This window comes from Beta vulgaris, chromosome 9, assembly GCF_026745355.1.
Source record: "Beta vulgaris subsp. vulgaris cultivar EL10 chromosome 9, EL10.2, whole genome shotgun sequence".
Classification (NCBI taxonomy): Eukaryota; Viridiplantae; Streptophyta; class Magnoliopsida; order Caryophyllales; family Amaranthaceae; genus Beta; species Beta vulgaris.
Window position 1 is genome coordinate 49,220,024 of NC_079210.1, and position 114,933 is coordinate 49,334,956.

The window sequence follows — 114,933 nt, forward strand, 5'->3', positions numbered from 1 at the left end:
ATGAGTCTAACTGAAAACTTAATGAGTCTAACTGAAAACTTAATAAGTCTAACTGAAAAGTAAATAAATCTAACTGACATTTTAAAAAGTCTAACTGAAAACTAAACTTAATGTTTCAGTTTGTCATAATATCTATTTTCTTTTGTTGTAGAACTATATCAATTGGTTGTGTGCTGAGAAGGTAAAAAAGGTTCAGTTTGAGAGTGAGATTGCTGAAAATGAGATTATTTTGAAGAACCTGGAGGGCACTAGGCAGTATGATCAGAAGTTTAAGGAATGGGAAGAAAACAAGAAAAAGCTTATTACAAAAGATGATGATTTATTCTACAAGAAATGTAAGGAAGCTATTTCTTCATGGGTGAAATCATTTCCACGCAATGATATTCGAGAAGCTGAACTGGTTAGTTGTATTATTGTTAACTATTTTTTTATTTGTTCAGTTAGTGTAATTTTCTCTTTCAGTTAGTGTATGTTACTTGTCAGTTAGTCCTAGTTTATGTTTTCAGTTAGTGTATGTTTTTAGTTCAGCTAGTGTTTTTAAGTATTTCATTTCGTTTTTTGTTCTCTGTCAGGTAGACTTATTGCTTTTGCATCTTATGTTTATCTTCCAGTTTTTGTTCCTGTTCACAAGGATGATCATTATACTGTCTTGGTGCTGAACAAGAAAGCAAAAAGGATTGAAAATATTGACAATCGTACAGACATGAAGGACATTGATAGATATAGCATGAGGAATTTAACGGTCTTACATACTTTGTAAGTACCTTTTTATGAGCATTTGTATTTTTTTTTTGTTCCATTTTATTACTTGTTTTTTAATTGTTGTTTTTTTTTTGATCTTCAAATGCAGTGTCGTGCTTTTGATTCTTTTATGCAAGAGACTATGAGTGTCGTGATTTTGATCGTCTCCACCATTGGCAAACATCAACTCTTTACTTCCCTTGGAGAAGCAAGGACAACAATTTTGATTGTGGTGTCTATGCAATCAAAACCATGGAGCTGTATGACGGTATAATACTAACCATGCTGCACTTGTTGACCTGAAAAGGGTATGATTACTTTATTTTGCTTGTTACATTTCTGTTTTTGAAAGTTTTTTAATAGAAAAAGGTATGATAGGCAGTTAGTGAAGGACTTGAAAGACTAGCTGAAAAACAAAGATGTCTAACTGAAGCACTATAAAGACTAGCTGAGAAATAATGAAGTCTAACTGAAGCACTGTAAAGACTAGCTTAGAAATAAACAAGTCTAACTGAAACATAATAAATACTAGCTGAAAAACAATCAAGTCTAACTGAAACACAATCATTACTAGCTGAAAGCATTATAAGGACTACCTGAAAAACAATGAAGCACTATAAAGACTAGTTGATGTTGTTGTTTATTTTCAGTTAGTTTTATTTTGTAATTGTTACATTTTTGAACCTTTTTTAATAGTTTTGATTTTTTTTATTTTTTAGGCAGCCACCAAAAACCTTGAGCGGTGTAGGCTTGCTTCGTCTTGTGGACCATCCTTTAAACAAACTGAGAGAGAAAGTGAAGCATGACTGTTATGTTTGGTCTGCAAAGAAACCTGAACTGATGGCAAGACAGAAGATAAGGAAGGATAAAGAGGCTGTCTAGATAAATTAGCATTTAATCGATCAAAGAAGACGAATAGAAAAGAAGCACACATTTTACGGCGAAGGAGGGATCATGAGGCGAAAGTAGAAGATGTGTTGAATAATAATTTTGGAGACAAAGTGAAAATAGAGCAACTGTTGAAATTTCATTATTGTTAGGTGCCAAACTTTTTTTTATTATTATTATAATGTACAGTAGAAATAGAAACCATTGAATTTTGCAATGTACAGTACAAATAGCACAGAACTCATTTTACATTTTATATTGTGTTCTTTAATGAATTGTACATTTACACTTACTTTGAATGGAATACATTTGTGTAAAAATGAAGTTGTTTGAAAATTAATTGGAAAAATACAAATACCAACTGAAAAATGAAAAATCTAACTCATAATAATAAGTGTATGACTATATTTGTAAATATAAATTTTAAGTCTAATTACACTGTAAATAGTAGCTGAAAAACAAGCAAGTCTAACTGAAGAGTTATTAAGTCTAACTGAAAAAAAACAAGTCTAACTGAAGCTCTATAAAACTAGCTGAAAAATAAAGAAGTCTAGCTGAAGCACAATTAATACTATCTGAAAAATAAATAAGTCTGACTGAAGGAAATTTAATACTAGCTGAAACTACACAAGTCTAACTGAAGCGTAATTAATAGAGGCTGAAAATCAAATAAGTCTAACTGAAGCGAAATATACACAAGTCTAATTGAAGTACAATTAATACAAGCTGAAAAATAAATACGTCTAACTGAAGCATTTTAAGACTAGCTGAAAAAGACACAAGTCTAACTGAAGCAATATAAAGATAAGCTGAGAAATAAATTAGTCTAACTGAAGCAGAATTAACACTGTGAAAATATACAAGTCTAACTGAAACTGAATTAATATAAGCTTAAAAGTAAACAGTCTAATGAAGCACTAGAAAGACTAGTGAAAACGTCTGAAAAAGAAAAAAAAAAAAAAAAAAAAAAAAAGAAAACAAAAAAAAAAGGTCAATAAATACTAATATTAATGAATTTCGAGTAGCTTAGGAATAAACAAGTGTAAATTTCAATACAATTACTGAGTGGAATACAATTGAAAACTAATATTATTTGAACACTATTCAACTTGAGGTACATTTGGGGTTTTGTTCCATATTCGTTCGGATGCCTTGTCTTCATTTTACGCTTCTCAAAATGTCCTTTTACTCTCTTGTTTCCCTTTGGTGGTCTTCCTTTTGTCTTTATCACTCAGGATTTTCAACTGTTTGTCTTCGTAGTTCTTCATCTTCGATTTCTTGTTGTTTTTGTTGATCAGTCTTGAAAACTTCTTTCACTGATTTGTATAATTCCTTCAACGACTTGTCACATAATGTTCTTGCATCCTCATTTGATTGACATATTGACACTAGGTTGTAGAAATTCTTGGTTATTGCATGTCTCCATGGTGTCCACAACTGTGCATTTTGGCTTTGGTCCTTGTCTGCTTTAATAAATGTTTTTAGTCAATTAGTTCATTTGACTAACAAAATTTTCAGATAGCTTATAAATTCTTTCAGGTGGTGTGTTAATTGTTTCAGTTAGTTAAGTGTTAAACCCCACACCCCCCAAAACCCCCCATACTAATATTCCCCCTCCCACCACAAAGAAAACCCCCAATTAATGTTCTGGTAGTAACATTAATTTATCAGTTAGTTATAGTAATGTTTCAGCTGGAGCCTTTTTTTTTTCAGTTCACTAATTAAATCTTTCAGGTGATCAGTTAATTGTTTCAGTTGGAGTCTTCAGTTTTTCAGTTAGTTGCTTTCATTTGTCAGTTAGTCATATTGATTTATTTCACTAACCTTGAACATTCTCCCATACTGCTGACTTTGCAAGTCTTGTCCATCTCTTAAGGATATATTGTTGTGGTATTTGAAATATGCTGAACATGTGCATGACCCTTATTATGTGAAAGCAAAGCATCCCCGTCTCTGTGAAGCATTGACATGAGCACACTAATTCTGTTGTCGCCTCATCGTATGCTACTGTATGTGAATTGCTGAAATCTTCTTCTGGTGAGACTTCAAACAACTTCAGCTGTGAGTTTTCTGTTGCAAATGCTCGTAAAAATGATGCCATTGCCCACTCATACTCTGTTTCAAAGTCATTATATAGTGCTAGTGTGTATACATCAGAGCATGTTTCAGAAGCTTTGATTTGGATTTGACGGCTTTGGGACGTTCAGTTCTGTTCCGGAAGTTGTCACTAGTTTCATTGCTTCTCCATCTTTTCACTGTTTGCTCAAATATATGATAGAATTCAAACAGGTTTGTTGTTGCTTTTGCATTGAATGATATTGCCTTATTTGTGACTTCACTTCTTTGTGATGATAAGATTCCAGCTGAAAACATATCCCTGTTTAATGCGGTGCACCACTTGTGTCTCTGATCATATACTTGCTCGAACCATTCTTTTTTCTCGTGTCCATACAATTCCATCATTTTCGCCCACAATTCTTCAAAGCCTGATTCATTTTGCACCCCATCAAACAGTTCTTGAACATGTTCTTGAAGTCTTCATTGGTCTTGAGGGATCCGAAGTGGCTTACAAAGTTCTTCTCTATATGCCAAAGGCAAAGCCTATGTCTTGTATTTGGGAAAACCTGATTTAAGATAGTACATATTATGCTAGAAATCACTTTCATTTGAATCTTGTGAATCTAATTTAAAAGGTAAAGAAATAATATGAAGACCAACTGAAAATTTAAGAAGTCTAACTGAAAACAGTGTAAATGCTAACTGAAAATTTCATTAGACAAAAAGAAGTAATATGAAGCCCAAATGAAAACTAAATGAGTCTAACTGAAAACTAAATAAGTCTAACTGAAAACTAAATAAGTCTAAGTGAAAAGTAAATTTGTCTAACTGAAAAGTAAATAAGTGTAACTGACAACTAAATAAGTCTAACTGAAAATTAATTAAGTCTACCTGAATAATCAAGACGTCTAACTGAAAAAGAAAGAAGTCTAACTGAAATAGTGGAAATAAATGAGTCTAACTGAAAACTCAATGAGTCTAACTGACAACTAAATGAGTCTAACGAACTAAATGAGTCTAACTGACAACTAAATTAGTCTAACGAAAACTAAATAAGTCTAACTGAAACTCAATGAGTCTAACTAAAACTAAATACGTCTAACTGAAAACTCAATGAGTCTAACTGAGAAGTAAATTAGTGTAACTAAAAAGTAAATAAGGCTATCTGAAAAATTAATGAGTCTAAATGAAAACTAAATAGGTCTAACTGAATTATAAATAATTAACTCAAACTGAAGACTAAATAATTCTAACTGAAAACTAAATAATTCTAACTGAAAAATACCTTTTCAATTGCATTGCCCATTGCCTTATCTTGATCAGTGAAAATTGTCTTTGGCTCTTGTTGGCACATTGCTCTCTTGAATGTTTCTAGTAGCCATTCAAAGCTCTCTTCCTTTTCATTAGTTATGAAAGCACATGCAAACATTGTTGTTTTCCAATGGCAATTTATGCCAACAAATGGTGCACATATCAGTCCATATTTGTTTGTCCTATATGTTGTGTCAAATATCATAACATCTCCATATGCTTTGAAGTCCTCCAACATCATTGAATCTCGCCAAAAGTAGCTGACGATGTTGTTATGTTCCCCAAATTTCAGCCTGTAGAAGAATGCAGGATCATCATCCGCTCTTTGCTGAAGTAAGTCCAACACACTCTGCATATCCTTTCCTTCAACCAATCTTGTTCTGTACTGTGTGATATAGTTTAGATGGTCCCTTTTTGTGTGGCCCACTACTTCTTCTGATCCAGCCTCATGACACAAAAAGTTGTATGCATGCATTGGCTTTATGCCAGATTCAACCATTGTTTGTATTAGTTGTCCTTTTTGTTCAGTTATCTTCCTTTCTTGTTTCAGATGATGTATTTCTTGTTGTATTACCAACTCATGGTTGTGCTGCAACTCATGAGCTACTACAACAAAGTCTTCACCAGGTTTTTCTTGCTTAAATCTGACCATGGCTTTGCATGCTGTTCTTGTTTCATTGACTACTCTTTCCTTTCTTTTGTTGGTTGGCTGCTCAACATCTGGTATCTGAACAGGTTTTTCTTGTTGTGTGTCTTTTTCTTTTGGTTCTGTTATTTTGTTTGTTGATTTTGAGCCTCCTTCCTTTGAGCAAACCAAGTAGAATTCGTATATTGAATTATCAATTCTCCTCCTCCTTAGAGTTTGTTTCCTAATACTAAATCCTAATGCTCTTGAGTGTGCTTGATACAAGTTGTAGCCATTTTGTGATCTGTAACATGTCTCCCTATTAAACTGTACTGATATTTTCGTCATTGATGTACTTGAGATATTCATGTTCAGCTGTTGAGTTCATTGTCAAAAAATTAGGACACTAAATTAAAGAACAAAAGCACTAACTGAAAACTAAACAAGTGTAGCTGAGAATGATTGTAATAGTATCAAATGAAAGAATAATTATACTAAATGAAATAAATTAAGGACCAACTGAAAAGAAAATAAGTCTATCTTAAAACTAAATAAGGCTAACTGAAAACTGAATGAGTCTAACTGAAAACCAAATTAGTCTAACTGAATATGTCTAACTGAAGAGCAAATAAGTCTAACTGAAAACTAAATAAGTCTAACTGAAGAGTTAAAAAGTCTAACTGAAAAATAAATAAGTCTAACTGAAAACTAAATTAGTCTAAATGAATCAGTCTATGAATCAGTCTAACTGAAAGAAAATAAGTGTAACTGAAGAGTTAATAAGTCTAACTGAAAACTAAATAAGTCTAACTGAAAACTAAATTAGTCTAACTGAATATGTCTAACTGAAGAGCAAATAAGTCTAACTGAAAACTAAATAAGTCTAACTGAAGAGTTAAAAAGTCTAACTGAAAACTAAATAAGTCTAACTGAAAACTAAATTAGTCTAAATGAATCAGTCTATGAATCAGTCTAACTGAAAAGAAAATAAGTGTAACTGAAGTGTAAATAAGTCTAACTGAAGAGTTAATAAGTCTAACTGAAAACTAAATTACTCTAACTGAACACTTAATAAGTCTAACTGAATCAGTCTAACTGAAGAGTAAATAAGTCTAACTGAAAACTAAATTACTCTAACTGAACACTTAATAAGTCTATCTGAATCAGTCTAACTGAAGAGTAAATAAGTCTAACAGAAGAGTAAATAAGTCTAACTGAAGCGTAAATAAGTTTAACTGAAGAGGTAATAAGTCCAACTGAAAATTAATTAAGTGTAACTGAAAACTATATTAACTGAAAACTAAAGTACTCTAACTGATCACTTTATAAGTTAATCTAACTAAAACTAATTAAGTCTAACTGAAAAAAAAGTTAATGAGTGAAAAATAGACTTTTGTTGCAATGTAAAAGGTAATTTTATGCATACTAACTGATACAATCAAAATTATAACTGAAAATGAGTAAATGCAATTGAAAATTAAATTTAGACATATACCTGTTACTTTGTCTTGTATTCCAGCTGATTCTTCATGTAATTTCTTTCTTTTTTTTCTGATGTGATATCTGTGTTACGGTTTTCATTGTTTAGTTCGATTTGTAATGTGAGATCTCTGTGAGTATTCTCATTGCTCAGATCAATTTGTAACGAACTTGCGATTTGTGAATTCGAATCTTCGGCTGACATTCTTGTTCAATTTGTAACGAACTAGATTTCAGTAGTGGAACTAGATTTGTAGTGAGAAAGTGGAAGTGTTGGATATGTTTTTGTTCTTGAACAATGGCGGATGAAGCGGATGAAGGGGATGAAATTTTTTTTTGTTTTTTTATTTTTTTTTTATTTTCGGTCTTTAATAAGTCGCGCGCGTTGTTGCGTTGCTCGTCCGATGAGAGTGTTGTGTCGGACGAGTCCGACACAATACGTTCTCTTTTCTTATTTAGAGATTACCTAACTTAACTTATCTCATTTAAAAATTAAAATGGAAAAACTAAAAGAACTTTAGTGAGCAAAATCTAAATTCTCGTTTTGATAAAGAGAAACGAAGTACAATAATGTAAATAAAACAACATTTGAACACAAATGTTAACTATCATCTCCATCGCCTTTCACCAACTAAAATCTTAACTATCATCTCCATCGCCTTTCACCAACTAAAATCTTAACTATCACCTCCATCGGCTTTTACCAACTAAAATTTTAATCATCACGACTTTTACCAACTAAGCTAGTCGACATATCGGCTCTGTTTGGCATTACTAGCTGAAAATAAACTGAAACTGATAAGTTAACTGAAACTGATAAGATAAAGCTGAAACTGATAAGGTGCTGAAACTGATAAGGTAACTGATTAGTTTAACTGTTTGGCAAAATTAATTGATTAAGTTGATAAATTATTTTAGCAAAATTAGTTGTTGTCAAAATTTTGGAAAGATTTTCCAAAATTTCAGTCACCTGATTGTGAAAAGGTAAATTTTTTAACTTATCATTTAAGTCATTTTAGGCACCTGAAATTTTATTTTAGGTGCTTCCCAAACATTATTAATCATTTTAGTACCTAAAATATGTTAGCACCTTATCATTTAAGGTAGCTAAAATGCTTCCCCAAACAGAGCCATCATATGCGTCGCGTCTGGCGTGGCGCAAGCAAGTGAAACCGCCATAACATGAAAGAAGTAGCCTTTGATTAATCGTCCGGAAGACTGGAAATATCACTACAATCGTTTTCTCTCACCTAAGTCTGACTCTGACTCCTATAAGTCTCAAGTCTTTCCTCAATTTCGAAGCACCTTCAAATAACGCGTTGTTGAATCAAAGAAAAACAACATCTTCACATTTCTTTCTTTTTACTAGACTTGTGTGTAGTCAGTCACTCCACTCTTAATCTAACGACCAAATTCTTTTCTTCTCATACTTTTATTTGTTTATTACATATTTACATCCTTTTTCTTCTCTCTAATTTATGTTTCCATACATACTCAGAACTTAATTAAATCAATTTTTTCAATGTTGTTCACTTCCATTTAAAGACTAATTCCACAATTCAATCATCTCTTTCTTTCCTTAAGTCTAATATATTTGAGAAAAGAAACAATTTTTTCTGATTTTTTTTCCAACATTTGTATTATAATCATGTCTACTTTAGTACCATTCTTATACCCAAGGTTTTAGCTTTACAATAAAGATGTTAAGTTGAGGTGAGAGAAAGAGATAGGGAGTAAAAATTGAGGTTTTTGTGTTCTGGGTTTGATTTGAAAATTTGAAAAGTTGCAAAATTTGGTGGGAAAAGTTTAAGTAATGGCGAGGATTATGAAGAAGATCATGCCTGTCTCACAATCAATGTCTGGTACTGAATTTATTGATTATTTTGATGCTGATATTTCAATTGCTATGGAATATACAGGTTCTCCTATTAGTAATAGTATGCTTCTTAAGGTTTTACCTGTTGATGTTGATTGTATTCCAACTGCTAAAATTGCTGCTTCACCTGCTGTTTTGTATAATTTGTCATTGCCTGTTGTTGAACCAATTGTTAGGAGTAAAATTAGGGCAAATAATGAGGTTAGATTAGGTTCAAAGGTCGACGATTCGAAGAATCAGGTGACCCTTGTGAAGAATAGTTTGAGTGATGATGTTTCTTATGGTGGGTTTATTGGAAATGAGGATTTAAAAGATGGGGTGGAGAGTTCAGGTACACTAGGGTTTTCTGATAGTACTAGGGATCATTCACATGAGTTGTCTGAGAGTTCAGATATGTTGGAAATCCCATATGGTTGTAATGAGATTGAGGCTTTTCAGAACTCTATGGACTTGGATAAGTGGAATCCGGATGAATCTGGTTCGAATTCTCAGCGTTTTGGTGGGGGTTTTTGTGAGGAAGAGGAGGATTCTGATGGGGAACATCTTGAGTGTAGGAGGAAGAAGAAGAAGGGTGGTGTTACCTTCCATGATCAGGAGTCTGATTTTTTAGGTGCTCAGGGAGAATCGATATATAGCAATGACTGTTTTGTACGGGAGAGGCCAGTGCCTGAAAGGCCTCCTAAGAAGGGCATGTGCTATCGTTGTCATAAAGGGAACCGTTTTACTGAGAAAGAAGCTTGTATTGTTTGTGATGCCAAGTATTGTAGCCATTGCATTAGAAAAGCAATGGGATCAATGCCAGAAGGAAGAAAATGCCTTGTGTGCATTGGCTGTCGTATTGATGAGTCAAAGCGGAAGATGCTTGGAGAGAGCTCACGGATTCTGAGGAAATGGTTGAAGAAGGAGGAGGTGAGACAAATTATGCAGGCTGAGCTATGCTGTGCTGCCAATCAGTTACCCCCAGAGTGCATTTTGGTGAATGGCCGCAAACTATGCTTGAAGGAACTGATGAGGTTGCGTAGCTGCTCCAATCCTCCAAGGAATCTAGAACCGGGGTCCTATTGGTATGATAGAGTCACTGGTTTATGGGGAAAGGTAAATATAGTTTCTTATTTTTGTTCTTTTGCATACAAGGAATGTTAGTTTGACATTGTACTTGTAGCATAATCTGAAGCAGATTTTGATCTTGGAATCATGCCTTGATGAAACAGGAAGGGCACGGGCCTTGCCAGATTATTACTCCGCAGCTTCAGGTTGGTGAACAAAAGATGAAGCAGGATGCTAGTAATGGAAACAAAAAAGTGACAATTAATGGTCGCGAGATCACTGGAGCAGAAAAATGGATGTTGAGGGTTTGTTCTCTTTTATGCCTAAAATTCTAATGGCCTTTATTGACTTAATGATATATAATATAATAGTGTATGCTAAATTTTGCAGTCAGCTGGTGTTATATGTGAAGGGAGTCCAAATTTCTGGGTGCAGGCAGATGGAAGGTATCTTGAAGAGGGAATGAAGTTGGAAAAGGGCCCTATATGGAGCAAGGTATAGTTTTCCACTTACTTAGTTGCTAAGCCTTTAATTGTCAAAGTATTCTTTCTTTTTGGCTGCTTACCAGATTTGTGCTTTTCTTGCAGAAAAGAACCAAGCTTTTGTGCACCATCTTGTCATTGCCTACCCCTGAATCTCCACATCCTAGAGGGCAACCAAACCCTATGGCTGAAGGAGCGCTCTCTTGTTACCTTGAACAAAGAGCATTATGTAAAGTGCTTCTAGTTGGCAATGATTGTTCCGGGACAAGTACAATTTATAAGCAGGTTAGTTATGTGCATATCAACTCGAAAAAGTTTTGTTTCTCAGAGACCAGAGCCACTTAGTTGTTTAGATTGTATAGTAAAGCATGGGGCATATAAATTTTGAGAGTTACTTATATTCGCTAGTTAGTGATACTTGGTGTCATAATTATGTGGTGAAACTGTGCGTTAATCTTTCAAAAAAACTGATGTCATTCACCTGCTGTTGTGCTTCAACATTGTTTCTTATCAGGCCAGGGTTTTATATAATATTCCTTTCTCACAAGAAGAGCGTCAAAATATTAAGTTCATGATTCAGAGTAATCTATATGGTTATCTTGGTAGACTACTTGAAGGGCGTGAGATTTTTGAAGAACAGAGTCTGTTAGAAATAATGAGGAAGAGGCAGTCAACGGATCCTGGTCCATCAGGTAACATAAAGCTTGCATCTTATTATCTATCAAAACTCTGTGGATTGTTCCTGTTGTAGCCGTCTTTTATATATCTTAAAGCCTCTATGTATTGATAAATATAGAAGTGTTGGTGATTATGAGTGTGATAACAAAGAAGCTTACACTCTGTGATATACTCCATGGTATAAGATAAATTTTGAGATGTACACAAAATCATATAATTATACACAAGATACCAAAGATAATTAAGTTTGATATTTTGCTTAACAATAATATCCTAGATACTAAGGTTTCTGTTTTGGGTGGACAAGAAATATTTTCCACGAAACATGATTTTCCCTGAAAAACATTTTCCAGGGCTACAAAATCAAATATTAGTTTTCCTTTGTTTGGTTATTTGCACGAAAAGTTGGGGAGAAAAGGAAGAATGAATATGGAAGGAAGAGGACAGATGGGAGGAAATAAAGAGAAAGGTAAGGTAGAGAGAGAGGGAAATGCGACATTCCTACCCTTTAAAATAATGATCTTTTCACCCTTGAAAGAAATATTTTTACCATTTGAGAAGAACTTTTTTATTTCATTACAAACCAAACAAAGAAAATACAAAAACCACTTTTCCTGGAAAATGTTTTTAGCTCAGCCAAACACTCTCTAAGATACCAAGAGATATCGATTTCTTTAATATGCTCTTATTAGTGACATCCAAATTTTTTTGATGTATGTGAGACTTCTCAGTTCACCTTTGGTGTTTTGATTCCTGTAGATTCGGGAAGTGAACTACAACTTATGACAGAGTATACCATTGGGAAGAAATTGAAGGTCTTTTCTGACTGGCTCATCAATCTCATGCTGTCAAATAATCTGCACTTGATTTTCTCTGCTGCTCGAGAGTATGCACCATGTGTAGAAGAGTTATGGAACGATGCAGCCATTCAAGCCACTTACAACAGAAGAGATGAACTAGAATTACCCAGGGTTGCCAGTTATTTCTTAGATAGGGTAAGGCACATTCCCTTGCAGTTTCTGCCTCTCTTATTTTTTCTGATATTTATTATGCTATTAGTGTATTTGGTGCATGCAATGGCCTCAATTTATTAAATGAACTAGATTTCCTAAATGATCTTCTACAAGTTGAAACTGAAAAAGTAGTAAACAGCATTATTTGGTGACCGATCTATGCCTGCTAACCATATATCCTTTGCAGGCAATTGATGTTACCAAAGTGGATTATGAACCCTCTGACACCGACATCATGTATGCAGAGGGCATAACTTCATCCAATGGTCTCGCCTCTATGGAATTTTCATTTTCTCAGCCACAAGATGATGTCTGCAGGGACCCTGATGAGCAACCAGATCCTGTTACAAGGTAAATCTTTTATTTTGTGCAAATGTTGAAGAGACCCTGATTGTAGAACAACTACCATCGTCATTTCAGTATCAATTATATCTTAATTACATTTTCCACTCTTGGTTTATTGTACTGAAGATGAATTTCATCACACAATACGCAATCACATTTATGTGCTGCACTTGAACTAGATTGTAGTTGGCAAAAATCGCTTTAGCATTACATGCTGAATCATGATGGTTGAATTGGTTTCAAGAAAGGACATCTGTCCAGCTATTGTTAGAATCAATTGCTATGTGGGTTTTATTTTGTATTTGCCTTAGTAGTCAATAGAGTCAGGCTAATCGCGTAATGGGCTAATGGCTGATCGTTAGTCAATCGGGGGTGAAAAAGTTACATCCTTCCTCTCTCCTTTCCTAAACTCTAGTTTGGTTACAAGGGAATATGGGGGTGATTACTCAAGTTGTTGGTATTTTCTAGTTGATAAGAACCAATTAAAGGCTATAGTTGAGATGACTTATGTGTATGATTTGAAGTATTGGAGACCAGGTAACACCCCAGACAACTGATGGTTTATTCAGGCATAATAGTGTAAGTCACATATTGAATGGCAATTGCTTAGATCCTTAAGATGCTAAACATAGGTTTAGGTCCTTTGCCTGGTTGTGGTTTTACTTTTCTGTCTTTCCTCTGTTGTGTTTGGATCCCATCAAGATGTCGAGGATGGTGAGGGAGGTTGCTCACTTGCTCTTGGCATATAGAGTTGCTTGATGAAGATTGGGTTTGAAGCTGGATGGCAAATTTGTGTCACTTTTTGGCACATATGTGCCGTCTTTGCTCAGCTCTGTTTTGCTTTTAGACATTGTGATCTACTACTTCCGTTGGCTTATTTGTGTGATGTTATATCAGATGTATTCGGAGAATATCTTGAGTGTCTGAATGAAATGCATTTTGACGTATGAACCAAGGTTAAATTCTCTTGAATGATTTGTGAGCCATGTATTCACCATCAAACACCATTTGTAAAGATCTAGTGCATCATTTTTGTGGTCTCTCTCCCAGAGTCCCAGTTCGATTTCTTTATACTTCATAGTATATATGTATTTGTTTTTGTGTTATTTTTATCGTTTGTTGAACAACAAAACAGGTATAGTCCCAGTCTTAATACCTCCTTTATGCAGTAAAATGCAATCTCAAGAATCATGTCTTCTCACTCTTGTTGTCAATGCATTACAGATACCAATTAATTAGAGTGCACGCCAACAGCCTCGGGAGGAACTGCAAGTGGTTGGAGATGTTTGAAGATGCTAGAATCGTCATATTTTGCGTGTCCCTAACAGATTACGATGAATATGAGGTAGATAGTAGTGGAATACTTGCAAACAAGATGTTACAGAGCAAGAAACTGTTTGAGAGCATCATTTCTGACCCAACATATAAAGATAAACATTTTCTTTTGATCCTTAACAAGTTTGATCTCTTAGAGGAAAAGATTGAGCAAGTACCCCTCACACATTGCGAGTGGTTTCAAGACTTCAACCCAGTGTTCAGCCGTCATCAGAGCACTAAGCGCAGCAGTACCACCATAGCGCCTCTGGCTCAACGAGCATTCCACTACATCGCTGTGCAGTTCAAGAGACTATTTACATCATTAACTGGAAGGACGTTGTATGTTTGTCCAGTTACTGCTCTGGAGTCGGATACGGTTGATAATGCTCTGAAATATGCAAGGGAGATTCTTAGATGGGAGGAAGATAAGGCTAACTTCAGCAGCTTAACTGATTTATCTTCTGAGAGTATTGAGAACAGCTCGTACTCATAGTTGTTTGCTGAAGATAGAATAACAAAGTATAATGCCATGTAGTAATATTCTTTTGTGATTTGTCTGTACATATGTATAATGCAAGATTTTTGTACACATTACTTGAGCGGGCAGAACTAGAAATCGAGATAGGTAAAAATAGAATAGAGTTCCAGCTCCATTGGAAAGGGATAAATTCATAAAATGACTTTTGAATACAAAATTGTATAATATCATTTTAATAATATATTTTCTCCGTTTCACATTACTTAGGACACAAAGTAGAAGTTGGATTTTGTCAACAAGAGACTTGAGCATAAAGTGAAAAGAGAGGGTCATTGTTGATTGGAGTGAATCAGTATGAGTGGGGAGGTGAATTTTAGTGAGAATTTTACGGCTGTTTTTATGAAAATAAAAGTACAAATAACAACGTTAAAGAGAGATATTTATAAAGAAAACTTCATAGGCTTGCAATAGAAAGTAAAAATTTCAACCACAAGGGTTCGTTTATTAAAAGACTATAATAAGCCAATAATACTGTTACAACTTATTACTAATCTGATTCACTTTTGATTTCCTCTACAAACTTATTGCCTTCACATCAATTTAGTCAAATTATTGTGGCTTGTTGACCTCTAAAGAGAAAACCTCACTAATACCTCACAGACTGTCACTTGTTGAATAAAAAATCATTTGTTAAGAAAAAAATATGAGTATTTTAAAGGAAAAGGTGGAGAAGCACCAACCTTTTGAGAGCATTTTAGAAAGTTCGGGGGATAAAAGAAGTCCATTTATAGTAGGTATAATATAGTGATCCTTTTTTTATACGGTTGTTTCACTATATATCCCCGACAAATCACAAAATTCACCATATACCCTCAATGTTTCAGATATTCACCATATACCCCTGAGTTTCAAAAAACGTTCACCAAATGCCCTTTTACTAACGGACGTTTATCTACATTTTTGCCATTATAAACCCCCTCACCACAACCCTTTAAACCCCAAACTCTAACCCTAACCCTAACCCACCACCCCGCCCCGTGCTAGGCCCCCGTCCCCAACCCCTTCCTTCCACCCCCACCAACTCCAGCCGAGCCCCCTCCCTCGTAGTCCTCCCTCCCATGGGCTCACAACTTCAAAAATTTCGAAAATCCAGCCAAAAATTGTTGTAAATTCGAAAATATGGGTTCAACTTTAGGTTACCAAAAATTCAAAAACAGAGGAGAATAATAGTGGGGGAGGGCTGCGGGGGAGGGATTGCATGACTGCGGGGGAGGGGGAGAATGCGCGAACAACAGTGGGGGAGGGGGGCTAGTGGTGATATTTGAATTCTTGGGGGATGTGGAGTTGCGAGAGAGAAGGAGGGGGGTTGGGGTGGGGGCTGCAAGAGGGAGGAGGTGGGGGGGGGGATGGGGGGACGGAAGGAAGGAAGGAAGGGTGGTGGCCATGGTGGGTTACGGTTAGGGGTTAGGATTAGAGTTAGGATTAGGGTAGAGTTTTAGGATTTAAGGGTTAAGGTTCAGGGTTAATAATGACATAATTGTAAATAACGCTAATGGCAAGTTAACGCCTGTTAGAAAAAAAGTATTTGTTGAACGTTTTCGGAAACTGCAGGGTGAATATTGAAACATTGAGGGTATATGGTGAATTTTGTGATTTGTCGGGGTATTTGGTGAAAAAACCGTTTTATTTTATTGTGTTATCTGTGTTTTTCGAAGTCTTCCTAAGATTTTTAATATCTTCATTTTATCATCACTTTTTTCGAAGTCTTGATAGTTGATACCATTGCAAATCTAATACCGTCTCAACATAATCCCCACTATTATTTCTCTATAAATAATTTTTTTGATAAAACTTAAATGAATTCAGTATACAGTAACATATTTTTGCATCATGTGTCGTATGATATAGTAAATTCATATTTACTATAATTAGTATGTTAACATATAAGTTCATGCATTTTAATCTCATTTCATTATTTGAAAATCAATTAATGGACTTAGGACAATAGTATAGTACTTCTATTTCCAAGTTGTTTGTACTAATTTTGTCTTAATTTCTTAACTTTTTTTGTTATATCTTCTCAAACTGAAATTAGATGTACAACCTAGGAATGGGTTTCAAACTTTCAAAATTACAACAAACAAAATAACCCATTACTATATTTTGAAGGGTTATATAAATTAAGAATAAAATCCCTTCAAAAAAAAAATTAAGAATAAATTAAAAACCAGAACTTTCAGTTTCAAATCCTACTCTTACATACCATCTTAGTCAGAGCATATGCAAAGCATTCTTATATATGAAAACACCACACTTGCAGCTAGGGATGACAATGGGGCGGGTCTGGGTCGGGTCCAGCTGGACCCAGACCCGTTTATTTTTCACAGACCCAGATCCGTTGGGTCTAGATTTTTCAGACCCAGACCCAGATCCGCTGGGTCTAGCGGGTCCGTGGGTCCTTACCGGGTCCTAAATGGGTCCTTAGTTTTATTTTTTCATCACATTTTTGAATATATGTAATTAAAAATTTTCGCCTAATATATATATGTTTTTGTATTCATAGTTAAAACATTCTCTAAATAAAATTTTAAGAATTAACTTATAAAACATTAAAATGTTACAATTTATAAAGTTACATGTCTTAGTGGAGTTACAACACTAACAAGTTCACAAAATCAAAACTCATAAAATTATAGAGTTTAGGTAAAAAAAAAAAAAAAAATCTAATATGTAAATGGGTCCGTGGGGCGGGTCTGGGTCTAGCATGTGAACCCGAACCCAAACCCGACACATGCTCTTTGGGACCCAGACCCGACCCGGACCCATTGGGTCTAAAATTTCTGGACCCAGACCCTTATAAATGGGTCGGGTCCTAGCGGGTCTGGGTCGGGTCCAGGACCCATTGCCATCCCTACTTGCAGCAAAAGAATTTACTTCCTCCGTTACATATTACTCACTACACTTCTCAATTTACGGATTTTTGGACAATTTTTAGAAAAGAAAGAGGTAAAGAATAAAAAGAAAATAGACTAATGTGAGAGGCGAGAGTTAGAGAGAGTTTATTACCCAAAAAAAAGTATAGCAAGTAACGTGAAACTTCCCGCAATGAAAAATATAGCGAATATTATGAAACAGAAGAAGTATATACTATATACACCAATTTGAAATCTGAAACAATTCTTACACAAATCAACATAAATCCTTTATACAATTCATATACAACAACATTAATGGGAACAAATTCATACTACCTCCAATCTGTCCTAATTAAGCTGTCACATTACTAGTTCAAATTAAGCGTGACTATTAATTCCAAACAGACAGATTATAATTATTAATCTTACTCTATTCTTGATCATTAGCAAGGTACAAAACGATCAAGAAGTAAACACATAGTGGATTCAGAAAGAGTAGATGTCTCCTGAAATGAACAACTTGTTGAAGATTCTTCTGTTTTCTTGCTTAACAATAATTCCTTCTCATCTTTTCTTGTTGATTTTCCAACTAAATGTAATGTTTCTTTCTTTGGGTCATTACTTGCTTTTGCAAAAGCTGCATTTTTAGCTCTTGCCTTTTCCCTCAATTTGTTGAGCTCATCCACCCATGCTCCTAGTATTTCTCCTGCCATTAATCTTGCTTAATAATAATAATATTATCACTCTCAAAATTTTAAGCTTTTTTTCTCTCTTTTCTTTTGTTGTGTGTGTTTTTTTTTTCCTCTTGTTAAGACTAGTTGTGTTTGAGGGTTTGGGAAAGAAAAGAAGGAAATGTAGGGGATTTTTATAGGACAATCAAGGGATAACAAGTGGCTTGAAAGAAAAGGTCTAGAGGAGATTTTTTTTTTTTCGGAAAAAGCTAAATGTTAATTCTAACGGTTGCATATAAGAAGCTAAAAATGAAAAAAAACAAGCATTAACTGGTCATTTATTACATAAATTAATACTCCATTCGTTCCATTATATAATGCTTGTTTTTTTTACACGGTCTCCAAGACGTAACTTTGACCTTTAATACCTTCAATTTCGTATTAATATAAAAAGTTGATATTATAAAACTGCACATTGAGACGAATCTAACAAGATCCCACCTGTATATGTTTTTTTTTTATATATACAAATTAGAATATTCAGTCAAAGATTTTAAAGTTTGATCCGCCAAAAATGAAGTAGGCACTATAGTACAGAACGGAGGGATTACAAACTTTTGTCATAAATTTACAATTAAATTTTATTTTAAACAATGTATTTGTGTACTTATATGCAGCCTTCAGTATAACCTTTCATTTAATTTTTATTAAAAAAATATATTTTGTTTTAAGAAAGGAGAGGAATTAAAAATGAGAAGATTCCTGAAGGGATAAATATTTGGGATATTCCATGGAAAGGAAGGTGTTAGGACAGTATGAATAGGAAAAGTGCCCACAAAATTCAATTGGTTCAGTTTTACAATTTAGTGCCATATGTTAGGTGTTGGAGATCAAAACGTATGACCAGTAGTTTGCTGTTATTATACTAGGATGGTGATGGTTATTGGTCCATTGCAAAATACAATGAAGAAGAAGCAAAAAAACACAAATCAAGAGTTATTTGAAAATTACGCGTTACAACTTACAAGGTTGAGAGTTTATGAAAATTACGCGTTACTACTACTTTTGTTTTTATTTAGTTGCAACATTTTGACTTTCACGCTTGCCAATGTACAATTTCAAATCGTTTTATCTTTAATTGTATGTAAGTAAAAATTATAAAAATTTGATATTATGAAAGCTTACATCGAAACGAATCAAACAGACCCCACATGACTATATTTTGTTTAACATATAAATCAATAAATATGGTCAAATAAGAGAACATGAATAGTGCAATTTGTCAAACGTTGCAACTAAAAAAGAACGGAGGTAGTATAAGATTGATATGAAACCAAAATCTAATAGGATAAATGTAATAAGTGAAATTACTTTATGATTTTTTTACGATAAAATCGGATCGTAAAATCATAGGATCGTAGAATCATATTAGAATCCTACCATGTGATTTTTTGTGGTTCAGTAGGATCGGAATCGTTGAAGTACTTACGGATCGTAGAATCGTAAGATTCGAATCGACATTTTAACAATAATGGTTCAAGTAGCTTTTAAGCAGGCTAGACTCATCATCGAAAAGCATCTAATAATTGAATATGTCAAGGAAATGAATTTGAATGTAATGGGGATGGGGAAAGTACTAGATTCAATCAAATTGGGGGTGTAGACAAAATTGGAGCAATTACATTGCATTATTGAAGGGGTATTCATCTACTTTTCCTTTATTTCAACATCAGCGTAAATAACACGTCATATTAATCATATGATCGATGAGCCCAGCTGGACAGTGGGTGTTGTAGTTCGTTTGTCCGTACTCTGGGGCATTATCAATTTATCATTATTATGTTGAATTATTCGTAAATCTGAAATGATACACCTTTCAATTTCTTTAAAACTTCCCCGTTTATTTTCAGTTCAGTTCGGTTCAGTTCAATTCAGTTCAGCTGTTTTATGTCGAAAAGAACATATCTTTAGTCCCATCAATAATGCTAATTTTGATAAAACTAACATTATTCCCAAAGTTTTAGAATATACAAGTATATGTATGTGTAGAGTGTAGGATGACATATAACATATTGATATATGCAGGCAACTATAAGGATAAGGTTTTTGGTGTATATCCTAAATCTCATGACATGTAAAATAGTCAATAGTCCCCCTTATCTATATACTGTTATTTTTCTGACTTTCTTTTATGATAAAGTATTACTAGCATTATTCATAGAGAAGTGTAACATGGCGAATTTTATATTCTTTTACCATATTTTTCTAATGTAAAGCAAAATATATAATATTGGAGTATGATTATTTTTATATATTTTTTAAATTTTTATGACAACGAAAAAACGTACATTAATTAAAAGAGGAAGAACAACCTAATGCTAATACAAACAAACCTAAACCAAAGAAACAAAATTAAAGGAGCTTTATGAGCTCTTACATTCCATCTAAAACAAAAATAAGCAAAATCGATAAAAAGTCGTTTGTGAAGGAGGGTGTTGTTGGTCTTTGTGATGGTAGAGTCAAATCACTAATGGCTGATGGCTGATGGAAATAGTAGAAGAAGTGAATGTTGTTTACGATCCGGACAACGAATAACCAATGGCGAACTCGCATCTTGCCGCATGAGCAATCCCTACAATCTTCTATCACTTGGGATTCTGAGCTCATGATCGTTTGAAAAGTCACGTTCCTTTGTGATTCATTACTCTCGCTCGAGAGTATTTCAGGTTTCTCTAGGTGAAACGCAATTGAGTGGGTGTGCTGAAAACCACCATGAAATTGAGGTGCCGCCTTCATATTTGAATTTGTCAAGGCAAGGACCATTAAGATCAACGCCAAGCTAGAAATAGACCTAAACAATGCAAATTGAGCTCTCGAAACACCTTCGATTTCCAAAACTGGAAAACACATGTCCTAACCATGAAAAACTTTCATCGCCTCGTTCATGCTCACAACCAACACTTGTCGATGCCCACAACAAACCATGAACCACAACATTAGCAACTCGGAAAACACAACTTACTCCTACTATTTGGAGATTTAACACACATATTAAGTAGAAAACCCAATATACTAACATAACAAAGTAGAAAGGCCCAACAACCAAGAGGGGAGGGGAAGCCCGACGACCAGGGAAAGGGAAACCCGGCACAAATATGGGAGGGGTAGGGGAAAGGGGAGCCCAACATAACCATAGGGGAAGGGAAAGGGGAGCCCGACACAACCAGCAGGGAGAAGGGGGGTGGGGAGAGCGCTACGTGGCACAATTTCTGGTTTTCGCACGTCTTTTAATATATTTGTATAGATTAGTCTAATGGCCATATTAGATACTAATATAATCTCCACTAAATAAATACATATATCAGCTATTTTCGATCCAACATGAGCAAAAGAGATAGAACCCGTGATTAATTGATTATGGTAGCTGTTGCGGCGTCTCTCTCAGTCTCTCTTCTATAAATTCTTTTGGAGTAAAATAATTAATTGTTGAAGGAAATAGACTTGAACATTTTAACGTATTTTGGCAGATTCCCTGTTACAAATATCTACTAAAACCGACACGTTTGACAATGTCGTTGATAATATTACCAAAACAGTGACAACAAAAAGGACACAAAAATATCTATAAGTGTTTTGTTGATAGAAATATCATCCTATTCCTTCTGCCTTTACGTTGCTCGTTTTTTCCTCATCACTCCTTATAATTGAACGTAGATTTTTGTAAAGAGGTGCAAATTGTAGGGAGTGTTGCGTTTAACATTTATGTGTGCTATATATTGATGGAAATGGGCTAGCTGACCAAGACCAATTAACTAAAGGCCTGTCTTTAGTGATATTTGAGAAATCAAGAGGTTGTAACTTGTAATATAAGGAACCTATAGGCTAATCTTATCTCTTCCGATTAAAAAAATGTCGCACCAGCTTCTATTACGTTTATTTTTTAATAAAATTACATTTGAGATTATAACTATTAACTTAATCGTCTATCTGAATAAGGGGGCGTTTGGTTGCTATAGGGTAAACTTACTAATTGCATACTTGTAAGCATAAACAGAACAACTAGCAACTAAAGAGTATTATTACCATCTCCTTCCTATTTTATTAATAAAAATTTCGAATCCCTTTTTAATTTATTCAACCAGTTATTGACTTCGGACTATGTCCTGGGTAAGAAATAATCCTTTTTATTAACACTAAATACAATTTGATCTCTAATAGTTAAAACATTAAATCTTTAATATATGAAATAAAGTAAAACGGCCCTATGAAGAGCGCCACACCGCCACGTGACACTGTTCCTTACTTAGAAACGTCCTTTTAATATATTTATAGAGATGAGAACCAAGTATACATTTATTGTTCTATTTCGTTGACGAATCAAATTTACACATATACTACTGAGTGCATATTTTGATGCCTTGATACTATGCTTTTGTTTTTGTTGTAACATGTAAATAGGTGCCTAGGTGGAGGCAAATTAATCAATGTGTAATAAGAAATAGATTAAAAAAAGGGAGAAAATATGTTCAAAATAAGTAATGTCGTAAAAAAAATTCAGTGTTTCAACATGTTAAATAGGTGGTTAGAAAACTATTCAGGGAATGCAATCGTATTGATCTATAAAGCCAAGAGATGATCACATAATAATATGAATTACATATTATTCCACATGATTTATATGATTACATAAACATTACATCCATCATGCATGTATTGAGGTAAGGAAACATACTCCCTCCATTTCGTTTTAAATGCAATAAACAAATATTATTTATGAGATATAAAACTTCTATTTGTTGCATTTAAAACGAAAGTCGATGAAGTAATTCATGAAATGAGCATTTTGTTAATACATGACTCTTAGATCTCCTATTTGCTAATAAGAAAAGGGGAAAAAAAAGAGATACAAAAGATATGGTGAAGTTAATATAATAAAGCCTAAGCTTTAGTTAAGCTCATACTTAATTATTTTTAAGCACTAACACAATCCATAAGCATGGACAGAGAAGATTCAGAATAGAGAGAAGCAGACATCTTAACATGATGTAATACCCGGGCCCAGTTGGGCTGACTCGATTCTACCCGGGTCGGGCTTGACTGGGCTGAAGAAGAAGAAGAAGGTGGTGTGTTGGGTTGAGTCTGTTCATGCATCTTATTCTTGGCAACCTCACTGTTCCAAATATCTACCAGTGCTGACATTTTGTGCTATAAATTGATAATTTGGGATGTGGGCTAATTTGTGAGAGTTTTTTTTTTAAAAAAGTTATTCAGATGAAAAGAACGCAACTTAATTTGGTATGATTGTGATTGATATATGATGATATATGAGCTGTGATTTTGGACATGTATTTATAGGTGAATGGAAAGAAGAATTTTATGAGGTGAGTGAAGTGGTCTAATTTTTTCAAGTGTCTGATGTAGTACACAGTGGGCAGTTTACCCAAGGTTTTTAAAGTTGCAGTTTTGGTGAATGTGCAAAACTGGTGTCTCCCTACTTTATTTCCTTTTTTAAAAATTTCCGAGGCTTTGCTGGTGATAAAGTTATATGCTATTCAATTATAGGACTTATCTAGATTTGATCCAAAGTTATTTACTCCCTCCGTCCCAATTTATTCGCTATATTTTGCCATTTAGGGGTGTCTCAATTTATTTGCTACATTTGCAAATATTTCCATATATAGTACATAGGTCTCACACTTTATTTACAAATTTGCCATCACTCCCTTCTTGATTTTGTAAATGTTTCCATATATAATACATAGGTCCCACAATTTACCTATTTGCTTTTTTGTTAATTCCATTTATGTCAATGGTCCCCACTCCCTCCTTGGTCTTTGTGAAAAAGTGCTTGTAGCAAATAAATTGGGACGGAGGAAGTATACTTTTTATTTCCCCTAGCATAAAGGCATGTTTTTTTCGATATAAAACAATTGAATTGAACTGATTGCAATTGAAATGAACTAAATTGAATTAAACTGAACTGAATTGATTTCAACTGAAATGAATTAAATTGTAACTAATAAAAATGATAATTGGAGCTGAATTGAACTGAAATGATTACAACCAAACTGATCTGAAATGAACTTAACTTAACTTAAGTGAACTGATTGCAACTGAACAGAACTTAACTGAATTGAAAATAAGATGGGAAGAACATGAAGACTATTTTCAGCTAATTGAAATGTTTGTCCGACATTTTTCATAAGTTTCTTTGGACCGATTTTTTTTTTCAAGGCTATTATTCCTCACTGCTCATTTGACATAACCCAAATGAGCAAAATATATACTAAAAAGAAAATTTTATATATGAGCGAAAATTAGTCTTGGGTGTACCATGCGTATGATACAATCGGGTGTAAGACTGTTCCTGAGTTGGATTGGTGCAGTTTAGGATTTAACCCAAACCAAACCATAGATATGCGATTTGACATTTTTCCAACCCTAATCAGATCACACTTTTGCCCAAACCAACCCAAAATGCACCATGCAAAATGGTTTGGATTGGTGCGGTTTAACCATTTCTTCGTCCTCAATATGAGTTATGTATCAAAGAATTAATATTTTTTTCATCCACGATAGGAACAAAAAGTATGTGAAAGACCTAAAAGAAGTGAATAAACACTTAAGTCTTTGATCAAGTGTATTTAGCTAAATATAATATTTTTGCACATTATTATGGTCATTACGTTTCAACTCCATAAAATTCAATTCAACAAATTTTAATTCAAAAAAAAAAACAAGTGTTGATTCCTAATTTCAATGCCTTCGACTCGTGGACTTTGTCAATGTTATGTCCAATCTATACAAATATATTTAAAGGTGTAATGTATACACGTTACGTGTCACATCTGTTACTCCACTAGAATTGTCCAATGTGTACATAAGTCATGTCGATTAACAAAAGTAAAATTAGCTTGCAACAAGATTTGAACTCGTGATCTCTTGCTGTTATAACATGACACAATTACCATCTCAACCAACTTTTAATCATGCTTTAAGTGTCCATAATAAAAGTTTAAATTACCATATAGGAAAAGACATAATACAAGAAGAAGCCACCAGAGAATCAACCCTTTTGGTAAAAATAAACCCGGAGGCACCGCTTTGCATTATGAAAAAAGAAAATCTAACTCTATAGTCTATGTCCTATTATATACATCTTTTATCGGTAATAAAAAAATACAACAGATTTCTATGCAACAATAGTTATTTAATCCTAAATTTTGGGTTTCACGAGAAGTTAACAAATGGGATGTTTAGACGCTTTTTCGAGGCAATACAAATTTGCCAAGTACCCGCGCAATGTTACAAGACACATCAGCTTTCCTACGAATGTTTCGAGAGAAAATATGACCAGACCCGGAGAGGTCAAAAAATGTCCCAAAAACAACCAAAATTGAAGGTTTTAGTACACACATTTGTACTTTTCCATGGCCCGAGATCCGGACAGCACGGGGTGCCTTATAAGGACATGAGATGTCATTCAAAAGGAGTCATGTGACTTGAAACGAATATATGGATGTATTTACGTTCATTTTGAGGCAATTTTGGGTTTCACTAGAAATGAACAAATGCAGGGTTCAAAGGCTTTTCGAGGCAAGGCCAATGGTGCCAAGTACTCGTGCAACGTTACACGTAACGTCGCCTTTCCTAAGAACGTTTCGATAGAAAATATGACAAGGCCCGAAAAAGTCCAAAAATGTCGCAAAAACAGCCAAAATTGAAGGTTATAATACACGCTTTCGGAATTTCCCGGGGACCGAGATCCAAATGCCATGGGATGCCTCCTAGGGACATGGAAGGTCATTGAAAAAGAGTCTTGTGGCTTGGAATGAATATTTGGATGCCTTTACGTTCATTTCCAGACGATTTTGGATTTCACGAGAAATGAGTAAATGGGGATGTTCAAAGACTTTTCAAGGCAATGCAAATAGTGTCAAGCATCCGCGCAACATTACAAGTCACATCGGTAATCATAGGAATGTTTCGATAGAATATATGACTAGGCCCTAAAAAGTCCAAAAATGTCGCAAAAACAGCCAAAATTGAAGGTTATAATACACGCTTTCGGAATTTCCCGGGCCCGAGCTCAAAACGCCACGGGGTACTTCCTAAGGACATGGAAGGTCATTGAAAAGGAGTCTTGTGGCTTGGAATGAATATGTGGATGCCTTTATGTTCATTTCGAGACGATTTTCGATTTTACGAGAAATGAACAAAAGGGGGTGTTCAAAGACTTTTCGAGGCAATGCAAATAGTGTCAAGCATCCGCGCAACGTTACAAGTCACATCGATAATCACAAGAAAGTGTATACACGCTTTCGTAATTTCCCGGGGTCCAAGCTCTAAACACCTCGGGATGCCTCCTAGGTACATGGGAGGTCATTGGAAAGGAGTCATGATGGCTTGAAACGAATATGTGGATGCGTTTACGTTCATTTCGAGTCAATTTTGGATTTTACGAGAAATGAACAATTGGGGGTTTTGAGAGGCTTTTTGAGACATTGCAAAATGTGCCAAACATCTGCGCAACATTACAAGTTACATCGGTAATCATAGGAATGTTTCGTGGGAAAATATGATCAGGTCCGAAAAAGTCCAAAAATGTCGCAAAAACAACCTAAATTAAAGGTTATAATACATGCTTTCGGAATTTCTCGGGGCCCGAGCTCCAAACGCCACGGGATGCCTCCTAGGGACATGGAAGGTCATTGAAAAGGAGTCTTGTGGCTTTGAATGAATTTGTGGATGCCTTTACATTCATTTAGAGACGATTTTAGATTTCACGAAAAATGAACAAATGAGGGTGTTCAAAGACTTTTCGAGCCAATGAAAATAGTGTCAAGCATCCGCACAACGTTACAAGTTACATCGGTAATCATAGGAATGTTTCGATACAATATATGACCAGGCCCGAAAAAGTCCAAAATGTCGAAAAAACAGCCAAAATTGAAGGTTATAATACACGATTTCGGACTTTCCCAGGGCCCGGGCTCCGAAAGCCTCAGGATGTCTCCTAGGTACATGGGAGGTCATTTGAAAGGAGTCATGTGGCTTGAAACGAATATGTGGATGCTTTTACGTTCATTTCGAGTCAATTTTGGATTTTACGAGAAATGAACAATTGGGGGTTTTGAGAGGCTTTTTGAGACATTGCAAAATGTGTCAAACATCTGCGCAACATTACAAGTCACATCGGTAATCATAGGAATGTTTCGTGGGAAAATATGATCAAGTCCGAAAAATTCCAAAAATGTCGCAAAAACAGCCTAAATTGAAGGTTATAATACACACTTTCGCAATTTCTCGGGGCCTGAGCTCCAAACGCCACGGGATGCCTCCTAGGGACATGGAAGGACATTGAAAAGGAGTCTCGTGGCTTTGAATGAATTTGTGGATGCCTTTACGTTCATTTAGAGACGATTTTAGATTTCATGAGAAATGAACAAATGAGTGTGTTCAAAGACTTTTCGAGGCAATGAAAATAGTGTCAAGCATCCGCACAACGTTACAAGTCACATCGGTAATCATAGGAATGTTTCGATAGAATATATGACCAGGCCCGAAAAAGTCCAAAAATGTCGAAAAAACAGCCAAAATTGAAGGTTATAATACACGCTTTCGGAATTTCCCAAGGTCCGAGCTCTAAACGCCTCGGGATGCCTCCTAGGTACATGGGAGGTCATTGGAAAGGAGTCATGTGGCTTGGAACGAATATGTGGATGCCTTTACTTTCATTTCGAAGCAATTTTGGATTTTACGAGAAATGAACAATTGGGGGTTTTGAGAGGCTTTTTGAGACATTGCAAATGGTGTGAAACATCTGCGCAACATTACAAGTAACATTGGTAATCATAGGAATGTTTCGTGGGAAAATATGACCAGGTCCGAAAAAGTCCAGAAATGTCGCAAAAACAGCCTAAATCGAAGGTTATAATACACACTTTCGAAATTTCTCGAGGCCCGAACTCCAAACGCCACGGGATGCCTCCTAGGGAAATGAAAGGTCATTGAAAAGGATTCTTGTGGCTCGGAATGAATATGTGGATGCCTTTACTTTCATTTCGTGACGATTTTAGATTTCACGAGAAATGAGCAAATGGGGGTGTTCAAAGACTTTTCGAGGCAATGCAAATAGTGTCAAGCATCCGCGCAACGTTACAAGTCACATCGGTAATCATAGGAATGTTTCGATATAATATATGACCAGGCCCGAAAAAGTCCAAAAATATAGAAAAAAAAAGACAAAATTGAAGGTTATAATACAGGATTTCGGACTTTTTTTAAAATTGAGCATTTTTTTTGGTAAGATGAAGAGGACTCATTTGGGGAGGAGGGGGGGAATATGAGAAATTACTCAAATGAGTCTTATGAAGTTTGATCCCTATACCTCAAGGATAACAGATGGGAAGCGATAACACTACTCCACGACCTCAACCTCAATTAAGTAGCTATTCAAGTTCAATATTAAGAAGAGAACATACCACTTTTTGAATACAGTGAATAGTTTAAGCCATGTCGATTAACAAAAGTAAATTTAGTTAGCAAAAGATTTGAATTCGTGACCTCTTGCTATTATAACAATTACCATCTCAACCAAATTTTAATCATGTTTTAAGTGTTTACATTTATATTTGTATCTTTTAAATGTTGAGTTTTCCTTAATATATTTTAGTGAAAATGGAAAAAAATGCATATGAAGTTCGAAAACACAATATCAACTCGGGGCAACATCGGAACCCAAATACTAGTTATATAGTTTCAAGGTGTTCTCCTTTTATATTTGTGCTTGGTTTTAGTTACAAGTTACTTCCTCCATCCACAAATCCAACGATATCTTACATAATTTATTTTTTCAGGAAAAAATAATTTTGTTGTACTATATATTAGTCAAAATTTGTTGGTCAAAGTTGATATATAAATTTTACAGAAATTGAAATAAAAACAGAGGATTTATATTTCGTATATCACGGTATCACCGGTTCCTTTTCTTTTACGAGTTTTATGTGATTAGCTAATTTCATCCCCTAAGAACTGATCACTCGGAAACAACAATGTCCCAGTAAGAAAAGAACTAAAAATTTTGATAATCCAAAAGTAGTACAAAGTACAATAATTACAATTCCTAGTTTTTATCTCTCTATACTTGCTAATAAACTCCCAAATAAAAAAAACCATAATAGTACATAAAGATGGTTAACTAATAATGTAGCCCCATCTTCAGTCGATAACTTTATACTTCCTCCGTTTCATTTTAAATACAGTAGGTATTATTTATGAGATATATAACATTCTTTTATTGTATTTAAAACGAAACGAAGAAAGTATTTCGTTGTTGGTTAATGTACTTTAACTTCATGCGCTAACGCAATCCATGAGCATTGACAGAGATGAGTCAGAATACAAAGAAGCAGACATCTTAACATGGTGTAAGACCCGGGCCCAAACGGGATGACCCGATTCTATTCGGGCCGGGCTTAACTGGGCAGAAGAAGAAGAAGGTGATGATGGTGAGTTGGAAGGCTGTTGATCACGTATCTTGGCAATCTCATTGTTCCAGATAATTACCATTGGTGACAACATTTTGTGATTATAAAAAAGATACTAATTCTGGGTGTGGGTTATTTTGGGTAAAGGGTATTTGTGTTGATTAATTGGTGTGATTGAGATGATGATATAAGGTGGGATTTTTGAGTGTATCTATAAAAGCAAGTGAAATGAGGATCTAATGAAGTGAGCTGATCTGGTTTTTGCTGTGTACTGTGTGTGACAGTGGTACAGTGGGCAGTATACCCAAGGTTTTAGGCTGCAGTTTTGGTGACTACAAAGTACAAAACTGGTGCCTCCCTGACCTTTTTGTTTATCCCGACAACTTTTATCATATCTACTTTTTAATAAAATAACATCTGATAATTTTAACAAGTATTTACGCTATTTAATTGAATTATAGCTAGCTAGTTCTTGATCATATGAGTCTAATGGGGTAATTCCTGTAAGTACGTTCTATATAAATGTCCAATATCTTTTAATCTCTCATTTTCCACTAGCTTTGATCTCTTTCATTTAGCTAATTAAGATACTTATTCTAATACTTCTTTCATTATGAAATAAGTGAAACGATACTTTTTTTTTTTATGTGAGAATTTTTTAGAGAAGTGTTTACTTATTCAGAATGGAAAAAGTATACGAAAAATTAAGATAAAGGAAACACCTGCACAAGCATTGAATATAATATTCTCTAATAATATTTTATTACCAAAGTTTATTGGATATGGGAAATATGGGATAAGGTTTTCAACAGAAGGGAAATAATATTAAAATGGATAAATACCACAACCTTAGGAAGAGACAGACAAAATCCCAGTACCTTGAGCCTGTGGGCCTTGGCAATAGTTCTTCTGTTTATTTTTCATGGTGAACTGCTTATTTTGGGCATCTTCTTCTCCCCATGGTTTTAATAACTTTTCTCATCAATCTTAAAAATGAGCAACTTCAAGGCCTAAGAGTTTAACAATAAAACTTCATTCTTTAATATCAAACTAATATCCATTTGGAACTAAGACTCTGTTATTTTGGACTGAATAAGTCTAAACTGAACTGAACTGAATAACTTTGAACTGAACTGAACCGATCACATTGTTTTAACTCTAATATATTCAAGAATTTCATATGATGTCAATAAATTACCATTTGGAACAATTATACATTCTTCTTTTCCTACTACTTACCAAAGGTTTCTAACTTTCTAACTGATACACAATGGAGGAACAATGACCATATCATGTACAATGATGGAATGCATGCTCACTGAGGACAGCCAAGAAGAGGCGGAGAGACCAGTCGAAACTCAAACTAACATTTAAATTCACCATCAATAACACAAAATGGCGTACTTATTAGATCTTGTCATTACTGGAATCCATATAAAAATAACAATCACAAAGTGAACAATTTGTAACCATTTTTAAATACCTACGACCGAGCACGACCAGCCTCCAAATCCAAGAGTGAACTGTGTATCAACTCATTCGTAGAACCTACTATGTCTACCGCAAGACTCTTACCTTAGATCCTAGAGATCTTATATTCCAATCTTGCCAAATGTGGTGTCTGGTAGTAGAATTACCTTTATCTTCCTCCCAACTCTCAAGCATATGACCCACAAATGTCAGACCAAGAAACTGTGGAAGCTAAGATCTGAATAGGGTCCTTCTCCTTGTCATTAAAAGAAAATGAAAAATACCGAATGGTTATTTAGACTTCAGTTCTAACAGAAATCTGGTACCACACCAGGATACGTGAAGTATGAACAGATTTGTAACCGGAGATTGGGAGAGAATCATCCAGTTTTGGCCCATCAAAGTGATTCTTTGGTAATTCTACGGCAAATTTCAAGGTGGCTCCTGCATATTGGCTTGATCTCAGCTTCTTCCAAGAGATACAAACTAATACTTCCCAATGTGCACAACCAACATGCAGTAATTGTGACCTCCCAAATTCATCACCCAGAACTCTTGAACAGAAGCAAAATTGGCTCGCAAGAATCAAGTTTCGGATCCTCTACACAGGATCTTCATTTATATATTGATCACGGAATGGCCACGGCACCACTATTTACCACAGAACATAGCCAAACATTGTCCTTCCATTCCAAATCAAATCTTAAGGATATTTCTGTGGTGCTAGGGAGAAAATGAGCTCATACGGCATTGCAGCCAAGAGGTCTAGTCAGCCAAAGCTGAGCTTCTCGCCCTTTCAAGTTTCTGTCATCAGGATAAGAGCTCCTTTATCAACATATATAATCATCTCTGCGAACAGACCCCAGTCTTCTGATGAACAAATCAGGGCTGAGTAGCGGGCTGAGTCCAAAAGAGCTTATTTCAAAGGCCTTACAACCACAATCATTAAGCAGATGTTGCTGTGTGAACGTACTACCACCATAACCCATCATAAGAGCATCTTTCTTACAAACTCAAATCCATGCTGTCCAACCTTCATACATGTTGCAGAGATTATCTGCACCAGTAGCTTGCTTCAGCAGATAATCTACCTGCTCTGCGATACTTAATTCTCTGGAATGCATTCATAAAAGGGGTCAAGTTCAAAAAACAATCCACGCAAAAGCTTTAGAAGTGTGAAAGAAAGCAAGTACCTGTTTTCAGAAAGATCACGACCATCTAATTTCATTTCGATACGCCTCAAGACAGATATAGCAAAAGTGTTTTTACCTATGAACACCAAATAGGATAGAGAAAATTATTACAAGGTCGGATCTTGAAGTAGAATAGTCTGAGTTTGCCATTACATATATGGAGTCAATGATGACCATGAAAAGACTCATAAAATGGCTGAAAGTAAAAACTAGGCCCTTTGTAAACTCTGAATCTCTCCTTTATCAAATAATTATACTCCCTCCATCCTCAAATAATCTTCTTGCATGTCTTTTTGGGCAATCCACAAGAAAATTTCTTATTACTCGATGAAAATTTTATACAAGGAACCCCCCCCCCCCCAAAAAAAAAAAAACTAATGCCCTCTCTTTCACACCACTTTCATATCTCATGTGATATGGGACTCCTCACGAAAACTCTTGATCAATTTTTATTCTTAGTTTTACATTATCTACCACAAAACCAACACACAAAATTTGAGTTATTATGCATCTAAACCTAAAAAAAATTATTTCAGGACGGATAAAGTATATTTATCCATGGTTATAGAGTAAAAAGCTCACTTAGACACAAAATTCCCTATATTATGTGGGGGTGGCAGATCATGTTATTTCACTCTGTTTGATATAAGGGACTTGTTTGGCAAAAGTAGTTGTCAAGAGTAGCTTTTAGAGTAACGGCTGTTAGCTATTGTACTAGTTGCTAGTCATCATATGTTAATTGCCAAAATAGTACTTAAAATAGCTAACATTTGGTAATTTAGCAATTGGATTTGTAACAGTACAAAAGGGGGATATTCAATCTTTCAGCTACTACTGTATTCAAAGCTTATTCTTTTTTCAACTTTTTGGAAATAATAATTCACCTAGTAATTAGTAAAAGGTACTTACAATCACTTGTTCACTAAAAATTAGTTTCCATCTTTAGTAGAGTAGACTTTAGACTTGATCTAAACACTAAAAGCAACTTGAAAAGATGTTGCAGAATACTATCAAGGTTACATTGAGGTAATGAGGGGTGGTGACTGGTGAGGAAAACTAATGTGATTTTATGAAAGAAAACACATACTTAGTATTCTATTACTACATGCATTCAATGGGTCATTCCATGCTAGATTAAAAAAAGCTCTTGATTAGGCGTGACAATGAGTCTAACCTCTTCAAAAGATACTCAGTTTAGTTTGATAAAAGCCCAGCTCAAGACTTAAACAAGCAGAGATAAGATTTGAAACCAGCCAAGATAAGCTTTGGCACGTGAAGCTTGTGACCCAGCTCAATCATATAAAAATGGATCCAATAACAATACAAATTAGTAAAATATTTATTAATACTTCCTCTGTTCCTATAGGTATGCTTCGTTTACTTTTTTGCGGATATTTCAAATTATACTTATGATGAATCTAATAAGACCCACATGATAATTATTTTACTTGGGATTGAAAAATATATGACGTTGGATAAGGGCAGGGCGACTTGAAAGTTGATGAAGAAAAGAGATGTTTGGGATAGACAACCATCACTATAGACAGGGATACGAGACTTCCTTAAAAATTTACACTAGAAATCATAACCATCACCACCAATTATGAGTACCAACCAAAGAAGCTGTCAAAGCTACCTAAAAAGTAATGCACAACAAGGCCTATATCAGTACTTGTACAAGCTAATTTCCTAATCTGGCATTCTCCACGCCTATGCTTTGGACTCTTCATTTCACCTCAAGTACCCGTGTTGAATCCTTGACACTCGGACATGGGTGGGACACTTGGACACTTCATTTTGGGCCAAAAAACTGAAGAAGTTCTAAAAAATAGCCGGGTCGAACACGTACCCGTGTCGGACATGGGTACCCGTCTCCGAGCAACATAGCTCCAGGCTAACACCCCTCCCAGACAAATTTATAGTGGTCCGAAGGGGGACAGTTAGTTGGTTCAGCCAATGATCTTCACTTATGAGAATCTTATCTGGAGTTTACGGAGCTAGTAGTGGGGCTAGATTTGAGTTTTTTTAGTTGCATGACATACTTTCCATCTTTCTACCTCCTGAGTTCATTTTCCATAGTGTCTAAAAGAATCCTCACCCACAAGAAACTACATCTTTTCCAGTTGAGCAAATGCAATACAAAAAAGTAATTTACTCTTACCCTTGATTGCTCGAACACCATCCTTTTTAAGTTGATCGTTCTGACTGTCCTCTCCAGGTCCAACTCTATTTGACGAGGTTGCTTCATCTTTGCCTTCAAGATTCATCTCTAAGTTCTCTTCTTTAAGCATGCTGGGAACTGAATCTGCTGATAATTTATTTTCCAAACAGACACCATCTCTAAGGTCATTAGTGTGTACATCTGTAGAAAAACCAGTACTATCATCCTTGGCTATCATCTCATTTAACATCCCAGTATGCAAGATGTCTTGGTGATTAGTAACAGTGGAAAAAAGTCGTTCCTTCTGATCTCCATCCTCTTCGTTGTTGGAGTTAATTGAAAGATGCTCTAAAGCTTCTTCAAGACCAAAGCCATTTGAGGGACTGACTTCACCAGAAAAACTGCCCCCACCAGAGCTGCTACTGTATATGCTATCTGGAGGAGATAACCATCCTTTATCTTCCGCAGACAAAATGTTCGCACCCATTAAAGTTTCATCCTTTTCTCCATCAGGTTCTTCTTCCAATATATCTCCATCCATGTCATCATACTCAGAGTAGCTGTTAATGAGGTCCTCCCTTGACAAGATAATTTCCTGCGACCTTTCCTCCAGGCTACCTTCTACACCTTCAACAGCCTATGGATACAGATATAAGATTGGAACATTCGAAACATATAGACCATCTCCAGTTAATCATGGAAACAGAATACATAGGATGACCTTACCTTATGCAACTTAGCAGCATGGAGGCTTGCAGAGTGAGCAAGCTTAGTCAGAGAAGAGTACAGTTCCTTCACAGAAGAAACTAGAGATGGCACCAGAGGCTTAAAAGCTTGAAAAGCCTCCTTAATTCTTGGATAATACGATTGGTATATGGCTTGCCCATGGAGAGGCGATATCTCCAGTTCGGTTTCTCTTTCTTTGGCCATAGCATCAGTCATCGCAGCTACATCCTTAGACAATACTGATTCATGGGGAAAGATCACCTCACTTGCCTGACAATAACTCAATAAATCAGTATAAAAAGTAATGCCAAAAGAAAAGAAACAAAATTAGCTTCAACACCCCCCCCCCCCCGCCCAACCCACCCACAAAAAAGCCTCCTCCCAACCCAAACCACCTAGGTAACTCCAGAAGATATCCAAGCAAAAAGCTTCAAAAAGGTCCCCTGACTTTTGCGCATGCCTGTCTAAGAGTTTATGTAGGGTTGGGTAGACTTTATTGTAGATACTAGGTAGTGGTCTAATGGAACAGGAACAATAGATTGAGTGAGAGAATTCAAAGAGAGTCCCACATCACATAGGATATATGGCATTATGGCCTATGGGCGAGAGTATGAGAGAGAGTTAGTGGGGAAGTTGAAGGTCCACATCACAAGAGTTGGGTTGTATATTTCCATTTTATATGACGCGGAAATGTTTTGTGGGCATTGCAAAAGAATGATTGTTTAGCCAAATTGGTTGAGGCGTTTTCGTTACTTCACTCAATGTAGGCCCATAACCCTCCTATATCCTGTTTAGCCGACTAAAATTTAGCCATATATAATTTTTCATCCCAGAAAGGTATACAAGAATAGTTTTACTGGACGAAGGGAGAAACATATTTCAATCATAAGGTGGTCACTGAAAACCGCTAGTCCGTCACTAAACTACATTAAGGACTTCAAGCCATTTCACTTGATTTAGAAGAAATATCACCTTCGATATTGATTCCATAAGGGAACGATGCATCGCTGCAGCCTCCTTCCCCAAGTTATGCACATCGAGAAGACCATCGCTGATAGCTAACACCTAAAAATGAAACAAAGAATGTTGGATAAACGAGATGGAGACGGAGCATCACAGAGTTCATATTGGCCAAAATATCCATTGAAAGACTATAGCGAGTTGATAGAAAACAAAGATGGCCTAAACTTCACAAGTTTATTAGATACGAAAAGAACATGCAATCAACACATACAATGCACCCCGCCCAAAATTAGATTGCTAAGTTTCACAGGGTAGATTGTTTCCAGAAATACAACTGAATGTGGTTCGGGGAATACAACTGAATAGCAAATGGATGGTGGTAAAACTACAATATGCTCAGTGATCAGCACATTTTGGTTGTCAGTCACCATATTCTTACAAGCATTTTCTAGAAAGTATAACCAGCAGCACCAAGCAGCAGGACAAGTGAAAATCTATTTAACGTTTCTTTCAAAATGTGACCCTTCAATCACAAGAAAAGGTACCTGTCCATTAGAACCAACTCAAGCATATGGAAATAAGATCTAGGAACACCAAGAAATAGAGCTCTTATATACCTCTTCAAGCATTGAACCACATTCAGAAGTCAAGGCAGTATGACCCTTAGCAACGCGACAAAAAGCAGAGAGGGCAATACTAGCTTCACATGCACAATCTCTCATTTGAAGCAGAGTGGTTTGTAAGTCCCCTGGACAGGTAGGAAAGCCGGTAATATCATATCAGTTCACATGCAGAATAAATTGAAGCTAGAAAGTAAACTGGGCATGAATTCACATACATGTAAATGACATATTAAGGAAAGTTCAGATACTAGTACAACCTGAAGCTGACTTTGCTTTTCGAGAAGCCACTGAGAGTTCATTAGAGGCAGAAAGTAAACTGTTGGAGGCAACTTCCATGCTGTTCTTTGCTAACTTCAATTCCTGTTCAGCCCCTGATCCAAAGAATATAGCTCAATGCCTAAATTTCGCATCACGTGTTGTATTATAGCGCAAAACTGAAACCATCCTCAAAAAAGAATGGGAAAAAAGCAGGAGTTACTCACTAGAGAAAGAATGGAATGTGACTTCCAGCCTAGTTAAAGCATTTATATGAGCTTGTTGCCATGTCCTTTCTTCTCCGCTACTTCTAAATGGAAATATTTCACCTGGATTACACAGAATCCCATCTCTTGATGCCTCAAACTCTAAAATTGACAAGGAAACTCTCATAATATCAGTAGCCTTCTCTTGAGCTTCTTGCAGCAGTTTTCTTCGCTGCTTCAAATGATCATGAAACTCTGAAGGAATTCCAGCACTCTTGTAGGAGGAATTGCCAGTAACGCCAGTATTTGGGCCACCACATGCCCAATTCATGGCTCTTTCCAGTTGGCCTTCAGCTGTAATAGAGTTCCTTTCACAAGATTGCAAACATTCAATTGAAGTAGCTATCTTAGAGACAGCAGATTGTATGTTTTCCAACAAATTAGATCGGTTGATATCTAAGACAAGAGGATACATCTTATCATCACTTCCTAGAAATCTATGACCTATGATCTTATTATCATGGGAAGGAATTAAGGTCATATTGTTCATCCATTCCATTTGAATGATCTCTAGGCTAGTTCTTTTAGTAGCCTCCTTCAGCTCATTCACTTGCCTCCTCAAGAGGGATGCAGCTGCCCTTGCTTCTCTGACAGTTTCATGTGCACAACAATATTCTTGAAGCATCGCTTTCACCCTATTCTCACAACTAAGATCCTTCTTCGGTCGAACAAATCCAGTAAACCCTTCCATCTGTTGCTTTAAGTTCTCGGCCTCTTTATCTAAGCAGCTAACTAATGCTGGAGCAATCCGTTCTTTGATGTATAGGCTCATCACTATCCGGAGTTGTGCCACCAACTTTTTTTTTATGGAATCAACAAGCTGATCCATACCCAAATTATGATCAATAGATGAAGATACATCATTGATGGTCAAATCAAGAATGAAATCCATTACTGCAACTTTCCAAGCAAAGAAATCTAGATCATTTAGTGATCCTTTAAATTTCCAGATATATTCAGACATTTGGCATCCAGAACTGAGAAGATTAGCTAACTTGGAAATATCGTTTTGACAAGAAATTGAACCAGAATAAGAGAGGAGTGCCTTGCCTAGAGACTCTAATCCAGAGAACGGACTGTCCAGTGTAGATAATAATGCATTGCTTCTGTATGTACCCTCCTCTTCAGGGCCAAGTAGAGATAGAAAATGGTGCTCTAAAGAAACCAAACTATCTCGTATATCCGCTTCTCTTTTGATTAGGGCAGAGCTCCTTGCATCCTTTTGGTTCCACATGTGGTGAAGTTGGTCTAGTTGAGTCCTGCAAGCTTCTTCTTGAGAAGCAAGTTCCTCTGCCTCCTCCCAAGAAAGATGATCTCTTCCTTCCATAGCAGCTTCTTCAAGAGCCAGCTGTTGCTCTGTGATGGAACCAACCTTTACAAAATAGCTCTTCTGCAGTTCTTGTAGAGACACCCTCTCTACTTCAACCTCAACAAGCTGCTCCAATGCAGTTTCAATAGACCCCCGGATATCGGACAGGGTCCCAGATGCATCCATTATATCTGAATCAGTTGAAACTATAGATTTAATCAACTCTGGCAAAATAACTTCACTCATATGCACGACGAATTCCTTACACGACAATAAAGTAGCTTTAAAAATGGAAGCCCAGTTCTTGTCAGAAACGTCTAGATCACCAGTTGCTGTTCCATTATCAACAGAATGCTGAAGCTCAATAAAAAAGTCCACAACTAGTACACATTTTTCTATTTGCTCTTCTAGCTCACATAACACAGTCCCAAAGTCAAACTGAGGTAAACTGCCCACACTTCCAGTCGTAGTTGACTCGTTAGCTATGCTGAGTACCTTATGTTTCACATCATCATAAAGAGAACATAAGGCTACATACAGAATAGAGAACATTTTCTCTTTCTTCATATCAGCTTCTAGTTTGGTTTCTTTACCACTCTCATATGTAAATTGTATGGGTGCACGAGAAGGAAACAGGTCCTCATTTCTTGCAAAATCGCTAGATTGCATATAATTCAAGAAAGCAGATAGAATATGATGCTTAGCCTTGAATTCAGCTTCCGAGCCAGTAGAGTTTACAAGTCCGGCATACTCCTCCTCAAGTTTTTCTATCTCTAGAGCAAACCTCTTCATTTTAAGACATAGATCATCTCGGCGATGCCTAACAAAATCAAGAGCATCCCCATGTCTCTTCGAAATAAGCTCACCAGCCTGCCTTCTTGCCAAAGAAAGCATATCAGGGGAAAGCGAATTGACAGACAGCTGTAAGACTTGTGCCCAACTGTGTACAGGGCTTGTTGTGATGTAATTTAAGGGTAGGAATCTTTGCAAAGCAAGAGCATATGCTTGAAGTGCTGTTACTGCACAGGAAACCCCATTGTCCAACTCAGATATGAGCTGAGAAATATCCCTGTCAATTTCATGGCATTGTGCCTGTGTAGGTTCAGGAACGATAGATAATGGAACTCCCGCTACTGAAACAGCTGAGGTAAGAGATAAGGCATCTTCCATGCAACTCTGCCTTAAGCTGGCTTTGATTTCACAAATTGAATCATTCCGTAAAGCATCAAGGAATTTTCCATGTTGCTCTAACCAAGTAGTTGCTTCTTGGATTTTCTCGGCCACAAAAGCCTTAGCCTGAGCAAAGTCTCGAGCCTGAACGTCATAAAGGGCACAAGATTTCTCCAAGCGAGAATTTGCTTCCGCAACAAGTGATTTTGCAGATGTTTCATGGAGAAGAAGAGTAGATCTCTCTTGGTCCGCACGATAAAATATAGCCGAGACAAGCTCATACTGGTTTAAGATATTCAAAAACCTCTGCAAGAAAAACGTCCAAATTTGTAAAGTGCACTATAATACAGTAAACAGATATATGTTGAAAAGAAAAGAAAAAAAAAAACAGACCTCAAAAGAAGATTCAATAGCTGGGGCACTAGCCAGTAACAGGTCATGATGCTCCTGCCAGAGAAAATAAACAAACTCTGTGAGCTACAGCGTAACAAATAGGACATAATTCATATTGCATGAGCATTATCTATTTGAACATTTCAAGTATCAAATACTAGTTTGAATTCAGTAAAGAGATATTTTCTCACTTAAATTTTTAAGTTTGGAGGACATTATATAGTAGCAATAGTACATTTTTCCACTCCTCAGGCCCAGTTCTCTTCAACTTACAGAAACGGTATCCAGTAATTCAGATTTGACAAGGGACAAAAAAATTAAACAGAAAAAATCAGTTTTAATCAGTAAAGGTCAGTTTTATTTAGTAAAATCCAGATTTAATCAGTCAAACAAGTATAAGGAAGACATAGACGCACGCGCATGCGCACACAAGCACACACGCACACATACACGCATGCGCACAGACACAGAACTAGGGGGAGGGGGAGGGGGAGGACAGACACAGAACTAATTCATATTGCATGAGCATTATCTATTTGAACATTTCAAGTATCAAATACTAGTTTGAATTCAGTAAAGAGATATTTTCTCACTTAAATTTTTAAGTTTGGAGGACATTATATAGTAGCAATAGTACATTTTTCCACTCCTCAGGCCCAGTTCTCTTCAACTTACAGAAACGGTATCCAGTAATTCAGATTTGACAAGGGACAAAAAAATTAAACAGAAAAAATCAGTTTTAATCAGTAAAGGTCAGTTTTATTTAGTAAAATCCAGATTTAATCAGTCAAACAAGTATAAGGAAGACATAGACGCACGCGCATGCGCACACAAGCACACACGCACACATACACGCATGCGCACAGACACAGAACTAGGGGGAGGGGGAGGGGGAGGAAGGAAGAAAGAAAAAATATCATAAAACATCAAATTCAGTTCTAATCGATAGAATTCAGCATTAGTCAGTAAAAATCAGTCTTAATCAATTCAAGTAATCTCGCTTCAGAAATAATCAGGTGAAGTAAACAAGACCTCAAACAACTACACTCAGATCTGAACTTAAAAATGTCAAACTGCTCTCCATGTCCCTATTCCATAAGATCTTATCTTTCTGGTATTTATGTAGATTAGCATAAATGCAAAGCTTCTTATCAGAAATTACTGCCATTGATATGAGATCAAAGTAGTACATGTTCACATAATGGTCAATTATAAGTAAGCAAGTAGTTCCTGAACACATATAACTGCAAATAAAATACGTACTTATATACATTAGCAATTGCATATCATTGTAAATTAAAACTTTCACGAAAGCAAGTTATTGATAATTAATGATCAACAATTAATTGTTCAATAATAATGTTGACTAGTAAAACTTCTTTCATACAGCTTGAATCCTCTGAGTTGTATCAAGGATACGAGTTCAGGTAACAGTACCAGATGAGATCTAAAAGCATACAGATGGCAGACCTCAAGATAGTGGACTTAAATTTCCTCAACAATATGCATGTCCAGTATAGCAACAACTTAATCTGGAATTGTGGATCATTAGATCCAACCATAAGTGGTGCTTTTATAAATAAATTTTACTCTAATTAATCAGTAGAATGATGAATGGGTCCAAGACATATAGCCAGAGACTGTACTTCAGATAGAAAATAATAAAGGGGTACCTGTAAAGGAACACGCATCTCCTGAACACGAGAAGCAAATAAACTTAAGCTAACTGCCAATTCCATTCCCTTTCTTTCCTCACCACCAACGGCAGCATCATCATGAAAATCTCCACGTGTCCACTCTATAAGTGGATCCCACACAAAGACTTCCAATAACATGAGAAGTAAATCTTTGTTCTTTCTGAGAACGCCAATTACTGCTTCACAGTTTGCCCTAAAGACTCCTTCCAATCCTGTCAGCCCTAGAGCAGCTTCAAGTGTCTGGGTAAGGCGGAATGGCACTATCTCAGGAACTTTTAACCTTTTTCCTTTCTCAAAGCACACATTATAATCAATATGTACAATATCTCCACTAAAAAAGTCTATCAGAATATTGTCCAAATGTCTATCCCCAAGGCCAAGGATGTGGCCTACCATACTCATTGCAGCTAAGCTGCCAGAATACCTGCATAAAAAAACAAAAGACAAAGTCCTTGAGTGACCGACACAATGACAATCCTTCAAATTTATAAATCCTTGAGGCCAAAACTTCTAGAAAGATTACAGCAATTGGCAAAAAAATAGATTTTCGTCAAACAGTCTTTTTATGGTTCCTTTTCTACTGAGAGGTTTACTTTATAAGTTGTTATTACCTCTTCAGTTTTGAGCTGAAAGCACTGAAACTCTCACTTGCACACCAGAGTTCTTGATGAAGAAGCTGCTTGGGGGTCTCTTTCATAAGATCCAAAAGAACTTTAAGCTTGACTTCATGAGGCCAGTCTCTTCTTGAAATAACTCTCTTTATGCCTTTCTCTTTTAATGCTGGTATAATTTTTCCATAGAACATGTCACTTGGTCGAGGAACAGGTGGTGGGGTTGTATCTTTGACATTGTTGCCACCATTAGCCAAAAGCTGGGCCATTTGAACTCTTTGCTGCCAAGATTTAAAAATACTGTAGATGCTTGTGACATTATCTACCCACTGAATGAGACCAGCCCGGCCACTAATTGGTGTCACAGAATAATAACGAATACCGACAGACCGACTTCTAGTTTCCGAATTTGAATGGAGAAAACTGTTGACCGCTTGCAAAAGTTGCATGATTCGAGCATCAAGTCGTAAATCTTCTCTTCCCTTCAAAAGATATGTATACTTTCCACCATCAGATCCCAGAATAACAATTTTTTTAGGTTTCGTCTTGGTTGACAATATAGCCACTTGTTCAGAGAAAGAAGAAATTGTGACAATACCCAGTGAAGTGCTACTGAAGTCCCTGTCAGTTTCAGAGAGCATTACTTGCTTCTCATGCCCAGGCATGGGAACATCAGAAGATGACAAGCAAGCCAGTTGTGGTGCAACTTCTTGCAACAAAACAGCTGACTTTCTCTGATAAGATGCTAAAGATGCAGCAATATTATCAAACGCTAGCCAGACATCTCCAAGCACTGAAGCAGATATTGGAGGAGTTTTAAAGGCTAAAATGGCAGATTTTATCAGCTCTTTGTACTCATCCTGGAACCATTTCTCATGGGGGGTCTCAGGTTTCCTAGAAATCAGAGCAAGACGACGTTCCAAGGCCACAACAATTGGGGCCATCATAGCGGAATATTTTGCAGCATTTATTTTAACTTTCTCATTGTGGCTAAGAGTAATATTTTCTGATATCCTTGCAGCTTCCTCTTTCAACATGTTTATCCGCCTAAGCACATCTGCAAAACGCAGATAATAATGAATTTTGTAACATTCTGGCATATGTATAGAATCTTAAAAGTTCAAGGGAATAATTTTGTCAATATATGTACATATTCTGTAATACTCCCTCCATCCCCCAATAGACTTCCCATTTCTCCTTTTCACGTTTACCAATGCACCTTTTCAATCATTAATATCTCTAATTCATATTAGTAAAAATTATAAAAGTTTAATTTTCGTAATGTACTCAACAAGACAAATCAAACAAGACCTCACATGACTAAGTTTGTTCTTATATAGTGGGAAAAAATTGAAAGATATTGTTTCCTTATGAATGGTGCCAAAATTAGAAATGGGAAGTCTATTGAGGGACAGAGGAAGTATCTCGATAATTTTCCATAATTAATTTCAGTTTATCAGTATCTAAATTAAGCCCATAGTTTTTCATCTCACTAATTAAAAATACATGGGATATATAAGATCTAAAGTCAGTATTCTATATCCAGATAATCAAAAGCAACACCCTCCACAGAGTGGACCACAACTAGCAATTCACAAAGTGACACTGAATGACAAGATTTAAAAGACAACAACATGGTATTAAAACTCTCGCGTTACGTTACAGAACGGTCGTTCTGTAATGGATTTTGGATTTGTCGTTCCGCAAAATTCCGTTACAGAACGCCATAATAAAAATCACGTACTTCTCGCTGCGTTGTCCATTCTGTAACGCGAACTCGCCGCGTTAGAACGCTTTTATTTAGGTTACATCCGTCCTTTTCAAATATTAGCCAAAAATATTTATAATTTAATTATATAGCTAATGTAACATGATCTTCTGATAAATTTAATCATATAATGTTGTAATAATGCTTAATAACTAAAACAAAGCAAATAAGGTTAGAACATATTAATGTGAATTTTTTTAAAAAATTCACGCCGCGTCGGCCGCGAAACGTTCTATTTTCCCGTTACAAGCCGTTCCCGTGAACGCAACCGCAACCGCGTTTTTTTTCTCTGGACAACAGTCTCAAATATAATTTAACACAAATCAATGCATCAGCAATGAGGTAAGGCTACCTCCATGAAGATCTTGGAGAGTGCTGAGCCATAGTTCCTCCCAGAGAACAGTTACATTTCCTAGTTCATATATCATGAGTTTGACATCTTGTACCAGTCTAGGATAAAGCTTCATCTGCATGATTTTAATAAGAAATTAGACTATCAACCAAGCAAATCACAGATGTCAGAGAGGTGATTTGCACATAAAAGACATGAAAGCAGGGACAACTTGAAGCTAAAATTTCTTAGACCCTTCAAGTATATTGACATTAAGGCAGTAATTAAAATTAGATATATCAATAAAGGAAAGCAATCATAGCGAATTACTTCACCAACCATCAGATATATATGCCCAACAAGGAAGCAAGTTCCAACAATCTTGATATGGCCTTGTTCATTAACTTGTCAAACAACTAGCATATCTTTCAACATTGTGAGCGTCATCAGAATATTACAAGAGTATCATAATCTTAGTCCCTCTGTTATTGATTGCAACACGAGAATTGGGGGGAAAAATTAATTAAGAAATCCATGTCCTCAAAGAAATAAATAGGGAGAGGGGACCACGTGATGACATGAGGAATAGAAGATATCACACACAAATAAAGGAAAGGTAATGTTGCAATCATTTTAGAACTTCTCAAAAAGGAAAGTGTCACAATTAGCAAGAAAGGGAATGTTGCAATCCTTTTAAAACTTTAAAGGAAATTTTCGAAAGTAGAAGAGAATACAGAAAAATTGTACGTCTGTACGAACACTGAATCATATAAGATCTGGGTCAGGTCTTCAAGCTAATTAAAGTTCATCCACAAGAAATCTGAAGCAGACAACACTTAAAGTGAGATCTACAATCAGTATATCAGGACCGAGGCCTTGGGGGTTTGCACAGGAAGATCATGAGAGATTCGGAGATGCAAAAGTTTCATGTCTAGAGTCTTAAAAGAGGCACAAAACGCTTAAAAGTGCAAAAATGAATTAGCAAAAGCTGTCAATTACCAAACAATCTAGAATACGCTGAAGCTCCTCCGGAGGTTCCTCATCAGATGCATTAACGTCAACAAGGGTTGGATACACTACAGACCAAGGAGAAGACTTTGCGAGCATCATAAGCAAGCCTTCCAATTGCTTCCGGGTTTTAGGTTCTGGATGAGAACATAATCGAGCAAAGACTTGTGGTGTTACTTCCTAAAAATGACTCGTGATCAGTCATTGTTAAAGAGTTGTATAAAAAGTAAACATACCAGTATGATATGAGTGAAAAATGTGATACCTGCCATGGAAACAATGGGACTGAAGAAAGGGTGGGTTCAAGTATATCCTTCAACTCTAAACCATAATTGAGCAGGATGTGTAGTATGTACAAAGTCGACCTGAGGGTCGAGCTTCCAGATTTTTGACTCAAGGACCCGCAATCACGGTCATTGGAAGCAAAACTACCGAATCTAGAAGATGAGTATGACAGGAACTGAATGAAACCATGAGCAGCATGCCCATATAAAGATACCCTTCTCTTCCTCAACGACCACCAAATATCGACCAAAGTACTGACAGAAGATAGTATAGTATTTTCTTCTATGTGAGCATATTGATCAAGAATGGTCTTCTGAAGCTGAGAAGACACAGCAGCTGACAGCAATTCAGCACCAAAATTTTCAACACCAGGTGCTCCTGCTGCAGCTTCAATGACATTCACTACTTTCTGCACCAAAGAAGTTTCATGATTTAAACTATTCAAGTCACTGGATGACTCGTCAAAGGGACACCTCTCTTCCCCTTCATTTATATCATTTGCACAAAGAAGTTCTGAAATAACAGATTCCACTCTTGATATCTCAACTTCAGTCAAAGTAGACATCTTCGGCACCAACTCTTGATCAAGAACAGGAGAAACAGAGCATGAACGGAGGACAGTTTCCTGGGATGGGAGAAGACTCTCTTTAGCTCTAGAAAAACACCAAGATGCATATGAAATCCAAGACTTGCCCAAAGTCGGGCAAAGGTGTGTTGACAACTTTGTTGCTGAGCCCACAATTTCCTGAATGACTAGTTGTGTGCATGGTTTAGACATCACGTTTTCTTCAACTAAGAAGTCATTTCTTTCACCAGACTGGCTGAAGTCAGTAAGGATATCCAGAGCAAAATTTTCCAGGCTAAAATCAGCATAATCCCGCCTCAACCAATCTGAAAACTTCAGACATGCCTTAGCCTTCAATGGACTATCGTCAGCGGCAGAATCTACACCGTTCAAAGAAATAAAGCCGGACTTTACATATGACCATATATTCGTGAATGCATCTGCAAACTTCTTTTCTGCATACATCAGCAATATTTCCTCATACTTCAAACTAGATGTTAGAAACAGGTTATTACTTGTCTCCAAGCAATTATCAACTTGATCCTTCAGATACTTCTTAAGATGGTTTGCCAGCCCTAAATTTCCCTGCTTTCGAGCTAATGACATTAAATTCTGACATAGTTGCAAGGTAACAGACGAAGTAGGCAGGATGGTTTTATAAACTCTAAGAAGCTTCAGCCACGAGCTACAATCTTGGTGGACTACACTCATAGGCAGATAAACTGCCTGGCAAAGCGATTTCAATACTTCAGACTGTTTAGCTTTCTCCTGTATTTTATCGAACCTGCAGTCCTCTTCTAATGCATATATGCAGTGCAAATGTAGGGCATACTGCGCTGCCTCCGGCAAACCATCAAGTGGAATGACAGTCAAAACTTCGTCTAGCATCAACTTGGCTTTCTGCATCTCATCAGGCACCAAATCCATTTTATTGTCAGTTTTATAAAGCAATGCCTGCAAAAGCATCTGCTCACTCCTTCGCAACGCCAGTTTGGGATCAAGTGTAAGTTCAGAGCTACTTTTGGGTGTTAAATCCAGGGATGCCCATGCTGCTTGGATGTCACCCTCATCAAAATGAGCTAATGCATGGATTGCATTCATTTCATTTCCAGCAGTAGTTAAAGCACCTGAATAACTTCTTCCAGCATGCTTTGCACGTAAAGCTTGCAGCTCCATTAACCAAGAATCAAGCGACTGCCAATCCCCAATAGCACAATAGCTCTCCATTACACGTCCAATTATGAATTGTATTTCATCAGTTCTCATAGAACTAAGAGATTCCTCTGTCTGTAGCAAATGAGTAAATACAGCAGCAGCCTTTTCATATTGTCCTTCAGCTTGATGTACCAAACCAGTAATCCATGCAAAAGGTCCAGATATTTGGTAGCAGTTACCAACCTCTTTGTTTTCGTCAAACAAAGAAGAAAAACTCATATTCACCCATTTCTGCAATCCAATTAAAGCTGCCGATTCATGTTTCTTAGACAGAGCAAGAGCAATGTGTTGTACAAATCGCATAACATCTCCAGTTAACCTTTCCCTGATATCATGCGGGTTCTCAACTACCTGAGTTCGAGATTTTTCTCTAAAAGAAGAAACCACTGAGTTTTTGAGCTCCTGCAGACGTAGAGAACAATACTGGATAATAGCATCGTGGCACTGCAATGCCAACCCAGCATTCATCATTGGTTCACAAATGCGAGAAAACCACTCCTCACAAACCTTTTTGTTTGCCCGAAAAAACAAGGAACTCTGACGAGAAGCCAAAGGCAGCACAGAGGAACCTTCATAAGCATTGTATACATTTTTCTTTAAAGCCTCAACAAAATCCAGTAATAACCTCATGGGAAGTAAGTGGGCACCACTTGAACCTATTATGCTTAAACCACCATCATTTTGCTCACTATCAATTTGCAGCATATGTGCTACATCCAGAAGCATTCTCTCCAGAGCTGCAAAAGTTTGAGTTGGTCCACCAAGGTTGGTGCGAAGACGAGTAGCTGTGCAATATCTAGCGGCTTCATGTACTGCCCACCATACCCCAGCTAAGTTATTTACTAAATTAATTCTTTCAAGAGCATCAACCTCAAATTTTATGTCCAGCCATATACTATTGCCACTAGAACTTCCTGTTTCCTCCAATTGAGATTGAGTCAAGTCCTTTGCGCAATTACAATGTTGAATAAGCCGTTGAATCCAAGAAGAAAGAGGTGTCTTCCATCTTTGTGAGATGTAACTCAATATTGAAACAAGTTGCTGTGGTTGAAGACGTTGTGGCAGCTGCTTGAGGGCAAACACAGGTCTCCAGTGCAAGTCAGCTCTATTATCTGTCCTGAAGTAAGTGGGCCTGCCTGTGGTAACTGTTCCACAACCTGCTGAACCACAGAGATAGACAGCAACAGGGACAAAAAGGGAAAGACGCCTAACAAAAGCACTTCTTACCGTAGCATCTGGATCACCAAGCTTTTCAAGGACCAGTTCTGCCATCTGGTAGAAGTATCTGGGATGAACAAGTTTTGCTCGTAGAAGCATGTCAAATACCTCAGTCACTTGCAGCCTCACTTTTGTTTCCCTGTCAAATGCAGCACCCAGTACAGAGGAAACCAGAGTCCAAACAGCAGAACCATATCCACCATCTTCATAAGGATTTACATTTACATTCAAACTTTCAAAAATTCTAGTTGCATCCTCACATGATTTATGAATCCAGTCAAGGGCTTTGACTTTAGCAGCAAGAGGAGTATCAGCATCAAGAGCTTTCACAATGATATTACTGTACTTGCTTAAATGCTCAACCATGAAATTACGATCTAAGCTAACTTCGGTTGTCTTCTGTAAATAATCTTTACTGCAAAACTCCATGGAGTATTTGCTCAATAACTCAACCGAAGAAATTCTACCCAATGTCTCGAGAATAATCACTTGCAGCTCTACACATCTTTTAACAGACAACTGAAAAGGATACAGCTTTGTAACTACAAATGATGCCAGACGTTCTGACCTTTTGAGCAACAGTTTAGCCATGTCAGGTGGGGCAATCAAATTATCTGTCTTGTCCAAGCAAATGCAGCTCAGTAAGACTTTCAAGTTAAACTTAATCAAGGCGATCAACTCCATCTTTGAGTAGGAATTTTCACTAAGAAGGGTAATTTCCACATCTCTACTGACAAGGACATTCTCTAACATCTCATTTAGCAAGGTTATCTCTTCAAAAAGTGAGTTAATCGAATGCTCAACAACTTCATCATTACCATGTTGAAGCAAGAAAACATAAGTAGCAGCCGCACTTGCTGTCACTAAGTGGTTGGGATGCAAACGCAGCTGAGATATGGGAGCCTTCCATTGCAAAATCTTATGAACAGAAGAAGGGAGAAGCCCCAGCTTTTGCAGGGACAACAGCTGAAGATTAGTTTTTAGAACCCCGTGAATCTGAAGGGACCTAATTTTCACACCTCCCGCTAGTTTGGTACTGCCATCCATCCCCAAACTCAGAAACAATACATCAAGAGCAAGTGGATAAAAAATGGCAAACTTTTCACCTAAAATTTCAGCCAAGAGAGTCAAACACCTCCAAGAATCCTCAATCCAATTTGACCACCCAAATTTTTTTCCCATCAGAGAAAAGCACTCCAGCAATTGGGGAATCATTTTACTCAGGGGCTCAACTATCTGCCCAAGAAGATTCAATTCTAGTAACCCGGAAGCCGTGGATTTTAGTACGGTAGAGAAACAAGAAAAAAAAGCAAGCAGTCTCCGAAATTGTTGTGGAGTTCCAGGACTTCCATCTTGAAGCAGCATATCCATATCACCTAAAAATTTGGACAGCAGACCCAAAGGGAACTGCAGATTACTAACCCAATATTTCTGAAACTGCAAGAAGCCGCCCATAATAACTTGTCTATCAGATTCAGCAAGATCAGGTAGCATTGCCCATCCAAGAAGCAGGTCAACTATATCGACGAAGTGGGGCTGGAAACATCTAAAGAATTTCAAGGATATCACAGTTAAAACCCCCAAAAGTTGATGTAGCAGGTTCAAAGAGGTCCTCTCATCCTCAAGCAGTTCTTGACATGCTTTGAGTATTGGAAAAGCATAACGTTCTGTTGCCCCTACCTCCCCTACACTAAGGAACTCACGTAGGCTTTCCAGAGCCAGATCCACTGAACCATCATTGACAGTGATGTTACTTAACAATGGCAAAGCCCAATTAATAAAACGGTCAACCAAGTCCAGTACAACATGGTTCTGTCTTCCGTTAGACCCTGATGGGATTGAACACAACATGGAGCAAAGCGCTCCATATGCAGTGGCTGCTGACCGACGAATTGAATATGATCTGAACCACATGTATGATTAAAATGTCACAAATTTTCTCTTTAACTTACTCCAAATTCATAAATATTGATACATGAGGATAAGTAATGCTATATGTCCAATACATATATAAAAGTGTCTCAGGTAATTGATCACTATTACAGAAATATATTACACGAATAACTTCATTAGGATATGAAAAAAACTTTGATGAATAGATAAGGAACAAATATATATATCAAGTGAATCCTTACCAAAAATTATACGAATAGCAAACAAAATTCTCATAAACTCAAAGTTAAATATAGTGGAACAATTAACACAAATAATGATGATGACAATAATAATTATAGTCTAATACTCTAATCTAATTACCTATCTATATAAATTTGGGACCTTTAAAGATCTACACAGAGTGCCACACAAGCATGCCATATCATAAATAAATCCTAGAACAAAACAAAACAGAGTTGTAAGGTGATTAAAACATATATATTCTACAATAAGAGAAAAATCGAGTTTGATTTTCAATAAACTATCTAAGAATTCAAAATTAAAACAAAATTATGTATACTTTTTGCTACACACTCCAAAGAATTACAATCCTTATGCGACTCAACGGAGCTCAAAATGTGCTTTAAAAAAGATCCATATACCATATACTTCAATCTTAGTTTTTTTTAGTTTATAGTACTATTAAATTTGACATAAACTATAACGAAGTTATATCAATAACATGACTGGGTGTTATAAGACATAAATGAAATACACTAGCAATAGTGTTATATCACTATAATACAGTTAAAATTCTCCAATATAATCTCTATTCTATAAATGAACTCCAGACTCTTTGATGTCCACCCTTAATTACCTAAATACCTCCACCTACCACTAAATATACAAAATCGATTCAAATCTCTATTATATATGCAACTACCTACTTTGATTAAACAAAAAAATTAAGGTAAGTGTATCTCTATCTTTATTATATATGAAGAATTTTATATGCTTCTGTACATGTCGCGTGCATATAAGACTAGTATCAATTTAAGCAAACAATAACATCACATTTCTTTATAGGCCGTGCATTGCATACAATAAAAAATTCAGATTGTTTAAAAGAAGCTCAATCAAATTGAAACATAATAATATTTGAATTGCATTACAGAAACTAAAACTATTACTACAAAATGATCAAGCGCACAAAAATAAGAGGTCATAGTACCAAAAAAATGGCCAAATTCTTCAGTGATCGAAGTAGAAATTGACGAATTAAACCCTAAAAAGAAAAAAAAAAATAGGAGAGAGAAAGAGAGAACAACATACTTATCAGTAAGAAGCTGAGAAAATCCTTGAAAGAGAAAAGTAGCGGAGTGAGAAACAAGAAGTGAGTTAGGAGGATAAACAACGAGTCGATGGAGCGAGTTAATGGCAGAAAGACGATTCGACTCGTCCGATTCTTGACTCGTTGAGGAAGATGATGACGTGGCGGTAGTGTGAGTGGAGGAAGAAGAGGTGGTGATTGAAGAAGAAGATGAAGAGTCATCTTTGGCGAGAGCAACGGAGAGAAGAGCTGCGAGTTGCTGCTGTTGATGGTGAAGTCCTTGCATCTTCTTCCTTGCGCTTGCGCATGGCGCACTAAGTTGAATACTCTTTTCTAGGGTTGGAAATTGAGGAAGCCATTGATGTGAAGCTTTTGTTTTTGACTCGTCGGAGAAAGTTTTGAGAGATTTGCTGGGAATTTTGGAGGGTAAATTTGATGTTGAAATTTTAGAGATAAATGGGGACTTTTCATGTAGCCGGTACGGGAGTCCAAATATGGACCAAATATACGAGTAATAGGATATCAATTTTATAGGATATTTATAACTAACTTTAATAAATCATACTAGTTTTGCCGTTTAGGGGTATTTATCAAGCGAGTCGAGTCTGAGCCTGAATAGCACTGGATTCGGTTCGAGCTTGTTTAACTTTTTATGGGTTCGGCTCGGCTCGTGCTCGTGAGCTCGTTTAGAATTTGTTTTCTTTTTTTTTAATTGTTTTTACCTTTTCTTTTAATATTTCTTCTATTATAGACCTTAGTTAATATCTTAAAAGAAATACTTAATATAATTTTTAATATATATAAATAATTTTTTTAATATATAAACAATTTATAAATATAAAATATTTTTTTAGTATAAAATAGTAATCGAACTGTTCACGAGCTTTACGAGCCGAGCTCGAGCTTCGCCCGAGCCGAGCCCGAGCTGCTCGCGAGCTTGTCAGGCTCATTATCATCCCTACGAGTGACCTCATTTAATCATACGAGTAACCTCAAAGGTTCACAAAAGTAACCACACTTGCTTATAAGAGTAACCACATTTTTTATAGGAGTGACACCCTTTTATTGTTAAAAGTAACAACATACTCATACAAGTAACTTCATTTGGTCATAAGAGTAACTCCATCTGTTCATAAGAGTAACTCCATTTGCTTATAAGTGTTTGTGCATAAGGGTCAACTTCAAAAGGTCATATCTCACAACATACTTAATATTTTGGGAAGATTCAAGTTAGAGATGAAAACTTGGCTCGATAGCTTTCCAACGCCTGGTCAAAAGCTCGATTTCGATGAGAAACGAGTGAGATATTACCATTTGAAAATGAGCTGACGTGCTGGCACTGTGTCGCGCGCGCGGCCACACCTGTAGCTTCCTGTGTGGCCAGCCGCATATAAGAATTTGTGTCAATCAATTTTACGCATATTGAGAAGTTAGATAACTTTTGTTTAATTTGTATTATTCAAAAAAAATTGATATCAAATGTTGAATTGATAATACTTCATAAAACAATCTATATTCTTATCGAAAAAATAGTCTATCTAGTACGTGATCTACCAACCAGTCAACCACAAATAGACACAAACTCAACTGTGTTAATTATATTTTATACCATGTATCAATTTTCCATCTTACCCTTTTTTTTCGGGCATGTTCTCTTCGGCATAAAACAGCTGAATTGAACTGAATTGAACTGAACTGAATTGAACCGAACCGAACCGAACTGAATTGAACTGAACTGAAATGAATAGTGATATGTGAGAATAAAAGTATTGTCAAGAGCTAAACTGAACTGAACTGGTCTGAACTGATCTGATCTGAACTGAACTGAACTGAATTGAACTAAACTGAAAATAAGCTGGGGAAAACAGGTCTGAAGTACAAAGTGACATTTACATTGATATTGTAGAATATCTTTAAATTTTGAAACAATCATTTTTAGCTAGGATGCCTTACAATTAGAAACAAAGATGATTGATTAATTGCACAATAAATGATTTAGGGTGATTACAAGAATGCATTTAACATTTTTTTTGGTGCCAGAATACATATAAGATGTTTTTTTGGTGCTAGAAAAAGATGTGGGTGCAACGTTTCTTTCAATGTTTTTAGTTGCAGATAATTTACGGAACACAAACCTTAGGGGTGAAAATCCTAGAATAAAAATTACATCAATTATATTCCATATGACATACAATAAAAACAGTCTTTTTTTTTTTTTTTTTAAGATGATTGACGTTAAGACACCCTTCTTTCTAAAGGGGGAACCCTAACGAATCACGGAGAAGATTTTTTGAAGATTAGGATCAGTGGAGGGATCAATGTCAAGTGTAATAAAAACAGTCCTCTTAAATTGATACAGTAAATGAGCCAAAATAACACAGAAGAACAGACAGTACAATAAACCAATATTCCGAACCCAACACATTCTGCTTCAGTATAGAACTAGACAGTCCATATCTTCCTTGACGAACACTGCATATGGATATGCTACTCATGATCTTGGTCGTGCCATTGTAAACATAACACACACAAGCCATCATAATTCATAGCCACCCAAAAAAAATGGGTATTTTGATCACACTGTGCCAAATGAGCCATATAAAGAACTGCAATCCCATCATAATTCTCTCATCCATCCCAATAATTATTTGCAAATTAAAGCTTTGAAGAGATAATTACAGGCTAAGTGTAAGAATCTGCCAGAAGATGAAGCTGGCAAATTCAGTGAGCTGTCTTGTTGTAATTGCTGCGTTATATCTTAGTAGTATTACTTCTAGTTCTAGTATGGGGATGTCCACTGCCTCTACTATTCATACTGATGCTGCTATTTCTCCAACTGCTGGGGAACAAACTCTGGTACCAGGCAGCCCACACCGCTGGTTCGCTGGTGGTCCATCCAGTCCATCTCCCATATATCCACAATCTGACAAGTGGTTATTGGTTAATTTTTTCTGTGTACTGTCCTAATTAATCAAGCAGCAGCAGCTGTTACCTGTGAGAGGCAGATCCAGCCAACTACTCAATCAATATTCATGCTAAGATTATAGTTTAAGTGTGACTTTAAGAGTATAGACTATAGAGCTAGAAAAATAACGGGATAAATTTAAATAAGGAGCTCTGATTGATCATGATTCCAAATAGTGATCATACTCCTAATAAAGCTGTACTCTAAATGGTATTGTTCAATACTAAACTGCCACAGTGCCACCACCATCACCACTGCCATGCTGCTGGTTCGCTGAAAGCCCATCTAGCAACCATAATATGGCCTCTCAGTCAAATTTAAAACGATTTTCATAATTGTGATGAGCATACATTTTCATGGGTAGATGTCCAAATGGCAATCGACTTTGGTTGTAGAATGCAAAATTGCATTCACAGCCGGTTTGAATGTCTGATAGCCCATAATAAATGGTGGTAACTGTATTAATTCAATTTGTTTCGCAAAGAAAGTTTCATGGTGATGCCTGTAATGATGAAAGTTCCTCCCTAAACAAGTGTCTATTTCAGGAATTTCCATTACAACTCTACACTACCGTTTAAACTACTCCATTCTATTTATAAGTTTATATATCATACATATTCATAAGCATAATACTGCTTTTCAAAATTTATGCATTACTCGAAGAATAATCTTACCAGGAAGTGTACGTTCTCTGGTACAAGTGTATACATGGAAAATGGGTGCTGTTCTGTTGCAAATTTCCTTTACTCCTATCGTTCTATGTACATACTACTCAATCGAGGGTTAATATCATGGAAGTATTTCTCATTTCAGGCAACTCATAAGAACTACTCAATCCAGAATTTAGTAGTTTAGCAAAAGAAATGGATTTAAAGGTTGGTATGAGTACGACAACATTTTATTTTCTTTATTTGGGTACAACACTGAAATCAACTAGATGTAGCAACACTCACATCTTTGCAACATACTGCAAAATATGAGCACCAAGACTGTAAGGTCTAAGTAATAACATTGTTGTATCAGGACTACTTACTGTAATGTTGAAGTTTAAAGACAAAGAGTAAACACACCTCATACAGTCGTACTGCTTGTTCAATGATTGCCACAGGTTGAACCGCGTGCGAATAGAACACAGTTTGATCAACATCCAACTCAATCAGGTTATTGTTCATCTTAAACTTGTTACCCAACATTCAGCAGAAATGCAGAATCATATGAAAGTGCCTTACCCTTTAGGGGACTAACTCTCAGGTGGGTATCTCCTCAAACCATACGATATGTTTGATAGGAGGTAACAAAAGGGTGGTAAAAGTAATGAATTTATAGGTAAATATGTGACGAAACCTTCACCCCGATGTGCAAGGTAATGATTGTCCATCCCTAAAAACACGCTGCGTCAAGTTTGTCTGACAAAGTCTTTGATTTCTCCTAATGGATCTCTCAATGCACTTCTTATGGCGCGCTATTTTCAGTGACATTTTCGGTATCCCCCATGGCTTCAACCAAAGAGATATAGGTGCTGTCATTAGGAGTAATGCCTCTACCAACCATTTCTTTCAGGAGTTCTTCAGCAAGAGCACCTTCCTTTTTCTTGCAAAGCCCTTGAATTAAGGCATTGTAAGTAAGAAGAGTGGGGTTAAATCCTATATTAAACATTTCATCTCGAATCTTGAAGGCATCCTTCATATCACCTCTCTTGCTATATCCACTGATAAGTGTGTTATAACTAATATGGTCCGGCAAAATCCCTCTTTCCTTCATCTCATCAAGAACTTTTCGAGCTTCTTCAACCTTACCATCCCGACAAAGGCCCTGCATCAGTGTATTGTAGGTCACTTCATCAGGACGAATTTTCCTTCTATCCATCTCTCTCAAAACTGAAAAAGCCTGCTCCAAATTCTTGTTTGCACAATGACCATTAATCAGAGCATTGAACATCACAAGGTCCGGAGTCACACCATTTCGTGTTACCTTCTCAAACAGATCAGCTGCCTCGTTCATTCTCTTTGATTTACTCAACACATATATAAGAGATGTATAAGTAACTCTTGTAGGTTGAATCCTTTCAACTAACATCGCGTCAAGAAGCTCAAATGCCTTCTTCACATTTCCACTTTGGCAGTACCCATTAATCAGAATGTTATATGTAACATCATCCTTCCTCATACCCTTCTCTTCCATCTCCTTTATTAAGCTATCAGCAGTAGCATCCTTACCTTCCATAAACAACGAATGTATCAGCACATTATACGTTGACAATGTCGGAGTTACACCCTTCTTAACCATCTCATCTCTATAACCAAATGCCTTCTCTAAATCCCCTTTATTGCAATATCCAGAAATCAAACAATTGTAAGTCACAGCAGAAGGTGCCAACCCAGTTTCCACCATTTTATCAAAAAATCCCACAGCTTCATCAAACCTCCCTTCCTTGCATAACCCATTAATAATCGAACCATACGAGTACGAATCCGGATACATTCCCCTAACTTTCATCTCACACAAAATCTTCTTAGCACTCTCAATCTTACCCCTTGAACAATACCCATTAATTAAAGTATTATAAGTCACAACATTAGGCTTAAACCCTGCAATCTCCATACACTCTACAAATTCAATTGCCTTTCGAAATTTACCTTCCTTACAAAGCACATTAATCATAATATTAAAAGTATGAGTATTAGAACTAATCTTCAACCTAAACATCTCAGCATATAAAACCCAAACCATTTGAATAGAATTCAATCTAATAAACAAACTCAACATATCATTACAAGTTTCAACCTTAGGTAAAAAACCCATATCTTTCATCATCTTAAAACACTTAAAAGATTCCTCAGCTTTCTTCAATTGACATAAACCCTTAATCCAAAAATCAAAACAAATGGTACTATCAACATTCAAACTTTCACGAGCTTGCCCTAATTTACTAAAAAACTCAGAACTACTTACTAATTTGCTGCTAATTATATACTTTGCAAGCTGCAAAGCAGGCTTAGGTGATGGGAGGAGAGAGATTATGACAAGAGCAAGAGAATTAGAGTGAATATCGAGGTGGGTATGGTTGATTTGTTCGAGAAATTTGGAAACAATGTTGGGATTTGATCGGAGATTGAGGAGGGTATCGGAGATTAAAGAAGGTGGGAGAGAGGATGGAAGGTGTTTGATGAAATGCCACTGAGAGTTTAAGATGGAAGTTTGTAACTGATGTTGGGTTATTGGAGAAGTGATAGACGGTGAAATTGAATGTGGAGGTGTTTTTTGGGGATTTGAAGAAGTAGTGGAGAGAGAAGAGAAGTTGAAGTGTTGCCGGAAGTGGCGAAACTTCATGGTAGAAAGAGAAGTCATGGTAAGGGTAACAAATGAGAGTGGAAACAGGGAAAACCGACGCAGATGAAAAAAATAGTCTGTAAGAAACTAACGACGAGTGAGTACTGAGTAGTGAGTACAACTCTCGTAGGGGAATTTTTTTTTCTTTTTGGTGGAGGGGGCACACTGCACAAGGAGGCGAACAATGTAGACGAGATTGGATTTCAAGTCTTGAGAGCTATATTTAACTTTTTTTTTTTATTCATTGGAGCCATAAAGGCAGTACAAAGTATAAAGAAGAGGAGAGGGGATTTGGACCTATGATCTATCGTACATAGCACCTCAATCTTAACCATTAGGCCAAAACATCTTTGGTTTTTAAGTCTTTAACTGATTGTTATAGATTGATAGTTGACATCCACGGTCATTTGGAAAATTGCTTTTTGAAATAATGTCCTTGACTTACAAAGTCAAAGAGTTAGATTTAAATATATACTCCACTGCTCTTTTTTTTATCGCTCTCACTTAGAATCTTGACACTATTTATATTTAGAGAGAATCTTCTCAATTTTGTCAATTTATAAGAAAAATTAGACCTGGCAATCGGACCAATCAGATCGGATTAGGACCGGACCAATTCAGATCGGATCGTTTTCGGATCAAGTTACATTCGGACTGGGATCGGACCGGATCGAACCGTTTCGGATTGGGCCATCGTTTGGACTATTATTTCGGATCGGAATCGGACCGGACCAATTCAGATCAGACCATTTTTCAGATCAAGTTATATTTGGACCAAGATCGTACCGGATCAGATCGTTTCGGATTGGGTCATCGTTCGGACTATTATTTCGGATCGGAATCGGACTATAGTGGAATTAATGGAATACTCATGCCAATGATATTTTTTATATATAAAAAAGGGGTAAGTTTCGGGTATTTCGGATCAAAGCCTAATCGAAACCAATAATTCTGGATCGGTTTACCTTCGGGTCGGATCGGGTAAGATTATATGGGATCATTCAGATTTCGGATGAGTTTCGGGTCAAGATTATTTCGGATCGGGATTTAGACCGGATCGGGACCGTTTCGGATTCGGATCAAGGTTCGGACTGTCTCGTTCGGACCCAGATCGGACCACGGATCGGATATTTTGGACCGGATTTTCGGATCAGGACCAACTTTGCCAGGTCTAAGAAAAATATAGTCGTGTGATCGTCTCAATTAGTACATTATTGATATTTAATCGTTATAATTTTTACTAATATATGATAGAAGATATTTAAGTTCAAAAATGTGCATTGGAAGATGTGCACAGAAAAGTGAGAAAGATAAAAAAAAACAAGAGTATTAGTTATGAACATTTAGTGATTTGTTATCGTAAATAGATATAACTAATATTAAGTTGTATAGGTTAGATATTGAGTTATTGTAATATTTTTTTTAAGAAAAAAGAAACTTATGAGTGAATTTTGGACATCTACTACTTATACAAACTTTGTACATCAATGTGATGATTAGATGAATCAACAACTCCTCTACTTAGTGGTAGTCACTAGCTAGTCAAGCAACGAGTAAGAACTAAGAAGAGGTTAAGTTTAGCAATTGTTAAAAAATGTTGTTGTTGTTGTTTCAGTTCATACTTATTCAATATCAAAGAACATAGTTTGGTAAGGGGAAATCCCCACCCCTAAAGTGCCTCTAGCATAACCTCAAGATTGTGAGATACAAACCAAACCACTAGATCAAGTACTACTTGATATTGATCACTACTCATTGTTTCTATTTAGAAACTTTGTATAAGAAACTTTAGTGGTTTCTTTAACATATAATTATCATGAGACCATCTAATACCAGAATATGTTGATTCTAATACTATCTATCTTCCATATTAAAAGCTCTTTGCCATACATTATGTGCACAAAGTTTTAGTAGGTAGATAAAGGGTGGAGTCGTGGAGGCCGGAAGGAGGAGTTATTATTTTATTATTATATTATTGTTTTCAGTAAGGTGTGGGAAATAGTTGTAGAGCGAGACATAAAAAAAAGTAAAATCCATGCTAAAATTTAAAACATTGTAATTAATATAAAAAGGATGAACTATGAAACACGATTATTATATTATTGTTAGAGAATATTCCTAACCTCTTACTATTTGATTCTTGAAGTAACATCAAAAGAAGAAGTTATCTTGTTGCTGCACTAACTATTATGGTCCTCATGTAGTGGACTACTTCTTTTTACCTTTTTCTTTTAGTCATTCCTTTTTCACCATTCTCTATTATTGGCTTCATAGTTGATAGTAATAGTTATCTCACTCACAACGAAGTGGGGGGCTGACATGACTTTCATCAACCTATTAACAATTAGGCGTGTGCAAACATCGGTCATGACCGAAATTTGAATCAAACATATCCTTATTATGAACTAGACTAGACCGTATGGAAAATCTCACCATATCGATAATACTTTTCACAAACTTTTTTGGTGTAACAAATCTCAACCCATCCTTCTTTTGTAAAAGAAACTCAAATAACAGGAAATAAATGACAAATGATATGAGATTCATGTCACTATTTGTAATATTCATGTCACTTCGTATACTTCATGTCATTTGGTTAAAGTTTATGTCATAATGCATGTTACATAACAAATTATGGTGTAACATGTTACACCTAACTGCCTAAGACGCACTCATGATCTTCAGTCCACGAAAAACCCATATCATTTACCAAGTCTACAAATCATTAAAGACTCCATGTCTTTTGCTCTAGATTACTTCATCATCTTCAGTATGTTCTTGAATCCTGATTGATCGTCCTCTTTATACATGCATGTTTGCTTTTACTAAAAGTGTCACTTCAAAAAGGTGGTGATCTAATTAGAGGAACCTTTTTCATTGTTTGTGGAAAATCTATGCACTTTGCACCACTAACTTCCGTGTGTTATACAAAAACAATAATAACTCAGTTTGGTCTGATTAATTTCAGGTGTATATATAGTAGCTTTCATGGTGTATTGTAGGGATATAAATGCTATAACATCAAACCACTTACAACTACCAAAAGAGAGAAAGATTGAACAAAAATGGGAACTTTTATTGGGCATTTCATTCCTGGTTTATGCCTAACAATTCTTGGTCTATGGCATACTATCAACACCATCAAATCTTACTACCTAAAAAGCCCTACCAATTTTATCTCAAGATTTTGGTACCCCTACAATAACAATTCTCTCCTGCAACTTAAACATTTACAGCTGATCTTCGTCCTCTTTTTTTCTATCCTCGCGATCATCCTTCAAGTCCTAGACTACCCTCTTTTCCATCTCGCTTTCAAGCTCGACAACTTTGAGCATGCAACCATGTTCCTCCACCTCGCTATCTTTTCAGGTTTTGCATACTTTGCTGAGTTAAGTCAGATTTCTGACTCAGTCTCCAGTCTTACTGGAATCATGGCTGCATCTGTTTTTGGTCAAGAACTCTTTTTACTGCATTTTCACTCGACTGACCATGTTGGCCTTGAAGGGCAATACCATGCGTTGCTGCAGCTCATCGTGTTGGTTTCCTTCCTCACTTCTGTTGCTACTACAGTCTTCCCTGCCAATTTCCCTGCAGCACTTGTACTTTCAGTTTCTGTTGTTTTCCAAGGTTGTTGGTTTATTGACATGGGATTTATGCTATGGGTTCCTAAGTTTGTCCCCAAAGGTTGCTTTAACCAGATTGGTAAAGCTAGCAGTAGTACTGAGATGATGCATGGAGCCGTCACTTGTGGGTCCCCTGAGGCTGAGTTCAGGGCAAGAGCATTGGCTAATCTGCAGTTCAGTTGGATACTCGCCGGGATTCTGATTTTCACAGGAACTTCTTGCGTGATTCTTGCTAAGAAAGGATCTCCAAGGGTCCAACAATTGATAGCTTATGAACAGCTTCAAAATAAGGGATCTGAACTACCAGTAGCTACATATTGATTGCTTAAACCCTCTTAATTTTTAGATTTTTGACAGCCTTCTTGCTCTAATTATAGTATGATACATGGGTATCTCACACGTTTCTTCGTACTAATCAACATCTGAATCTTAAAATCTTATGATTCTACAACTTAGATTATACAATCCAATTCTAAGTTATCCCATCGATCCAAAATAGATTCTCGATCCAGCTATCTTAATTCCTAACATGCTAACTAGTCAGCAATTCTCTTCACCTGTCTAAAAAAGAGTCCATTTCTCCTCCCTCCCCCTCTCAAGTTGGTTTAAACTCCTAAAATTAAGGTGCATAATCAAATACAAAATGATACAGATAGCCTTCACTTATTAACTATGGTTGACAAAAGAGTTGGGCACTTCAGTCATAATCCTTACTGTCATAACATTTAATTAAGACTTGTTCTTCTTTCCCCAAGGTTTTTGGAGTTCAAATAAGTTCTAACTTTTTTAGCATCTGAGAGCTGAGCACATCATGAATTAGAATAGGTTGTCAGAGTGCAAACAGTAAACTCAGTTGTGTACTAACACATTAGAACATGTAAGGGAGAAAAATGGCTACGTGGGATTGTTTCTATATTGAGCACTGATACGAGAACCCAAGAGATTTTCTGTAGTACAAATTAACTATGTGATCCTCAGTTCCCTAATATTACAGTTTACAGTGTAATACAAGCAAGCAAATGCTAAATGATGAAAAATAATGTGTGGTAAGATGATTAACCCGTTCAAGTCTCGAAAGTTAGAATATGTTGATGCCAAAATGATCTCATACTTCGGCTGATCCAAAAGAATACGACCCTCTACTTGATTCTTGTGCAATCTCCTTATCAACTTTAGTAAATCTACGCCGAGATGTTGGCAGTCTCGAGATTGTCAAACAGAATCCATGCAGCCTAAAAATTCCAGTTCAGCATATCAAGAGTCGAGCGTTAATGTTGAAAATGAAAATATTGTTCCAACCTTATGCAACCTGTAATGTTAATATTGTAAGGATTTATAATAGGTACCTTCTAGTAATACCCTCCAATTGAGCTCTCCTGATTTCTTCATGTGGGGGTGAACCACCGTTGTCCCAAGCTCCCATCCTTGTTGTATCTCCACTGTAAAGACACAGTTTGTAGAGATACAACTCTTCAGACTCCACCAATTTCAGGCTTCTAAGCTGCTCTTTCATGATGCTCATCGGCTCAAACAACCAATCAAAAACCCTTCCCTCGGGCCTATTCAGACTTGTCAAGTCAATATTGTTACCTAAAAATACATAGTAGAGCCAAGGGATGAGACTTAAGACAGATGCTATATTTACTTAACAACAAGGCTTTGTTTGGTTGGAAGAGATCATTTTCAATGGATAACACAATGGTAAATTAGTTTTTCTTTGTATGGTTCCTCACCGGAAAAAAAAAACAGAAAGACAAAAATGAAAATTGGAAGGGAGAGAATGGAAAAGAGAAAGACGAAGATCAGAAATAGGAAGGAAAATGTTTTCTTCGGGAAAACTATTTTCCATCGTTTACAAACCAAAAGGAAATAGAAAAACCACTTCACCTGGAAAATAATTTCCTCCCAACCAAACACTCGTCAAGGAATGGAGATGAAGAAGAGAGAGGATAAGCGCTTACCCAAAAGAAATCCTGTTGATCCACTCTTAATAGAGCGGAGGAAGCAATCCATCAATACATAAGCAGGAATCCCTACATTGATTATCTCGTTGTTCTTTGACTGTTGCCACGCATCAAGATCATCTCTTGTGATAGCTCCCTTTCTGAGAAGCTCTTTTCCAACATTCTCACATCCTTTGAAGAAATTGTCCCATATCTGTTTTATGCATCAGTCGTAAAATCAATCATGCCGCTTTTTTCTTTGTTTAAGACAATGTCAGATCCAACACTTACCACCATGGCATTCAGTGCTCTCTTCTTTTCCGAAGGTGTCCTCAGAAGAGGCTCCTTACTGTACACACCGCCGAGTTGTTCATGCAGTCCTTTCACAGGAAGCAAAGAAAAACTGGAACTTGTACCTTGTCGATATTTAGGTCTGGCTGCCCAAACGGTTAATGGTCATAATTTTGATACTACTCATAAGTCATATGACACTTTCAAGAGTATGAAAAACACACAGTTTGGCAAAAAAGAGAACCCGTTTTAGGGAAAGTTATCCTCACCTGAATTTCACTTATCTGAAAACTTTTGGAACTTATTAAACCTATTATACTAATATTAAACATAAACTTTAATAATAATAATATATTGATATTATTATTATTTTTGTTGCTTTTATCAGTTTGGAACTTGACTAAATTTGACTAAATTTATCTGAATTTGTTTTCCTGAAATAAGAGAAAATTTGGCGAGCAGAACACGACCTTAGTCTTCTAGAATAAAAACATACCTTGGAAAGCAAGAGCCTTCTCTCAAATAAAGAAGGTCGTTAGTGTACTCATCAAAAATGGACACTGATGCAATGACATATAGCAATCCATTTCCAGTAGACTCTTCCTACACATCAGAAAAGAATCAATTGTAAAGAATGAAAAATAAATGGATCCATATTCAACAATGTCTCCTCTTGATAAAGCTCATAAAGGTAAATAAGAGACAAGGCTACCTGATATGTAACAAGAGCAGCATAGCACCCAAATCCAATGCTTGAAAGAATGCCACAGACGATAGCTACAAGGACAGCGATTGGCCACAAGAGAATTAAAAACCCAGCAAAGGGGACACAAACAGTTTCAAGGAAGGGCCCTTCTCTCCCCACAAGATCTTGAAACAGCCGATGCCATCCTTTAAACAGTAAAATTGGGGATTTGTAAAGTGTTATTAAAGGAATAAATAACACATCCACCAAAATTCCAAGAGCAGCACATAATACACATCCTGGAATTTGCAGAACCCTGTACAACAAGAAAAGGTTTAGTCTTCTAAATATTACAAACTTGAGGAGGTCAGGAATATTTTATATATATATATATATATGAAATATTATATACTAATAGTCTCTAAATTAAAGAAAGGAAGAATCTGGAGCAGAATTTCGTGGTTTTGGACTTTAGTTGCATAGTTGTCCATTTTGCAAATTAAACTATCGTGTTCATAACTTGTAGACCTTGGTTGTACAATACTCGTCAAAAGGTAAGCATTCTCTCATACAACTACGAATTCCATAGACAGGTAGACTACACACTTTGGATCCTACATTTGGAACATTTGATGCATAGTTTCAGCCTGTGGGTTTTGCATTACACAGATTAGATCACTTCTCAGCGCAATACATTTAGAAGAAAACGCTCTAGATTCTGGAATGTACATAACTACTAAGCATTATGTTGCAGCGACTTCCCATATCAGAGGTAGTGGATATTCAGATGAGAAAGGAAATGGTATAGAATTATAGCTCTATCTTAAATTACACTCATGCCTTTGGAGTTTGGATTCTGGTATTCTCAGTTCATTCAGCAGTTTTTTATTTTTTCTGACATAAGCATTTAGTCAACCAGGTATTGATACACATAAAACATCAAAAGTCGAGCAAAATATGGAAATAGTCACCCTTTCTCTGAATAACTGGTAAGCTTTTGTGGATTTTGCTTTTCTAATTTTTTTTGTTTGACAAGAGCATGTGCTCATTGAAATGGACAGGGACATAATATCATTACCAATTTACCATCACATAGGAGAGTTGTCTAACAGTATCTATGCCTCAGCATTATTCTTCTGCAATCTCATGCGCCAAAACTCGTAGAGAAGTGATACACCCATCACAGTGAGTGGACAGATTCATTATTTCATCCATTCTCAAGAATGAAACTTGCATGACCTAATTGCAACTGATTGCATATAGAATCATTTGACAATTTTGCAACGCACTACACAGTGTCTAAGGTACTCCATATTGTCTCTATGGACTAATTTATACTCGGTTTCTAATCAAAATTCCACCACGTGTTACACAAATTTAGTAAACCAATCAAGGTACGGGTTTATATTACCTCAGGAGTAGGATTGAGAAGGGTAACGTAAAGTGGTACCATAACATAATGTGGTACCATAGGGTTGAGAAGGGTGATAATTGGATGGCAAACAGAAGTATAGAACCACCTAGAAACATAAACCATTACCCCCACCACCTATATACCAAACAGCATGTATGGAAGATAGTTTCTAGTTTCTCGTTCAAACACTTAAAAATCTCATACCAAACGTACTCATAATTCTATCAAAGTCATCAAATGTACTTATTTGTTACATGAAGTCAAGATAGCAGAAACATACTTGAGCTCAATGGGTTTCTCTCCATCCGATTCGAGCAATCCATCCATGACGGAGAAGTAAGAATGGAAGGAAAAATCTGCAAAATCACGCACAATAGTACATGCTCCCCATACATTACTCCAAGTGCCATCCTAATTTAAACATGCTCAGATTCATTAGCATATATATTAGCCTCAACTAAAACGATTTCCATAACCATATAAAGCACAACTTAGGGCCTGTTCTTTTCGGCATAGAACAGCTGAACTTAACTGAAATGAATAGTGATATGTGAGAGTAAAAATATTGTCCACAGCTCAACTCAACTGAGCTGAATTAAACTGAGCTGAACTAAGCTGAAGTGAAATGAAAATAAGCTCGGGAGAACAGACCCTTAATAAATATCATATGTGAGCTTTAAAATTGGTAAAAATACCGTTAAGCATTTGAACAACTTCTGAGGAACTGATAATCCTTCCTTACTGATTGCCTTAAAAGTTTCCATAACAGGCCAAATGAAAGCATAATAAATTGCCATTATCACACTTCCCACCACACCAACCACTGTCCATACTGCAATTGGTATGGGAGATAGCAGAATCAACAAACACTTCATATATGGCCCAAATTTCTTGGTCCTGCAAACCCCAAAAAACCCAGATTATAAATTTTCCTATCTTTACATAGATCAGGTAAAAAAAAGTTTGGATCTTGCAGATTGAAATTGAACTACTGAATTCATTTACCAAAAATGGGGGTTAAAATTTACCTGATTATGCAATAAATACTGTAAAAAAGATGGCAAGGCCATAACCCAATAACAACACCAGTGTCTCCAAAAGCTATCACTAGAAACACAAATGGGCTAAATATAGCACCTGCAAAGTTGGGTAATTGACCATGTCAGTCAAATCTGCAGAAAAAATAACTGAGGAGAGAGAAAATAAGATAGATAGAGAGAGAGAGCTTACACTTGATAAATCCAAGCAGAAAGAGAAAAAGAAAGATAGGGAGGAAAAAGATGGCATAAGCAATGTATTTGAGGATGACTTTTGCTTCTGCCATTTTTCCCCAGTATTATTTCTTTGTTTTCAGACTGCAATATATCAGTTCTGCTTCAAAAAGTATTCCTACAGAAAAGAGGAGTTCTTTTCTGGAAGAGAATCAGAAGAAATCTTCACCCACATAATAATTAAATATAATGACTAAATTAGCCTAAAATCATTAGAATAAGCCCATTAGATGATCTACAGACTAGATCACGAGGAGAGATGGAGAAAAATATAATAAAAAATTACAAGAGAGAAGGATGATTATATCATTACAATGATCCGATCATTGTTGGATCATACTCGAAAATAAATGGTAGGCTTCATGCATGGTGAGTTGGCAATAATCTAATGATATCAAGAAAAGCAATTCAATGATTAAAAAGCCCAAATTTTTAGAGTGTTAGCATTATATGGGATAGGGTTAGCATTTTGGAGTGTTATTTTATAAGGGAAGGTGTTCATGGAGATTTGCTCCATTATATCTACTATGATTTAATGAATATGTGTGAAGAAGAGCTGTATCTGAACTATGTGGGTCCCATATTGGTGAGAAGATGTTCCCAGAGCACAACATTTTCTCAAAATTTTCATCATGGGTATTTTAGAGATTTTGCTTACTTTGCCAACTACAGACTACAGTTTAAATAATCTATTTTTGGTTCTATTCTTAGTAGAACAGGTCACACAGCCACACAAGAGTATTTTATTAGCAGCTTGGTTTAAAGTGCCTTTCCTAGGCCAAATATACTGGTTATTACTAGTTTTTTTTGTTCTATAAAAAAAATTAAGGATGGTTTGGCATGGTCCAATGATATCAGGATTGAGATCTTCCTTTGGATTGTGAGAATTGGTAAAATCGAATCGGTGGGATCGAATAGTAGGATAGTAAGATCCTACAATTTTTCCGTGAAATAGAGATGGTTTGGCATGGTGCCATGGTCATACATGATTATGCACAATACAAAATTAAATTGCTGCACTAACATCAACTTATCTGTCCATTTCTCTACTAGAGTGAGAATTAATCCACAAAAGAATTTTATTCAGAGTAGTCAATCCAATTCCAAATGAATGAAATTAAAAGAATGCTATTTATTTATTTGACTAGAAATATATGTGAATAAGAAAACGTTCAATTTCCTTCCTAAGTCTAAAAATCATAACATCGGTTAAAGAAACACTCTATTTGACGTAGTTTTAGCTAGCTAAACATGAAATATGAAAGGAGTGGACCCTACACAGACTAAAGTTACAAATATGACTCTCGAGCTAAAAATTTAACTAAAATTTAGCCAAATAGACTCACTCTTAGTACAACTACTAGACCATTTTCAACCACTCGACTTGCTCAGCAAATCAGTTGCTTCTGACAGAATCAGAGTTGATGATCTGAACCTTGATGTTGATGGTTTCACAACTTTGTTTGGTTCGTGGCAGGAACTCCAAAATTATGGTGTCATCTTCCTTAACTTTGTTGGAGTCACATAACTTCTTCCACCCTCCTTGTATACAAACTTGCCCGCTTTCCCATATACTCCTTTTTGCAACCCATTTTTCTCCTTTCGGGTCTTGAAGATCAATGATCTCGCTATACTTGACATTGATTTTGGCACTTACATCCCGTGGTATCATCTATAGTCGAGGTGAAAGTGAAACAACAATCATTATACTATCTATTTAACAAAATCAAATCAAAGAGCATCAGAGAAAGGTAATTAGTTAATTACTAATCTATTACGCTCATATTCAGATCGTTTCAGTCTTGTGATGAAAAACGGATTTTTCTTGGGAAGATACTTCAGTATGCCTGTGCTTTCTTTGTCTTCCCTTGCAGCATACTTGTACTCTGATAAAAAGAAAAAATAACATTTGAGACCATATATGATAGTGTTATTGTATCAGCATATTGTTTGGTATGTATTTCATCTGTACAAGAGGAATTGTCACATAGATGTTGCAACTTGAACTATTAAAGCGACACCTAAATCCATAAAGCAATAATACATAGTATTACTTATTGAAAACAAACCAAGAAGAAACTTCATATTTAAGTGAGAAGACAACGCTTACCATTTCTCTTTTTCAGAACATTCGTAAATTTTCTTTTGGGCATATAATCTTCATCCTCATGTTCATCTTTGTCATTGTGTGCATTGTACTTAGGCGCTGAGTGGAAGATAAAGAGGAAAAAAAATAAGACAACATATATATATGAAGTGTAGATCAAGGGAAAGGGGCCGTCCTAGATTAAAGAGTCTGGTTCTTCTAACATTTAAGGTCCGTATCACACACAAATAACAATTGGCTATGCTAAAAGAAGACTTGTTTCACTCTCAAATGATAACAAAAACAGATTTGAAAGGAAAAGACCGTTTTATAAAACAAAACATATATATATGAAGTGTAGATCAAGGGAAAGGGGCTGTCCTAGATTAAAGAGTCTGGTTCTTCTAACATTTAAGGTCCGTATCACACACAAATAACAATTGGCTATGCTAAAAGAAGACTTGTTTCACTCTCAAATGATAACAAAAACAGATTTGAAAGGAAAAGACCGTTTTATAAAACAAAAATAACCTCATTGATAAAGTGTTTACAATTATTTACGGCCTATTTGGTAGCTGGTAACAAGTACTTAGAAATTAAATATCATGGACATTCAAATGATATTTATTTCACAAAAGACCTATAAATTCACTCTCCTTGCCACCATATAGTACAACCATCAACCCAGTTGTTGAAATCATAAAGCATATCACCCGTACAACTTGCAAGTAAAAAACAGAGACATAAGGAGAATACATGACATAAGTCCATGACAGTAAAAACACAGAACATACAGTTTTTAGCTCAACTCTTTAAGACAATGCTTTTGCTCCTATGAGGGTGCATCAAGAACTTCTCCAGCTTCCATTTTGTGATAGGCCTTGTTCTTAAACTTCTTAATATATATTTTCAACACATTTCAGCCTTAAGTGACTAGATTTAAGCTAAAACCTAAACACTTATTCTGTATAGGTCCTTCACAACCCCTTGGAGATTTCCACAAGTATTCCTTCTCATGGAGTCTTCCATTCTATTCCCCAAAGTCCAAACGGCGTTGATTCTGACAGTTTCAGAAAAACGGTGAACAAATATGAAGTTGTCGAGTTCATTTTAATTCTTGTTATACATATAGAACAGCCAGAGGGTTAGAGCTCTAGTTTAGCTTGATACAAGAGTTAAACTAATGCATCCAAGAATGACCGCCCTATTTAACAGTCCAACAAATATCAAGAGATGTAAATGACGAATGAAATTACTAACCAATAGTGTATTATTAGTACAAATTTAAGGAAAGACGTTAGATAATATGCATATATTGACCAAAGAGGACAACAAAACAAGAAACTTACATATAAAATTAAATGTGAGACAGACAGAATACAGCAAGTTTATACTTCCTATTCACTAGTAACATCACATATATGATATAACAAACATATAGGAGAGTTATTAAGGACTTCAGGAGTTCAGGTTAACTAAAAGGGTAATGTAGCTTACTTTTCTTCTTAGGTAAAAATTTCCTTAACTTTTTATTTCCCATCTCTTCATCCTCCTCCTCCTCATCCTCGTCCTCATCCTCATCCTCATCCTCGTCCTCATCCTCATCCTCATCTTCATCCTCATCCTCATCCTCCTCCTCATTCTCATACTCACACTCGTCTTCTACTTGCTCTTCCTCATTTACTTCTATTTCTTCCTCCTCCTCGTGAACTAGTGTCCTCTCGCATCCGTCTCTCCCAAGTATCATAACATCGAAGATACGTTGTCCAATATAAGTGAAAACGAGAAATTCTCCAAATTTCAAAAAATTTTCTAAAACAAATTTAGACCAACCTCCTTGAAAGTATAAGTGATCTTCAATATTGCCCACCTTTACCAACCAAATCTTACCAAGACTATTTTTCAAAATGACCCTGTTTGGAATATTTCCAGTTATCTTGTCTTCAAATGCAGATGGGATCATCTGCAATGTATTTAATTTTCATAAAAAAGTTGTTACTCCCCATAATAATGTTAAACAATGTAATTTATACACCATCTACATAATTTCAAATTTTAGTAGTATATAAAAACAAAATCTAGCATGTAGGCTGATGGATTTGTGTCAATTTGAAGTTTTAAAACACCAAAATTCTATAATTTCATTAATAGATAATCTTAGCAAAAATTATAGACTAGTAAGTTCATGTGATTAAAGACAAAATTTAACACGTCCAATGATAAACAATGAAAAATTGTGGGTTGGTGCATATATTAAAAAAGAATTTGATTATAAACAGAATTTTGTATCATGAGTTCATGATTCATGAACAGCAAAAGTTTCAAATTACTTTCCCATGTCTAAATGAACATAAATATATGTAAAATTCCATGATTACCAAAAACAAAAACAGAATATGTACAGTATCAAAGAACAAAGCACCAAAATTCAAGGAAAACAGTGAAATTTGGAAAAGATTTATGATAACGTACCAAAGTTTTAGAAGAATATTGTGGTTGAAACACTTTAAAGAATTTTGGGTATCTGTCATCTGAAGGACCCATCTTCAAAAATCAAAACTTTTGTGCAAAAGTTCCAACAATGGATTCTTTCTCTAGGGTTTAAGGAATTGTGGGGTAACTTTTTTGTTTTGTTTTTGGTCTTAACTGTTAAGAATTAACTTGGGATGAGTTTGTGAAAAGCAAGATATATAGAGAGAGGGGGGAAAAGAAATATTGAGATTTTGAACATTGAATGTGAGAGAAACAATGCAGAATCCGGTTCCCCAATTCGACACTGGAAGATTGGAAGTGGACACAGTAAGGGTCATAAAAGTTGGAATTGAAGTGGACATTAACTAGCTTAGTTAGTTAAGTCTTTAAAAAATAGTGTCTAAGGGCCTGTTTTCCCCAGCTTATTTTCAGTTCAGTTCAATTCAGTTTAGTTTAGATCAGATCAGTTCAGTTCAGACCAGTTCAGTTCAGTTCAGCTCTTGACAATACTTTTACTCTCACATATCACTATTCAGTTCAGTCCAGTTCAATTCAATTCAGTTCAGTTCAGATCAGTTCAGTTCAGTTCAGCTGTTTTATACCGAAGAGAACAGACCCTAAAACTTGAATCAGATCTCGTCATCCTTGTAAATAAAAGTTTGGAACCGGAAATAAAATCACGAGCATGGATTCCGAATATATACCCAAGAAAATAGGAGTATTTGATGAGTTGTTATAGGCGTCTCATAGTGAGATGTTAAAATGACATCTCATACAAAAAGATCAAAAAATTTGGTACCAAAGCTAAGTCAAAGTGGTACCAAAATAAAGTCACAGTACCAAATTGTAACCTCGGTACCAAACTGAAAGTTGGTACCAAAATATTTTGGTACCACTTTGACTTAGCTTTGGTATCAAAAAAAAATTGTCTTTTTGTATGAAATGTCATTTTAACATCTCACTATGAAACGCCAATACTTTCTCGTATTTGGTAGGAGTGCAAAAAATATATACCTAACCTTTTGTTTCCCAAATCCCAACTAGTGCCAATGGTAAAGAGTTGAGGACTGGAATCAATTTGAATTTTTTCCTTGGATAATGCAAAAATGGGTTTTAATTCCCAAAATGTGCCCAAAAAAATAAAAATTCCCTGCGTACCGTCTATGTAGGACGGCACGCGAGAAACTGTTTTTTTTTTGTTTTATCCCACGAAAACCGCTACTCAGAGTAGCAGTTTATTTTAAAATAAACCGCTATTGTGAGTAGCGGTTTATAAATATAAACCGCTATCTCAAGTAGCGGTTTATAAATATAAACCGCTACGCAAAATGTTGCAAGCACAACTTGATTAATGAACCGCTACTTGAAGTAGCGGTTTACACAACAACAACAACAACAAATTTTTTTTTTTTTTTTTGTAAACCGCTACTTCAAGTAGCGGTTTTACGTAAGTTAAAAAAAAAAAAATTTCTCAGCACTTGTTAAGTTGGAAAAAAAAAATTCTCGTGTGCCGTCCTACGTGGACGGTACGCAGGAAATTTTTATTTTTTTGGCATATTTTGAGAATTAAAACTCACTTTTGCATTATCCAAGAAAAAAATTCAAATCAATTTCTATTGTTTTTCATTTATTGTACCCAGAATCAAAATTGACATAATCAAATTGAAATTGAGGTTTTGACTATTTTGCTCACTTGAGGAGTGAAGAACATCTTGGTAAATATATCTAGTGTGGAGCCATAATTTTTATAATTTCTTGTTTTTTTTTTTTTTGAGGGGATATAATTTCTTGTTTAGTTAATTAATGTTGGATAGGTTACCTATATAATTCTTGACCTTAAATTTAGCAAATGTAAATTTTTGAATTTATTAGCCTTAAGTTTTCTCATTAAAATTTATTAGCCTTAAGTTTTCTCATTAAAATTTATTAGTATTTCTCAACATAAAGTGAAACGAACAACAATTATCCATTAACAGTTTCTTTCTACACACGGGCTAATTATTGGCATATATAAGTTGGGCTAACTATGACGCCATGTGATAATTAGATATGTAGTAGAATCTACGTTGTGGGTTCATGGGAAATTAGTAAATGGTGAAATGAAAAAAAAAGTCAACATCCAACAACACCTCATGGGTATTCAAACTAGTATTTTGGTCCAGGCGTTGCTCCGGGTTGGTACTGTTTTTCGAATTTGATATGTATATTTTTTTCATTCCCATTAAAATATAGTAAAGAAAACTCAATATTTAAAAGGTACAAATATAATAATGTGGATACTTAAAGCATGATTAAAAGTTAGTTGAGATAATAATTGTATCATGTATAATATCAAAAAGTTATGGGTTCAAATCTTGATGCAAAGCATTTTACTTTTGTTAATTAACATGAATTATGTACACATTGGACAATTCTAGTGGAGTGATAGAGGTGCCACGCACGCACGCCGTTTAATATATTTTTAAAGATGACCATAATTATTGAATATGGTTTTTGAAATAAAAATTATAGAATTAGGAATTAGTCAGGCCCGTCTCGAACTATATAGAGGCCCTGTGCGATCTCGTATTTGAAGAATTCAATAATGTAATAGCTCATCCACATTTCACAAGTTCACATAATCATATTATGAAAAAAAAGTAGTCCAAATAAGTAGATAAACTTTTTCTTTTTACTACTTGAACTTTCTCTATTTTGGGACCCTCACAATTAAGGGGCCCTGTTCCATAGAACATGTTGAACATGCTAAAAGCCGCCCTTGGAATTAGTGATATTCAATCACTAAAATGTCCCCATTGTAAAATGAGATTTTAATCTTGGATTTTGATGAGATTTTTTTTTCCTTAGACCTAATTAGGCTTGAGTCAAACATTGATTATGTTATCACAAAAAGCAGAATTTTTAATAAACAATATTACCATATTTTACTTGATTTTTGTCAACGAAAACATTTTTTATTACCCTATTGTGAATTGTGATCTAATTTTAATTTATTAATCAATCAATGAGGAAACAATAGTAATAGAGTTCAAGCCAATTTTTGAAAATTGTGAGAAAATAACCATTGTTAGTAAGCATACAAGACTTCTAGTAAGTATATTCCATAAGTACATCAAACAAAAGAGAAACATTGAATGTATAAAGCCCAAACAAATACATAAAGGTTATATTAATCTTTCAATACTTCTCTTAGTTTTTTCTCAACTTGTTTGAAATCAAGAGACTGTGGCTGGCATTTTGTGATCACGGAAAATATGCACCTTGATGGCATAACAAGTTGTCCCATTGCTAGGTATAAACTCACAAACACAGGCATCCTGATCTCTTACCAAGTTGTATTTGCAGAATTGTTTCCAACCGGTGAGCCTTGTCCTACCGTCCTTCCAAGTGACTATTCGTGCTTCCCACTTCCGTCCCTTTGGATCTTCAACTGATAATGCCTCATCAAAATGGATATTGAAGGTTCTTATGACATCAGAAGGGATGAGCTATAAACGAGATGCAGGGCAGAAGTTAGCTTATTATGTCTACAACTTCAAAGTCAGTAGTACATGATGTAGGAATTGATATGTAAACTCAAAACGATGTTTAGAAATTAGGAATGGCAATAATGTGATGACATTACATTCTCACAGGGGATGGAGATGGGGATGTTATTACCAGTTCGTTTCTCAATCTAATAGTCTTTGCAAAAAAGAAAGGATTCTCCAAGGAGAGCAATAATGTCTCAAGCTTGCTGCTACTTTCCTCATGATTGGTAGCAGTCTTCTGTTTCGAGCCTAGAAACAAATTGATACTCAGAAACATGAATCTCATACCTCAAAAAAATTATCAGGAACGAAAAACAAAGTTTACAATGGCAATGTTTTAATTAAAAAACAATGTATATATGTGCAGCATACTCACCCATAGGAGAACTTAGGTTCTTATTTCTGAGTTTCGTCTCAGAACAGGGGTTTCGGCCATGGTATTCCTTGCATACTTTCTCTTCTTTCTCGTCGTTTATACTTGAGGTTACTTCTTGCCTTGATTCACTGCAAGAACCAATCTTTCGTTTCCCAGACTCTGAGTAGTTATGACATTGTACTATTTCATTGCCAACAGGATCAAATATGTTAACTTTGAACTCACAATTCCCTTTATATTTGAATATCATCATATCTCCGTCATGTATGGAATTATCCTTCACAAATCTGTCCCACCCTGTAGAGAGCTGGAGCTTGTTCTTCTTCTTAATTACTTTGATAGTCCAAGAACTGTGATTCGGAACACTGAATGAGGCAAATGTAGATGGCTCAGAGCTAAATTTGCTGGCAAACTCACTGGGGATCCTCTGTGGAAATTCAAAAAAATACTACAAATCAATTTCCAATAACTTGTTCAAATAGACCAGTCAATAAACCGAGAAGATCACTTCAAATTGCATTTATATCTATTACATTATCCGCAGACATCTAAGAATCTAATAAGGTACCGTTCAATAAGAAGAATATTTTTAAGCATGCAGCTGAGAAGCCAGTATCCTTTGCTGTAAAACATTAGTTCGAGATGGTTACAGACGTATCATGGAAATATAGAGAATCTTTGTTTGAAAACAATTCATCCTTGGAGGGCAAAAAAAATTTCTAAAGATGAATCGTAGTCTCGTACAACGAAAATAATTTAACCAAAAGTAAATCTGTATTTCCTCAGAAAGTCATATATAAAGTGAAGACGATCCATCAGGTAAACTATCAACCAGTTGAAGCATATAAATACTACTAGCAAAGCTAAAGAGAATTCAGAAGTGCTAAATTTACCTGCATACTTTCTTGAAGAAAGGAGGTTGGCATGACTCTCAAGAATCTCCATGATTTTATCTCATCTGTGTCATTAGGTGAACATGCAGATTTTTTCCTCGTCGAGTATGGTCTGGAACTCATTATTTACTTAATTCACTTTACAGCTCTAATCACAAGAGAATATCCAGCTACAAAAACTCTGGAAGTCCTAAAAAATTGTTTAATCCTGGAACAGACAAAGTGACAGACAAAGCAGTGTGAATTACGCGATACATAAAATCTGTAATCCATTTGGCACTAGAAAAACACAAACAAAAAAAAAAACAGAAGAAATGAAGAAGAAACACAGCATAACTAAGATATCAGATAGTAGAGGTATGCATCTAAAACAAAACAAAATTCATAAGCCCAAAACACTTAGCTCAAATGGACATGTTAAACTAGTAGAAGTATACCATTGAAAAGGAGCTTTTTTGTAAGAGAAATGAAAGCATGGAGGAAAAAGGGAGCATCAGCAACTTCATAAAATATCACTTCACTCTAAGAAAGCATCCAAGGGTGTCAAGAAATAAGTATCTCATAAAAAGAGGGGTCTGTAGATAAAAGAAGCTTTTACTAATTTCGGCAGTATAACTAATTTGAGCAATTTTTGTGAGCTGTTCAAGTTTATTGATGGTGCAGGGTGGTCAGCATTGCAGCATAGTACTAAATATGTTAGGATATCAAATAAGGCTTCCTAATGCTTTTAGCATCATTTTCGCCACACTATGAATTCATTTTTACTTTGTCTACGGTAAGTCTATAACATTATTACCAACTCCTCATTACCACACAGGACGCATCACATGCTAACACACAGCAAGGATATAACTGCTAGATATTCACAACAAAGCTTGTATATATATAAGACTGGCTTCTAGTTAGTTGTCTAAACGAGCTAGTAACCACCTCCAAAACACCAAATATTTAAAAATTAGTCATATGGCTTACCAAATATCGACTTCCAATTTTCCATTAGTTGGCAACGTAGATTTTTTCCTCTAACAAGGATCATCACCACTTGCCAAGCAGCTACTAGACCATCCCCCAACTTACAAAATCAATGACTTCAATTTTTTCCCCGTCTCCATGTGGCCATGCTGAGAGAGCTCAAAATCACATTCCAACTACATTATGTCACTACAATTACTTGATGTAGTTATCAAGACTCAAGAGTGGAATGAAAGTAACCTCCCTTTAGTTGCAAACAGAAGGGTAAGCTCGCGACATTTGACACCCTTAGCCTATCAAGGCAAGAGGCCCATTATGACATTGGGTGAAGATTATGAAATTAGTTGATAAATTGACTGAGACTTCAAAACTCACCTCATCAACCAGACCCCTACTTTTGTTCTCGAAGAGACGAAGACCACAGTGATTAATGTGGATATCTCACAAGAAGTTAAGCTGAAATCCCTTCAAATATGATCAGAAAAACATACATACTCAGCACAATCTTCATGAAATTCTTGCGAATCAATGCATAACCACAGTTCGATAAACATGTAGGAAATTACTACTTAATTTACAACATCAACTAACATGGCAGATTTCAGGTCATTTCGTATCCTAACTAGTAAGTTTGCATCCTTAGATTAACAACATTTTCCCCACCAGTTGCACTAGCAGAACATGGTATTGGAAGTCGAAACGAGCTATACCACGACTAACATTCGTACAGATGAGACACTTGGTAAAACTTCAAGGCTGAGTTCAGAGTTAATGTTTATTGATTATCAAAGTCAATGCATCAATGCGGTTACACAGATATAGTCCGGACTCCGGAGAGACACAGGAGGAGATACATAGGAGACAAAAGTTACTATAGGGAGTAAGAATTGAACGATGTATGGTTGATTATGGGCCGGGCCGGGCTTGGCCAAAAAAGTGGCTCATTTCGAGCCTAAGCTTCGGGTTGGGTCGGGCCTAGTCGCGAACCAAAATTCCTCCATCATAACCCGCAAATTCGGGCGGGATCTTCAGACCATTTTCGGACCGGGTCAACAATTAGTTTTTTTTTTTTTTTTGCATATTTAAGTCACCCGTGGCCAGAATTTTTTTTACCACAAAATCGGGACGGGCCCGATCGTGGGTCGAAAAATCGTGCCCAAAACCCGCCCATTTTTGGGCGGGCCAATGTTGATCACTTGTAGAACGATGTGTCCAATTTGATAATTGTTAGTTAAAATAACAGTCGATTTCCCATTTAAATTCTGATCAATTTGCATTGGCAAAATAAAATAACTTAAATCCAAATTCAGATACATTAACAAAATTGGAACCTGAATTATCGTGATTAGAAATATTTATTAAAAAAAAATAAAACAATCTCAAACTACAGTAATGAGTAATCTCTCTGTTTTTTTTTTTTTTTTTTTTTATGGGACAGTAATCTCTCTCGTTGATCACTGCAAAGAGTAGAAATGAGCAACAACCCAGAAAACCGCCCACTTTGATTCATAACTCAAAACTTAAAGCAATTACTACTACTCACTAATTCAAGGATATAGCTATGTCAAAAAACAAAAAAGTTTAAAATAAACAAAATTGAGGCAATGTTTCTGAAAATTTACCAGATATTATTGATTGAAATCCTGGGAAGATGGTATCAAATTGAAGAAGAACAAATGATAAATGATTCTCTCTAGCACGGGTAATTCTTCCCGATCATATACCCGTACCCGTATCCGATACGATTAATATACAGATACGCGTACCCATGTCATAAAATGTCGAATCTTGCTGTTTTTCGTCCCGTACCCGAATTTGAACATATCCGTATGACCGTATCCGTACCCGAATTTGAACATATCCGTATGACCGTATCCGTACCCGTACCCGAATTTGAGATATCCGTACTCATACCCGAATATGAACCTATCCGTACCCGTACCCGTAAAGGAAACCAGTTCTAGAACTAGAAGTAGAAGCGGCGAACAGGCAAAGTGGCTTCCCTTTCCCCTTTTGGCTTTTTGCCTTTGGAAATTTATACACGATGAAGATGTGGAAATGGGACTATGGGAGTTCTTGAGACATTACTCGCTTTGTTCTAAAATATACTTCCTCTGTTTAGAAATAGTTGCACCATTTCCACTTTTCACGCATGCCGATGTATTATTTCAACCATTAATATCTTTAATTATCAATAAGTAAAAATGATAAAAAGTTTATATTAATAAAATTTACATCGAGACAAATCTAACAAGATCCCACATGACTATATTTTTCCTAAAATATAAATCACCAAAGACAATCTAAGTATAAGATGTGAATAGTGCACAAAATAGAAATGGTGCAACTATTTCTAAACGGAGGAAGTAGTTCTTAATTCTATTTTTTACCCGAAGCAAGGTAAGTAGAATCTAAAAGATATAAATATTCTTTTTATTTATTTAAATAAATGTTGTATGAAAAATAATGATATTAGGAGAAAGGATAGAGTTTAATTGGTGAAAGAACCTCAATTGTATTTGTAACACTTGAGTTAAATAAACAAAGTAAAAAACTAATTCTAATAAGCAAGTAAATGATGGTGACACAATTTTTCTAGGTAAATTCTGAGAAAATGTAGAACTAAATACAAAAACAAGAATTATATTTTGAGATACCCAAAACGAAATTAGGAACTATATTTTGAGACAAAGGGCGTACTAATTTACGCATTGAGTTTGGAGCAGTAGTATCTATAGTCTGACAATTGGAGAGTTTTCGAGGAGTGTATAAAATATTAAATACGGTTATTTTGGAGAAACAAAAATTATATACCCACTACTAATAAAGACTTATTGAGAATTATAATAGTACAATCCAACTTAACATAATTATAAATTTTTGCCTCAAGAGAAAATCATAACCTATGTTGGCTATGTATGAGAGTATGAGATGTACACAAAATCTAAAACACCTTAACAATTAGTTTCACCATACAACTAGTATTATAAACCTTAATCTACCATAACCAACTTATACAACCATAATAACTACCCCCAAAGAAAACAACTTATACAAGCATATAACTAATAATCACTACAACAAAAAAATGACTATTTATGAGATCAACATTCACTTATTCAGCAAAAGGCCTACTCTTTAAAGGCTTGTTTAACCTTATACTTTGAAGACTTTAAACGTTACACTGTTACGTTTCTTGTCAACCAACACGAAGGTGTAACTCTCTCCTTCACTCCAATTATTTTCTTGCCTGAATTTCTTCCAGCCTGGTCCTATTAAGCGAAAACTTTCGCTATGAAAATAGCACGTTACTCGCCACTTTTTTCCTTCACCCAACTGTAAATTAGCAAACTTGTACGATTTTCCCTTCATGTGTTCGTTCGTAAAACTCTTGGGCATATGCTGATCAAAAAGAAAAAAAACATATTGTCACAATACATCTCAATTATGAACATTTCCATGCACAACAAGAAAAAAAAGAAGGGGGGTGAAAATTCGTAGAGGTGGCAATCTCTGACACGATATAATAGTACGACCAAAAGTGACACAATTTTAAAAACAATTTTACGTAGAAAGTATTTGAAATCAATGTGAGACTAAAAACGAACATAACTCGTTTAGCCAAATTGCCAACTCTACGTTTTATCTATTGATGTACTTTTAGAGGCTTACGAGATACGAGACACAATATTTTCGTGTTGTGATTGTAAAAGAGGGCTTCTTGCATTTATTCTTCGACATTGTGGTAGCTCTATGAATATCATTTTTCTCTTCGTCTTCCTCGTTTTCTTGCTCTTCTTTAACTTTGAAATCGTCATTCCGATTTTGCTTACGCCTCTGATGATCATCATATTGATGTATAGGATAATCTATCTCGCAACAAGATAAACTAAATATGTGAACTTCGAAATGGTTATTTCCTTCATATTCAAATTCTAGGAAGTAACCATGTTTTATATTAGTTTGCTCCATAAAAATTGGCCATCCTTTATCAAAGTAAAGCTTGTCCTCAGTACATCTGCTTAATCTAATCTTCCAGGAAAGACCGGTTGGTATAGTGAGTGTCACAACTGTTGAAAGCTGGGAGCTGAACTTCTTGGCAAATTTCTCAGGAATTTTCTGCCCCAAAGTATCAAATTCATATGTAATTTATTTTGAATAATAGTCATGCATCATTATAATATATACCAAGCTCAAAATTTATTTATATGTCCTACTTATGTACTCTAGAGTCTAGACTTTTGAGAGATGCAAAAACATTCACTGAAAGAAAAATATGGTTAAAAAAAATATATGTCTTGTGGCTAAGATTGAGATGATGTGAACGATATGTCACAGATTCGAATCTCTCCTTTCTTTTTTTGTACTTTGTACTGTCTTTGTAGCTCATATGGATAAAAAGTATATATAAATAACGGTTTTTTATTATTACTTTTTAACTAACTCAGGTCCATTCACATAAAGAAAATGTCAACCATATCAATTCTAAATGCATGTTCTCCTCACCTTATTTTTAAAAGTCCCTATTTTTATTGAAACGTATCTACTTGTTCAAACTAATATGAACTCTAATGGGTGGAACGAAGACACATCACATAGAAAATTAGGAATTTAGAAACAACAAACTAGCAAAACATAAAATGTTTCAACCATAACATGTTACACAATTATCAATGTTTAAATAAGATCAGGAAAATTGAAATTATTATTCACACACACACAAAAAAAAAAATCATATTCAGAAACACTACATGTTCCAAAGACAACATATTACACAATAGCCAATATTGAAATTATATCACCAAACTTGTGATTATGTACCAAAAAAAAAACTTATATCTAAGACTATTATGAAAAGACAACACCAAATTTGAGACAAACTTTATACTTTATTTCTAAAAAACAGAAGGATAGTGGGCTGCGCTATATGTCTGTATTGTTTGTTCTGGTTCAATATAGTTTCATCGAATACGAATTTAATTTAATCTAGTTTAATTATATCTATTTTTTCTTTAATATCTATTATAGATGTCGTATGACCTTCAATTAATGAAATTTCTCATTAAAAAAAATTATAATCAAATTCTTTTTTCATCTCAAAAATCTCTATTCCAGAAGATAACACCTGCAGATTTTAGTATTCTTCTTACATATCTAAAACACCCCTATATAATTAGGGTTTAAATTGTTAAAAACATTGTCATCGTTTTAGTGATTCAATAATATTTTAAAACCAGAGAAACCATAAACTTCATCCTTAGCACAATAACTTCCAACAAAAAAAGAGTACAAAAAAAGTAGAGGAATTACCAGCCTATCTTCTTGAAGACAATGAAGGATGATTTTAAAGAATCGAAATGGTTTTCCACTAAAACTTAACAAATTTGGAGGTTTTTCTCTTCTTCTTTTCTTTACTCTCACCATTGTTTGATTTTACTTCTTTCTTTTTTTTTTTAGCTCTCATGAATGATGTTAAACACTTAAGCTGTATGGCGCAGTTTTCAACAAGTTACAGAAGTAAACTGACAAATGTGTCAATTCTTTCAGTTTCATGGCTTTTTTGTACTTTAAGAAAAATTATGTTCTGTTACATTTAAAGCGTTGTATGTGGCTTGACCAAATTAAAGTAGTAATGTGTTCCCAATTAGGTAATTAGCCTAATTAATTTCAGATTCCATAACTGACTACCACTTATCAGTTACGTATGTACAGTGAGGGATGTAAATTATGTACACATAAATACATAATGTTCATGTGTCGTATTGTCATTAATTTGTTGTTGGGTGTAATAGTTGTAAATCAAGTCGTGAGATTGAATCCTGTTTATATGATTGCGTTTAATCGCTGACCTATATAAAAAATTTATTATTAATATTAATAAGGAAATTTGTCAAAAAGAACTTTTACGAGTTCATTTTTGAAAAGAAAAAAAAACCTTATAAAGCATTTTTTGCGAAAACAAATCAAAATCAAAATTATTTTTGCAAGATGAAACATAACCATCACTACCAGCAACCCCCAACCCTCCCTCCACCCCCTCATGCGGCACCCCCACCCTCTCACTTCTCCATTGTTTCCTCCTTCACCCCTCCCCCCTCTCCTCTCCCTCCGTCCATCCCCCCTCAACCGCCGCGCCACCTAGAACGCCCCCCACTGTTGCACCACCCAAAAACAATGGTTTTCGTTCTTCGATTTTTGATAGTTTCCATTTCATTTGTGGTGGTAGTGGATTTATTGGTGGTGGTGGGGGGTTTCATGGTGTTATGGTCATGTGATGGTGGTGGGTTCAGATTTTTTGAGTTGCGGAGGGGGGAGCTGTGGGGGGATTGGGTGGGGGGATGGACGAAGGGAGAGGCTAGGGGAGGGGGAAGGGAGAGGAGAGAGGCTAGGGGCGAAGGGGGGTGGGGGTTGCCGCCTAAGGGGGTGGAGGGAGGGGTTAGGGGCTGCTGGTGGGGGTGGGGTGGGCTGCAGGTGGTGGGGCTGGGCTAGGGGTGAAGTGGGGGCTGCAGGGGTGGGTAGGGGGTGGGCAAAGGTGTTGGTAGTGGTGGCTAGAGGTGGTCAACGTCGAAAATTCTATGGTCAACACGGGAAAATGATACTAGGTTTGTTTTCGCAAAAAAAATAATTGATTTTGGTTTATTTTCGCAAAAAGGCTTTATAAGGTTTTTTTTCGTAAAAATGAACTCATAAAAGTTTTTTTTTTGACAATTTTCCTATCAACAAATTTACCATATATTTTTTTAAAATGAAAACTTTTCTCTTAGGAACGATTTTCATAAAAACAATAGGTATTTTGTCTATAATAATACATTTAATTTGACCCCCGAGAAAAAAAAATTGATGAATATTTGTCCTATATTTAATTTGAACATTTATGTTGATATACATAGATTCTTGCACGTCCATATCAATGAATATTCATACAAAATAAAGCTTGGCTAGTGGTAAAGGTTTTGCCTAGTCTTTTTGGGGGTGAAGTTCTCTTATAAACTGCTGTCCCCCCTCTTGAGGAGTATGATCTACAAATAAACCTAGCTGGTTATAATCTATCTAGAAAAACATTAATGAATATATATCGAGCAATAGGTCATAACGTAATGGTATTGAAATCACCTTCAATTTCAAAGATACTGAAATCAAATCTCACCCATTTCAAGAGGAATTCACAAATTCTCTACTACTTGTAAGTGACGCCAGCTTAAAATATATAGATCCCTTCGTGTAAGGTTATATAAGTAGTGATATATTAGAGTCAATACACAATGTCAAAACTCGACAATTATTGTAATTTCACAAGAGGATATTTAATTAGATTAAATTTGATACTTGTTAAATAATTAGAAATCGTATGACAAATTTCATATTTAGAATTATCTGCGATAGGGGCAAAAAAGAAAAATAAAATCCCCAAAAAAAAGATAGAGCAAAAAATGTTTTTTTTTTTTAAAGAAGGCTATTATAAAAACATAAGTACGGATAAAAAAAATAAAAACATAGAAAAAACAAAGCTCCAAATAAAAGCCCCCAAAAAAAAGAGCAAAAAACGAAAGAAAAATAGACATGGCACTTCCCTGAACTCTGAAGCATCAATGTCTGTGAACGAAAGTTGCAAATATTTAATCTTTCTTATGCTCAACTTCAGTAATCGTTAAACTACACATAATTACCATGATAATCTTACAATCACATCATACGGACAAAAATGTTGAAGAACAAATTTCATTCAACCTTGATTTCCCGCCAAATAACTTCATTTTTTCGTCTCAAAAGAATTCATCTTGTTCGTTTCAAATGCACCCAACAACAACATCATCATCATCAATCTCCTTCGTTTTACTCTTCAATTCTGAAATCGACAAAAAATCCCACAACTCTTCTTCAATTACACGCTCAAATTGTCACTTCTGGTTCTGCTACCAACAATGTTTTTCTCTCCAACAATTTGATGAATGCTTATGTTTCCAATGGTCTAATTTCACATACCCAGAACTTTTTTAACACAATCCCAGAAAAAAATATAGTTTCTTGGACAATTTTGATATCTGGGTTCACAAAAAGGAAGCTTTTTTATGAGGCTGTAGAATTATTTGGTGAAATGGTGAGAAGTGGATTACTGCCTAATGAGGTTACTATGTCTAGCATTTTACCAGCATTTGCTAATCTGGGTCTCAATTTGATGGGTAAATCAGTGCATTGTTTCTGGATTCGTTGCGGATTTGGGCATAATGTTGTTGTTGAGACATCTTTGGTTGATATGTATTCTGGTTTTGGGTGCATGAGTGTTGCTCAGAATTTGTTCGATGAAATGCCTGTGAGAAATCTTGTTTCTTGGAATGTTATTATCACTGGTTATGCTAACAATAGGATGGGTGATGATGCATTGTATTATTTTAATATAATGCGAAAGAATGGGATTTCTTTGGATTATTTTACCATCATGAGCTTGATATTGGCTTCTTCAGGACCTAATCATGGTAGAAGAAGTATTGCGATTCATGGTTTTACCATTAGAATAGGATATAACAAAGAACGGAAAATTCAAACCGCTCTTATTGATATGTATACGAATGGTGAATTCATTGATGAAGCTTATGGTGTCTTTAATGAAATGATTGTCAAAGATTTGGTTGCTTGGACTCTGATGTTGAAAGGGTTCTCATCTAGTCAGTGCTGGAGCAAGGTCATTGAACATTTAAGTGAAATGATGAGTGTACATTCTATGTCTCTTGATTCGACTGCTCTTGTAAGCATGATTTCGTGTTGTAGTTGTTCAGGAGCTTTACCATTAGGCAGACTTCTTCATGCATTGGTAGTGAAACAAGGGTTCACCAAGGATGTCTTTGTAGGATCTGCATTCATAAGCATGTATGCAGATTGTGGTGATTTAGATAGCGCGAGAAGGTACTTTAGCAAAATGGAGAAAAAGGATGTTACATGTTGGAATGCGATGATTAGAGCTATGGGAGTGAATGGGAATGGAAGTGAAGCAAGTAGTCTCCTATGGAAAATGGAAGACTCCGGTTTCAATCCAAATGAATCTACTTTTGTTTCCGTCTTGTCTGCGTGCAGTCATGCTGGTATGGTTGATGAAGGTCTTCAGGTTTTCTATCATATGGTTAAGAGAAGGGGTATAGTTCCTAACTTGCAGCATTATGCTTGTCTAGTAGACTTGCTTGGCCGTTCAGGACTAGTAGATGAGGCGCATTTAGTGACAACTCGAATGCCTTTGCAGCCACATTCTGAGGTCTATGGTGCTTTACTCAGTGCATGTAGAGTCTATGGTAACACTGAGGTCGGAGCTGAGATTTACGAGCAACTACTCAAGCTAGATGTCACAGATGTTGGTCACTTGTGTTCTGTCTCAAACTTGTACTCTTCCATGGGTGATTGGAAGAGCAAGGAGATCTCTCAAGTAATACTAAAATCTAAGGGAAGGAAGAAAGACCCTGGCTGCAGTTTAATTGACAAAGATATGAGTTTGTCCTGATATGAAACAAAAGATATCACTAGGGAATTTTATGTAATTGTGGAGAAAAATACGAGTAATTTAGACTTCCCAAAAATTTAAGAGGCGTTTCAGATAGTCTTGCTCTCTCCCATTCTAATTGTCAGAAAAGTGCAAAATGTAAAACGATATCAACCCTATCTAGTGCTCTTAAAGGCCATCAACACCGTAACACTTTTTTCACCATGATGCTTTAGGGCCTATGGGTGTGCATACCTTAGGTACAAGTATTAGCCACAATCTTCTTCACCACGAGGTACTGAACTTATTAGACTATACTCTAGCATTGTCTTGATTATGGATGATTATTAAAGATCAAAGTCGTCGTAGAGAATTTATATTCTTAATCTCAATGAAAACTAGAAAGAACAATAGAGAATTATAAGGTCATATTCTGGGATATGCGAAACAAATTCTTATGGTAGGAGTTCATAGTTCATATGATCCATTAGTCCAAAAATCGCAAAGCATAACCTCAACAATGTAGAATTGATAAAATTCAAAAACAATGCGAAAGAAAATAAGTAGCAACTTGCCTTAAACACCTAAAACTTTATATAGTAACCAAACTTCGGACATTGGTTAAAATTAAAATACACAAGACCTAATGAATAATATTTTTTTTAATGATAACAATATTGTTTTCCCATTTGGTGTTTAGCTTAATTACTAAAGAAAACACATATGAGCACGAGGTTGATAAGAGTAACGTAATGTAAATTAACACAAGGGTGACTAGTGAGAAAAGATTATTTAGAGAAAACAGTTACTTTATTCAAGTAGCATAACCTCGCATACTGTTATAGCCTCTTGTAAATAAAAGCAGATTGTAATAACCCCACTATCAATACCTCATAAGTCATATCAAACATGTAACGAAAATAATTTGGTAATTCCATTTCCAACAATTGTTTAACATAGAAAGTTCAAATTCATAGGAATTGAAATTTCTTGATGTTGTTTGGTTGACAAATTCATGAGAAGTAGAAATTTCTAAGAAGTTATACTTTCCACAAAATGGAGGAAATTATTTACCTAGGAGGACCTAAGTAAGTGGAAATTCTCATAAGAACTTTTATTTCCCATAAATCACCAAATAATATTTAACGATTCCTAAAAAATATAATTACATAGAAAAATATAATTACATAGAAAAATAAAATTTCGAGTTATTTACACTTCCTATATCCAACCAAACGAGCACTTAAAAATGTCGTACTTTCGTAGTTTCGTAACGAACATGTGCGTTAAAAAATAAAAACCCCAGTAAGTCACGACTCACGACCACTTTGTGACCGGTCGCTATTGACCAACCGTTTATTTCCGACGGTCTTGCTGCCATTTCCGACGGATTAAGCGGTCGCTAATGGTTTTAAAACCCTAACTTCAATCGACTATGCAGTCGAACACTATTCTTTTACTTACAATCTGAAACAAACAGAGAGAAGAATCCCGCTGTAACCGCACTTGCTACCACCGCCGTCGTCTGCTTCCATCTTAGGTATTATTCCGAGTTTAATTTGTCTATTTTCCAAAATTTTGCCTACATCTGAAATTTCCTGTCATAATTTAATCTAAGTTGTGATTTCTATAACTTTGCAAGTACTACATTAAGCTCTAATAATTATCATCCTTTGCTTTTCACTGATTAGGAAGATAATAGTTTTATGAGTCAATAATTGAATTCTTGCTGGTAATGTTAGTGGTAGGTTGAATGCATAAGTAATTTTTTGATGTCATATGACAGAATTTGAAGAAATTTTGGAGTTGTTATCATGAAGCGAAGAGATCGTAGTTGGATGTATGATAGAGTTGTTGGACGTTCTCTTAAGCCTGAGTTTGTTAATGGAGTTCAGGAATTTATTGAATATGTCAAACTACAAGAAGAATATAAACCTGGAACTGTTAGATGTCCTTGTCTTAAGTGTAAAAACATGCGTTTCGTAGATGTGGAAACAATGAGAGAACATTTGTATAAAAAAGGCTTTTCTCCTCATTATTATATCTGGTTATGTCATGGGGAAAGGGAGACTTGTAGTACTGATGATCCACGGCTTCGCCAGGGGCGACCGAGTACTTCTGGAGACAGGGTGATTGGTGCATCTGGTTCGAGTCAGAAAAATGTCGTTCGTAGTAAGAGTCAGTATGTGGAAGAGGAGCCAAATGATGAAGCTAAGATGTTTTTTAAGTTACTTAAGGATGCTGAGAAGCCGTTGTATGAAGGGAGTAAGATGTCGCTGTTGGAAATGGCGTCAAGGACTGCATCTGTGAAGTCTGAATGCAACTTATCACAAGGTTTTGTTGATGGATTTACTTCTTTGATGAATGAAGTTCATCCAGAGAATAACTTATTGAGTAAAAGTTTATATGATACAAAGAAGGTGCTCAAAGGTTTGCAACTTCCGCATGAGAAGATACATACATGCCCACATGGTTGTATGCTATTCTGGAAGGCTAATGCTCACCTGGATAAATGTAGTGTTTGTGGAAAAGATCGATATAAGAAGACATCAAGAGGTAAGCTCATTCCTGTGAAAGTGTTAATTTATTTTCCGATCACTCCAAGATTGCAAAGGTTGTTTGCCACTAAAAACATTGCTGAGCAAATGACATGGCACAACAAAAACCATCGTGTTAGGGGTACCATGGCACATCCAAGTGACGGGGAGGCCTGGAAGCACTTCAACACCACTTACTCTGATTTTGCAGCTGAACCTCGGAATGTTCGCCTCGGATTGTGCACGGATGAACTCACACCATATACTAGATCCAGGGGAAAGTATTCTTGTTGGCCAATACTTCTTACTCCGTATAACTTACCTCCATCGATGTGTATGAAGAAGCCTTATATGTTTCTTTCATTGATTGTTCCTGGTCCAAAGAATCCAAAAGAAAATATGGATATTTATATGCAGCCCTTGATTGATGAGTTGAAGCAATTGTGGGAGACAGGCGTTGTAACATATGATATTTCAAAAAAACAGAATTTCAATCTGCGAGCTGCACTTCTGTGGACAATAAGTGACTTTCTAGCATATGACATGCTATCTGGATGGTCAACTTCTGGTAATAAGCCATGTCCTTATTGTATGGATAAGGGTAAATGTTTTCGGCTCAAGCATAGTGGTAAGGTTTCTTGGTTTGATTGCCATCGCCAGTTTTTACAACATGATCATCCTTTTCGAAAGAATAAAATATCATTTTTCAAGAATAGGGTGGAAGATGGAGTACCTCCACCTAGGTTGTCTGGGCAAGAGGTGTGGAATCATGTTTCAAGTTTGCCAAAGTCAAAAGAAGGTCCTGCATCTCTTAAATGTTTGAAGAAAGAGAAAAGGGGGTGGAGTAGACAAAGTATCTTCTGGGAGCTTCCTTATTGGAAGAACTTGCTGATTCGTCACAATTTAGATGTAATGAACATCGAAAATAGCTTTTTTTGTCAGCTTATAAATACAATTATGGATGTTAAGGGCCAAACTTCGGACAACATTAATGCAAGGTTAGATTTGAAACTTTATTGTAGGCGTCGAGAGTTAGAGCTTCTTGATGAGACGAGTGGTGTTCATAGCATGCCAAGAGCCCCTTTTGTGTTAGACAAGGCTCAAAGAAAGGTCTTATGTGAATGGGTAAAGAAGTTGAAGTTTCCAGATGGATTTGCATCAAACTTGAGTAGATGTGTTGATCTTCAAGCATGTAAGTTCTCAAGGTTGAAAAGTTATGATTGTCATGTATTCATGAACAGATTATTGCCAGTAGCCTTAAAGGAGTTACTCCCCCTCCACGTTTGGGAAGCGGTAACTGAGCTTAGCCAATTTTTCCGAGACTTGAGCTCCTCAACTATCCAAGTTAAAGACATGGATCGTTTGGAGAAAAATATACCACAAATTCTTTGTAAGTTAGAAAAGATTTTTCCGCCTTCATTCTTCAACACTATGGAGCATCTTCCAATTCACTTGCCTTATGAGGCAAAAGTAGGTGGACCGGTTCAATATAGGTGGATGTATCCTTTTAAAAGGTAAATATTAATAATTTACTACATTTATGTTACTTGATCATTAAAACTATACTAATTAATGTCTTCAAATTCTAGGTTTCTCAATCATTTGAAGCATAAGTTTGGCAGTGAGGCACGTCTAGAGGTAGCTATATGCAATGCTTACTTAACTGAAGAGACTGCAAACTTTTGTTCCAATTATCTTAAGTTAGAAGTTGATACAAAAGATGGGGAATTGGGTCAAAATGTTACTTCAAGTGCTGCTAATCAAAGCGACCCAGATGTGCCTGAATTATTTCGACTTAATATGGGACATGCCTCCAGTGAAGATTGTCTACGATTTCTGCAAGATAAGGAATACGATCGTGCCCATCTTTGTGTCCTTGCAAATTGTGGTATCTTGAATGATTATGAAAGGTAAAACCAAGGAATTTGGTGATTGTTTTTATATTATAATTACTAAGAAATTAAAGAATTATGTTAAAATTATCTGTTTCAGGAAATTCAAGGAACATATCATCCAAATCAACCCTTCAATTTCATTGCAAAATGTTTGGACCAGATATGAACATCAATTTCCAGATTGGTTCAAAACTCATGTAAGGTTTATTATTAAGCATTTTGTTAGGAAACCTCAGAGCATTATTCAAAGTTCAAAATTTATTTTAATCCTTTGACAACAGGTTTTGAGATCATTGACAAGCAATGATGTTGTTCGAGCACTAGCAATGGGGCCATCTAGACAAGTGAGGACATGGAATCAATACGATGTCAATGGATTCAATTTTCATACTTTTGAGTACGGTCAACACGAGTCATCAATGAATTATGGTGTTTGGGTTAAAAACCATGAGGGATTGTATAAGTTCGGTATATTGGAGGACGTCGTTGAGTTGGTGTATTTGGGTGATCTTGGTGTCTACAAGACGATATTGTTCAAGTGCGATTGGATGGATTCATTCAACGGCATGAACATTCATAAACAATACAAACTCGTTGAAGTAAACCCTTCGAAGAAGTTCCCAAAGTATGATCCATTTGTATTGTCACATCAAGTACATCAAGTGTATTATGCACCTTATCCAAGCCTAAAACCGGATAGAATTCAATGGTGTGCAGTGTTTAAAACCAAAGCAAAGTCATCAACTATTGATACTCCAACAGACATAAATTTTTTTCAAGAGGAATTCATTATGGATCCCCCAACTCTATGTGCTCCTGAAGATGGTTTAGATTATCAGCTCGTTGATAATGAGGATTGCGATGAAGCAGATTGTGAAGATGTAGAGGAAGAGCAAGAGGAAGATGAAGAGGATGAAGAGGATTACGACAATGGTGACTATTATGATGATGATTATGACGATGAAGATGATTTAGGCGTTATCTAGGCAGTTTATGTAACGTAGATGAACAAATATGGTAAAGGTAAACTATCCATTGTGCTTATTATTTATGTCCTAAGTATGTAGTTATTGTTGATTTGAATGTTTAATTACCATGAGTGATGCTTGTTTTATTAATCCATATTCCTTTTTATGTTTGCGAAATTATATTTCACATTGATAATTTTGAATGTAGTTTCATGTAGATGCTGCAATACCTCACATATTGGCTTTTAATCTCGATCGAGTTAGGCAGAGGTAGATGAGGGTGTGCAAAAAGCCCAAGAGCACAGGGTTTCAAAATTATAAGGATTCTAAAATATATTATTTTAAATTTTTTTACTACATATTTGATGAAATCAATCTTATTTTCCAACCTTAATAACTTTCTCAATAATTAATATTCTAATTCCCAACTTTCCGTCTTAAGTATCACAACCTTCCATCTTTTTATTTATAAATACGGGACCTAGTTTTCATGTTAAGACAGGGTCTCCGAAATTTTCGAATGGCCCTGGAGGTAGGGGTGGGTGGTGACTAGTGACTGTCTAATGACTAAGGTGGTGGACGTCCTCATGAACTATGGTTGAATAGCAAATTTTTATTAATGTATATTTAAAGATATTAATGGTTAAATGTGTATATTACATGAAAAAAAAAATACTTTGATAATTGGTTTATGGGTTATTTTTGTTACAAAAAAAAGTTAACCAAAAAAAGAGGCACTTATTTAAATGTCAATAGGGAGGAAAAATACAGGGGAATTGGTGAAATGCACATCTATTCATGCCATACATAATCAAACTATTTCTAGGACATGATCCACCTTGCAAGCCTAAATAACCGTTTTGCAACTTTTTCACTTTTCCTAAGAAAGATCAACAAACATAAATTCAATTCTCCCTAAGATGAAAAAAAATATAGAACATAAATGAAATTCTCAATCCAAAATTAAATTAAATAAATTCCACTCCACATAAATGAGGCAAATTCAATAAATATGGTAAGTTCTCTCTTTTCTCAAGCCATTTATTCTATACTTTAATTTCAAAACCACCATTTTTGTTTTGAAATTCATCTTGAAAGAAACAAAACCACCGAGAACATTTGATGATCTTCTCCAAGATAAAGATTTAAGTTGTTTTTTATCAGGAAGAAAACATAAAAGAGAGGGATAAAAAATGGGAAAGTTCAAAGAAGGAAGAAAATGGGTGTTGATAAATATGATAATAGCAATGATGTTTATGATGATAACACCCATTACAAAGGCAATAGATACAAATCCAGTACATGATCCATGCACTGATACAAAGGTGCAAAGATGGGATGGCTTTACATTCGGCCTGGCGTTTTCGTCGAAAGAATCGTTCTATGCTCCTGATCAAGTCCAATTATCTCCTTGTGACAGTCGTCTTCAGCTTGTTAACAAAGCTCAGTTGGCCGTCTTCAGGCCTCGAGTCGACGAGATCTCCCTACTCACTATCAACTCCACCTTCAGCCCTGTATGTTTAGATTTTTAGTGATTCAATCTTTATTTTTGTTCACCCTTTTCTTGGATGATTATATGCAACATTATGGAGTTGAAAGTATATGTTATGATGATGAGATTATGTATGTAGGATACATCAGGTGGATATATGGTGGCTTTTGCTGGAAGAGCATATGCTGCAAGATCACCACCAGTTTTTGTTGCAGATAGTACCAATATAGTAACATCATTTACTCTTGTAAGTTGCATCTTGAAAATATTCACTTGTTTCAGAGTTTTGATGAGTCATTTACCTACAAATTTTCGCTTTAGAATTGAAACAAACTAAAGAATTCAACCATTAGAAACAAACAAGCATGATTCTAGCATAAAATTTAGGATCTGCATATGTAAATGGTGGACATTCTGATCTTTACTGACATTAATACATTATAGTTCTATGTACTAAGCTTTTTTATTGTGTTATTTTAGGTACTTGAATTTGAAAAGGGTATTTTGCAAAATTTGTACTGGAAAAAGTTCGGATGTGATTCATGTAAAGATTATCACATATGCAAAGATAACCAAGAGTGTGCAGTGCCAACCTCAAAGTGCAAAGACAAGGGTGGTCCAATTGACTGTACAATTAGCATCCAGCTAACCTTTTCAGGCACAGACAGGAACAGCGAGGTGCTTAACTCATGGTACGAGATGAAAAACATGAGGCGTTTCTCCCTACTCGACCTGTTTTCCAGCCTTCAGAATTCATTTACCAATGGTTTCTTCTAAGCTTGGCAGAGCCATATCAAAAGATTGGGAAACTAAAGTTATTTGTCGCAAAAGAAGTTTAATTTTCAGATGTAGTACATTTATAAGTGAAATCAAATTCTCCAATGCAAGTAACATACAAACATCTCTTGAAATGTTCATAATATAACTTACAAGTGAATGCAGCAATAAGACAGGAAAGGTTTTGTTTACTTTTACTTCTAGATACATTTTAGAGAAAAATTAAGTTCAGAACGGATCATTAAGTGAAGAGTGCATAACCTAAGTATCTAATTCACAATTGTGTTAACAATTAATCCATGAATCCAAAAGGCAAATCAGAATACCACATGGATAATAAGCAAAAACTATACATTGCCAAAAGTTCAGACTAAAATCCTAATATGTCAGAAGACAAGAGCAACATTATAGCAAAAGGTATGCTACTTCCAGACAAACTAGAACTAACAAAAAGAGGCGAAACAGGAAACAAAGCATCTTCACATTTTGGTAACAGCTGATCCTAGTATTTACTTAGCCAGATAAACAAAAAAGAGTGAAAAGCTTCTCCTGTAAAGCAGAGTAAATTCTACCATCAGCTTCAATCAATTATGTTCAACTCCATATCTTGCTGATTAAAGAATTGACCACATTGGCTTGAAAGAACTTGAACCCCATCAGCAGCAGCAACACCAACTTCATTCGATACCTCAGCTGGACCAACTTGCTCTTCAATAGACTGCTCGTTATTCTTTCGACCTTTTGAATCATCCTCGTTGTCAGAATCATCAGAGTCTGACTCTGATGACTCAGCAGAATAGTCAGAGCCTTCATTCTCCTGTGGCGCCATTGTCTCTTCTGCTGTTAAATCAACTGTCACGATTTCATCATTCAAATCCTTTGGTGTGGTACCAGCTCGTCGAGTTAAAATAAGATAATGCGCTACTGATTTGTATCCCGTTGCAACAATCTACAAAAATTAAACACAAAGTCTCAGGATCCAACATAGGTCTGCACTAACAAGTGAGTCAAGAAAGCATGTGTACATAAGGCACCATGAAAGGAAAAAGCTCATGGTTTGGGATTAAAGCTATTACATTATTTGAAGGAGTTTTCAAGACACTCTAATAGTTGAAAATTTTCTAAAGAGGTCTAGATTGTACCTTTGAGTGTGGAATATTAATTGGTTGCCATCCCTTTGAACGACGACAGCGGCTGCAGTTACATATATCTCGACAAGCTGGACACAGCCACGTTGGATTTTCGACAGCTTCCTGAACATTTTCTCCATACCTAGACAAGCAGCACAAGTTGAGCAAGATTGCCAACTAAAAACATAAGCTTTTCTGGTAATGAGACGTTTAAGCAATGTGTAATGATGAAAAATAAGACAAATAGTAGCATCCAACTTCCAGCACAAAGGATCCATCCAAAAAGAATAGATCAATTATAGTATGAATAGATCAACTTCCAGCCCCACCCCCCCCCCCCTGGTTACTGTTCAGAACAACTCCTCTCGGATTGTAAAATGTTTAACATTATTAGTTAATGAATGAAATGCCATGTTTACCAAAAAATAAAAATTATAGTATGAAATTCCAGAATCGGATTATGCAAGATTATAGGAACACTTTTACACGCAGCAAGTGCTGTAGACACAAATTAACCTTTGCCACTACATTACTAACAGATTGCAGCCTTGATCAATGATCATAGTGAATCCACATTCGCAATTCCTAAAAATAATACTCCTAATAAATAGATAACAATGGCCTGATAAACAAAATTGCTGAGTTTTTTTAGTGAAAATTTAAACATTCATATGTAGACATAATAATGAATCAACAATCACCTTGTGTACAAACAATCTCCACAAAGATGCCCCTGGGCAGACCTACATTTGCCGCAATAGGTGAGTTTCCCAAGAGTTTTCTGCCTATAACCAAACAACGAGACTACCATTAGCAAGAGAAAAAAGATCAAATCCTACTCCACTATGAACCAAAAAGGAAAACTCACAACATTACTAGTTAAAATCAACCTGCATTGGTGACAAGGCTGTCCATCAGGATTGTACAAGCGCTCGCCATCTTCACCAAAACCATCCATATTCAAGGTCCATTTTGCCTCACAATCACCCAAAAGTTTTTCATGTTCTTCGGTATAAAACTCCTGTTTCCATGCATCTGGTATAGTAATCCCCATGTCTATCAATGCTCGCTCGTTCTCCAAACACTTAGCTTGGGAAACATCTTTTAACCTGGAAATGTTATCCATTAGAATTGAAAATCCAAGCATACAACCACCAACAAACCCATCAAGCAACAATGTAGCAACCTAAGACAACAACCCATGAGATATACGCCTACTAAAACAGAACAAAAATCTATTCAACATTCCACTAACTATCACACCCAATATCTAACATCAATTGTCTTATTTTCTGCATCACATTCATACCAGATAACATTCCATTAACTATCCACCCAATGTTTTAAAGGAACAACACATTTGAGAAATTAGTATAACAATTAATACAACTTTACAAACAAATAATTACTATCAACTTCTCACTTCACATCTATACTAATTTAATTGAAACACAAACAAACAATTGTACAAACATCAAGACATCAATTTCACATGCAAACCCACAAAACCTATTAAATCTCCCAAATAAAAACAAACGAAAAACACAAATTATATAAACACAAAGACAAAATAGAAAGAACCCACCTCAAATCAATGATCAAATACCTCAAATTTCACAATCTCAGACAAACACTCATCAAAAACCCAAAAAAAAACATGAGAATAAAATAACAAAAAAAGAAGTAAGAAATTAAACCTTGCAGATCTTCTAGAAGGATCATAAGAGCGAGGACGAGGATAAAGAGGCGGATATCTTTTCTTCTTCTGAGGTGGGTTTTTCCGACGAACTTTACCCATTTTTACAGAATTGAAAATCCCAGAGGAGAGAGAAAATATACCCAGTTTCTCCATTCTCTCTCTATTTTCTCTAATCCTTTCTTCCCTAATTCTTTCATACTCAGCTGCATCTTCATTTTCCTTCTCAGAATCTGAGTCAAATTCAGATTCTGAATCAGAAATCTCTCTCCTCTTTGTGGGTTTTTGGGTTTTCTTCTTCTTTTGTGGGGTTTCAATTTCAATTTCAGATTCAGATTCACTCATTGGTGAAATTGAAGGAACTCGTTTTCTTAATGTCATCACCATTTTTGCACCTTAACTTTCTCTCTCTTGTTTTTTCTTTTTCTGGAAAAACTTGTGTTAATGGAGAAAGAAGGAAGGAATTAATGAAGGGTTTGTGTCAGAATTCACAGAGAGTTGAGTGAGAATGTGTATTTATAATAAATGCAATTTTTGGATAATTTGGCGCGAAAAACTTCCTCTTAGAATTTCACCCCTTTTTTCAGTTGGGGGTTTGGGAGGGAAGAAAGAGAGGAGAGAGAGTAGAATTTTGGGTGAAATTTTTGAAGTTAAAAATTAACCGCGGTGAAATGAAAAGTTGGAGTCTTTTGTTTGCCTTCTTGAATTATTGATGAAATTTTTGAAATTTAAAATTTTTGACTGTTTGTCTTGTATTTTGTGCAAAAAAAATTATTTGCTTTACATATAATTAGTACTTTACATTGAAAAGATGATTATTTGTGTCGAAAAGTACAATATTAAATGTGTATAATTTTTCAGGTAAATATAATAAAAAAAATTAAATGTGGGTTATGTGGCTACAACTTTTCATTTAAAAATTATGTAGCTATGTCTTTCCATGTAAAAATGAACATAAACTAATAATATAAATTGTTTAATAAGATTTTTACAAGAATAAAGTATTACTTCAAAAATAGAAACATAAGAAATAAGAAGAAGATTTTGGTACACTGTAAATGCAATACAAACACTATAAATTGGGATGGAACGAGTAGGAAACAAAATAATAAGCACGTCAAATATAATGAAATTATTTTTCGAGAAAGAATCAATCAGAGAATTTCTTTATATCACTTTCCAAATGTACTTTTGTAAAAGGTGTAACAAGTTGACTTATACACTATTTATATGATATGTCTGATCTATTTTTGTTATTTGCATGATAATCAAAGTATTGTAACTAAAAATAATAGAATAAGTATTTATTAGCTAGATGTCAATTATAAATTACATTAAAAAACATTGATCTTGTTTCACTTGGCCATGTTTGCTTGAAGAAGTTCAAGCTCCCCCTTTCTCTAAACCTAATTTATCTCTAGTCGCCCCCCTTTTCTCCACTTCTATTCATGGTAAGTCTCTTTTCCTTTTTTGATTTCAATTTTCATTTCCCATTTTTTAATGTACACAGTGATATAGTGCAGGAATATTATTTCAAGTACACATTACTGGAAATTAGTTCTACAAATACATTGCTCCTAACTCCTAAGTACTACGAGGAATATTATTGAAACATTGTGAAGAAAGATCCATCTCTATTGAGGATCAAACATTGTTTTCATTTGACTATCTTTATTGAATAGGTTAAACAGTGTGTAAATTAAAAAGAAACAGATCAAAAAGGAAAGTCTGTAAATAAAAAAAAAACGGACGGAGTAATTTATAGATGTAGCAATCTAAGAGGAGAAGAGAAATGGTGCACACATGGAGATACAGAATTTTCGAACTCGGAAAGCAACTGCATTTAAGTTCTACAGAGAGATCAAAATGAGAAGGCAATCATCTAAAATATACTGTATAATTCTGTGTTTTACAATTTACAATTTCAAATAAATACAAAATCCCCTTACAAGGGGGGTTGCCTGATAGATTATGTAACAAAACTACAAAAGTGCGACTATACAAAATCTGTACACTTTTGTACAGTTAACACAAACAACACCACAAAAACTTACCCCTTTTACCTTCTACCCAAATCCAAAATAAACACCCACATACAAATCCAGTCCTGAAAGCGCTCACCATAATTCCTAGTACCTTTTGTTATAACCTAAACATGGATTTGATCACCAATTCTTTCCTCGTTTTCCATCTCTCCTAAACCCCGTCTCTTCCGATATGTTCAGGAAGAGCGAAATGTTAACAGTTCCAACTCTGAAGGAATAACCCAAAACCGTGTAGAAATTCTCCAAACGAGCCGTCTTCAAAAGAAAAACATTGCTCTGACTACTGACCTGCAACATATGCTCCAAAAGCTACAAGCGCCTCTCAAATGATATTCAAGACACAAAATTTTCATGCATGTTGTGCATGCGTCTTCTGATGGATATCTTCCACGAGATCTTTCAACTCAGGAAAGATTGATACAAGCACAAGCTCCAGGATAGCATAGGCAACTTGTTTCAGACATATTGAAGACTGCATTTTGAAATGAATCTCTTCAAATTCACATCAAACTGAATGACAGAATAAAACAAGGAGGAAAAGAACGCATAGTTGAAGCTTAAGAAGAATGGTTGACAGCTGTTACCTGAAGGAAAAAATACAGATCCCGTGCACAACGCTTGTACTGCTTTGCGCCAATCATACTGACTAAGGGTGCCGGAGCTCCATCTATCAAATGCAGGACAGAAAGTTAACCTGGTAATCTCAGTAAAAGTGAAGCCTAGAGCTAAATTAAGCATTTCCCCACGCCTCTACTAGGCTTTTTTTTCTGAAAATAATTAGCACAATTTACTCACACCGTAGAGCTAATAAAGTTTTGAGACAGTAAAGATTCACAGCTAAAATGATCGGCCCTAATGCTGGTGGAACAATATTTCAAAGGTGCACTTTAGCAAATTCACATATTGACGTTACAAAGTACTGAACTGTTGTGTTAAACTTCACCAACCTATATTTTCTCAAGCCCAAATTTTAGGCATCAAATTGAGAAGCAGATCATATTACAAGATAGGTACTTACTGAATAGCATTTTCTTCACATAACTAGCTCTTCGAGCGGCCTCAAGTTGTGTCTCAAATGAATTAGATTGAGACTTCCTGCTGGCGGCTCGAGGTGTAGCTTGAAAAGATTTAGAATCCAATTCATCAAAACCACCCCCAGCAATTTCTAGCTTGAGAAAGAATTTGCCATCTGGCCAGAGAATCTGAAGCAGATAAACACAATTAATCAAGTTCTCCTAGATTTTTTCCCTACTATAAATCACATGCATATATGTGTTGTCACCAGCTTAGTGTTGATTCTTGAGGAACATTTTTGATCATTAAAGAAATAAAACCAGAAGAAAAAAGAAAATTCAAAAAATGAAAGGATGAAAGATTGTAAATTATAAAGTCTAACTCGGTTAGCAGTAGTAGTGTGGACCTTTATAGTCAGTTTTGGTATTCCTGGCGTCTTCCTAGGGTGCCCATTTACTCAGTTAATACCGAAGTAAAACAAATGAAATTAAAAAGCTTTTGGCAAACACCAAGCCAAGTATTACGTTATTTATCCAAAACTCAAGCCCTTTAAGGCATTCTCTTCCTCACTCATCTCCTCAACTGGAATGACCACACATTTCAACTATACAAGACAGGCAGATACCCATTATCTGATTGGTTACCTCCACAAGGACCACAATTGAGCACCAATCAGTTCAAGCATCATTCCCCTCCCTAATACTTTCTTTTCTGGCAAGTTCCGCAATAATTGCAACATTACCCCACTTGGTAACTTTTCATTCTTAAGTTAAGAAACCAACAGTAAATTTTAAGCATGTAACACATCCCACTATAATAACACCCTTTAACCCACTCACCACTATAATAACACCCTCTCTTTTCATTGTGTTCCTTAAAACAGAAGCCCCCTCCCCAATTAACAGCATCTCCAATCCACCATCATTCTCAGCTCCTCTTCACCCAAAACCTACCAACCCCACGTTTACCTTCGACGACGCCACCAATCATCAACCGCACACCTGCAGCACTACAAACCACGACAACAGCGGAAATGGAAGCGAGATAAATTCCGACCGTTATATCTGTACTCAAACTCTCATCCTTCGACTTGTATGCTGGTTGAATAACTCTCTGATCTCTCTCTTCTAATCCTCAAGATCAGAATCTACTAGTAGTGGTTGAGGGATGACATTGTGGATGTTTCTTCCCGCCATAGATCTAGGGCGTTGGTAATGTGACCACATATGTGTAAATTTCTGTGTAGCGGAAGACATGATGGTGAGAGTCAGTGGTGGTTTCATCTTATTACACCTGGGTAGTCATGGCGACAAGAGGACGTTAATCATTATATCTTGGTGGTGGTTGGCACCCAGAAGCTCTGGATAGTGCTCTTTCCTTTATTCATTTTTAGTGGTTGTGGTCTTGGATATGACTGATGAGAGGAAGATGGTGGGTTGTACCTGCCGGGAGGGGGGAGGTTGTGGCATTGGACAGTGACAGGGGGGCCATAAGAACCTTAATTGATTACATTTTCTACTGCTATTTCTCAATCACATAGGTAATATGGACAACTACCCACTTTTTCTCAGCTAACACTAAAAACCAGTTCATTCTCCCCATGTTGCAGTTGTAAAGAACAAAAGTAAGTATATCTATTCACCGGTAGTTTCTTAAGCATCCAAACAGTAACAACATTGTGCCTCACAAGTCACATCTTATCTCCTACAGTACATAGCTGGAAAGGACATGAACATGTTACAAGGGTTCTAGACTTGTAACATCCGTGCTGGTTAAAACATGAACTCCAATTTGGACCTATGAAATTCCCCAGGTCATGGCTTCAGAGGAATAGGCTGGTCTAGAACAGGTGGCATCAAAACCAACTTCCTGATGGAACCATACTGAATATCGCAAGTGATGCTTGCAGGTTTAGTGGGATGGTTATGTACAAATTTCTTTCTGTACAAATCAAACGTCCTTCAAACAGCTCTCTCTCTCCAGAGGGAAAAACTGTGGCGAAGGCCAAAGAGAATCAAGTCCTTATCCTAATCCACAAAAATCAAGTCCAAAGATATAACTCTATCAGTTTAGACTTGCCAGCGGCCCAGGGGTAAGGTAGCATACATCCAAGTATCCAACGCTACCTAGGCCCTATCTATCAACAGATCCATGCTATGCGACTGTTGTTATTGATTGACTCGAATCAAAAGGTTTATAATCTGATGTACCAAGTACCAACATATGAAATTAAATATACCAAACATATAACTACAACATACACCTACAGGTTTATGCCAAGCAATCAAGCATAATAATAGGAATCGTAACAAATTGTAAAAACAGGTGATTGATAATGCTGAATATAAGATTCTAATGATCCAAACACTTACATCTTTGACCCACCGAATTCCTTCCGCAACAATATCCTCTCTTCGTAGCCAATTAATCTGCATCAATAGCCAGTCATCAATAGCATCTTCCATAACTAACTGCAGTATTTGCTTTGAGATCCAAAAGACTTGTCTCCTGTTGTAACATCACCAGAAGAGTATAAGAAATTTTTCTTAGGTTCCCACCAGAACGGAAGGAGTTGAAGTGTTGAACAGTAATATTAAACATACCATGCAACATTTCCATATTCTTCTCAAGATTCCAAAAGATATATTCAAGTATTAACTCAAACAAATTCAAAACCTCCTGCCTAACCAGTAACAAGGAGGCAGGGGTAAACTAATACATACATTCTGCAACTAAAAACTGGTTGTTCATCTCACTCCCTTAATAGATGAGACAATTGGCTGGCCACAAAAGTACAAGTGACTTAGTCCACTATAATGATGCTTACATGCAACTATATGAATGCCACAGAGCAAATAAGCTGTAAAAAAGAGCCACTCCATGTTGAACCACATATTTTTCAGATCTCAGCTTTCCAGCAACATGCAGGTGATCAAAGTAGGGGGGGTGGGGGTGGGGAAGGGACTTCAAAAACTAAACAGCAAAATAGCGAAAAAACAAACTAATTTACCTTATCCAGCCTCTTCTGTTAAGCTGAAATAGCTTGTCAACCAAATTTAACATAGGCACGGTAACATTTGGTGGTGACCACTGCAACATGAGCAAAGGCAATAAGAAACCTAAACATTATTCAATGAAAGCAGAGGACCCTGTTATTCAGCTCGATTGATTAAGGGACATTTGTCATCAAGAGATTGTCAGGATATTAGCAGGTGTATAAATAAGGTCATACAAAATTACATTGGAAGAATATGGATGAGCACAATGGTCACCATCTCACCATATATATCCATGTAATGCACGAAACAGGGAAAACATACCAAGCTAAGACTCCATTTGTTTCAGGAAGGAAATGTTTCATACATCGAGCCACAAACCACTCCACTAAATTATGCTAGCTCGCCTTAAATCATGATGATCAGATGACACAAAATACAGTATCCAATACCACAGATAGAAAAGGGAGAAACTTCCAAGGGTGAACTTAAAAAAAAGGGGGCAGAAAAAATAAGCATTTGTTGTTATTTGAGATATCGAATACCTCAGGTGGCACTCCAACAGGATCATCAATTGGATGCGGAATAACCGGCAAACTTGCTACTCCAACCAAGTTGGATTTCATATGTTGCCTCGACTCAGAATATGAATGTAGGTTTCTATTGTTTTTAACTACCCGTGGTGGAAAGCTCTTCGAGCTCAATTCATTATCTGAATGCCACCCATTTCCTTTAGCACCCGAATCTGCATCCTCAAGGTCATGACTTCCATCTTTATCACCTTCCTCATCATCAGAAAGATTGTTAGATGTTTCAATTGAAGCATCTAGTGAACCATGCATAATAAAATCACGTTCATTCAAGGACAAGTTTCTGGTTGGCACATATGAAAGATCTTCATACTGTGATGGAGATGGACCAACAACTTTGCGCACGAAGCCATCTGAAACCCCCTTAAACTGGCGTACAATATCATCAACAGCATCATCTACATTTACTGTTTCACATGTTTAAAGCAAAGTCAAACCACAATTAAGTACATGTCTCACACTGTGGCGAGCCACTGCAATCACCACTTAAAGCATTGTACAGCAGTGTAACCAGAAAGAAATAGGAAGATAACAGAAAACATACAATTACATACATCCGTAGATTAACATGAACCTAAACTCTGAAAATATATTATGCAAAATGAGTTCAAGAAGCTAAAACAATGGAATATCCTTCCACGCATAGAAAATAAGGAATAACATAGGCATCAAAAGACAACTCATCATATACTAATATGATAACATAGCCCAAATAAGCATAGTAGCAATGTAGCATACAATAATGTCGTTCTAAAAATCACTTCCCTGCCTCGGGCTAAAAGGAAAAAATTGTCATCGGCCAAGGGTGTCAAACACAGAACACGCATAATCAATCTCCATCTTTAACATTACATTTACAACCAACTCTGATTGCAAAGGATCAAATCAAAAAACATTCAGCAATCCAGATTCCTACATGCGAACTAAAAACTGCATTGACACATAGAACAGCATACCTGCAAGGGTTTTCATCACTGACGGTGACTTTCCAAATGAATAGTTCTTCAAGGAAAAATAAACAATGCGCATGTTAGATTTTAGCTTAATCATCACTCTTACGCAATAAAAACGAAAAAACACAGAGACAAACTCACCTTTGAGGAAGCACTGAGGAAGTCCATCACTTCATGCTGTTCAGCAACATTAGCTATGGATAAAAGATCCTATGATAAGATAATTCACATTTTAGATATCAGAAGAACCGGGGAAATACTAGAAAACTTCACCAGTTGAACAAGAAAAAAATCATACTTGCAGATATTTATCAAGCTGGATACAACGCTGATGGACAAAAGCATCTTCAGTGCTGGATGAAAATATCCTTTTTGGAGGCAAATGCAAGTTATAGTTTGGAATATCCTTAAGTTGTCGATGCAATCTCTCAAAGTTCCTGTATCTGTACACAATATTGGAACAATTCTCTTGTTGATCAGACAGGCATAAAGGACCACTAACAAAACTTGAAAAATTCATTACAATTCATGTAAAAGAGCAAGATAAACAACAAAAATGAATGAGTCAGCCAATCACAGTTTAAGGCTTTAAGCAGACAACAAAATCCATAGACAACTCAGGTAGACAAATAGTAGCAACTTTCTGCGCCTCCTGATATAACAAAAACGCGTATGCTAAACTTGGTCTTAGTAATTCTAAGATACTATATTACATATGCAATAAATTGACAACTGGCATTTCCTTGAAAAATAAAAAAAAACTTGAGACGCTAGTCAAAAGAGCAAGGTAAAGCGAACAAACCTCCTTTTCACAAACCACTTGTCATTCTGCGCATCAGTTACAGCAATAGAATACACAGCAAAAGACTTAGATCCAATTTTCTCAAAGTAAGCTCCTACAACCTGTGAATCATGCAATTTCGAGATAAATCACCATATAAGGTAATTTATCAATTCAATAACAAAAAGTAAAGCATAGCTCTAGAAAAAATTGGAGAAATTAATCTAATGCTTCTCTACACCCTGTTGAGTATTTCACCTCAAAAAAAAAATCCTTTGACCTTGACTCTAGTCAAACTTTGTGAAAAGATTCGTGTAGGATAAAAGTGGGAGCTTCAGTGCAAGTGAATTAACACTACTTTTAACATTATTGTACTATCTCCATAAGCCCGAAGTGAGGTAAATTCCTCTTTCCAGACAAAGATGGAATATAAAACAGGAAATTCTGCAAGTTCACTTCCTACAAACATGTGGCCCTTCACATTTTCGCAAAGAAAAGGATAGAAGTTCAAGAGAAAGACTAACCCGACACATAAGCTTGGGAAAGTGTGACCCTTCAGCACAAATCACTGAACCTGACAGATTTTTCAATTTTTGTGGTTCACTGCGCCTTCCAATATCCGGGCTGTAAAAGTCCTCTGAAATCAGAAGACTTTGGCTTCCACCAGTATTCGAAGTTTTCTCCAGGAAATCAAATATCAAATCAGAAGTACTACTGGATTTCTTAAGCCTACTTCTATTTCCATCAGTTGCAATTTTATTACCACTCTCAACTTCAGAAACAAAAGCCATTTCTTTTTCCATATCAAGAGATATTCTTTTCTTCTTGTTGCTACCATCTGTAACTAGATCAGTGAGATTCGATCCCGCCAGAGAACCCGCCACTATTTTGTTATCTAATACTTGAGGCGAATGGCCTTTTCCGGATTTATTGATTTTATCTTTATAGTGCCTTCCTATAGTCCACATGTTTTCGAGATTTTCAGGAGCAAGAACTTCAGTTCTTCTCTGGGTTGCAGCATCCAGTACTCGTGCCCAGTCAGCAACCTTTGGCTGCGAAGATTCTTGACAAGATATATTAGAAGAGGGAACCATTGAAGCCTCCAGAGGATTTTTTCTCTGCTCAACCTTTTCACTTCCGTGCATTTCAGTTTCTTGATAATGGAAGTCTTCATGTATCTTGAATGCATTTTGACCAGTTTCCATGCTTCCTTCAGCAACAGATTGATCAGGATCTGCCTTCGATGACGGATCATCACCATCTAATCCAGTTAAAAAGTCTTTAACTTGAAGAAGAACAATCTCGACCAACTGATTAATATACCTAGAAACCAAAATGGGAAGGCAAAAAAGAATTCTTTGAGCAAACTATCATACCCTCCATCACATATCAGATCAGACAACTAAGAAACTTTGACTTGTGATTTTGATTCAAGTATCCATGTCGGATACTCCAACAACGGTAAGAGATCCTAACCTGACTGACTTCGACCAGATATGTTAATTACCCTATCTGTCTCAAAATACATTATCCGTTTGCTTTTGGCAGAAAGCTAAGGAAGCTGTTTGCTTCTCGCAGAAAGCTAAGGAGGACGTACTATAAAGTGGGTAAATTTGGAAATATTGGATTAAAAAGTGGTTGTGATTGGAGATAATATGTAGTATTATATTGAGGAAACAGAAAAGTAGATATGATTGAAGAAAGTGGGTAAAAAGAATCATATTTTGAGAAAAAGGAGAAAACTAAGTACAAGTGACTTATAATGTGGTCTCAGCCAAAAAAATTGAGGAAATGCATAAAGCAATTCTGAGACATTTCAAAATGACAGGATGGTTATGTATATTGATTTTTGAGATACCATGAACCACAAATTTCTGGAGAACAAAAGTAAAATTTTTTAGAACAAAGAAGGAAGGGAGAGGAGAAAATTCAGGGATATGCTAATAGATGTATTGAGATCAGAATATTGATAAGAACTACCAAGCAAGTCCAAGTGAAATGTATCTATATGTTTAGTGTATGTCAAGCACATGTAAAAATTTTGCTAAAGACAAAATGCTTTATGGATGTCATGCCCAACCCTGATATGTCTTACACTTGGATATGTCCTATCCCCCAACACCCATTCCCGTGTCTGAGAAACATAACATACAAATTGCCATAACACAATTTCAGTTCAATATACTAAAGAAAAACTAATTTGTAATGCTGCTGGATGAGAAGAAGAGAAAAAAAGTAAAAATGTCGATAAACTTCAGATATTAGATCTAACTTAAAGCATCACTATGCAAGAAATTATACACCAAATCAAGAGACTTCTTGACATTACATGATTCAGGCTCGAAAAAAGTACTTGGAAATTCAATTGGTATGTCGCAACATGACTAGTATGGACTATGGGGCACAAAGAGAGAAAGCAGCCATATGCGAAGGAAATAAAAGAAAGATGCAGCCAACAAAAGAAACAAGTTGAGGAGAAGGCATCTCTGCACCGCAATACCAAACATTTGGAAGTGTAATTACATGAGACTAATGGTTGTCAAAAGAGCCAGTTTGAAATTTCCAACCCTATAAATTGAAGAATTATAAGAACTTATATTGTCAACTCACAAAGTTCAGGCTTGACAAATGGCTAGTCCCAGGTTTACTTCGCAAAATAGTGGCACTCAGGCTCTTAAGCTTGAACCTCGGCTGTACCATTACTTCAGTACCCAATACTCCAAAGAGGGAACAACTAAATGCTGTATAATTTATGCAACTGATGCTCTCTATAACTAAAATTTTATACAAAGGCATACAAAACAGATAATCGAAGAGAAAACAGATGTTAATATGCAAACTGTCAAGTGCTGATTCAGTCTCCTCAGGGCTTCCATCTTTCTTCCATATCCCCTAGTAGGCAACATTGAGCCCTGCACTTCATCCTATGAACAACCCCCTCCCCTCGACCAAGTTCCCCTCAATGACAAGCAATCCCAAGTATGATATACACGTGTCACTTAGGAAACGATTAGGAGCAACCAATCCTCTTCCAAGTGCTTCGTGTTAAAAGTACTATCCTAACAGCATCAAGTACTCTTCCCAGAGATGCCAGGTAAGAAAGAAGAAAGAACAGATTTCTCTCATGTCACTAAACATGCGAAAGCACTCAAACCATATAGATGAAGAGAAAATGAAGTATCTAGTACTCACTCTGGAGACACAAGGTTCAAAATAGGTTGCAGTACTAAGCATGTTACAAACTCTCGAGCAATGCATCGAACAAGAGGACATTGTGCTTCTTTTGGTCTCAAAACTAAACCTAGTAATCCAGCCACAAGTCTCTGAAGGACCTGTAAGGAACGAGGAGTAGGTTATACACAAGCGACATATTTCGCAAGAAATGCGAAAAAATATTAGAGAAAATATAACTTCATATAACTCTTTTCACACCTTGTACTCGGTCTCAGAAGAAACTAATGCTGGATGGAGTTCCTTAGAAGCCATAAGATGGTGTTTTAGTCTTTCATCCCTTTCTTCAGAAGACAGAGTGACCATAACATCTATGCCAATAGAAGCTTGGGTTTTTCTGAACAATTCTAAATGATCACCTATTAAGTCAACTATATCCCTGAAGCATTAAACAGAGTTCCGTTAGTAAGATGCAAGAACTCGAACAACTGCATTAGTGTAAGCTGGAGGCACCCATCGTAAAATGATTTACCTTGTTAGTAAATCAACAAGGTTCACTCCCTTTACCCTTCCTGCAACTTCTCCTAGCGCTTCCAATATAATGGCACGCATCAACTCAGGGGCTTCTTTGTCAGGTGTTATACCAGAATACCATAAGTCCGTAACAAAGTCTTCTATAATTTTATCAACAAAGTCCTCAACTGCAGCCTCTATAACGGGTGAATCAAATTTCCCCCTCCATTTTGGAGGGGGAGGAACTGTAGATAGACGAAAATCATCCACCGACAGTTGTTTCTTCTCCAAATGAGAAAGATATGTCCGTTTGCTGGCTGATGGAACCTTCGGATAAAACTCTACATGATTTGTTAGATGGCGCAAAAGGATCGCAATTAAGACTGCAACTGGAACATTCATCCACATTGACTTACTTGTATCTGCATATAGTCAAGAAAAGGCACAGCTACATTAAGTTGACTCGCAAAGAGTAACAAAAGCTTTAATCTCATACCCTCAAATTACATCCATGCTATGAAAATGCAACTAAAAGAACATCCACTACTTTGCTGATTGGAGTAGTTGAATAAGACATGCTTTCCTGTAAAGCCTTAGGTTTTTTATCCTAGATACGAATGCGCATATACACAATAGATTATTCTTATCATGAGCATACTTAGGGATCCCATATGCTCATATTAGTGAGCTTTCAAAACTCCGAGAGAGAGAGAATGCGGATGGTTAAAAGTTTAAACAGGATGAAGCTTAGATTGAGAGATTAAAGTCCTACTCCCAAGTGCAAATCTGGTGGTTTTCCTCCAGATTCACAGGTTTTTACGTTATTTTCTTGTATTTATTATTATTATTCTTGTTAATTTCTATCTAGTGGATGAATATCCGCATAGTTATATTTTTTTTAAAAGCATCAAAATATAACAACCTCTACCTACATGCAAACAAAATGTTAATCTACCTTGACTTATTCACATGGTAGATACTTCCTCCTGTCCGTTTAGCTTATTAGACGCAAAATGTTAAAATTTCTTCTCTTTATCACTTCTTCCTGTATGTTAACTTTCCTATACGTAACTTAATCTCAATTTTCTTCTTAGTTTCCCTTGTCAGAATCCCGAAATCCTCGCACATTTAACATCATATGCTAGTGACGAAGCGGCTAAGGGACCCTTGAATACTTATCTAGTTATCTCTATACTCGTGGTGCAAATAGTGCAACACATTGCTGTCTGGGAATTGCCCCACGGAATATCATCTTAGCTCATGCTCATGTATGTGACAAAGTTTGATGCTGGTTGTCACATGCAAAAGAATACACACGAGAACAGATCCATTGAATCCCTCGAAACAGATAAAAAAAAAGGTGTCACCCTAATGCCACTATGTGAGCTCTCACTAGAACGATGTAAAAAGGTCATATATATGTAAACTTACCCCTTACACCTTCAATAAGAGAAAGGTTTGTTTTCATCAAGATCCAAAACATAACCACCATTTACCCCTTCCAATCACCCTGGCAAATAGTGTTCTTACCACAATTCAACAGAAGGATACTAGTAGAGTCTAATAAAGGATAAGGGATAATGTCCTAAGTGGTAATACATAAAAATCAATAACACTTTGCCTTAAGTTCCACGTGGGTGTCTTGCCAGAAATAAAAACCTTCAAATACAACGATAAACTAATAATAAAAGGAATGTCAACTCAATAATAAGCAACAAGGATCCATATAAAAAAAAGCGCCTATAGTCACTTTTGCACATAACCACCATGAACAATCTCATAGCTATACCCTTCCCCAGCCAACAAAGAGAGATAAAAGGTTCCATCTCGCAGCAACTTCATCTGCTTCAATCTTGCAACATCTCAAGCAGTCAAGCATTAGCTCGACACTCTATGTACAAGATGAACCAGCATCCTAAGAATGCAGAAAACATCCCTTATCAAGTTAAACCACATCAAAAAACAAACGCCAACGATACCCCCCCCCCCAACCATCACCGATACACGAAGGCATTACAACACAAGCTAAATCATCCATTCCTCGCACATCGAACTCTACGTATACTCATCAAAACATCGACATGTTGCACCCAAATTGACTAATTTCAACCCCATAAATGACATTATTAACAAATTCACTAACGCCATTGAATACACTTACAAATAATTATACATATTTGCTCAGAACCACAACTTCCCCTCTCAATGATAATCATCATTCAAGCTTTATTAATCTACTACTAACTTCAATCTTTTGAATACAATCCATGATCACAAAACAAGTTAAAAATCCAAAAAACAAAAACCAAAAAGCTAACCATAATTACAAAGATGAAATCGCAACATAAAATCAAGTCCAGGAAAAAACAAACGCAATAAAAAACACGAGAAAGAAGGAAAACTTACGAGATAAGAAGTACGTAATTGAGAATATAAATATAGCCCACCACAAAAACCGAACTTTAGCTTCTTCAATGAGATCCTGGATGGATTCCATCCTTCGCCTCATTGCTTCGAAACCCTAAATTACTCTTCTTAATCAACGAAATTGAAACAAAAATTTAAAAGATGGAAATTCAAATTGGATCCTGAGTCTAAGGTCGATAAAGATGAAGATCATTCGCGAAAAATTAGGGTTTCTGCAATTGAATTGGGTTAATAGTAAATTAAAATCCCTAATTTAGCAGCGATTAATTATAGTCAAAATTAAATATGAAGATGTGAGATTGAGGAGAATAATAAAAGAGAAGAAAAGATGGACATTCACTGTGTGTGTTCTGTACAAAGAGAGAGACGAAGAGAGAGAAAGATGAAAGAGAATCTAAGGAATCTGGGTAGAGGTGAATTTTGTCGTTAAAGAAGTTTTTTTTACCGGTTAAAGTTGAACATTGATTTTATGTTGATTGTTGATTGTTCTTGTTTTTTTACCGGGAATAGTTTTGATGTTGAATTTAGGTCTTTTTAGGTCAAGTGGTCAGACCTTTTGGAATTCGACCTTTGTAATGTTGAGGGATACCCTAGTTTGAAGCGGTAAGTCGATAATGAACAATTTGTCTATTTTATAGTAGTACTTCCTCTTAGATGTAATTAATTTTTAAGTTCGGACTATATTCGAGTATTTATATTTTTCATTTATTAATTATTTAATTTTAAAATAATTCACCATATATCACTTGATGTAGTAGTAAACGTATTTGATCCTCATTATTAGGTCATCGGCTCGATTCGAGATATCATAATGAGATGGAGCAACGGTTTGTTAAACATCGTTCCAAAATTACTTAATATTGCCCCAAATTTATTTTTATAGAATATATTACCCTCTCTCTTTTCCGCAACACCCACCACTACCTGCCACACCCTGCAACCACCCGTCATCACCTACGGACCTACCTCCCCACTGCCACCTCCTCCACCACCCACCTAGAAGCAGGTGAAATTTTTTTAGGACATGGGCGAACGTCTGACCTAGACGTTCGCTCCATGACCAAAACATCTGGTCGGGATGTTTGCCCCATGGCCCGAACGTTCGAGCCATGGAGCGAACGTCCAGGCCAGACGTTCGCCCATCGTCTTAGAAAAAATTCGCCTGCTTCCAAGTGGGTGGTTATGGCAAGAGGTGGATGGTGGTGGTGGCAGGATGGTGGTGGAGTGAGGTGGTTGGTGGTGGTGGTTTAGCTAAAAAGAAAGAAAAGGTTAAAGATGTAATTTCAACTTTTTTTGGGACGACGAATAGAAGTTCAGCTACAAAAAAGAAATCAAATAGGAAAAATAAACTTTATGGCTGGAAGTAAACATTAACTGCCACATAGCTAATTACAACACATAATTTTGTAGAAACATGAATGAGTAAAAAGATATTAGATTAAATGATGAGTCTTTGGAAATCCTTACCAGAGTTAAGGGGTTCACCGTTCAATCCCATACTTCAACATATATACTTTTTTTTTGTAAAATGATCCCACTAACGGACACCCCGGGTGCTGGATAAGATATATATTGTTCTACTTAATTACTCATATTTATACAAAATAATATATAATTTTAATGCAAAATATTTAATTTTTTCAAAAGAAAAGGGAAAAACATATAATCCCAATATAAAGCATTTAAATGCGTTGCATTGAAATTATACATTATAAAAAAATGTGCCTTACCTTTTTTTTTTTCTGATTGAATAAAGTATACGATCGAAGAATCTAAACCTTTCAACATTGTTTTGTGCCCCTAATGATAATTAATTTGTCAGAGGTAATTACTTTAGCCTGGTTCGTGCCATAGTTGGTGCTATTAACGTGTGTTAGCAAATTGGGGGCCATCTCATATGGAGTATACAAGAATAAAGGATGGGTTGCATGCACGTGGGAGACAACCAAACAAGGAGTTGAAGTCTTGAAGATATGATTTTGCATATATGATATATAGTCAATATCAGAACCGTCTTGGAAATTTTGAGGCTCCAATTCTAAAATGAAAACTGAATCCCAATATTAATAAATTAAAGACGAAATGGTTCGAAAGTTAAAGGTGAAAGTTCAAATATTAATGATAAATCGTTAAATTTTTCTTATTAAGAGTGAAAAATAATGGTGATTTACTTTAATATGAACTAGAATCATTATAATAATTATATTTTGAGACCCTTATAATTTTGAGGCACTGTGCTGTAGGGCTCTTTGCACACCCTCATTTACCTCTCTGGGCAATAACTTGATTCAATTTTCTTTGAGAAACTGCCTTTTATAAGTGTAGCTTTTGCAAAGATTTATCATGTTTTTTTAGTGGAAAGAAAAGAGCTCAGATTAATCGATGGACAAAATGTCCATTAAAACTATAATGTTAAAACTACATATTGTTAAAAAAAAGATTATAAGGAATACCGATGTCAAATTATGCTGAAGTGATTTCAGTGTTGACTATGAACATGCAAATTTTTTGATTTTTTTTCTTTTTACGATCGATTTTACTTAAAAGAACAACTCTTCTACTTCTTTCTCTCTCGTTTTTTCACACTACATAAAATTGAAATCTCTTCAACTATATATTTTGAGAAAATGAAAAATATTCCTACTGCATACAATATTGTATTAAGTATCAGCACACACTAATTAGTGATCCTAATATCCATATGGAAGCTCAAATTAAGATAGTGTATACACCTATTGGAAATTAACTCAATAGCTCAATGTACTAAAATTTTCACTCTTGAAAAT

General features: G+C 35.8%; 15 protein-coding genes across 21 annotated transcripts in view; 6 read left to right on the plus strand and 9 right to left on the minus strand.

Moving 5' to 3' along the window:
• The window catches only part of LOC130590025 (uncharacterized), a 1,995-nt gene extending 1,462 nt beyond the window's left edge, over positions 1-533 (plus strand). The window contains exon 3 of the mRNA XM_057391890.1: positions 152-533. Within this exon, the coding sequence (XP_057247873.1) occupies positions 152-466 (315 nt within the window). The 3' untranslated portion in view covers positions 467-533. The remainder of the gene's footprint in view (positions 1-151) is intronic.
• Positions 534-3,793: 3,260 nt separating this feature from the next.
• Positions 3,794-5,908, minus strand: LOC130590113 (protein FAR1-RELATED SEQUENCE 5-like). Of its 2 annotated transcripts, XM_057392072.1 has the most exons (3): positions 4,973-5,908; positions 4,200-4,253; positions 3,794-4,115 (listed from the first exon to the last, which is right to left on the minus strand). In XM_057392072.1, the coding sequence occupies exons 1-3, from the start codon at positions 5,648-5,650 to the stop codon at positions 4,089-4,091; spliced, it is 759 nt and encodes a 252-aa protein (XP_057248055.1). In that variant the 5' UTR covers positions 5,651-5,908; the 3' UTR covers positions 3,794-4,088. The 2 variants fall into 2 exon arrangements, with proteins under 2 accessions (XP_057248055.1, XP_057248056.1); XM_057392073.1 differs by lacking the exon at positions 4,200-4,253.
• Positions 5,909-8,322: 2,414 nt separating this feature from the next.
• LOC104904429 (extra-large guanine nucleotide-binding protein 1) lies at positions 8,323-14,600 on the plus strand. The gene is made up of 8 exons (XM_010692672.4): positions 8,323-10,073; positions 10,190-10,330; positions 10,416-10,520; positions 10,613-10,792; positions 11,022-11,199; positions 11,945-12,180; positions 12,386-12,549; positions 13,768-14,600. Exons 1-8 carry the CDS (start codon positions 8,916-8,918, stop codon positions 14,351-14,353), a joined length of 2,748 nt encoding a protein of 915 aa, XP_010690974.1. The 5' UTR covers positions 8,323-8,915; the 3' UTR covers positions 14,354-14,600.
• Positions 14,601-30,777: 16,177 nt separating this feature from the next.
• Positions 30,778-52,364, minus strand: LOC104904433 (uncharacterized). Its single transcript, XM_010692678.4, has 15 exons — positions 51,848-52,364; positions 45,623-50,543; positions 45,349-45,537; positions 44,371-44,485; positions 42,251-43,307; positions 41,616-42,063; positions 39,943-39,996; positions 37,032-39,855; positions 36,807-36,920; positions 36,544-36,674; positions 35,936-36,028; positions 34,964-35,233; positions 34,238-34,874; positions 32,077-32,152; positions 30,778-31,996 (listed from the first exon to the last, which is right to left on the minus strand). Exons 1-15 carry the CDS (start codon positions 52,129-52,131, stop codon positions 31,897-31,899), a joined length of 11,313 nt encoding a protein of 3,770 aa, XP_010690980.1. The 5' UTR covers positions 52,132-52,364; the 3' UTR covers positions 30,778-31,896.
• Positions 52,365-54,171: 1,807 nt separating this feature from the next.
• LOC104904432 (pentatricopeptide repeat-containing protein At2g15630, mitochondrial) lies at positions 54,172-58,268 on the minus strand. Of its 3 annotated transcripts, none has more exons than XM_010692677.4 (2): positions 55,881-58,268; positions 54,172-54,768 (listed from the first exon to the last, which is right to left on the minus strand). In XM_010692677.4, the coding sequence occupies exon 1, from the start codon at positions 58,156-58,158 to the stop codon at positions 56,263-56,265; it is 1,896 nt and encodes a 631-aa protein (XP_010690979.1). In that variant the 5' UTR covers positions 58,159-58,268; the 3' UTR covers positions 54,172-54,768; positions 55,881-56,262. The 3 variants fall into 3 exon arrangements, with proteins under 3 accessions (XP_010690979.1, XP_010690978.1, XP_048492175.1); XM_010692676.4 differs by having other exon boundaries at positions 54,172-54,837; XM_048636218.2 differs by having other exon boundaries at positions 54,172-54,860.
• A 2,852-nt stretch (positions 58,269-61,120) lies between these two features.
• On the plus strand, positions 61,121-62,876 carry LOC104904431 (uncharacterized). Its single transcript, XM_010692675.4, has one exon. It carries the CDS (start codon positions 61,206-61,208, stop codon positions 62,082-62,084), a length of 879 nt encoding a protein of 292 aa, XP_010690977.1. The 5' UTR covers positions 61,121-61,205; the 3' UTR covers positions 62,085-62,876.
• Positions 62,640-67,851, minus strand: LOC104904430 (hypothetical protein). Its single transcript, XM_010692674.4, has 10 exons — positions 67,327-67,851; positions 67,125-67,233; positions 66,792-66,993; positions 66,377-66,507; positions 64,710-64,998; positions 64,494-64,600; positions 63,998-64,139; positions 63,725-63,920; positions 63,110-63,353; positions 62,640-62,995 (listed from the first exon to the last, which is right to left on the minus strand). Exons 1-10 carry the CDS (start codon positions 67,418-67,420, stop codon positions 62,869-62,871), a joined length of 1,641 nt encoding a protein of 546 aa, XP_010690976.1. The 5' UTR covers positions 67,421-67,851; the 3' UTR covers positions 62,640-62,868.
• Positions 67,852-68,475: 624 nt separating this feature from the next.
• Positions 68,476-72,265, minus strand: LOC125493393 (B3 domain-containing protein At4g34400-like). Its single transcript, XM_048636706.1, has 5 exons — positions 71,926-72,265; positions 70,951-71,416; positions 69,478-69,573; positions 69,135-69,253; positions 68,476-69,039 (listed from the first exon to the last, which is right to left on the minus strand). The coding sequence occupies exons 1-5, from the start codon at positions 71,995-71,997 to the stop codon at positions 68,764-68,766; spliced, it is 1,029 nt and encodes a 342-aa protein (XP_048492663.1). The 5' UTR covers positions 71,998-72,265; the 3' UTR covers positions 68,476-68,763.
• Positions 72,266-75,055: 2,790 nt separating this feature from the next.
• Positions 75,056-79,748, minus strand: LOC104905015 (putative B3 domain-containing protein Os03g0621600). 4 transcript variants are annotated; one of them, XM_019251668.3, is made up of 7 exons: positions 79,319-79,748; positions 78,072-78,161; positions 77,697-77,989; positions 76,725-76,932; positions 75,832-76,258; positions 75,586-75,704; positions 75,056-75,413 (listed from the first exon to the last, which is right to left on the minus strand). In XM_019251668.3, exons 4-7 carry the CDS (start codon positions 76,845-76,847, stop codon positions 75,141-75,143), a joined length of 942 nt encoding a protein of 313 aa, XP_019107213.2. In that variant the 5' UTR covers positions 76,848-76,932; positions 77,697-77,989; positions 78,072-78,161; positions 79,319-79,748; the 3' UTR covers positions 75,056-75,140. The 4 variants fall into 4 exon arrangements, with proteins under 4 accessions (XP_019107213.2, XP_048492682.1, XP_048492681.1 ...); XM_048636725.2 differs by having other exon boundaries at positions 77,697-78,152; XM_048636724.2 differs by having other exon boundaries at positions 77,697-78,161.
• Positions 79,749-80,543: 795 nt separating this feature from the next.
• LOC104904434 (B3 domain-containing protein At1g49475) lies at positions 80,544-83,241 on the minus strand. Its single transcript, XM_010692679.3, has 3 exons — positions 83,007-83,241; positions 81,369-81,815; positions 80,544-81,098 (listed from the first exon to the last, which is right to left on the minus strand). Exons 1-3 carry the CDS (start codon positions 83,118-83,120, stop codon positions 80,853-80,855), a joined length of 807 nt encoding a protein of 268 aa, XP_010690981.1. The 5' UTR covers positions 83,121-83,241; the 3' UTR covers positions 80,544-80,852.
• A 1,468-nt stretch (positions 83,242-84,709) lies between these two features.
• On the plus strand, positions 84,710-87,449 carry LOC104905016 (pentatricopeptide repeat-containing protein At1g06140, mitochondrial). Its single transcript, XM_010693458.2, has one exon. It carries the CDS (start codon positions 85,399-85,401, stop codon positions 87,181-87,183), a length of 1,785 nt encoding a protein of 594 aa, XP_010691760.1. The 5' UTR covers positions 84,710-85,398; the 3' UTR covers positions 87,184-87,449.
• A 1,020-nt stretch (positions 87,450-88,469) lies between these two features.
• LOC104904438 (uncharacterized) lies at positions 88,470-92,739 on the plus strand. The gene is made up of 5 exons (XM_010692682.4): positions 88,470-88,702; positions 88,949-91,213; positions 91,289-91,609; positions 91,692-91,791; positions 91,876-92,739. The coding sequence occupies exons 2-5, from the start codon at positions 88,977-88,979 to the stop codon at positions 92,578-92,580; spliced, it is 3,363 nt and encodes a 1,120-aa protein (XP_010690984.1). The 5' UTR covers positions 88,470-88,702; positions 88,949-88,976; the 3' UTR covers positions 92,581-92,739.
• On the plus strand, positions 92,482-95,006 carry LOC104904437 (hypothetical protein). The gene is made up of 4 exons (XM_010692681.4): positions 92,482-92,617; positions 93,727-94,076; positions 94,194-94,301; positions 94,535-95,006. Exons 2-4 carry the CDS (start codon positions 93,756-93,758, stop codon positions 94,829-94,831), a joined length of 726 nt encoding a protein of 241 aa, XP_010690983.1. The 5' UTR covers positions 92,482-92,617; positions 93,727-93,755; the 3' UTR covers positions 94,832-95,006.
• A 125-nt stretch (positions 95,007-95,131) lies between these two features.
• Positions 95,132-98,225, minus strand: LOC104904435 (uncharacterized). The gene is made up of 5 exons (XM_010692680.4): positions 97,659-98,225; positions 96,852-97,070; positions 96,663-96,746; positions 95,974-96,103; positions 95,132-95,780 (listed from the first exon to the last, which is right to left on the minus strand). The coding sequence occupies exons 1-5, from the start codon at positions 98,042-98,044 to the stop codon at positions 95,412-95,414; spliced, it is 1,188 nt and encodes a 395-aa protein (XP_010690982.1). The 5' UTR covers positions 98,045-98,225; the 3' UTR covers positions 95,132-95,411.
• Positions 98,226-99,524: 1,299 nt separating this feature from the next.
• LOC104904439 (hypothetical protein) lies at positions 99,525-112,597 on the minus strand. Its single transcript, XM_010692686.4, has 15 exons — positions 112,127-112,597; positions 109,740-110,142; positions 109,469-109,646; positions 109,229-109,368; positions 106,561-107,359; positions 106,058-106,158; positions 105,554-105,698; positions 105,397-105,465; positions 105,259-105,304; positions 104,258-104,709; positions 103,727-103,806; positions 103,089-103,224; positions 100,721-100,904; positions 100,287-100,369; positions 99,525-100,174 (listed from the first exon to the last, which is right to left on the minus strand). Exons 1-15 carry the CDS (start codon positions 112,227-112,229, stop codon positions 100,052-100,054), a joined length of 3,042 nt encoding a protein of 1,013 aa, XP_010690988.2. The 5' UTR covers positions 112,230-112,597; the 3' UTR covers positions 99,525-100,051.
• Between the last annotated feature and the right edge of the window lie 2,336 nt (positions 112,598-114,933).

Excerpts from the sequence above, each read along its gene's own strand:
- LOC104904429 (XM_010692672.4), top strand. The coding sequence starts at position 8,916 with ATGGCGAGGATTATGAAGAAGATCATGCCTGTCTCACAATCAATGTCT. Across the intron at positions 10,331-10,415 it reads CAGAAAAATGGATGTTGAGG|TCAGCTGGTGTTATATGTGA; the intron begins GTTTGTTCTCTT and ends TAAATTTTGCAG. Across the intron at positions 11,200-11,944 it reads AACGGATCCTGGTCCATCAG|ATTCGGGAAGTGAACTACAA; the intron begins GTAACATAAAGC and ends TGATTCCTGTAG.
- LOC104904431 (XM_010692675.4), top strand. The coding sequence starts at position 61,206 with ATGGGAACTTTTATTGGGCATTTCATTCCTGGTTTATGCCTAACAATT.
- LOC104904432 (XM_010692677.4), bottom strand. The coding sequence starts at position 58,158 with ATGACTTCTCTTTCTACCATGAAGTTTCGCCACTTCCGGCAACACTTC.
- LOC104904437 (XM_010692681.4), top strand. The coding sequence starts at position 93,756 with ATGGGAAAGTTCAAAGAAGGAAGAAAATGGGTGTTGATAAATATGATA. Across the intron at positions 94,077-94,193 it reads TCAACTCCACCTTCAGCCCT|GATACATCAGGTGGATATAT; the intron begins GTATGTTTAGAT and ends TTATGTATGTAG. Across the intron at positions 94,302-94,534 it reads TAGTAACATCATTTACTCTT|GTACTTGAATTTGAAAAGGG; the intron begins GTAAGTTGCATC and ends GTGTTATTTTAG.
- LOC104905016 (XM_010693458.2), top strand. The coding sequence starts at position 85,399 with ATGTTGAAGAACAAATTTCATTCAACCTTGATTTCCCGCCAAATAACT.
- LOC104904438 (XM_010692682.4), top strand. The coding sequence starts at position 88,977 with ATGAAGCGAAGAGATCGTAGTTGGATGTATGATAGAGTTGTTGGACGT. Across the intron at positions 91,610-91,691 it reads ATCTTGAATGATTATGAAAG|GAAATTCAAGGAACATATCA; the intron begins GTAAAACCAAGG and ends TATCTGTTTCAG. Across the intron at positions 91,792-91,875 it reads CAGATTGGTTCAAAACTCAT|GTTTTGAGATCATTGACAAG; the intron begins GTAAGGTTTATT and ends CTTTGACAACAG.
- LOC104904430 (XM_010692674.4), bottom strand. The coding sequence starts at position 67,420 with ATGGCAGAAGCAAAAGTCATCCTCAAATACATTGCTTATGCCATCTTT. Across the intron at positions 64,140-64,493 it reads GAAGGCTCTTGCTTTCCAAG|ACCTAAATATCGACAAGGTA; the intron begins GTATGTTTTTAT and ends TTGGGCAGCCAG. Across the intron at positions 63,354-63,724 it reads ATCAACAGGATTTCTTTTGG|GTAACAATATTGACTTGACA; the intron begins GTAAGCGCTTAT and ends ATGTATTTTTAG.
- LOC104904434 (XM_010692679.3), bottom strand. The coding sequence starts at position 83,120 with ATGGTGAGAGTAAAGAAAAGAAGAAGAGAAAAACCTCCAAATTTGTTA. Across the intron at positions 81,816-83,006 it reads GTCTTCAAGAAGATAGGCTG|AAAATTCCTGAGAAATTTGC; the intron begins GTAATTCCTCTA and ends ACTTTGGGGCAG. Across the intron at positions 81,099-81,368 it reads AATATTGTGTCTCGTATCTC|CATATGCCCAAGAGTTTTAC; the intron begins GTAAGCCTCTAA and ends CTTTTTGATCAG.
- LOC104904433 (XM_010692678.4), bottom strand. The coding sequence starts at position 52,131 with ATGCAAGGACTTCACCATCAACAGCAGCAACTCGCAGCTCTTCTCTCC. Across the intron at positions 36,675-36,806 it reads AAAAGCAAAGTCAGCTTCAG|GGGACTTACAAACCACTCTG; the intron begins GTTGTACTAGTA and ends CTACCTGTCCAG. Across the intron at positions 32,153-34,237 it reads TGGTGTTCGAGCAATCAAGG|GTAAAAACACTTTTGCTATA; the intron begins GTAAGAGTAAAT and ends TGGTGTTCATAG.
- LOC130590113 (XM_057392072.1), bottom strand. The coding sequence starts at position 5,650 with ATGGTCAGATTTAAGCAAGAAAAACCTGGTGAAGACTTTGTTGTAGTA. Across the intron at positions 4,254-4,972 it reads TGGGCAATGCAATTGAAAAG|GTTTTCCCAAATACAAGACA; the intron begins GTATTTTTCAGT and ends ATCTTAAATCAG. Across the intron at positions 4,116-4,199 it reads GGCATATAGAGAAGAACTTT|GCTTTGAAGAATTGTGGGCG; the intron begins GTAAGCCACTTC and ends AAAATGAATCAG.
- LOC125493393 (XM_048636706.1), bottom strand. The coding sequence starts at position 71,997 with ATGGGTCCTTCAGATGACAGATACCCAAAATTCTTTAAAGTGTTTCAA. Across the intron at positions 69,574-70,950 it reads ATTTTTACCTAAGAAGAAAA|CGCCTAAGTACAATGCACAC; the intron begins GTAAGCTACATT and ends TCTTCCACTCAG. Across the intron at positions 69,040-69,134 it reads AATATGAGCGTAATAGATTA|ATGATACCACGGGATGTAAG; the intron begins GTAATTAACTAA and ends CCTCGACTATAG.
- LOC104905015 (XM_048636726.2), bottom strand. The coding sequence starts at position 76,847 with ATGAGTTCCAGACCATACTCGACGAGGAAAAAATCTGCATGTTCACCT. Across the intron at positions 75,705-75,831 it reads GAACCTAAGTTCTCCTATGG|GCTCGAAACAGAAGACTGCT; the intron begins GTGAGTATGCTG and ends ATTTGTTTCTAG. Across the intron at positions 75,414-75,585 it reads TTAGATTGAGAAACGAACTG|CTCATCCCTTCTGATGTCAT; the intron begins GTAATAACATCC and ends TCTCGTTTATAG.
- LOC104904439 (XM_010692686.4), bottom strand. The coding sequence starts at position 112,229 with ATGAGGCGAAGGATGGAATCCATCCAGGATCTCATTGAAGAAGCTAAA. Across the intron at positions 109,369-109,468 it reads CTTCTGAGACCGAGTACAAG|GTCCTTCAGAGACTTGTGGC; the intron begins GTGTGAAAAGAG and ends CGTTCCTTACAG. Across the intron at positions 105,305-105,396 it reads TCCTCAGTGCTTCCTCAAAG|AACTATTCATTTGGAAAGTC; the intron begins GTGAGTTTGTCT and ends TTTTCCTTGAAG.
- LOC104904435 (XM_010692680.4), bottom strand. The coding sequence starts at position 98,044 with ATGGTGATGACATTAAGAAAACGAGTTCCTTCAATTTCACCAATGAGT. Across the intron at positions 97,071-97,658 it reads CCTTCTAGAAGATCTGCAAG|GTTAAAAGATGTTTCCCAAG; the intron begins GTTTAATTTCTT and ends TAACATTTCCAG. Across the intron at positions 95,781-95,973 it reads TTAATATTCCACACTCAAAG|ATTGTTGCAACGGGATACAA; the intron begins GTACAATCTAGA and ends TAATTTTTGTAG.